At 46.3% G+C, this 144,179-nt stretch overlaps 2 protein-coding genes and 1 long non-coding RNA gene across 8 annotated transcripts; 1 reads left to right on the top strand and 2 right to left on the bottom strand.

The window, feature by feature from the left end:
- Positions 1-59,311: 59,311 nt before the first annotated feature.
- On the bottom strand, positions 59,312-59,799 carry LOC129511880 (40S ribosomal protein S24-like). Its single transcript, XM_055328990.1, has one exon. It carries the CDS (start codon positions 59,797-59,799, stop codon positions 59,410-59,412), a length of 390 nt encoding a protein of 129 aa, XP_055184965.1. The 3' UTR covers positions 59,312-59,409.
- An 8,501-nt stretch (positions 59,800-68,300) lies between these two features.
- NUAK1 (NUAK family kinase 1) lies at positions 68,301-140,711 on the bottom strand. 6 transcript variants are annotated; one of them, XM_055328047.1, is made up of 8 exons: positions 139,988-140,059; positions 138,475-138,590; positions 106,920-107,040; positions 88,982-89,133; positions 86,195-86,260; positions 76,783-76,902; positions 74,626-74,758; positions 68,301-72,920 (listed from the first exon to the last, which is right to left on the bottom strand). In XM_055328047.1, the coding sequence occupies exons 2-8, from the start codon at positions 138,553-138,555 to the stop codon at positions 71,767-71,769; spliced, it is 1,827 nt and encodes a 608-aa protein (XP_055184022.1). In that variant the 5' UTR covers positions 138,556-138,590; positions 139,988-140,059; the 3' UTR covers positions 68,301-71,766. The 6 variants fall into 6 exon arrangements, with proteins under 6 accessions (XP_055184022.1, XP_055184021.1, XP_055184024.1 ...); XM_055328046.1 differs by lacking the exon at positions 138,475-138,590 and having other exon boundaries at positions 139,988-140,711; XM_055328049.1 differs by lacking the exons at positions 138,475-138,590; positions 139,988-140,059 and adding an exon at positions 138,303-138,468.
- Positions 125,575-130,204, top strand: LOC129511418 (uncharacterized). The gene is made up of 4 exons (XR_008664815.1): positions 125,575-125,900; positions 127,420-127,532; positions 128,200-128,311; positions 130,020-130,204. It is a non-coding gene; the product is annotated as an uncharacterized LOC129511418 (long non-coding RNA).
- Positions 140,712-144,179: the final 3,468 nt, after the last annotated feature.

The raw sequence follows: 144,179 nt of genomic DNA, 5'->3' as shown, positions 1-144,179 counted from the left end.
CCAGTGCTCATCACAGCAAGCGCACCCCAGAATCCCCATCACCTGTTTCCCCCATCCCCCCACTTGCCTCCCGTCTGGTAACCAGCCCTTTGTTCTCTATACTTAAGAGTCTATTTCTTGGTTTCTCTTTCTCTCTTTCTTTCTCTTTATTGTTTCTTTTGTTAAATTCTACATACGAGTGAAATCATATGGTATTTGTCTTTCTCTTATTTCACTTAGTATTATACTCTCTAGTTCCATGTGTGTCATTGAAAATGGCAAGATTTCATTCCTTTTTTGGCTGAATGGTATTCAGGTATATATACCACATCTTCTTTATCCATTTGTCTACTGACAGACACTTGGGCTGCTTCCATAATTTGGCTGTGGGAAATAATGCTGCTATAAACATAGGAAAGCATGTATCCCTCTGAATTAGTGTTTTTGTATTTGGGGGTAAATACCTAGTGGCATGGTTATTGGGTCATAGGGTGGTTTTATTCTTGACTTTTTGAGGAATCTCCATACTGTATCCACAGTGGCTGCACCAGCTTGCACTCCCACCTACAGTGCAAAGGGGCTCCTTTTTCTCCACACCATTGTTAATACTTGTCGTTTCTTGTGTTTTTTATTTTAGGCATTTTGACAGGTGTGCCATGATATCTCATTGTAGTTTTCATTTGCAATTCTCTGATGATGACTGATTGGGAGCCTCTTTTCATGTGTCTGTTGGCCATCTGGATGTCTTCTTTGGAGAAATGTCTGTTCATTTCTTCTGCTCATTTTTTATTTGGATTTTTTGGGTTTGAGGTGTTGATGTGTATACGTTCTTTATATATTTTGGATACTAACTCTTTATCAGCTGTATCATTTGCAACTATCACCTCCCATTCAGTAGGTTGCCTTTTAATTTTGTTGATTGTTTCCTTCACTGTACAGAAGATTTTTATTTTAGTGTTGTCTCAATAGTTTATTTTTGGCTTTATTTCCCTTGCCTCTGGAGACATATCTAGAAAAATGTTGCTATGGCCAATGTCAGAGACCATACTACCTATGTTCTCTTCTAGGATTTTTATGGTTTCAAGTTTCATAGTTAGGTGTTTAAATCATTTTAAATTTATTTTTGTGTATGGTTTAAGAAAGTGGTCCATTTTCATTCCTTTTCATGTAGCTGACCAGCTTTCCCAACACCATTTGTTGAAGAGACTTTTTCCCATTGGATATTCTTCCTTTTGGTATTTTAGGTTTTGCTGGCCATGTGGTCTCTATCACAACTACTTGTGTCTGCTGTTATAGCATGAAAGCAGCCAGAGGCAATGTGTAAACAAATGAGTGTGGCTATGTTTCAATAAAACTTTATTTACAAAAACAGGCAGCAGTCCAGATTGGCTCTGGGCCACAGTCTGACAACGTCTAGGCTAGAGAACTATAGAAGTATGTAAGATCCAGCCCTTGTGATGGCATAGATCACTCTGTCCATATTCCATTGGCCAGAGCTCAGTCACGTGGCCCAATTTAACTGCAGAATGCTAGGAAATGGAGTCTTTCTGTGAGTCCCAGAAGAAAAGCAATGGAATTTGTGAGCATCCAGCCAGACTTTGCCACAGTGTGACGCTTATGTTGAAAGCCATTTTTTAAACATGATACAGTCCTGAAATATATTATATAGTTCTACATATCTATTACTAAGTAAAGTAGTATATGCTTAACTTCAAAGGAGACTTGGAAGATTTTCAAGAATATTTTTCACAGTGTGTGAATTTTGTTCCATGCATTGACTTTGGAACCTAATCTCCATGTGAACTATGACTCCACATCAAGTGAAATCATGAAGAGCAAAAGAGAGGAATCAGACCTGGGTTTAGAGCTCAGGGCTGCTGTTAACCAGCCTCATTTCCTTCTTGATCCTCAGTGTCTCCTTTTCTAAAATGAGATGCTAATAGTGCCCACTCCATGTGGTTTTGGGGAGAATGAAAGTGATACAGTATAACTAAAGTACTTGGCACCCAGCACATAATAAGCAGTCAACAAGTAGCAAAGACTGTCAATTCTTTATAGTCTATATACATAGCATAGGTGATCTAAGCCTGCTGGGGTGACCAGATGCCAGTTTCTGCATCTTTCCAAACCTCAATTACAGCCATAAAATAATCAGTTCTCTCAGCATGCAGGTTGGGATTAGAATTTCTGTGACTCTTATAATTAAAAATAAATAGAAAATGGCAGTAATACTTACCTGACAGGGTGGTTGGGAAAATAAAGTTTATGTCAATAAAAATGCATGGAGGGCAGAAATATGCCAGGCAATTAGTAGGTTCTGGGGAAACAAACATGCTTAAGACATTTTGTTGGTTATCTACTGCCCCAGAGCTCAGTGATTTAAAACAACAGTTTCAGTGCCACAATTATGTGGGTTGATACTACTGTATCACTAGTTCTTCGACTAGTTTCACTTGGACTCACTTACACAGCTGCAGTTACCTGGTGGCTTGGCTGTGCATTGTGCTCAGCAGAGACAACTGGAAGACTATGTTCCATGAGCATGATCCTCTGCTGACACCACGATTGTTGACATCCCATTGGCCACATCAAGTCACATGGCATCAGGGTGGAAGGGAAACACACCAAGGCATGGATACAGGAGGAGGAATTCATCTGGGGCCATTATTGTAGCAATTTACCACAAATATTTTATACGCTCTTAAGAAAGCTGCCACGAAGGGCCCCTGAGTGGCTCAGTCAATTAAGCGTCTGCCATCAGTTCAGATTATGATGCCAGGCTCCTAGGACTGAGCCCCACATTGGCCTCCCTGCTTAGCAAGCAGTCTGCTTCTCTCTCTGCCCCTTCCCACTGCTCATGATCTCTCTCTCTCTCTCTCTCTCTCTCTCAAATAAATAAATAAAATCTTTAGAAAAAAAAGAGAGAGCTGCTACAAAGTGTCCATCTTTTTAAAATTATAATTATCTTTATTTTTTTAACATGATATATCCATTTTGCCTCACTAGACTCATTGCTTTCCACCTTCCCTGATAGCCCCCAAGGAAGCACTGATAAAAGAACCATCTGGTGAGCTTGCATAAAATTGCTTAAGTCTGATTTTCCATCCAGAACATCAGGCATTACAACATCCATCTCACCATCAAATCACTCCCATTCAGATCCCACTGGCCAGAACCCAGTCACATGGCCCCACTATAACTGCAAAGGAGGCTGGGTAATATAGTCTTCCTGGACTGAGAAATGGCTCAGCTCTCACAGAGATTCTTGATTGGTGTTATTTATGTCTTCACAGGGTCCCTCACACTCTGGGAAGTTCACAGTGGGGTCTTCCTTTACCTACTGGCATGTCTTGGCTGACAGTGTAGCAACTAGGGGGAGATGGTAGGATCTGTGGAGGTGGGACCATTGTTCAGGCCTAGAGTAAAATGAGTTCAGGAATACTCAGACATTATACCTTGGTTCTGAAGTCCTGGACATGAACCCCTCAAACAGACACCGAGTGGTACAGTCCTGTAGAGTTTGTCTCTACTTATCTTCTGGGAAAACAATGTAGAGAGAAAATTGGCCTTACTGTTTTCCTCAAAGTTAGTATTTCATGGGTGGTTCTGCCTCAACACCAGAAATCAATTAGGACTTATCTCCTCCTACCATACAAAGGACAAGGCCTCTTAGGTTTGGGGAGTGAACCCTAGGTCTCCATCCCACATGGAGTCTCCCCTCCTCCTGCCTTCTACTTCTCTTGTCTCTCCTTGGTTCTACAGTTCTCTCTTTTTTAAGCCATTCCCTGTACAGTATCTCTGCTCTGCTTTCTCCTAGACACGACAACACCCCCCCTTAAAGAATGGGGGGTGAGTGTCTCACATAGTGATAGAATTGAGGGATATGAAGGAAGTCTTATGAATAAGACTCAGGGAACAGATGAAAAGATATTTAATTCAACAGAATTTGATGATGTAGGGCTCTTGATCCTGTTTCCTTGATGCACTACTCAAGGCCAGCTCCATAATTTGCAGGCCCCAGTGTAAAATAAAAATTTAGGATTCTGTTCAAAATGCAGGAAGAAAAGTGCCATCAAAGATACTAATGCGGGATCCCTGGGTGGCGCAGTGGTTTAGCGCCGGTCTTTGGCCCAGGGCGCGATCCTGGAGACCCAGGATCGAATCCCACGTCGGGCTCCCGGTGCATGGAGCCTGCTTCTCCCTCTACCTGTGTCTCTGCCTCTCTCTCGCTCTCTGTGACTGTCATAAATAAATAAATAAAAAATTTCTAAAAAAAAAAAAAAAAAGATACTAATGCATTTTTCTCTTCTTCCACAGAGTGTCTCTTACGACTTTTCATGGTTTTTTTTTAATACATTTATTTATTCATTCATGATAGACACAGAGAGAGAGGCAGGCTCCATGCAGGGAGCCCAATGCGGGACCCAAACCCGGAACTCCAGGATCATGCCCTGGGCCGAAGGCAGACGTTCAACCACTGAGCCACCCAGGTGTCCCCCATGTTACTTTTTATTTGCTGTTTATTGTCATTCTAAGTAAAGAAAAATTAAAAATTTAAATTAGTAGCATGAGTTTTACCATTCACCTTTATACTGAGCAATGTCAGTTTTAAATGCAAATAGAAGAGCATTTAACTCTTATGCAGAATCACCAAAAGTGCACAAGTCTTGTTTCATGGCTCTTACATGCATACATATTTCATTTTTACCAGAGCAGTAGAAATGCTGCACCAAACTAACTCAGGTGTTTTCATTTCTTAATTCACCAACATTCTACCCAAAATAATGAGTAAGGAAGGAACAAAAGGAAAAAGGAACTATGGGTTGTCTGTTTCCCTTTCCTTCTATACCTACATTTTCAGCCTAAGTAAGGATACAGATGGGTTCCTTGTTTCTGCTTATTAGAACACTATTACCTTCTTTCTGTGTTCTAAGAAAATTGTTTTAAATGGAGGTATGGCTTCTTGAGGTTGTCAGTAGCCCCACTTGGCCAATCATAGATGTAATATATCTACATTATACTCACTTTGAGTCTCACTGAACTCCTTCACGTCAATCTACTAAAATCTGTGTCGGGGACATGACAACTACTATATGTGAATGGGCGGCAAGAAATGGCAGACATACATAGTGCGTGTCCTTCTTCTACTTGCACACATGCTCAGTTGTCCAATCCAACTTCACTTTATTATGAAGAATTTCAAGATGGCAATAGGAGAGCATTAAACAAAGCACAGGGCCCATCCTTCTGAGCAAAGGGCCCTGCACCTGCCCACGAAGCTGAAATAGGCAGCATTTGGAATTTTCACCAGCCCCTCCAGCTAAATGCATCCCAAACTGATGTCTTGACCTACACACTACAACTATCATCAAATACTCTCATCTTCTCCTCCCTAACTCAGTAAATGGTTCCACTGTCCACTGTTGTGCTAAAGTCACACACCTGGTAGACACCTCCTTCTCCCTCTTCCCCAACCCCTCCCCTCTACCACATCCAATCCACTGCCAAATCCTGTTGATTTTCACCTCCAAAATACTTGCCCAATCTGTCCATTTGTAGTTATCTCTGCTAGTCCTAGTGTAAGCCACCATAAACCCTTGTCTGAAAAACTGCAGCCCCCTTTAATTGGTCTCCCTCCTTCCATTCCTGCCCCTTATCCACATGGCTCTCAGAGTGATCAACCTAAAATGTGAAAACTCCATTCAACCCTTGCTACTGAAATCCCTTCATTAACTGGCTCCTTCTGACCCTTCAGATCTGAGCTCAAATGTTCCTTCCTCAGAAAGGCCTTCCTATGCCCCCAAAACAAAGTAGTCCAGCCCCACAAACCTCCCCCAATCTTCTCTCTCAGAGAGCCTGTTCTTTCCCTTTGTCACGCTTATTACAATTTGAAACTATTTATTTGTGGCTGTTTCTTGAGCCAGCATATAAACCGAAGGAGGACAAAGACTGTTTCATTCACCACCTATATACCCAGCAACTACCATAGTGCTTGGTCCTTGGTGGGTGCTCAAACTTTTTAAAGAATGAATGAATAGGGATCCCTGGGTGGCGCAGCGGTTTGGCGCCTGCCTTTGGCCCAGGGTGCGATCCTGGAGACCCGGGATCGAATCCCACGTCAGGCTCCCAGTGCATGGAGCCTGCTTCTCCCTCTGCCTGTGTCTCTGCCTCTCTCTCTCTCTCTCTCTCTGTGACTATCATAAATAAATAATAATAATAATAAAAAGAATGAATGAATGGATTCATGAGGTGAAGGAGAAGGAAGAGTCTAGGCTAACTCCCAGGTCTCTGGCTAAAGAGGACAGGGAGCCAGTGGTGGCAGACAGAAGAAGGAGCAGTTCTAAGGGGAAAATAATTAATTTGGAAAGAGAATGATATAGGTGAAATTGCTTTATAAGCTACAGATATTATAAATGTGCAATGATAAGTAATAGAAGCCAACTCTATTTGGTGTAAAGTAAGGTGAGTGCACTTTAAGAGCAAATAGGATACTAGAAATAATTATGCTTGGATAATAGGCATAAAACAAGACTGGCCAACCAATAGGACATATGGTCATTCTAAGAATAGATTATAAAGACATAAAGACATGAGGCTATGTCACGGGGCCCAAGAGCAGGGCCCACCACTGCCCTGCTTTGGCCAAGTGCTAACCCCTTGGTTCTCTCTTCTAGGACCAGGGTGCAGAAGACCACTTCACAGACATGGTTTGCAGGTAGTACATGAAGCTGGGCAGATATTCATCTAAAAGAAATCAATCACAAGGTACTAAGGTATTCTAACTCAGCTGCTGACAAGTCCTGACAACACATCAAATTAAGTGGTGGTCAAATGTTTTCAAGGGAAAGGTAGTCAGGGAAAAATTCCTAGAAGAGGCAATCCTTGATTGTCAGACTTTGCACAGAGGCAGAGGAATGGAAAAGTGTTTCAGGAGAAAGGAACAGCATGAAAAAAGGCCAGGTGGCAGGAAAAATGAAGTTAAATTGGTCATTCTCATTTGTCCTTTGATTTTCCCCCACCACCACAACCATTTAGGTCATAGTTACTTATTGTGAAGTCATTTTTCTGGTAACACTTTGTTTGAGGATATAAAACCTTGCTCCCCATCATCATCCTGCAGCTGACTGTAACTGGCTTTGTCTGTGAGGTCCAGGGTACTGGGCCTGGGATTGATGAATTAATGAAGCCATTTTATGAGAAGCTGATGAGACCATTTACAAAGATGTCTATAACAGAGTTATTCCAATCATGCACTAGTAGATCGACCAGTTCCTTTTTTTTTTTTTTAGTAATATAAAATATAGTAGAGAGAACCTATCAGAATTAATTGCAAAAGTAAGGGTAAATACTGCTTTGTAAAACTCTTGTTTCAGTCACATTTACATGGGTGTGTGGATCATGGTCAAAAATATTTAAGAACATTCCCTAAGTCAGAGTCTTTTTATTAACATCTACTCCCAAGGAAATGGCTTTTGGGAGAAAAGTAAGCTGGAGGTCTATGATGGCAACTGGATGCTTTCCTAAAATTGGAAAAGCAGATAGAAGAGAATCCTCCAGCTTTTGGATGTTGCATTCTAAAAAGGAGCCAGAGATGTATGTCATGCTAAATTATAAAGTGCTTCTCTTACCTTCCTTTCCTTCTCATTCCTACCCTCCTTCTAGCCATTAATAGATCCATCCATATGGAGCAGACACAACAGAGACAGCACGGGCTGCTGGGCGGTACTGACGCATGGAGCAGACAAGAATTTGCTTCTCATCAACCTCAACGTGGATTCCTCCAATGGGCTATTCTTGGAGATGCCTTAACAGTGACTTTAACTGTCTCTCTAAGATACGAAATGACCAAACCTCCCTCCCATCCATAAACAGATTAGCCCTAATCTTCAAACAGCCACGCTAAGCATTCGGGTTCACCAGGTAGCTCAGGGGAAGCCAGCCCCTGATAAGCAAGCTAAGCAGATTCCCAGGGTTTCAGCTCTTCAGTCAAGATCCTAAAAGCCAACGGACTCTGCTATATTCTTCTCCACCCATGGAGCACTGTGGCTCGGGTCACCGCACAGGCCACTGAACCAATGCCCAGTAGGCCCGTGAGCCACGCCTTGATCACTTCACTGTGGGAGGTCAGTTTCCTTTTTCCCTAAGAATCCAACATTGAATTTCCCAGTCCGTCTTTTCTCATTACATGAGCCAGCTGTTTCCTGCAACCGCCTGCTGGGATGAGAGCACTGGGCCGGGAGATCTGGCCCCCGGACTGGTCTCCAGCACTCTCCAGCCACAGAGTGGCCTCTTGGAGATCCACTTCTTCATCTGCAAAATGGGAGTGCCCTCCCTGGCCTTCCTACGGGGCTGCGGAGATGACCCGGTGACATGATTGCCACTCTGCTCCCCTTCCGTAAGCACAGGGTGGTGGTGGTATGTTATAGGGCACAGCTCGTGGCTGCAGCCTGGGGGTGCCCGGGTGGGGGTGAGAGAGGCCGAGCTGGTGCTCACTCCAAGTGCTGACCCAGTGATACGTCCATTGTCCTTGGCCCTTGGCCCACCCACAACTTTCTCAGCAATCTCGCCGCGGCCGCACCTTAAAACCACCCAGCAAGAGAAGGGGAAACTATTTCTCTCCATGAGGCCCTCAGGTCCTCCCTCCGAAACCAGAGCTTTGGGGAGAGCGGCAAGTGAGCGGTGACTCAGTGTTTAGTCTGTGGCATTCCGGGTGCACACGGCCTCCGGCGGCTGTAGCCGAGCCCCCCAGGCGCTCGGAGGAATCTGTGTGGGAACGAAGTACACTCGCAGGGCAGACGAGCCCAGGGCAGCAGAGGCTGAGGTGACACACCGGTCCAGAAAGAGTGAGGACAGAAAGGTTTCAAAGGCAGCCCTAAGGGGGCAAGCTGGGGTCAGGTAGGGGATGGGCTGGGGTCACCCGGGTGGCCATCCAGGCCGAGGCTTCTGGAGCCAATATGAGGCAGTTTGGTGGTCGGAGAGCTGCTTTCCCCCAACGGCTCCCTGGCTGTGAGTGTAAACAGCGAGCAGGCTCCTGCTCGTCAGGGCCTTGTGCGTGACTGAAGCAGAGGAAGCGGGGCTGGCCCACCTCACGCTTCTGGTCAGACCCCCCACCTCGAGCCCTGGGAGCAGCCAGGGATGATGCCCCCACATCTCAGCCGCTCAGACGTGGAAAATATAACATGGGAAACATCTGCTCCTCTTCATGGGAGTAAAGTGGCCTCTGTGTGTGCTGCTGTTTCCTCCTTGGGCCTCCTCTCTCCCTTCTCTCTTTCTTCCTGACTTTTGTAAACATAAAATGCGGTGCCACGGCCTGCAAACCAAATCCCAGAGATATCTGGGTGGGTTGGACCTGAGGGTCATTTGCTACCACAAAGCCCCACCTGCCAGGGGGAGACATGTCTGTGAAGAGGGGGAGGGAAGGCCCAGGAGACAGGGAGCACGTCGGAGGTGTGAAAGGAATCCCTGGAATGGGGGACAAGCTAGACTCACACCTTGGAGATGTCACCACCTTCTCAGCCCATGTGCTTAGTGAGAGCTGAGGAAGCTTTGCTTTGTCCCGTCCTTACACGGAAACCCCCTCGGCCCCAGGCCATGCCTTCCACCTGCACCTTATTTCATCCAAAGCTTACTGCCAGGACTCAGCAAGTCATAAATAACAGTAAAATACAGAATATCCACTGGATGTTAAATAGTTCAATAAATCAGGCTAACTAGACTCCTTCCTGCTCTCACTGAAGGGACCAGTCACAGCAAAAGCAGCTGTTCCCTGCTGGCCACTAGCCACTCACGCCATGCATCTGGACCAATAATCAGATCAAATGTGAGCGCCCATAATTATTTCCTTCTAATGTGATTGCAAAAAGTCCAGCTACTCTCTCGGGCTCGGCCTTTTATCACCCAGCCTCCCATTTCCGAGTCATGGGAGACCAGACATGCTCCTACTGATGACAGGAGTGTCTTCTGAGGAGTGTCCTGCTGACTCAGGGGCTGAAATGTGAAAAGAGAGTGGTGACCTGAACAAAGAGGTCACTCGCTTACTCGTCTAGATGTGGAGAGCTATGACCAGGGATAAAGTAGTCTTTGTGTCATAGCAAGACAGAAGATGCTCTGTCCCCTTCCTTCATTTTATCACAGCCTGTAGTTTACGTTTTATCTGTATTTTATATGTATCACCATAAGATAAGCTCCCTGAGGGCAGAGACCTTGACTTCTAGGGTTGATTGCTCACTGCTGTGTTCCAGTATCCAGGACATGCCTGACACATAGTAGGTGTTCAGTGACTATTCATTCAATGGAAGAATGGTTGAATGAATCTCTCTGATCAGATTGGATCATGAATGCCAGTGAAATGTCTAACTGTACCCACACAATGGGCATAGACACGCATGCACACCCACACTAGAGGTAGTGAGGTTTTCTGAGTATGATAATAATACTATTAATTCAGATAATAATGGCTAAAAGTCAAGCTTTTCTGTGCCAGGGATTGTGCTAAGCATTTACGGGCATTGACTCAACCAATAATGTCTTGTCCTAACTGTAAAGCTGATAGAACTTTCAAAGAGCTTAAGTGACTTGGCAAAGTCAAGACTTAGTTAAGAGCAGAGCCAGGCCTTAAAGTCAGGTCCAGATGCCTATAAAGTCCCTGCTTCTTAACCATGATACTTGCTCAAAGTCATCATTTCAGAAAAACATAATTAGGTAATTATTATTTGACTTCTCATGGGTATCTTATCTCCATCATTAAATTAGAACTTCCTCAAGTTAGGGACTAAATCATATGTCTTTATTATGTTCCAAGCAAAACCTACTATGACCTGGACATAGTAGATGCACAATGTATGTCTATTCAATTAATTAATTATTATAACCATTGAGTATATAACAAAAGAGAAATAAACCACAGAAGATATTCAAAGAAAGAAAGAAATGATAAGACAGTAATGTCAAAATGGCCTTACCTGGCTGGAAATCTCTTCTGGGTAGGGCGGAGTTTTATTCCTCTTTATATTTTCAGTTGTTTCACAAAATTCTTGGTATCATGTTTGATGCATGAATTAAGAAAAACTGGTTCACAACCTGGAGCCTCACAGAGTAATAGAATTGAATAGCCTTGAGGGGTGTTTTATCTAGACTTCTGAAGGCTTTGATGGATAAGTACCTAGGATAATGTCTAGCATACAAAAAAATACTAAAAAACTCATTGAATAAATCAGAAATGGTCTCATAGTACTTGGCATGGTATCTGACATTCAGTAACCAGTTACCAAAATGTATGATTAAATGATTTTTGCTGGTCTAATAAAAATAGTTTCCATTTACCTCGCCAGGCACATTTTTGCAGTTATTATCTCATTTAATCCTCATATCAACTCTATGGAGCAATAATAATTTAGGAAATTAAGGGAATGGCCTGGGAAAACAGGCCTTCCCAATCCTTGTCTGGCCTTGCCAGATATCTTATCTGTATTTCATAGGTAAGGAAGCTGAGGCTCAGAAAGATTAAGTAATTGCCTAAGGTCCCACAGATATAAGGGGTAAATATAGGAATTGAATTGTTTGACTCCTAAAGTTTAGCCATGATGCTTGTCAGCTCCTTCTGGCAGAGGCACGGTGTCCTGATATCATGATGGTCCCAGGAAACCCCTAATCTCTTTATCCTAGAAAGAACTTCAGGTACATGGCAGTGGGGTACGTGGCACCCGGTCTTCTGATGTCCCCAGTGTCCCACAGCCAGAATCCTCCATGCTCTCCTAACCTGGCAGTGACAACTTCAAAGCATGGTAAAGAACACAAAATGATTGAGGACTCTTGGTCTAATGAGGTGTCCAGTATCCAAGTTCTTTACTTTCATTATGCAATTCAGGTCTCTTGAAAGCATATGAAGTAGATACTGATTCTATTCCCATTTTATGGAGGAAAATACTGAGGCTTGAGGAGGTTGAGATACATGTCCAAGTTCACACAGCTGGTAAGGGGCAGAGCTGGGTTTGAACTCAGGTCAACTGGCTTCCCAAGCTCTTGACCACCATGACTGCTTTATTTACATTTACAGTATTAATAAACTACCAGTTAAGATATTACTATTGATATAATAATTACAATCGTGGCAACCATGTAGTTATTATTTTCAAGGCATTGTTCTGAAAGTGCATTCTTTATTTGATCCCTCTGCTAGTTCCAAGGAATGAGGACAGTAGCCATATTTTACTGACAAGAAATTGAGGCTAATGTAGGGAAGTAGCTGGTAGAACCAGGAACTGAACCCAGGCCTGGATAATTCTAACAGTTGAATAACTCCAGCCCCCTCCTGGTATCCACATCCTTACCCCTTAAACTTTCTGGTGTTCCTATTTTGACTTTGCTCTTGCCCTTGAGGTTGTACTACACACCTCATCAGCTCTATATGTACTATATTATGTTTTACTTGGGAACTACAGTCAGGATGATCATAGGGAAATACAAAGCCTTGATGTTGACCCCTCTACTCTCTACCCTCTACTGCACCTATTAGCCCTGGTTTTCTGCCTTTTTCCACACAATTATCAGGGCTACACTCTCACAAGGGCTTGAAAGTAGATGGTTGTTGGAAGGATGCTCCCACTCCATGAGAGTATATCTGGTTAGAAAAAGTGTGATGTGGGGCATAGTTTCATTAACGAGCAGAATGGCTTCATCAAGGAGAATCTCTCTGAACATTCCTGTAACCAAACACTTAGCAACAGAAAGAGAAGTAAATATATGTGCAGATGCTAAGTGGAATCCCCTTTAATATGTAGGTTTAGGCCCTTTCAAATTATGTTACAAAACCTATAAAAACCTGTTGGAAAATGAATAATTCAAAGAGATGCCTCTGGGTGTTTTCCAGAAATCAGCATGCTGTGTTGTTATCATTAGAATCAACATTGTCAGAATGAGTCTTACACAGTAATTGAACTACCAAATGCTTCTGAGTATAACTTAAGCAATCAAGGAATGATGGTAACACCCCTTAACATCTGTATAAATTTATGGCGTGCAATATTTTTCCACATATATTGCATTGTTTTGTCCTTATCACAACCCATTGAGATCTATAGGATCTCCATTTATTTTTTAAAAATTTTTAAAGATTTTACTTATGTATTTGAGAGAAAGAGCATGCACAAGCTGCAGGGAGGGGCAGAGGGAGAAGGAGAAGCAGGCTTCCCACTGAGCAGGGAGCCTGATGTGGGGCTGGATCCCAGGACACTGGGTTCATTACCTGAACCAAAGGCAGATGGCTAACTGTCTGAACCACCCAGGTGCCCCAGGATTTTCATTTAGATAAAAGAAAACTAAAGTTCAGATTTTAGGTCTCCTGAATTCAAATCCATTGTTTTTTCTATTACTCTTAAATGTAGTAATAATAATAATAATAATAATAGCAATAATGAAGGAAATTAAGGGAATGGTCTGAGAAAGGTGATATAACCCCCTCCCTGCCCCACAGACAGACAGACACACACACACAATTCTGCCTGGGTCTTGCCTGATATGTTGGCTTCTTGTATTTTACTAGGGATGGTGAAAAATAAGTTAAATAGATGTGATCCCTCCCTTCTGGATGATTATGTTTCAGTAAGGCGAAAGTGCTGCCCATCTAAAGAGTATGCATTTATTCATTCATCAAATACAAGGACATATGGCTTTGCTGGAACACAAGAAGGTTTTGTGCAAATTATAGAAAGGTGCACCTCACCTTCTGAGGTGATGTGACCTCAGATAAAGGCACAACCACCAACCAGCACAGCCCTAGCCAGAATTTTAACCCCCTATTTGTCCCTCCAGCCAGACTCCTTTGTCCAGTGCACATATTTCACAACCAGAGGCAGAGACTCACACTCTAGAGGAGAAGACACCTATAATTGGATCATTACAGTGATATAACCAATATCATAAAAGAGATTTGAAAAAGACACTACAGGAGTTAATTCTGCTCAGAATTTTACTCTAAACTATTGCTAAGGTTTGAGAGAGCCTGACTAGTGGCATCCTTTCCCTGCCTCTGAGCCAATTGAGAGATAAATTTTAGAAATAAGCTACTATCAGAGGATATGACTTTAGGTCTATGGATAAGTAGACTTCTTCATACTAAGCCCTAGAATGAGACCAGTTTACCCACCTGGTCAGTTGCAGGCAGTATTGGATTTTCACTGCATACAACCCCCTAGACCCACACTGGGGCCTGGCCATGCCAAACTCAATTTTTGGAGAAGTCAAACAGAATGTGTGTTTCCTGAAAAGTGGATTATGTACCAGAGAAAGAGGGAAGTAAAGGTTGAGACTCTCATTCCCAGTTACCAATCCAAAATACGCAATTTCAAAACTTTGAAAGGCTGGAGCCACCATGGAAAGAACAACCAGAAGTGGGGAAGAATTCCCCTCTACCCCATTCCCCATGTAACAAATATGATGACGTATTCATTCCTATTCCCAACACCACACCACGAGCAGGGACCATATCTGTTCCACTTTCCACTTTATCTCCATGGTACCTAGTAGGCACTCAATAAATATTTGTTGAAAAAATAATGATTTAAATGTTGACTGAAATGATCAGAAAAGGCTTCCAGAAAGGAAATAATCTTTAAGCTAAGCCTTAAAGAATCAGTAGCCAAGAAAAAGCAGAAATTAAGGGCAATTGCAAGCAGTTCAACGGGACAGTAGATTTTGTGAAAAGCGCAAGGTTGGAGGTGGCATGGGAGAAAGCACATCATAAAATGTCTTGTGTGCCAATTAAACAAATATTGGAATACAGAGAAAATTAAACAAGGATGAGCTGTGGATTCGTGGAGTAACGTCTGGGTTCACACGACAGCAAGTTGTGACCTTACAGGTATGCCTCCTCCACACCTCCTATTCAAATGCCCAAAGAGATGCTCCAAAAGGTAAAAACATCTTTAACAGGGTGAGCAAAAGATAAGGGAAAATTGTAAATCACATATCTTCTGGAAGTGATACATGCAGTGGGAAAATTGAGAAAAAGTAGAGCAAGGTAATCAGAAGTGCTGAGTTGTGGGACGGTAGGGGTGGGGCAGGCTACAGCTTTTGCCAGAGTGCTTAAGGCAGGCCTGCCTGTGGAGGCAGCATTTGAGGAAAGATTCGAAGGAACCGTGGAAATGAGGGGAAGTGTGCCAGGCAGAGGAACAGCCAGTGCAAAAGGTCTCCACTGGGGGTGTACCTGGCCATTTCGGAACCACATGAATTCCAGGGTGGTTTAGGTGGAATGGGCAAGAGGATGGTGGGAGGAGATGAGGACAGGGGGTGAAAAAGGACCTCACCAAAAAGACACTTTGAAAAGCCTTTGACTTTCTCTGTAGGACTTTGGAATTTTAGGAGGTAAGGGGGTACATAACTGAGTCTATATAAAAGAGTCACTTGGGGTGCTGTATTGAGGCTAGACCATGGGGGTCCAGGATGGGAGCAGGGAAACAGCATAGGGGGCTATCACAGTAATCCAGCTCAGGGAAGGCAGTGGTTTAGACCACAGTGAAAGATGGGAGATGAACTTATTCTGGGCTTATTTTGAAGGGAAAGTCAGTAGGATTTCCTGAGGGATTGCTTTAGGATGTGACAGAGGATCAACGATGATAACACCATTTGTGGCCTGAGCAACCAGAAGGATGGAATTGCTATCAACTGCCTAAGTTTGGGAAGGCTTTGAGGAAGCAAGTTTAGGAGTCAAAAATGTTGAGTTTGAGAAATCCATCAAACATACAAGGGGAGATGTTGGGTATACAGTTGGATGTGTGAGTGCAGAGTTTGGGTGAGATGTCTCAGATGGAAATTTCAATCAGAGTCTTCAGCATATGTGTGGCATTTAAAACCATGAAGCTGGATGGAAGTATCAGGGGAATGAGTGTAAGTGAGAAGAAGACCAAGTCCGATTCTTAGGGCTCTCCGGTAGCAGAGGAGGGAACACAGAGGTAACAGAGAAGGAGCAGCCAGAGAGACAGTGGTACTCTAGAAGTCAAGGGTGGAAGCAAATTAAGGAGGAGAAAGTGATCAGCTGTGTAACATGCAGTTGATAGGACAAGTAAGACAAAGGCTAAGAAGTGAGCCTTGGATACAGTCTCAGGTTAGGCATCGTGGACCCTGCCCACAGTACTTTCAGTGGAACACTAAGGCAGATCAGAGTGGGTTTAAGAGAAAGTGGGAGAAGAGGAGACAAAGACAAGGTATAGACAACTCTTTTGAAAGAATTTTCCTGCAAAGGGAAACACAGAATAGAAAGGCTTTGGGAAAGTAGAGTCATCAGTAGTTCATTTGTTTTTAAGATGGAAGAAAGAACACACATGCATGTTTGTGGGTTTGATCTAGCAAAAGAGCAAGATTGATAATGGAGGGGAGGGAGGGGAGAATCACTAGAGATATCATCAAGTGATTGGTTTTAGATTGCGTAGCGCATTTAGTGTAAGGACAGGGCAGGCAAAGAGGGTGGGGGTGGACCTGGGAACAGCATGGACAGCAGGGCAAGGAGGGCATAGAATAAAGGGTTGGGTGTGAATATAGTATGGTATTTATGAATAATCAGTGTATATATTTAAATTGAAAGCCCAAAACTATAATAAAAATAAGAATTATATGGCTTCACAAAAATATATGATAAAATATTAGTAGTGATGACAAGAAGCTGGCTCTCTAACTCCAATTTAAAGTCGAAAAAAACCCTAGGATATAAGCGGTGAAGGGAGGCAGAAGATGAAAAGATAAAAAAAGAATCCTCATGGGGGCACCTGGGTGGCTCAGTTGGTTAAGCATCTGCCTTCAGCTCAAGTCCTGATCTCAGGGTCATGGGATTGCGCTCTGCATCGGGCTCCCTGCCCAGTGGGGAGTCTGCTTCTCCCACTCCCTCCCCTACTCCTGCTCTCTCTCTCTCTCTCTCTCTCTCTATTTCTCTCAAATAAATAAATAAATATTTTTTTAAAAGTCCCTGTGGATTCAGGGATTAAAAGTAACAGCTCTGATAGAGATTTCAAGCATATTATTATTTCAGAGGTAACAAAAATCTGTAGAATATAAAACAAATATTTCAAATCTGGATGCCCTAAAAATCTGAGAGGTCTAATCACTCGTCCCTATAAGCCACATGGGAGAGGCCACAGCCACACCCAGAATGAGGCCCCAGAGGTTAGAAGAGCTCCATGGGAGAAACAGAGGCTAGGTAGGAGAGTGGCCTACTTCACTTTTGTTTTTCCTTTCGGGGATATGAATCATTTGTGAGATTTGCAAATTTGAAGGCAAGCAGAAACTCCCACACATCCATTGGGTACAAAAGGACAGGTCTGTCACCTATAGCCATCATCATTGTCAGCAAGGATCATTCTCTTGGGGCACCCACTGAAGGCTGGCTGCAGGACGGTCTCTGCTCCTTCTTAGAAGGAAGATGGGAAAAAGCCCGCATTCCTATTCTCTGCATTCTCAGAGAGCCCCACTCCACCCATCCTCCCTCCCCTTCTCCGTCAGTCCTACCGCTCCCTACACACACACAAACACACACACACACACAACAGCCCCACTCCTTCCCAACACACAAGCAGCTGTGTTCTCATGATTGAAATGATATGAGATCTATTTATTTTGGTTAAGAAGAAAATGTTTATAATCCACAAAGTCAGTGAATGGTTTCCTAGCAACTTCTTGTATAACTATTGTGAAATAATATTCTCTTTCTCTCTCTCTCTCCTTCTCTCCCCCTTTCTCTTTCATATCCTCTTTCTGGCCACCAAGGATTTTTTTTTTTTCTGTTTTAAATAACAAAACACATTGAAAATTTGCTTAAAAAATTGGGACTCTCTCTCTAGGAAATACGCGTGAACACATACGTGTTCACTCACAATTCAACTGCAATATAGTCAATTCTATACATAACTCAAGAAGTTCCTAGAATTCCTGAAATGTACCCATGGAGCCCAGTTAATTACCCTGTCCTACACACAGATAATAAAAAATTCATTTCCTACCCCTCTCATCCATGCAAGAAAAAAGATGACATGTGGTCATCCCTTCAAAAATTTGATGGATTCAGATCACTTCAAAACATCTCTTCCAAGCAGCCCGGGTGGCTCAGCAGTTTAGCACTGCCTTCAGCCCAGGGCGTGATCCTGGAGTCCCCGGATCAAGTCCCACATCAGGCTCCCTGCATGGAGCCTGCTTCTACCCTCTGCCTCTCTCTCTGCCTCTTTCTCTTTCTCTTTTTGTGTCTCTCATGAATAAATAAATTTAAAAATCTAAAAAAAAAAAAGATTTTATAAAAAAACAAAACAAAACATCTCTTCCACCCTTCTCTGACATTACACATTTGAATCCCAAAGCATCAGTGGTCCTGCCGGGAAGGATCTGATCTGCCTGCTTTTCCCTACATTCTCCCAGCCAGCCAGCACTTGGGAAATGTGAACACACTTTATGATGGCCTGAGGAATATGCCATTGAGATAAGGCAACTTGAAAGCCTTCCAAAACCCAACAGAAATGGCATCGGTGATTTCCTCAAAAGGCTTCGTTCCACAGGCTCAGCCTCCACTAAGCATCAACCATCTGTGAGTGTCCAAGAGCCAAAGCCAAAGCCAAGTGCTGAGTTGCCCTTCTCTCCCTCATCCCTTAACACAGCCCAAGGGCCCAAGGTTGATTTCATTGCTTCATGAGGCCCAGGAGCCTCGTAAACATCAGCTGGACTGGGGTTAGTCTTAGATCCTTGATCACATCAGTGTCACCAAGTTGGAACATCTTGACCCAAGTCCTTTATAAAATGAAAAACACATTGAATAAAGGAAGATATGAACGATGATCTTGCCCTACATGTGTTTCTTTAGTCTCATAAGCAATCTTCTGAAGTATCACTTCAAGGAATCCATATGGCAATGGGAATTAAACAGGTAGCCTCTAGAGACAGAGGAACCTGGTTGGAAACCCATCACCACCACATACCAGCTGTGTGACTGTGGACAAGTTTTTTTACCTCTCTGTGCTTCATTTTTATCTGTAAAAGGAGAATAAAAATAAAAATATCTCTGGTATAGGGTTGTCCTGAGAATTAAATGAGTATAAGACATTTGGAACAACCTCTAGCCATCATAAGTTCTCAGTAAATGTAAGTTGCTACCACTCTTCCCATTTCACAGGTCAGAGACTAAGGCTCAGAGGGCAAAATGCCTCTCTCAAGATCACACCATCTCTAGCAAGTGATTCTAAGGACTGGGATGCTGTTGATCTTTCTCAAACACCAAACTCTTTGAAACCAATCACCTTTTTCAAATTAGTCTTTATGATACTGCATTGTACCTGGGATATTCCTGCCCAAAATGCAAACCTATATCTTACTATAAGGAAACATCACACAACCCAAATTGAGGGTCATTCCAAAAATAAATAAATAAATAACTGGCCCATACTCTTGAAAAATGTCAAGGTCATGAAAGACAAAGCCTGAAGTTTACTCCATATTGAATGAAATTATAGAGACATAATTATTAAGTTTAACACACAATCCTGGATTGGACCCAGAACCAGAAAAATGTGAGGGGGTTCTGCTACTGGGACATTATTAAGTCAATTGGCAAAATCTGAATAAGGTCTGCAGGTTAGTTATAGTATTATATTAGTAGAAATCACCTGATTTTGATTATTGTAAGAGAATGTCCTTGTTACTTGAGAAAATACACATTAAGTTATTTTGAGATAAAAGGACATCATACCCACAACTTCCTCTCAAGCAGTTCAGAAAGAAAAAAAAAAGATATATATATATATATATATCTTAGAGAGAAAATAAATGTAGCAAAATGGCAACATTTAGAGAATCTAGGGAAAGAATATTAGGGAATCTGTGCTATTCTTGCAACTTTTCTCTAGATCTGGAATTACTTCAAAATAAAAATGTTTTGGGAGGGGCATCTGGGTGGCTCAGTCAGTTAAGCAACCAACTCCTGTTTTCAGCTCAGGTTATGATCTCAGGGTCATGAGACAGAGGCCAGCATAGGGCCCCAGGCTTAGAGTCTGCCCTCCCCCGCATGCTCTCTAAATAAGTAAATAATAGTCTTTAAAAATAAACCGTTTTGAGAAAAGAAACACGAGGAATCAATCTTCTCACTGCCAGTGATTGCCCCGAGCTATAAAGTCTAGAGCAGAATTTCTCTGCAGTGTCACCTACAGATACAGCTTCATTCCAGAGAAGCCTTCCTTGTTGATGTTAACATAGTGTATTTGTTTTTCCAAGAGAAAAAAATACTCTGAAGCCACTGGACCCTTAAAAAGAGAGACATTTTTAAATTAGAAGACATCATTCTCTGTTGTCCAAGAGGACAGAGTGATTTTTCACCGCTTCCCCCACTCCTAAAAAAATGTCCATGGTTACACTCATCATTTGACACCCACTCACAAAACCCTTTTTTGTCTGCCAGATTTTCACAGGCTTCTAAAGAATGTGGTGAATTTGCTGTTCCTGAATGTGGTTCATTTGCACAAAATTCCTCAACCCCTTTTTCTATCCCCGCTTTCATCATCCATGCCCTTTTGTCCTATAGGCCACTTAAAAACAGCACCACAGAGTGAGCTGATAACCAGGACTGGAGAGGAGGCCGCAGGTTGCTCAGTGGGCAAGCATTCATTCAGGGAGCACCTACTATGCACTGCCCACAGACCAGGCACCCAGCGGGCAGGGGGCAAGCCTGCCCCCCTCACAGAGCTTCACTGGGGAAAAGTGGCCACTGCTAACCAGAGCTTGGAGGCTGTTGCAGAAGGAGAGGTACAGGGTGGCCAGGTACAAGGGGGGGCCAACGTATCCTGCCCAGGACTGGAGAAATCCCACACCACATATTAGTTAGATCAGAGGGAGTTGGGTGGAGAGTGGGGAGGAAAAATAATGCTTTTCACTCATAAAAATGGACACCCATACTTTCTCGAAGCAAAACAAAACAGCACTAGAGGTAGAAAAGGGACTGCTTCTTCCCACCCACTGGCATGGATACTTGCAGACTCCCTGTCCGCTTCCCCTCCTGCCGCCCTGCCAGCATCAGGTCACCTGGCCAGAGCCAAAACCGGGTGGCCAGTGGAAGGAGGGCCCCTTAGTTGTCGCTCACTGATCACAACTCATCCCAGGGCTGGGTAAGGGCTCAGCCTCTCAGAAATAGCACAGCCACCAACATGCAAAACCAAATTGTTGTCCTGGCAATGAGTAAGGAAGAATGGGGCTGCTGGGTGGGAAGCCAAAGGTGTTTGCCAAATCCGTGTCTCTAGCATTCCCGATTTCACATGGAGCCTTGGGACAGTGATTCTTCAACCTAAACGCATATCATTGTCACCTGGAGACAGAAACTTCCACGCTTGGAACCCTTGCAGTTTTTGCCCTATGTACGACTTTACCAGCTGTTCATTTGTATCTTTTATAATGAAATGGTAATCATAAATATAGCCCCTTCCTGAGTTCTGTAGGTCCTTCCAGTGAATTATCAACCGGGGAAGGGGCAGGTCATGGGAATCCCCAAGTTCATAACCAAGTCAGACAGAAGTGTAAGTAGCCTGGGGACCCACCCCACTTGCAGCTGGCATCTGAGTAAGGGCAACTTTGGGAACCTTGCCCTTCAAGTAACGGATCTGATGCTAACTCCAGGCAGTTAGTGTCAGAATTAAACTGAACACCCATGTGTCAGAGATCGGTATGGGAATGCACACGTGTAATCATTATACATATATAATATACACATATATAATATACATATATAATCATTATCCCCAGTTTAGACATGAGACATGGACTCTGAGAGGCTTTCCCATTCCCATGATCACACAGGAGACAGTGGAGCCCAAACCAACACTCAGATGTTGGTCTCCAGAACCTGAGCTCTAAATCCAGGTGACAGTTCGACACAGTGCAAAGGCTACCATTTACCTGTTGTGTTTGTGAACGATGCTCCAGTTTTACATGACAGAGAGCCCTGTCATCACCTCCTCAGTGCGGGTCAAACTCGTCTCATCATGAATCATCTAGGGCATTTGTTAAAAATAGGGGTTCCCAGGCCCTTCCCAGGACGATTCTGATTCACTAAGTTTGGGATGCGGCCTGGGAACTTTCATTTTTAACAGGCTCCCTGGGTATTTCTGACAGTCAGGCAAGTTTGGCCAACACTGGGCTGTGCTGCACTCCACAGCCTCCTTCCCCAGCTGCACGGATTGGCCGAATAATCACGCCCTCCTGCCACCCAGTCTTTGTCTGGGTACCTGACACATCCCAATGCAGAGATTCTAAGACCTGGGATATGGTCTCCTCCAATCTCCACACTGTTGTTCAGTCTTCCACTTGGAAGAATTTGAATCAACTAGTCAGTATGAAACCAACGTGGCCTGGCCAAAGCCAAGCTCATTAACAGCCCCATTCCTTCCTGCTTCCTGCTCTTCCTCCCATGTTTTCCAGGTCAACAAATGCCCCACTATCTGCCCAAACACCAGAGCCTGAAATCTTTGGCACATCCTTGCTGCACTCTTTCCTTCATTCCTCGTCTCCTGGTCACCATGTCCTAGCAATCTCTTCCTTCTACATGACATAAATCAGCTCCCCCTCTTCTCTCTCCCTGCCTAGATGATACCCCACTACATTTGTCACCCATACCAACTTACTAACAAGACTTTCTGCTGTCCTCCTTCATCCTTACCCCATATATGCCACCCTAGGGAGGTAAATTGCACATTCCAAAGATAATTGCAACACCATCTCCCATGTCACATGTTCTTTTAGAATCTTGCCACTATTCCATAAGAGGTAGGGTCTTATTCCCTTTTACTTGAATATAGGTGCATTTTTGTGACTGTTTCAATTAAGAGAGTATGCAGAAGTCACACTACATGACTTCCGAGGCTAGTTCCTAAAGGTGACTCAAATACCCCTTTACCCACCATGACACTCACTCTTGAGGCCTTCTGTCTCCATCTGTGTCTCCATGTCAGCAGCCAGCCACCCTGAAACTGCTGTGCTGGGGAGAAGTCCAAATCAGTCCACACAGAGAGGCTATAGGGGATGGTTCTGGGGCTACACAAAGGAAGAGAGACACCTGATAGGCCCTCAGTGGCCTCAGCCACTCCACTCTTCAATGCCAGCCACCACTTGGCTACAACCACATGAGAAACCTCAAACAAGAATTGATAGCTACATCTTCCCAAATTTCTGACCCAAAGAAATGATGAGAGATGATAAAATAATCATGGCGGGATTTTTTTTTTAATATTGTATGTGTGAATGTATTTATTTGAGAGAGAGAGAGCACAAGCAGGGGGAGTGGCAGAAGGAGAGGGAGAAGCAGGCTCCCAGCTGAGCAGGGAGCCAGACACAGGACTCAATCCCAGGACCCTGAGATCTTGATCTCAGCCAAAGTCAGATGTTTAGCTGACTGGGCTACTCAGGCACCCTAAAATAATTGTGATTTAAAACCAATAAGTGGGACATCTGGGTGGCTCACTGGTTGAGGATCTGCCTTTGGCTCAGGGCGTGGTCCTGGAGTCCCAGGATTGAGTCCCGCATCAGGCTCCCTGCATGGAGGCTGCTTTTCCCTCTGCCTGTGTCTCTGCCTCTCTCTTTATTTATTTATTCATGAATAAATAAATAAAACCTTTTTTAAAAAATTTAAAAAGTAAAAATTAATTTTTTTAAAAAGTCAAGAGTTTCTGGAGTGGCGTTTGTTATGTGGCAACTGCTAACTGGAGTACCCTTCAATGGGCACACAGTGGCCGGAACTGTATGAAGTGGTGCTACTCAGAGTGTGGTCCCTGGCCCAGGGCTAGAGAGCAAACTGTTAGTTATCACTCAGTATGGATATTGAGAATAAGTGCCTTTGACAGGGTGATTTCCTCCTTGTTGGGTCTTGTTATAAAAAAAGAAAAAAAAATCTTGGTCTTGAGCTTTGTCTGGTTTTGGGCAGACCTGGGTTCAAAGAAATCACTTTTGGTGGGTTGGTCATATGCTGCCCCTCTTGGAAACTGCACTGCATTGAAAGGATGAAGAGAGGCCATGAGGGAGGAGAGAGGAAAAAGCACACGGGCAGAGGCAGTAGTATAGGGGGCAGGGAGTCCCTATCTAAGGCAAGAAAAACAGTGACGTGTTCATGGGACTGCAAGAAAGCCAGATGCCCTTATACAAGGGCTCATCTTGGGAATCTCTTCAGGTGCAAATAGCAGAAGACCCTGCTCCAGTGGCTTAAACAAATCAAGGTTTATTTTTCTCCCTGTATCAGAATATCCTCTTGGCACTGGACAACGTACACCAGCCAGTCTTCCTACTGCCCAAACTTGCAACTCTTTAGGTGCTTTTCCCAAGTCACAGAAGCTCACTCTGCCTTTGGGTGGGATAACTGAAATGTGTGTTCCACTCTGGCTCTGGCCATTCCCTTGCAGGATGAAGCTTCAGGTGCCCACAAAGGATTGTACATAATGATCACCCTATTGCCTTTCTCCCCATCTTGGTCTCCTGTTGCGTCTCCCTTCTCAGCATTTCCTGGGATCATTTACCAAATAAGCTACTTGCATTCCGTGAAGCTGAAGCAGCCAAAGCAAGACGGAGAACGGTGGGTGCTAATGCTGGAAAAGTAAGCAGGGATCAGAGAGGTGGAGAGACAGGGACTTGCCTAAGGACACACAGAAGTTAGAGGCACTGCTGGAATGGGCCCCTGCCCCTGGAGTAGCACACCTGTCCATCTCAGGTCGCACTATGCTCACAAAGACATAAAGAAACAAAATGGCAACTTAAAGTTGCCTCCAAAACAATCTTCGTGGTTCTTCCTACAGATCACCTCATCTGAATTCTTCTAGTGGCTTCCACACCAAGCAGCATCCACCAGAGAGCCTTTCTCTAATACTGAGACTATCGATAGACTAAAACCAAACAAAAACAAAGACTCAGAAGGAGCTAGGAGTGTCTTACAAGTGTATCCACATCAGTCAGCTTAAAGTTAAAGCATAGCCCTTGAAGTCAGACTGCTCTGTGTGTATCTCCTGCACTTGTTAGCTGTGTGGCTAAGCACAGTTTTCAAAACTTCTTTGCGCTTCCTCTGGAAATACAGGTACATTCATAATGCTACATTATTGGATCATTTCAAAATAAAATGTATATCATGGACAGGTGCCTAGATCATGCCTGACCACAGTATATGTTTGGTAATAGCCAGGCCCCTCTCTTCTTTTCCTACACAACAAAATGAAAGACCAAGTAGAGATGGATTGCCCAAATAATCGACTCCATTTGTCTAGTGTTTCTCAGCCACTTGCTTCACCTGATTATTTCTATGAGGCTACTACCTCATTACAATAACACTGCACTCTAATACCAGTGGGCCCATAAACAGAGGCCCCACTAAAATAAAACCATTATAATCAAGGCTCAGATTTAATCACTGGCTAGTGGGCTCCCTGGTGGTTTGACCAAGAGCCAGGCAATAGTCAAATAATCAAACTGCAGATGCTGGGATAGCAAATCAGCTTAAATTTAAACAGTGGCAGGGACCCAAACTACAGTGGGGAGAGGGGAGATGAGGAGGGGGAGATGCAGGCTTGCACAGGGTTGGAATTTCCCTTCTGCGGCCTCCCAAGCTAATTGGCCCATAAAATAACCAGGCTTGTTAATGAATAATAGGCTGGTTCCTGAGAGGCTCCTAGGTCAGGCTATTACTCTGGGCCTGCTGGCTGTTGACTCTGTACTTAGAGCTGAAAGGGATCCTGGGGTGACATGAAGACAGAGGCATTATGATCTCCATCCTACTGGTTGCCCATGGGTGCTTGGCTACATGGGAAGAGGAGCCTGAGTCATGGAGCCAATAATGACAGGGAAGGAGCCAGATCAGTTATGGTGGGCTGAGGCTTAGACAATTTGGGAGCCCTTTTCAAGAAAAATAAGACAAAACTGTGCATATAGAATACCTTGGACCATCCACTACCATCTTACGTGAAACAGTGGTAACCCCAACACCAACCACCCCAAAGAGAAGGTTGGTGGGGGCAAAATGGAGTGGGGAAGAGTTAGCAGTCTTAGCCTGTTACAGCTTGAATATGTAAAAACATAAGGCCACGTAAATGTGACTCTGGACCCACTCCTAGGCAAGTGGGGGGCTCCAAAACTTCATTAGCTTCACGGTAAGCCCATCGTAAGAGGGATCTAAGACCATGAGCTCTTTAGTTTTTCATGTTTTGCTTCCTGATGTCATTCCATCAAACCATGAACACTGGTGCTATCTAACTTCAGAGACGGGCTGTCAGTAAGAGCATGATGAGCCGACTATATTCCAGGTGAGTGTCTCAGGGCACATCAGACTCTTTCCAAAACCAACACACCATGGACTTTTGATTCCCCAGTTTGTAGTTCTCTCTGTGATCCGTAGGAACTGTGTATTTAAAAACTAGGTGCTTTGTGAAATAGGCAGACATCAAAGCCCATCGAAGAATGTCCAGCGAACCTGGACATTCAGGAGAACTGCAGTTCAGACCCTCACCAGGCAGGTGGTCAGTGTCTGGAAGCATCATGGCTAAGATTAAATTCAACAGATTTGGGTTCTGGTTCTGGCTCTGCCTCTTGGAGCTCTGTGACCTTACATACCTTACTTAACTGCCTTTGACATTGAGTGCCTTACAGAAAATTGAGGTAAGGAAAATATCTGTTTCGGGGCACCTCGGGGGTGCAGTGGGTTAAGTGTCTGCCTTCAGCTCAGGTCATGATCCCAAAGTTCAGAGATTGAGCCCCAAGTCAGGATCCCTGCTCAGCGGGGAATCTGCTTCTCCCTCTCCCTCTGCTCCTCCCCCTGCTTGTGCGCTCTCTCTTTCCCGCTCTCAAATAAATAAAGTCTTTTAAAAAAGGAAAATATCTGTTTCATAGGAGTGGAAAAAGCCAATTAAGATAATTCATATAAGTCACTTAGCCTCATTTCCGACACTTAATCATAGGAGACTGAGATTCTCTGGGATTAAGAATGAATCTACTGTCCCTCCCTGTTACAGAAGGAATGTTATTCCCCGGCCCCGGCCCCCGCCAAAATTCATACATTGAAGCTCTGGCCACCAATGTGACTATATCTTTGGAGTAGGACTTTTATGAAGGTAATTAAGGTTCAATGAGGTCATAAGGGTGGGTCTCCTGATCCAATGTGATTAGTGCCCTTATGAGAAGAGACACCAGAGGGTTCTCTACCTGTGAGGAAGAAGGAGCCGGTCATCTGAAAGCCAGGAAGAGGGCCCTCATCAGAAGCAGCTCCTGCCAGACTTTGATCTAAGACTTCAGTCTTCAGAACTGTAAGAAAATAAATGTCTGTTGTTAAGCCACTCAGTCTGTGGTATTTTGTCCCGACGGCCTGACCAAACTAATACACTTCCACATCAGTCCTCTCCATAGATACAATTACTGGCCGGGAGACCCTGTATGTCCTCTCAAACATTTGCAGCCAACACGGTACTTTCTCTGTGCATATGTGATCAGACCAGAAGGAAAGTACCATGCAAGGACACTTTAGGCAGGTCCTCCCAGATTTCATTCTCAGAGTCGCAAGAAGGAAATAGACAAGCATATATAACTATATATAAGAAGTGATGGCCTTCTTGCAAGGATCCTTGGAAATGTGAGGTGGAGGGAGAAATCAGCACACTGAACATCAGCAGTACGATAATCTCATCTCTCTCTTCTAATCTGAGGTGGCTGCAGAGTAAAGGCAAATGTCACCCACCAAGGCTCAGAAAGCAACTTAAGTGAAGGCACCTGTCTTCCCTAAACTGGGCCACCATTTGTTCTAATTTCAAGATTTGAACACAAATCTTGATTGTTGAGGATCTCTTCCAGTTGTGGATACACTCCTCCCCGGTCCAGGTGCTCTCCGGGGACTGCCAATCCCCCACTCCAGCTCCGGGATTACCAATCAAAACACTTTACCTCTCCAGTCACAGTGACTGTGTGAGAGGTGGGCACATGACCCGAGCCATGTGGGCTAGTCTTCACTGAGACTTTTCAGCTAAAACAATCTAGGAAGATCGCTTCCTGTTACAGGAGTTCTTGAGGGGATGTGAAGTCATGGTTTCTAGTGGTCACCTTTGTCCATCATACGGAGTTAACCTATCTTAGGGGGAGAAAATAAAAACAATACAGAGAGGGAGGGAAAAGAGGAAAGAGATGAAAAAATAGAGTTATCTCTGAAGATGTTGAGGCCTGGATCCAGCTATGCCTAAAACCTACATGGACTTCCCAATCATAAGCCAACAAGTTTTGTGTTCCTTTTGAGGTAATTTGACTTGGTTGGTTTGGTTTGTGGTGTTTGTTGTTGTTTCTGTCACTTCTATCAAAAAGAGTCTTAACACATTTCCCATGATACCCAACCTGACTGGAAAGTTTTGGCACGATTTGGTCAGGGGATCACTATGGGGTGCCAAATTTCTCTCCTTACTGCATAGTCAACAGTGGTGAGACTCCCTTGCAGCCTCATCTTCCAGCTTCCCAGTCCTCAGCTGACAAGTGGTGCGGGTGGCATCACACCCACAGACCTATGCAAGGCCTGCTGCCCACACCACAGCAGCTAAAGTGGGGAAGCAGAGTGGAGGCCCCTCTGCTGAAGCCTGATCCAGGCAACTGTAAACCTGCAAATCCAGTTGTTGAAGGGAAAGTTTGTGGAGTCTGCCAGCCAAGCAGGGTCAGCAAGAGGGAGCAGCTGAAGTTCTCCTGTCACCCACAGATGGCTTCCAAAGCAGGCACCACATGTCCAGTGTTTGCTCTAGAGAGAGATGCAGTTTGTCTGCCTTGGCTTGTCTGTGTGCCATGGGGAGTGGAGGAGAGGAGGATCCAGCATCTCCAGCCACAGGACACAGAGAAGTGAAGTCAGCTTGCATCTAAAGATCATCCAAGCCCTGTGACATGTGACCAGGCCACCAGCTTCTGGGGGAAAGCACATTCCCACGTGTTTATTTGACAGCCCAGTACATACAAAACAGACCTGCTCCTGGGCTACCACGTCACCGTCCAGCCTTGCTGGGGATAGACAGCACATCTGGGAAACAAGAATCCAGAGCTTGATGGCATTTCCTTCCCTTGTGACCTCTGAGGGGCTTTCACAGATGTCAGCTCCCACCAAGTTTGAGGACAGGAGCAGGAAACAGGGCAGGTTAAGTGAGATCACATCGCTTTCTCAAAGCCATGCTGTCAGTCCCATGCCTCACTTTCCCTTCCTCAGCTTCTCCCAGCTGAACCTCATCTTGGCCTACTGGTCCATCTACCCACAAAACCCATAAAGAAAGACTTAAGCAATCCTGTGGCATCCTGCCTAACCAGCCTGGATAGAGGCAAAAATTTTCTTCAACACACACACATTCTTACACATATGCATCTACATGTGGGCATAGCCTCGCTCATGTGTTGGCACACATATACATATGCTCATGCATAGACGCTCATCACAAGCACACATGCAAACATCCATGAGAACATGTAACAGAAAGACACCTCTGCTAGAGTTTAGAACCCTGGCATATTTTTTAGTCAAGTTCATAAAACCAATGCCAGTGTTCTTCCATTGAGCAGAGTCACTGAGCCTATAAATGCCTTTCTGACCCCGCCCCCCCCCCCCCAAGGTTCCAGTGATTTCATCCAGGATGAAGACCTGAGTTTTTCTTACTTACAACCTCTCACTGATGCTGCAAAGATGCAGATCTGTCATGACAGCCAGAATAAAATCTGTCACTAACATATGTGGAAATGCAACCGAGAGGAGGTAGGAAAGACTATGGATTCACTTGTGCCAAAAGCTAAACAAGGAGAGCACACAAATAAAAAAACGTAGTCCATATTCACCAAAATAGATCATAAATTCCTAATGAATATTAATGGATCAGACTCAGCATTCTAACCTCAGAAATACAAGAATCATGAAGACATCTATTATTGTAATTCACTCTATTAACATTCAAAAATATTTATTGTATTATTTGAATATGCATTCTTTGCCAATGTAGTATTGGCTCAACTACAGAGAAAGAGAGCAAAATAGATGGATGAATATGATCGAGCCTATAAATATATTAATGGAACAGGAGATTCCAGAGACAGACTCACATAGAGGGACAAATTGTAATGATAAAGGTGACAGTTTAAATCAGAAAGACGAAAGGAAAAACCATCCAATATGTGGCACTGACACAACCCTTCAGTTCACAAGGGGAAAAATAAAATTAGATCCTGCTCAACATCATTCAAAACAATAGATCCCAGATGTATGAAGCTTCAACATAAAAACCCAAACCAAGAAACCTTCTCTTAACTGTAGAGAATGAACTGATGTTCCCCAGAGAGGAGGTGGCTGGGGGGGGGATGGGTGATACAGGTGATGGGATTCAGGAAGGCACTTGTGATGAGCACCGCGTGACATATAGAGGTGTTGAATCACTATTTTGTACACCTGAAACTGTATGTTCACTAACTGGAATTTAAAATAAAACTTAAAAAAAAATTTAAAAACCCCAAACTGCAGAGTATGTCCTATAGCAAATGAATTCAGATAACGTTTCCAATAAGTTCTCCCCTTCAGCGCAATAACACTGAGCCCACATTTTGAATGATAATACTTCGGGCCCCACTTCTAGCACGATGATGAGGTTTTAGTAGAGTAGGAGAGAACCTGCGAGAATGGTCTTACAAGCTTGAGACGAGGAGGTCTTCCTAAGCAAGATGCAAAATTCAGAGCTGCAGAACACTGACAGATGTTCAATGCTCAATCAGCATTGAAAGTTTTATCAAATGGACCCCAAGTGAAAGTTCAAATGTGAAATGCTACCAACAATCCAAAGTGCTTTCAACAGAAAAATCATTAATAAAGGTGATTACACCATTTACTATACAGCCATTCTATGGAATCTTAAATAGTGGTTACCAAAAAAGATGCAAAGCTGGACATGGAGCTTTGGTAAAAATTTCCAAGACACAGAGCTAAGGGTCCAGAACTGGCCACATAGACAGATGGATCCCATTCGTGTTGAAAAAATGCACATGCAACTTATTATAAGACTTCATGGGAAACGAACTAAACCCATCTGTAATGAACTGCTTGTGGTGTTATCTCTGAGGAGGACGATGGGGTCAGTGGGTGAGGAATGAACTTCACTTTCTAGCCTATAAGCTTCTGAATTGTTCAGTTTTTACAAAGAGAAGGGATTCATGAGTTTCCTTCGTGTCATAGGTAAGAGACAAAGAAAATCCTAACATTTGGAATCAGGCAGGCTGTAGCTGAGGTTTGTCACCTGTGGCAATTGGCTCAGTCAAAATCAGGCAACAGCATCACCTCATAATAATGTTATGAGCACTGAATAAGAGAAATTATAACCACTGTTTATTGAGCACCTACTGTATACCAGGCTTTTTAAATGCACTGTTGCCTTTTAAATACACCAGCAAGAGGATCCACAGCAGCAGCCTCATAATGTAACTATTGTTACTGATTTGCATGTAAGGAAACAGAGGCCCAGAGAGGTGAACTAACTTACTCAAGGTCACCGAGCTGGGGGGGGGGGGGGGAGAGGGTCCAGGGGAGGACCTGGATCTTTTTGACTCGGAGTTCCCCCATGTTCCGCACTCAAGGCCCTTTTGTTTTCTCTCTCAGAATGATGCTGGCACTGGGCTTAGACAACACCCCGGAATCAACCTTAAGCCAGCTCAGCACAGCCCCCAGGCTAGACCCTGCAGAAAGGGCACCAGGAATTCCTGACTCACAGCCGCAGCCGATTGCTCACAGACTGTGTCTGGAAGCACCCATCTCCCACTTCCTCTGAAATAGATAACAGTGATTTTAGCCTCAAACGCTCCTGGCATAAAACATGAACTGTAATAAATTTGGACTGAAAAAAAAAACCCTCCTTGTAAAATAGCAGAGACTTGTATTATAAAACTCTCTACCCTGCTACATCCTGTCAGAACCCCCACTTCAGCCAAAGAAAAGGAAGAAAAGAAGAGGCAAAGACCAGGAGACAGGTACTACGGTCAGTGAGGGCTAATCAGAACCAGCAGCGGCAGCAGCTAAGCAGGTGCTAAAGACGAGGAATGGACAATTGCGTGTTTGAATTATTTACAGCAGGGCATACAATCTCCTTTCTCTCTGTGAACCTGATATTGTCAGTAAAGCCCAAAATACCTATGAATATTAGCTACGCCCTTTTATGGGCTTACTAGGTGCCAGCAACTCTTAAAAATTTCCACAAATTAACCCATTCAGCCCCGCACAATGACTCATAATCCCAATTTTCCGGATGAGGAAGCTATGGCGCAGAGAAGTCAGGTAAGTTCCCAAAGTCTGGCCAGTCTGACATCAGCGTCTGCTCCCTTAACCACTGCTTTAGACTGCCTCTCAAACACCTGGCGTGGGGAGATTGTTTGCACTGAAATCAAGGAAGGAGCTGGACGTTGGGTCTGGATTTACGTGGTGCAGAGAGGTTAGCCTCAACACAAAACTGACCTTGAGGCTATCAAGATACTTAGAAGTCTAGAGGAGAGAATTGGGCCGCCTGGGGAAGGGAATGAGGGGTCAGGCTTCATTCTACTACACCGCTGTCCTTGCTGGTTGCTGTGGGACTTAACAGGATCAATCTCACCTGGGCCCCGCTGCCCCAGGGGCTAAATACACCTAGAGATACAGATGCAGGAGTCCAGTGGGAGGTAGACCAGCAGCTCTATTAGTGGGTTGCCTGAATGGACAATACGGCTGATACCCCCAGCTAACTGGTTTCCATCACCTTTCCCAAAGCTCATGCCAGTGCCATCCAGTAGAACTTTTGGTGATGAAGAGAATATCTGCTGTGCCCATGAGGAAACTACAAGCCACCTGTGGCTATTGAGCAGTTGAAGGGTAGCTAGCACAACTGAGGAAGTAAATTTTAAATTTGTGCCTGATTTCAATTCTCAGTGCCACATATGGCTATTGGTTACTGTTTGGGACAACAGAGCTCTAGAGCTTGGAGCACACCTGCCGGGGAAGAGCCAGGGACCCTGGCAGCAAGAAGGGAATCACAGCCTAATACCAACTGAGTTTATATTTGTTTCCTGTCACTGCTGTCATACAGTACCAAACTGTAGTGGCTTAAAGCAACACATCTGTATTACCTTATAGTCCTGGTTGTTGGAAACTCAACACATATTTATTTCACTAGGCTAAAAGCAGGGTGCCACAGGGCTGCATCCCTTCTGGAAGCTCCAGGGGAGAGTCCTCATTCCTTGGCCCCTGGACCCTTCCACCGTCTCACAGCTAGCAGCATCATGCGTTCTTGTCTCTGTCTTTCCTTATCACATCACTTTCCCTCTTATATGGATGCCACAATTCCACTGGGCCTGCCCAGAGAATCCACGGTGAGCTTCTTGTCTCAAAATCCTTAGCTTAATCATATCTGCAAAGTTCCGTTTACCATGTAAGGTAATATATTCAGAGCTTCTGGAATTGGGATGTGTGTATCTCTGGGAGTGTGAAGTCAGTATCCTGCCTACCACAGAGCCCTATACTGGGACAGCGAAAAATGGACTTCCAGATCTGCCTCTGGGACCTGACCATTGAGGACTGGAATTGGAAGAGAATGCAGGGTACCCTGCTCAACTAGGGGGTGCCATTTGCTCCTTTTATACAAATGATACCCCATGGAGTTTTGCAGTGCACAACCGGAGCAGCTGTACAAGGGGCTCTGGGAGATAGCTTCTATCCTACAGACAGGCCATCATAAAATGAGAAAGGAAAAGTGAGCATACATACTCAATTCCTTCTCCTGGTTCAGCTAATCAGATTATGCCTTCTTCCTCCCTTGGGGGAAGATTCAGTGAACAAAAGGGAGGAAATGCATTATTTCCTAGTACTTTTCACCACCTAGAAAGTGGGGTAAAATTTCCTCATAGAAACACGAGGATAGGAGAAGTAGTTTCTCCTAAAAGGCTGTCTAGCTCAAAGCATCCAGCTCCTACTTGGCTGGAATAGATTCCTCCCCACAGCACAGCACATACCCAACACCTTCCCACCCCAAATGTTCCTGGACTGACGCAGCCAGAAGACCGATAAGACCAAAAGTACCTCACTGGCAAGGATGACCCTTTATAACAGGCCCACAGGAATGTCCTGTGAGGTCGGCCTTTCCCCACCGTGGAGAACTGAGTGCAATCAGCATTCTCTACAGCTCTTGCTGCCTTAGTCCAGTTAACCAGATCCAGCTCCCTTAAACAAGAAGGGATGTAATTTCAGCCACAATTTTCTCCCCTTCCTAGTACCAAGAACAGAGTTTCTCTGGCTCTACCCCCACACAGTTGGGGAAGCTCCAACTACCATCAAAAGCCCCTCTAAGGGAGTTATGAAAGTCCTCATGGGGGGGTAGGGGCAGCTCATGTGTGCTCACCGATATCCCCTCCTAGCCACCAGGTAGCATGGGACATTTTTTTTCTGCTGCTCCAGCAATGACATCCCGCAGTCCCTCGGACAGTCTGGGTGCATCTCAGCCTCCCCCACTCCCTGGACAGTGTGGAAGCTGGGACAGCTTACAGCCTGACTCTGTTCTGGCCCCTCCCACACAGGCTCCCCACCCCAACCTGCCTTAGGCACCAGGGTGTGACGAGAGCTCCCACCACAGTTCCCTAAACGCTGCCTTCTATTCAGTCACCAGTTACCATGGCTTCTTTCCAGGGCTCTGCCTTAGACACCAATAAGTGTCAAGAAGGTGGTGAAATGTGAAGATAAGAGTGTGACTTGAGGGCCATGAGAGGGCAACCTTACTGGGGCAGGCATGACATCTTCTCTGAGGAATGATATTTGGAGTGATCCCTTAACCTGAAGGAGGAGGAGAGGTAGCTGTGCAAAGGGTTTGGAGCAAGAGTACCCCGGGCAGAAGGAAAGGTTGTGCCAAGACCCCAAAGCCATGGCAGGCTGGCTTTTGGTCTGAGGAACAGAAAGAAGACCAGTGTGACTGGCACTGGGTGACTGAGGACAGAGGGCCCTGAGACAAAGTGGGAAAGGGCAAGAGTAGAAAGTGGTCCAGGGGCGCCTGAGTGGCTCAGCTGGTTAAGTAAGAAAAACCTTCAACAACAACAACAACAAAGTGGTCACATCATCGGGGCATTGTGAGCCATCAAGACATTTGAGCGACTCCTAAGTTTGGGGGTCTCAGAAACTGGGGAGACAAGACACTGTTCATTGAGGTGGAGAAGTGGGAGAAGAGAGAAATGGGCTGCAAAGCCTGTGAGGTGGAGCTACGCTTTCTGTCTGAAGGAGCCAGTAGGACTGACCACCAGGAAGCTGGGTGCTTGGGACCAACCATTTGCCCAGTAAGATAGATGGTTTGCACAGTGTTGCCCACTGTCTGCCCAGTGATGTCTCTGGAAGTGGCCAAATAGCCTCCTGGTTACAAAAATAGAATGAGATTCACACATGCACTGACAAAGGACATTCTCACTCCTTTAATTAACCTCACCCTCAAGGAGTCAGCTAACAGACTACTCTGTCCGAAACAGTAAATCAGCCACAATCTAAATCAAGTGATCTTGTGCTCCTGCTAAAAATCTTCTCCTGGGATCCCATGCATTCAAAGGGGGAAAAAATGATCTCTACCCGGGTGTGTGGCTAGTGACATGACCCATCTCCAAATCTCAGTAGCCAAACCCAATAGAAGTTTACTTCTTGCATATATGCTTTGGACTGAATGTTTGTGTGCCCCCCAAAGTCATACATTGAAGCTATAATCACCAGTGCAATGTTGGAAGGTAATTAGGATGAGGTCATGAGGATGGAACCCTCATTATGGGATAGGTTACTTCTAAGAAAAAGAGACTAGAGCTCTCTCTCTGCCACAAGAGGATCCAGCAAGAGGGCGGCTGTCTGCAAGACAGCTAGCACTTGACCTTGGACTTCCCAGCCTCCAGGACACTGAGAAATAAAAGTCTTTGTTACAAAGCCACGCAGTAAGGTCTTCATCGTAGCATCCCAGGCACCCTAAGGTAACACCTGAAGTCCTAACGAGGATCCTGAGAAATTGGCAGCTGACATCCAAATAGTGATTCAAAGGTTCAAGCTCCTGCCAACTATGGCTCCACCGTCTCTAACTTCTAAGGTCACCATGCTGGAGAGCAGCAAGCACTGGGCCACTGGAGGTGCCATTGGCTAGAACTCAGTCACATGACCACATCTGACTGCAAGGAAGGCTGGGAAATGTAGTCTAGCTGTGTGGCCAGGAAGGTGAGGAGGACCATGCTCCATGCTTACAGAGTCCCTCACAGTCTGGACCTGCCTACATCTCCAACCTCATCTCCCACAGTTTTTCCCTCATCTGCCATGCCCCAGCCTCTTTCTGTTTTATGAACACCAAAACCCACACCTTCCAAGCTTTTTCCGGCCTCAGAACCTTTGCACTGCTGTTTGTCTAGCCTTTCACTGGCTGATTCTTCCCATCATGCTCACCTCCTCCACGGAGGGGGACACTTGACGGGATGAGCACTGGGTGTTATTCTGTATGTTGGTAAATTGAACACCAATAAAAATTAATTTATAAAAAAAAAAAAAAAAAAGAGATCCCCTCCTCTGCCCCACAGGAGCCCAGCCTCCCCCTATAGTTCTTTGACTTTGATTTTCTTTATTTCATTTTGCAATATTCAAAACTATGTAATGTATTGTATTTATTATCTCTTTCTGATTAAAATGGAAACATCAAAGGTACAGGAATTTTGCTTTGTTCTCTATTGTATTCTCTGCCAGAACACAGAGTAGCAGCTCAGTAAATATGTGTTGAACAAAAGGGTGACTACCACCAGGATTGCACCTGCCTCTGGTCCCCTCGGCAGTTTCAAGGCAGCCTGGAGCAGAGCTTAGCAACCACGCAGCCTGGATTCAACTCACATTGCCACATGATCTGGGATGATAAATTCACAAGCCTCTAAAGTCTTAGTTGCCTTAGCTCTAAATCATAATGATACTGACCTTGGTTGTGAAGATTAGAAGTAATGTGTATAAGATGCCCAAGACTTTGTAGGTGCTCAAATAAGTGATGACTGCCTGCAATGACAAGTGTTGAAAGATCTAAATTGCTATTTCAGTTAACTTTTATAGAGGTCCCACTCCACACCAGCCACTGGGCTGGTGACTACCATGAGTAATCATGGTGATCATATCACAATTATGAGAAAGGGATTGCTGCTATTTCCTCTGTACAAATGAATAGGCTTGCCAAATTTAACACATAAAAACACAGGATACTTGGTTAAACTTGGATTTCAGACAAATGAACGATTGTTCAGCATGAGTGTCCCGTGCAATATATACCTATTTATACACCTAATGAAACACAATAGTATAACTGTGTTTTACCCTGAAATATGTATCACATATCTAATAGGTGCCAGGCATGGCCTAGGAAACAATGATAATAAAACAGAATCCTGGTCCTAGAAGAATACTGTTGCCTCAGCTAAGACCATATGGGTCAGTCTTTTGTGGGGAAATTTTGCAACGAATATCAAAGGTCTTAAAAATATTCTTATTCCTTGACCTAGAAATCCCACTGTATATGAATTTATGAAGTATCAACTGATTTTCTATGTCCTTAGTATATTTCATAATTTTTTGGCACAGCAGGTTATAATTGTAACACATCACTAGTTTCATCAAGAAAAATAAAAAATAAATGATTTGAAAACAAACAGGATTGCTGGAGGGGAGGTGGGGGCAAGGGATAGCTGGGTGATGGGCGTTAGGGAGGGCAGGAGATGGAATGAGCACCAGGTGTTATATGCAACTGATGAATCACTAAATTCTGCCTCTGAAACCAGCAAACAGACAAGTAAATAAACTTTTAAAAAAATTATCTGGACTAATGTCCTTATGGTGGTGATCGGGAACTGTTATGGATTGAAATAGTCTTTACAGAGGCAATCAAGGTAAAATGAGATCATCAGGGTGGACTCCATATAACTGAAGTCCTTATAAAAAGGGAGGTCCAGAGATGGACACAGGAGAGGGATGATGATGGGAAGAGACACAGGGAGAAGGTGGCCATCCACAAGCCAAGGAGAGTCTGGGGCTGGTCCTTCCCTCATGGCCCTCTGAAGGGCCAGCCCTGCTGACACCTTGATTTTGGATGTATGGCCTCTAGGACAGGGAGACAGCCATGTCATTGTCTAAGCCATTCTCTGGGTGTTATCTTGTTAAGGCAGCCCTGGCAATCTAACACCAGGACATCTGAGCTCATTTTCAAATTTTGCGATGAAACAGATTGTGAGCTTCTTTTCCCTCCATTTTGTTTAATTTGGCACAAGTTGAAACCCATCTACCCCTTGGGTTAAATGAACTGCAGCACAGTAGAAAACTTTGTAGCCATAGCTATGAGCAAAATATGAATATGGCAAGATATTCCCATCTCTTGTTAAATGAAAATACTCTGGGGTCTGGCTGGCAAGATTCAAATACTGGCTCCATCCCTTATGGGCCACCTTATTAACTTCTCTGTGACTCAGTCTCCCCATCCCTAAATTGGGGATGATCATATTCATACCTCCCACATAGATTTATTTCGAGGATTGAGCAAGATCGAACATACAAAGACATTAGAATAATGCCTGCATGTGGAAGGTCCTCTGTAAATATTAGCGATTATAATTAGTAGTACAGCTTGATTCCATATTTGGAATCAAAGATTACTTGTATAAATTATATATAGGATGTCAGGGAGAATATATATATATATTCTAGTATGTATATATATATATATACACACACTAGATAACAGCTACTCATTCGGGATGGTGGGCTTACAGGTGCTTTCTATTTTCTTCTTTTGCTTTATATTTATTGACTGTTCTACAAGAAGCACATATTACTTGTATAATTCATTTGGGAGAATATTTTTATTATTTTAGAAATATCGTGTCTTTCGACATTCCTAAAATTATATTGCAACACAGTGATATACAAGGAGTTGATCAACAGCCAGTTAACAAAAGAACATTTCCAACCCAGTGACCTGAGCTTGGGGTTTGGTGCAGGGAGAGAGACCTGCAAGTTTGCCATCAGCAGAGCTTAGCTCTTCTTCCCATTCTCGGGCTGGAGGGAGGCCACAGAGGGAGGCTGCAAGTTCAAAGCAGAAGGGCTCCTGGACCACAGCCCACAAACAGAAGGACACGCTAACTATCCTCTGCCAGTAGGTGACCTGACTGTTGCTGATTGCTTCCCTTGTGTGTGGTGTGTGTGTCTACACTAGCAAGGCTTCAAGTGTTAACTCACTTATGTTCATTCTACATATGCATTCAAGAAATATTTATGAAATAGTTATGAAGGACCTACACACCAGGTCCTGTGTTAAAGAGACCCAAGATGATTCAGATGTAGCCCCTGCCCTCAAAAAGCTCACAGCAAAGCCAGGTGACCGAGGCTACACCACAGGTGGTGACAATATGTGCCTAGAGCATAAGCGATGACCCCGTGGGGATGCCAATGAGGCCAGGGAAGCTGGGACCCTGCAGAGCGCATTTGGTTGATTCTGAATGGTTATGCCCTGTATCAGATGCTCTGTACCCCTAACCCGGGGGAAAGGTCCAACATTGCCCTTGACATTCTGTTTGTTGATGTTTCTACAACCAGTGGAAGAGATGAACCCAAACCTCTGAGAATGAAAAGCACTCCAGTCCCACAGAAAGCAAATGTTCCATCTCCTGATGCAGGTAAACCCCTGCCAGGTTAGTAACAGCCAATAAAAAACATTTGTAAGGCTCTTTGCAAATTTGATAAAAGGCATTGTCAATGACCCTGGCCAATGTGGAAAGATACATAAATGTTCAATAACAAGTAGTAATAACTGGAGAGCATTCTACAAACTCACTCTGGAGTCTCAGGCCTCAGGCCAAGCAAATGCCACTGCTTCACGTCATCATCTCCCAGGCCCTGCCTTCCTTCCAAGAGCTGAGCAGAAGGAGGCACCCTATGGGCCGGCACTCCCGGTTATCCGCAAGATGCCTGCAAGATCCAGGGAGAGGTTCTGAAGCTGAGATGGGTCAGAAAGGAAAAAAAACCTCCGAGCCTGGGAAGGAAGGTGGAGGTTAATGAGCCCTCTTCACCACCACCAATGTCACTGCCATTTTCAGCAGCATCATCCTCTTCTGTAGATTTGATTGAGCATCAATGCTGTGCTCAGCACCACAAGAGCTGCAGCTTGAGTGGCACAGAGGAGCATTCTGCCCTAGTGGAACTCCCATGCTCATGGAAGAGGCCATAATGAGCTTTTAGAAAATTCCAGATGATGATAAACCCTAGAGAAGAGATAAAACAAGGTGATGTGCTAGAGAGGAGCTTGGTTGAGCTTGGTTACCTATTGTAGGGCTGGTGTCAGGACACCTATGAGTCCACCTCAATGAGGAGAAGAGAGGATGTACCCTTGGAGGTAAGAAGGGGCCATGGGGCCAAAACTCCATGAGGAGAGTTCCCAATGCAGAGGGAACAGCACATGCAAAGGCCCTGAGGTAGGAAGGGGCTTGGCATGTTCGAGGAGCCAAAAGAAGATTGGTGTGCTTGCAGAATGTGCAATAAACTGTTAGGAAAGGGAAAAGATGGGATGATGGACATACTAAGGGCCAGATTGTGTAGGAACACAATTTAATTGTGTAGGAACACAATTAAATCATTAAATTTAATAATGGATTCTAACGGATTCTCTTTGACAAAGACCTGAACAGTCTGAGCATGGCTTGTAGACCATGACTGGATATTGGATTTTGCTCATAGCTTCATTGACCACCTGTTGTGTTCCAGGCCTTTTACAGACAGCATCTCTTTAAATCCTCATGCTAACCACCCAAAGTTGATGCACTGACTGCCACCACACTCGAGAGGACAACAATATGACCTAAGACATCACAGGGTGTGTTTTCTCTCCCATAGTAAATGGTAGAGCTAAAATTTAAATGCACGTGTTGGACTCCAAAGCCCGTGCAGCTCACCACAACATCGTGCTTGGTCCAAGGACAGGATCTTAGCAGTGCCAGTGACCTGTGGGTTCCCCCTTGTCCCCTCTCCTCACCTCCCCAAGGGTCTGTCTCTCCTCATTTCCCTGTTCTTCCCTCACACATCCATGGTACATGAACAATCAGAGGGCCAGAGCAAGGCAGCCTCCCTAGAGCCCACTGACTCCCAGAACCCAGGACCCTGCGCCAACAAGCAGCCCCAATGTGTCCTTCCATTTCTGCAGGATTCCCCTAGGAACACTCTCAGTCTCCCTGGACCCCTGTCACTCCTCCCTTCAGGGCAGAAGGGGTGACAACATGCTTGGAGAGGTTGAAAGGCAGCCCCTTTCCCTTGCCTTCCCTCCTACCTCTTAGGGTCACATTGCTCAGATGCAACCTCTGTTCCATTCTCCTACCTCATGGCAGGCTCTGACCTCACAGTGTGCGTGACCCTGAGCTACCTAGGGCTAGTGGGTAAATTACCTATTGCAGGGCTGGTGTCAGGACACCTATGAGTCCACCATCTGACCCACAGCTAGCTCACCTCGTGCTGCTTTCTGAGGAACAAATAGCAAAGGGGCACAATTAATCTTGCAGAGTGTGATGCCATCACGAGGCAGCCACTGTTGCCGCCGTCATCCGTGGGCCTCTACTCAGGTCCCCAGTGCAGTGGCTGCCACGACAGTAACAGTCAGTAATCTTAGCTCTGCTTCCCTCCCTAAGCTACTGTGAGAACTGGGGGAAACATGGTAGTAAAGGGTAAGGTGGTCCATAGGCCAAGAAGCCCTATTAATAAGGGTAGGGGGAGAAGAATATGATTTGTACAAAGATACAGACATCCTAGAAATAAAAGGACCTCTAAGTCAGGAGTAGTCAAAGAGTGTGATGAGCAGAGAACACAAGGTGGCATGCCTCAGTTACACGTAGCAGAGGGGTAGGCGCTTTGGGGTTCAAGATCTGGGTCAGAGGCTGGTGGCATTGCTTACCAGCTGTGACTTAAGCAAGTGATTTAACCTGTTGGTCTAAGCCTCAGTTTCCTTCTCTGTGAAATGAGTGAGGCATCTGTTCTGCCTCCCAGCATTTGTGCCCCTTTTCTAGAAAGAAGCTCCTGATTTTCCTTGCAAAACCACTCGCCCCCACTCTCAGGCTGTGTGCTAGAGCTGATCTCACCCTCAGGCCCAAGGTGGGCCTTTGACAGAGACCTGAACAGTCTGAGCATAAAATGGTGCTCATAGCCAAGGTGGGTTGCTCAGAAGCGGACACATGAATGTATTCTCATTCTGAGACATTCATTAAAACTCTTAAGAAGTGGGAACATCTTCTGATTTTGAAGTGGGTGGATTATAAAACCAGAGCTGCTGGAAGACAGTTTGTCACAACAGGCAGCCTGATTGAGAAGCAGATCCAAGAGATGGAGAAAATAAGACCAGGACTTCATATAACATTTTCTGAACTCCTGGATCTAGCCATAATTGAAGCACAAGATTTTCCAATGCAAATAAATAAGTTATCTTATTTATGATGATGCCAGTTTAAGATGTCACCTCTTACTGAAGGTTTCAATTAATAAATCATTTAATTTAATAATGGATTCTAAGTGCTTGAAACCATGTCTGGCACACAGTAGCTACTCAGTATCTGAAAGCTCACAGGAATCCCACCTTGGTGACAAGGCCTAAACTGAAGGTCCTAAGGAGGCTTAAGTTAAGTCTGTGTCATAGAAAGCAAAGGGAGCACAGGTCCCTCTCTACAGCTCCTTGCCGCATGCATAGAGCCTGTGAAGTATCTCTGATCCTGGAGCCTCTGGCTGCCGATCAAACACTATCTGCCACACTAAGGTCTGCCATCCTTGGGGCATTGAAGGAAAGGTCTCACCCCTTCCCAGGCCCCAGAGTAGATCCAATGACTTCTTTCCTTAGTCACATCTAAGTCAGGATTTCTTAACTTTGGCACAATTAACATTTGGGGCCAGATAATTCTTTATTATAGAGGCTTCCTGTGCATTGGATGTTTAGCATATCCCTGGCCTCCACCTCCTGGATATCAGAAGCTCCCCTAGAACGGTGACAACCAAAATGTCTCCAGACCTTGAAAAATGTCCCCTGGGGCAGAAACCATCCCTGTTGAAAATCACTGATCTAGACCAAAGCCATGAATGTTCATTCCACTTAGAGTAACCTTGGCAGTGAAATGTGTAATCCAAACACCCCCCAATTTTCAAAGACACAAACGGTGTGAGGTTTGGAAAGTTTAATGGACAGCTTAGAAATGCAAATTACATGATAGTGATGAGAACAGCAACACGGGTAAAAAAATACAACAAAGCTTCTAAAGCATCGTCATTGTCCAACTAAGTAGGAACCAACCAAACACATAGCGAGAAATGACTATCAAGGGAAAGAAGACACATCTTAAGTATCAGCACAGAGATGTGGAAGCAAATAATAGGAATACTTGACACAGGGCCCCTGGGGGCTCAGTCAGTTAAGCATCTGCCTTCTGCTCAGGTCATGATCTCAAGTCCTGGGATGGAGGCCTGCATTGGGCCCCCTGCTCAGTGGAGAGTCTGCTTCTTCTTCTGTCCCCCAGCCATTGCTCTCTCTCTCAAAGAAATTAATAAAATCTTTTCAAAAATTAATTAGTGAGTTAATCTTTATTGAAAAAACGGAATGCTTGATGCAATGTGTTAGATTGAACACTAAATAAGACTAAAAATGTCAATTGGGAATGTGCTCAGGGGCCTGACTTTATCCAGAGAGCCAGTGGTTCCCAAACTATTTTGCCTGCACACACCATCAGTAACAAACTTTTATGCATGCCTCCACCCCATACATATACATATATATAGACACACACATTTGCATATAAATTAAATTATGCTAACAGCTACTCTTCTAATATGCTATACTCTATAGGAAACAAACACAGAAAGAACTGTGTGGAAGATAAAAATGAAATAAGTGATATTTTCTCCCAATGGAATTATCTTTCATTAATATCTATTAAATTAATGAGTATTGTGGGCCAATGTTACTGATCAATAACTTATGTAACTTCCACAATCAATGAATGAGTATACTATGCTTCTATTGACAAAAACACGAAAAAAATTTTTAAAAAACGGATTGTCATTGTCACCATCACTATCATCATCATCACAAACCAGTGTGTATTGGATGTTCCCAGGCACTTTTCACTTATTATCTTTTATAATCCTCACAACAGCCTTGTAAGAGGGAAAAAATATTAGACACAAATCACAGATGGTTAAACAGAGGTATAGAGAAGTCATGTAACCTGGCAGAGGTCACACAGCCAGCGAGGGGCAAAGGATATGTCTGGGATTCAAACATAGGTAGTCTGACCTAACAGTCCAAACTTTTAACCATGATGCCATGCTTAGATTTTGTTTGAGATTTCATCAACTAAGTGCTGAATTTATTTGATAATAGCCATAGGTGACATCTAAGGAATTCCTGAGACATAAGGATAGATAGATGATAGATAGATAGATAGATAGATAGATAGATAATAGATAGAATGAGAAATATGGAGCCAGAAAAGTGTTAGATGTCATTAAGGTCTGGGTGCCCCATCCTGGAGTCCTGGTATGCCAATAGCTTACCAGATGCTGAATAGAAGCCCTGTTTGGCTATCAGGGTCATCACAAGAATTTCTAAAAATGTGATTTAATTATATAATATTTATATAAATATAAGTATTTCTAAATCTGAATCATAGATAGCTGGAAAGAAAATTGATAACTACTTAACAAAGAGCCCAGAAGACAGTATCTTTCAAAACATGAGAGGGAAAGGAATCAGGAAAAAAAGAGCTCAGGCCCTAAAAAGTGTGAGACCCTGCCTGCTCCAGTCTGATCTTGTTGCTTCTCATGAAGGTGGGGAATTATGTGAGTCAACTTGGACAAAACCATAAAATGAAAAATTCAATTGTCCTAAATGCATAGTCCTAAGAACACAGTCAGAGGAAGATGTGCGCATACGAATGTACTTCTTTTTCTTCTTTCTTTCTTTCTTTCTTTCTTTCTTTCTTTCTTTCTTTCTTTCTTTCTTTCTTTCTTTCTTTATGATAGTCAGAGAGAGAGAGAGAGAGAGAGAGAGAGGGGCAGAGGGAGAAGCAGGCTCCATGCACCGGGAGCCCGATGTGGGATTCGATCCCGGGTCTCCAGAATCGCGCCCTGGGCCAAAGGCAGGCGCCAAACCGCTGCACCACCCAGGGATCCCATGTACTTCTTTTTTCTAATCACATGCGGATTGAACTTTCCAATGAACTTCTTACTATGGCCAACCAGTTGGCCAACCTCTCTAGCAATGGAAACGTTCCCGTAGAGCCTCATTAGATGATCACGTGACCAGCAGGTGGCTCTGGAAAAGGCAAAAGAGCAGAAACACAGCCTCCTACATCCTGACCAGACTCCGGCAAGGGTAGGAAGAAAGGCTGGATGTCCATTTCACCCAGACCATCCACAGGACATGATGTGCAGATCTGTAGACAGGATCTATAAATCCTGACTGTTGGGGATCCCTGGGTGACTCAGTGGTTTAGTGCCTGCCTTTGGCCCAGGGTGTGATCCTGGAGTCCTGGGATCGAGTCCCATGTCAGGCTCCCTGATTGGAGCCTGCTTCTCCCTCTGTCTCTGCCTCTCTCTCTCTCGAATAAATAAATAAAATATATTTTTTTAAAAAATCCTGACTGTTTTGCCTATTTACTGATCTCCCCTCTATGGGAAGACTGTAGCCTCCTTTTTATCTCCAGTGCCCAGCACATTTCTTGCCATGCAGTAAGCATTCCATAAACATTGGCTGAATCAATTCATTTGCATAGAAAAGTATATCACATTAGTCAACAATGATTAACATGGACGAAAGGCCCAGGGTTCAAATCCTGACTCTTACTGGAAAACTTTGTGACCCTATCTAGGACTTGTTGCCTTATCTGTAAAATGAGTAAATCTGTAAAGGAAAACTCTATGGCGTGTTGGTGAAAAGGTAAAGGATTACGAACACTTCAGAGAGCAACCCACCAGTCCTCAGTGAAATGGAATGTGTGCAAGTCCCGCTGCAAACATATATCCCAGAGAAATTCTGGTTTATGGTAATGGGTGACACCAGGGGAAAAAAGCAAAATTAAATGTAATGAATACAATCTGTGGGAAGCAATGGTGCAAAAAGAAGCAAGAGACTAGACATCCCCAGAGCAATGTGAAGAGATTTCACCACAGTATTAACATGCAAAACAGGCAAGCAGCCAGAAATGCATGGGAAGACCCTATACAAATAAATAGAACGGAAGCAAATTAATTTTCCAACAACAGGAAACCAGTGGAAGAAACTTTCATGCTTTGTCCCAGTGGAGCACCAGGCAACTGCAAAAAGAATGAAGAAGATCTCTATATACCAATTTGAAGTAACTCCAGGATATATCATTAAGTGAAAGAAAAACAAGCCTAGAATGCTGTTTACACATGCACTACATTTCATATAATAAATGAAATAAGAATATGCATACATATATATGTAGGTGAGTTGCTTTTTGCCAAAAATGGTCACCACAAAGAAAAACCAGAAATCAGTATGAATAACAGTTACTCTTAATGGCTATGGGAGCCAGAAAATAGGATTGAGGGGGAGGGATGGAAGGAAGATATCTCCGGGTGGACTTTGTAATTTACTTTTGTCTTTTCAATGATGTGTTTTACATAGTCAAGGAATGAACCAAAAAGGTGGAGGACACATACCTCGAAATTGAAAGCCAGTTTCTAAACACAATGTCCTAACTGTTTATCCTGAGTGGGCTTTATTCTAAGAACCACAACAATCCAAAACAATTTTGCAAAGAAATCTTCAACTTCACTCAGCAGCTTTATTATTAGTAATAACATTTGTGTTTTTAAAAGCCATAGCATTGGGTGAGAAAATAAGGAAAGAATAAGATTTGTAGCATAATGCCATTTGTGAAAATTAGAAACACATACGCCGGTACTATTGTACAAGGACACACCCCTATTTGAGGATGGGGTTAGAGGGAGTACAGTGGTAGGAAGAGAGGAGGTCGTGGGTGTTAGGAAAAGCAGGGGAAACAAAGCAAGACAGTCTTTGCAGGCACTACCTGGGACAATATGTTGTGAGCCTAGAGGAATGACTTACAAGAGTCTCTGAGCTTGAATGGAAGGTAGGATGGACATGAAATCAAGTGAAATGAAGGCTGACTTGAGTAACTGGGTAGGGTAATTTTTCCTCACTCTTATCTAAATTTTAAATAAAGAAAAACTGAGAAGTCGTGAGCTTCATGATGTCATTCTTGTGCTTCCAGAACCCAGCACAATGTCTGGCTTATAGGACAGAGCAGATGCACACCAGCAATGAAGTACAGGGACTGGCACACAGAAGATGTCTGGAGGTAGACAGTCCAGGACAAGTATGGTGGATCCCTGGTCATGTGGAACACAGACATTTGTCTTTCTGCTCCACTGACCCCATCCTATGGCTTTTGTCCTCAAGGTTACTTCATGGTCTAATACGAATGTCAGACTGCCAGTCATTTCATCGACCTTACGGACGAGATGAAGGAGGAAATGTGAAAGACCAGAAAGAAAGAGGTTTGTCCCCTCTGTTTTAAGGAAGCTGTGCAGAAGCAGTAAACAACATTTGCCATTACATTTCATCTGCTATAACTTAATCACTTGGCCATCCCTAAGATATACAGGCCCAGTAAGGGAAGTTGTTCTGGATGATGTGCCCCACTGGAGATTAGAGTTTGTTACTGAGGAAGGACAGTGATAGTAACAGAAGCTGGGTAGGCAGCCAATAGTCTCTGCCTCTGGAGAAGGAACCAAGACCTTTTGGGCGCTATGGGCTAGGTGTTTAATAGAATTCGTACACCTATCACATGGCCATATAGCAGGAACACTTATAATAAAAAATTGTTGTTTATCTAAAATTCAGATTGAAATGGACATGCTATATTTGATTAACAAAATCTGGCAATCCTATATCCTTAGGATGCAGTAAAGGTTAGCAGTCGATTGGGAGGCATATGACTTAGCCATTAAAGCAAGCAAACCCCAGAGTCTGACTGCCGGGGTTCAAGTCTGCATTAATAATATGAACTTGAGTAATTTCTTAGCCTCTTCCTATGCTTCGGCTTCTTTCAATGTAAAACGAAGATAATGATAGTCTCTAACTCTTAGGATGTGGTTGTTAGGATTGGATGAGCAACGTGAGCAAAAGACCCAAGAGAGATGGATAGGAAGTAGGTCAACAGACCCCACTGGGACCACAGGTCCCATCCACCATCTTGTAGTCCCACTGCTCAGACACCCTACAGGCTGTGGTCTGGGTAACACCTTTTATCATTGACCCTCTACATTTCACAGTCATTTCTCTTGTAAAATCAGGGTAATAATAGTCTCTATCTCTTAGGGTGTGGTTGTTAGGTTTTTGGTTCTTTCTGATGTTGGCATGCTCAGAGCTACAGGGATATAGGGCAGAAGGAGAGAACTGTACTAAGGTTGCTAGATGGTGCCCAGAGCTCGGGACACACCAAGGGGAATCCCACACCCCTCAAACGCTGGGATATTGTGCTGTCAGGCCAGGCACAATCCTGGCTGAGTGGGATTCTCAGGACTCCATCTCACTTCCCTTGCAAGGCCAGGTGGAGGATAGCGAGCAGGGGTGGAGGGCTGATATCCTGTGGGGTGGGCAGGACAGAGGAGGGTGAGCTCTCCCCATGGTGGTCTCACCAGGAGAGCCTCAGACATCCCTTGTAGGCATGTGAGGTTGACAGAGGGCAGGCCGCACCACAGGAAATAGCAACCTAAGGGCAGCGACCCAGAGCAGACATTAGAAAGCATACCTCACCAAATCAAGTTCTGTCATGCCCAGGACCCCATTCCCTCCATCTCCCCACAGTCCCCTGAGCCGAGGACTAAACGGTGTCCACCTGATCTGTCTTTCCTCAGAAGGGATGTGAACCTTGATGCTCACCCAGCTGAAGTCACAGCAGGGACATCCCGGGTGATGTGCTCAAGGCTCAGGTGGGCTGGGTTCGAGTAGCTTTACCTCTCTGGGGGGACTCAGTTTCCTCACCTGTTAAATGAAGAAAAGAAAAGGCCCCTGCTAGGTCATTAGGTGGATCTAACAAGATGACACGGGATGATTTATCACTCGTTGTGGGTCATCTTTTGGCTTCCCAGCATCTGAACCTTCGAAGCCTATGACCCGAGCCAGAGCAAGCAGCCACATCTGCCCAGGATTTCAGGTCCCAGAGTAAAGGGCCACAGAAGCAGGGAAGAGGAAGAGGTCGCTCTGGCACCTCTGACCCAACCGACTCCTGTCCCGGGGCGGCAGCACTGCGTGGCCGAGGTCAGCCCCGGCTGCGGGAGCAGAGCAGCCCTGAACGTGGCAGTGCTGTCTCCCCAGCAAGCTGGCTCCAGGGTCCGATTTGGGCTGAGGGCTGGCCACTTGCTTCCTTCATATTCCCAAGCCTTCAGCTTGCCAAGCCTTGCTTCTCAGGCTTTCTGGACGTTCTGGGGGGTTGTCTCATATGCCTTCCTAAATTCCTTACCACCTGAGATCAGCCGGAGCTCCTTTCCTTTGCTTTCGGGATCCAGCCTGGCCGAACAGTGGGAAGGACTGGCCACAGCGCCCCAGAGGCAGCAGGTGCGCCGGGTGTGCTCGGAGCCGGTGTCCGGTCTGTATGCTTTGCTAGGGCTGCCAAAGCACAGGGCCGTGAGGTTCGGGGCTTAACACAACACCCATCCGCTCTCTCCCAGCTCTGCAGGTCGGAGGTCTGGCTTGACGGGCTGACCTCTGTGCTCAGGGGCTCATATGGCAATAAGCAAGGTGCTGACAGAGCTACATTCATTTCTGGAAGCTCTAGGGAAAACCCCACTTCTGAGCTCATTCGCAGTGTTGACAGAATGCAGTTCCTTGTAGCCATAGGATTGGGATTCCCATGTCCTTGACCTGTGACTCCCTTCCTCCTCAAGCCAGCCATGGGGACCGCTGGATCCAGCTCAAACTTCCCATGTCTGAGGCTCGCCCTTCACCTTCCTCGGCTGCTATGAAGGGTTCATGTGACTGCACTGGACCCACCTGGGTGGTCCGGGATCATCTGCGTATCCTAGGGTCAACTGATTCTCATCTAAAGTACGTGTGCCAGGTGCTTTCTGCCATCAGAGCTGGAATCTCATGGGGGCCCCTAGTGTGCCCACCATACCCTCTTCCCCAAAGCCACTCTGCAGGTGTCAAATTTCTCTCCCTGCTAAGACTGTTGATGTCACCTAGAAAATGTTTTATTTATTTTTTAATGATAAATTTATTTTTTTATTGGTGTTCAATTTGCCAACATACAGAATAACACCCAGTGCTCATGTTTTAAAGTGAGATCTGATCTGTGTTTTTGAAAGACAGCTCCTGAGGCAGCGTGCAGGAGAGAGTGGAGAAGGGGCACAGCCGCTGGGGAAATCAGCTCCCTTGGAAGAAGATGAGGGTGAAAATGAAGGTGGGGTGGGGCAGGGGGAAGCAGAGGCAGCTAGAGACAGAGAGGGGAGGGGAGGGGACGAGAGGGGTGGCAGGAGCAAGGCTGGCTTCCCAGGTTTCTTTCCTGCACATCTGGTGCCATTTAAGCAACGAGGACGAGGAGCAGGTTTCCTGAGTGGGAAGAAGTGATTTTGATTTGAATGCCCAGAATTGGAGAGGCCTGAAGTATATCAACGTGAACACGCCTCCCCTCACCCTGGGATGCTGCAGGTGAAACTTGCCAACACCAAAGTGAATGCAAAAGAAAAAACAGAGTGGAAGCAAAGGAGGGACTGGGGAGGAAGCAAGAGAAACCGCAGTTGAGGCAAGAAGGAAGACAAGCGTCTTAAACATATGATGGGGCAGCTGGGGAGGCAGATGCTGCTCCATCTGCTGCCTATGGGTGCATGCAGGCCTCTTCCCCAGCACTGGAGCATTGGGCTCACGTGCTCCCCTGGAAGCTGCCCCTGCCTCAGCCTGCTCTCCGGATTCTACAGGAATAACTGCTGCTCCAGGACTTGGTGGAACTCCAGGTGGCGCTCCGGGACTCCCACCCACCTGCCTGTTGCTTCCCGGGCCCAGGAGGGTCATCACTGCCAGGATTCCTATGACTCCTGTCCCTTCCTGACTACCTTCTCCAAACATCCTGCATCACAGCCACTTCGCCTTGCTCCCCTTCCCCCTTCCTCTCCCTCTTCACACCCCTGCCCTGGAGGAAAGGTCCTGGGCCTATCTTGATTAAGTCCCAATAGTTCATTTTTACTTTTATAGATGTATCTTGCAAGAAGTTGCCATGGCCAAGTTCAAAAAGGGTGTTGCCTGTGTTCTTCTCCAGGATTTTGATGGAATCTTGTCTCACATTTAGATCTTTCATCCATTTTGAGTTTATCTTTGTGTCTGGTGTAAGAGAGTGGTCTAGTTTCATTCTTCTGCACGTGGATGTCCAATTTTCCCAGCACCATTTATTGAAGAGACTGTCCTTTTTCCAGGGGATATTCTTTCCTGCTTTGTCGAATATTAGTTGACCACAGCAAAAGAAACAGTCAACAAAACTAAAAGACAACTGACAGAATGGGAGAAGATATTTGCAAATGACCTATCAGATAAAGGGCTAGTTTCCAAGATCTATAAAGCACATGAGAAAATGCTCCGCATCACTGGCCATCAGGGAAATACAAATCAAAACCACAATGAAAAAAAAACACAATGAGATACTACCTCACACCAGTGAGAATGGTGAAAATAACAAAACAGGAAACAACAAATGCTGGAGAGGATGTGGAGAAAGGGGAACCCTCTGCACTGTTGGTGAGAATGTGAACTAGTGCAGCCACTCTGGAAAACTGTGTGGAGGATCCTCAAAGAGTTAAAAATTGAGCTACCTTACGACCCAGCAATTGCACTGCTGGGGATTTAACCCAAAGATACAGATGCAGTGAAAGACTAAGACACCTGCACCCCAATGTTTATAGCAGCAATGTCCACAATAGCCAAACTGTGGAAGGAGCTTCGATGTCCATTGAAGGATGAATGGATAAAGAAGATGTGGTTTATGTATACAATGGGATATTACTCAGCCATTAGAAACAGCAAATACCCACCATTTGCTTCAATGTGGATAGAACTGGAGGGTATTATGCTGAGTGAAGTAAGTCAACTGGAGAAGGAAAATGATTATATGGTTTCACTCATATGGGGAATATAAAAAATAGCAAGGGATTATAGGGGAAAGGAGAGAAAATGAGTGGGAAAAATAAGAGAGGGTGACAAAACATGAGAGACTCCTAACTCTGGGAAACAAACAAGGGGTGGTGGAAAAGGAGGTGGGTGCGGGGATGAGGTGACTGGGTGAAGGGCACTGAGGGGGGAACTTGACTGGATGAGCACTGGGTGTTATACTATATGTTGGCAAATTGAGCTCCAATAAAAAAATATACATTAAAAAAAAAGGAAAGGTCTTGGGCTGTGAGATCCCATGGACCAAGGTTAGTACCTGACTTAACTGCTGTGTAGCTTTGAGCAAGTGACTTCACCTCTCTGAGGCTGAGATTCCTCAAACATAGAATGGAATCAGTAATACCTGCCTCAACAGGTCTGTTGCAATGCCAGTAATTGCCTAGGACTCTGGACACAGAGCAGAAACACATCGATGTTAGGCTCTATCCTCCAGCCCGGCACACAGGCCTGCAGGTCTCGTGGCAGAGACAAGAAGGTGCAGCCAGAAGTCCCAGGGCCAGAATGACTGCTGAGTGCAAGCTTTATAGCAAGGGGATGCCATCTGTCTTTGCCACTTCTTACGGATGTAATCTTGGGCTTGTCATCTATCCAAACTCCATGAATCTTGGTTTCCTGGCCTAGAAAACAGAAGCAATAATAGCATGTGCCTCTGCTGGGTTATCTCCCCTTTACACCCCACCCCCACCCCCGCCAAGATATACTCTCCACCTTGCTCCACCTGCACTGGGCTCACCTGTTCTAAGGTGACCCACGGCCATGACGCCAACAGATATACCTGCCTTCTGGCTCCAGCTGAAGTTGAAGTGAGAGGCACACTGGCTGATCAGAGGAAGGGAGACAAATGGACCAAGGTGGTCATTTTCAAGTATCCTCCCTGCAGGGTCGCTGTGGAGCAGGAGTCTGTGCACCAGCTCCAATCCCAGCAGGGACTTGAAACATTCCTACCCTCTGCATCTTGGTATGGAAGTTACAAGAACACAACCGGCCAAGTGTCGGATGGAACAAGGCTATAAGTTTACAGAGAAGAGCCAGAACAAGGTCAGCTTCAATGGTGTGTGTGGATCCCTCAAGGCTAGTAGGTCTCTCCCAGTGACTGATAGAGGGAAACTGGCCTCCATGTACCCCTCTGTGCCACAGCAGAAAATTGTCCCCTTCCTGTGAAGGACAGATAATAATGGTGGGGTTGACCAAGTGCCACAGGATACACATGCCTTGGACAAAAGAGTACATCCATCGTGCCTGAAACGGGAAGATATTCCCACACAAGGTGATAATCTGGCACAGGCTACAGAGGCTCCTTATCTCTCAGGAAGGAAGCATTACAGGCCCAAGAAGTCCCGTTTATACATGGCATAGCAGGACTTGAAAACTACATAGGACACCCTGCCTTTTCCCACAGTCACCTCTGGCCAGCCACTTTGCCTGATGACAGGTCCTGTCAAGGAGGCCTTCCTGACACAGCTACGTCTCCTTCTGGAGCCCAAGACCTGCCCCATCCTCACACCTTCTTCACTATCCCTGCAGCTCCCCAGCATCTGCCCTACTCCTGCCCATAATTTGGAAACTGTCCTTTTATTAAAATCTCCCCAAGTTATCCCATTTCATGCCATAACCCTGCCAGTGAGGAATGAATGAATAGATGCCAAGGGCTTAGAACATTTGCTGGCACAAATACTAAATAACAGTTAGCTCTTATTATGTTATTTCATCAGGTTTTCATGAACATTCAATGAGATCACTTTTATAAAGTGCTTAGTAGCGTGTCTTACACAGAGGAAGACCCCAATTAATGATGGTACCAGGAGAGCACTTACTGCTCCTGTTTTGACAAAGGGGAGAGAATGCCCTTCCTACTCAACAGAAGACAATATTGGCAAGAGGGGCACATCTTGTCCTTCTCTTTTCTCCTCTCTCTGGTACACAGTGATTATCTGGCTGGTAAGACCAGAAAAGGGGTGTAGGGCAAGCTTGCCTGGAGCCATTTGGGGTGACTCTGGCTCATCATCTACCCACAGGAATTCCAGTTTCTTCCCTTGGTCCCAAATGAGACACCCTGCATGATGGAGGCTGTGTTTATCCAGATTTTCTGCCTCTCACTGCTTCACTTAAAGAGAAAAAGAGCAACAAGCCCTATATGGCCTGGGGTCCAAGCCAGGGTCTAAGTTTGCTTTCTCAGGAATAAAGCTAATAATAAAGCCAAAACATGGGTTGGTTTCTCAACAGACTCAGAGCCTCAAGTGGAAAAACTGAGATTATTCACTACTTTATCAGTCTTAAATGGAAGTTGATTTTTGCCTCGTGTTTATTATTATGATCCTACTAAAAGGTAATTTGCAAGCAAGAAAGAATGGGCATTGGTCATGTGGCTTCATGGGGAAATTGGCCACATGGTCCTACTTTGCAAAGTTTGTCCAGCCTGAGTCTTCCATGGAGCATACTTTGCAGTTTTTGTAGTTGGGGCCAAAGATGGTGTGTGCTCAAACTTAACCTTCCCTAATATGGCCAATACTGTGGGTATTTGTCATCCTAGCTGGCTACCTAACATTTTTAAGGCATGTCCTATGTCCAAAGAAGTCCCCATCCTATGAAGTGTAATGTAAGGTAGAGGTTACTATAGAAACCAGATGGTCACCTCTCTTGCCACCAGAGCAAGGCATGCAACCCAGACCCCACCAATCAGACAAATCCATGCTTACCTTTGACCCAGAGGCCAACCCTGCAGGGGTTCTATTCTAGGAAGGGTGGTGGTGGCTCCCTCTAATTTTCAGAGGCAGCCAACGTGATAAATATTCTTATTAGTGACCTCTCCCCATCTTCACCCTATAAGATGTTGGCAGTGCAGGGAGCCATGTCTGTGACCCTTGGGACTGGCTGGGGATGGGCAGGGGAGGGTCTCCACCTGACAAGTTCTACAGCAGAGTTTTGTTGCTGCACCTGTAGTCTCAAAGTCTGGCCCTCCTAAAATGTCTTTGCTTACTGGATCACCATCAATAATTTCCATTTCTGCAAAAGAGAACCAGAACTTGCACCTGAAGTGTCTGAAGCTGAAAACTCTGACTGATAAAGCCACTGCAATGACAACCCCTTGGACTGTGAACAACCAGGGCAAAGGGCAACTTATCTTCATCACCGCCATACTACTACAAGTTCCTTATGGCTTTTTATTTCATGTTATGCTCAGAAACTGTATCAGTCAAGAATCCTTTGGTTTCAAGTGACAGAAACCCAAATCAAACTAATTAATCCAAAAAAACAATAACAAAAACCAAGGACTAAGTCTCAAAGTTGTAAAGTCTTGGGTTAGTGTTTGCTTTAGGGACAGTTGGACCCAGAAGTTCAAATGAAGCTGTAACACACATTTAATTTACTTTCTTATAATTCTGTTTTGTTCTCTCTTGGGCTTCAGTCTCAGGCCTGCTGATAAAACTGCCCACCATTAGTATCTCTGGGTTTACTTCATTCTCATGGCAGTTCCAGAAAGAAAAGACAGAAGGAAAAAAACCTAATCCCCTCTTCCCCAACATCCACACCTAATCACCCAAATGACACCAATTGGCCATGTTCAGGTTTTGGAGTGAGCCAAGGACCAGTTGTTGAGGCCAGGAGAAAAAGAAATCCAACTAGTTAGGGTGGGTGAAGAGCTCATTCCTACAGGGTAAAAGGTTGTTACAGCAGGTGATGGCCTGCTAGAGCCACCCTGCATGGGGAGGTATAGGCCCCCAAAAGAGGTGTAGAACCAACAAAGCAGATTTCTACTACCAAACTCAAAGTGCCAGCGTGATTCTAGAAAAGTTGCTAGAATGGAAACTGTAAGGGTTCTCCTTCTAAGATTAATACCTTTCTCTTTCTCCTCTCTCTCTGTTTCTCTCTGTCTCTCCCTCTCTCTGTCTCTGTCTCATTTGCCCCATCTTACACATGCAGACAAGGAAGAGGTTTCTTTCTTTTTCTTTTCTAAAGAAATTTAAGCATTTTTTAAAAAAAGATTTATTTATTTATTCATGAGAGACAGAGAGAGAGGCAGAGACATAGGCAGAGAGAGAAGCAAGCTCCTCGCAGGGACCCTGATGTGGGACTCGATCCCCAGACCCGGGATCATGCCCTGAGCCAAAGGCAGACGCTCAACCACTGAGCCACCCAGGGGTCCCAAGAAAGAGGTTTCAAGCAGTCCCTGTGGCACCCACAGGGAAATGCCATGAGGAGCAGTCCCAGTGTTACTCAGGGAATACAGCTGAAGTCTCTGGTTACATCAAGAGGAAAAGAAAAATACTGAAGTAAAGTATTAGAAGGACCAAATTAGAAGGACCATGATCAGAGGGCAGAGAAAACCTCCTCATTCTCCAATAGGCAATCATCTTCAGGAAGCCTTCAGTAAAAAAAAAAAAAAAAAAAAAAAAAAAACGCCACTTTGACATGAACAAAGCAAGAAGAGGTGGGCTGTCCTGCCCCAGGAAAGGCTGACAGAGAGAAAAACAAAGCTCGTTTCTGGGGTCCCTTCATATCCTCCTCTGATCCAGACACTGAACTCGAGGCCCCACAATGAGCCAAGTATCAGATTCTTGAAAAATCTGCCAGACATTCCTGCCATTGCAGCTTTATTGAATTACTATGGAGTGCAGGCTTAGAAATATAAATCACAGGGAAGCAGGAAGCGCATTTATTTCATTAGCCCATGTAGCCTCCATCTGAGGCCTGCCCGTGCCTCTTCTAGAAACAGCCTTGCAACCTCTCCCTGCACATACTTCATGTCTTGTTCTCCAGCAGCAGCAAGTCTGGGGCTAGGCTATCACTTTGTTCCTGCCTCTCCTCTAAAGTGCTTTCTGACCAATTGAGTTGCTCAGATGGAGTACAGAGCCTCAAGATGAGAATATCTTTGTGTCCTTTTGTTTGTCATCTCTTGGTCTCCCAGGCAGTCATTGGCCAGACCTGCTTTTCACTTCTATTCCAATAGACCAGCCACAAAGGGGAAGAACTCGTTCCCAAGATGAGCCACCAACATCTGGAGGACATACAAGAACCCAGACAACCTTTGGCACAAAACGTTGACCTTTGGCACAAAACGTTGTGCTCTGTAGAGGGGCTGCACAAGCAAAATGCTTCATGGATGGCAGGGGTAAGAAAGGCAGAGACAGGTCTGGTCAAAGGGAGCAACTGTGCATGCTGGGATGACAGCGCAACATTCGGATGGGAAGCCCCGGAGTCAGATGGATTGAGTTCAGATTCGGGCCACGCACTTAGCAGCTGCATGACTTGAGCTCATGATTCCCTCCTCCAAGCTCCCATTTCCTCAGTGGTATTAAGGTTTACTTCCAGGGACTATTGAGAGGTAACCGCAAGAACACAGAGAGTGTGGGGGACCTGTAACCTACAAAAGATCTCTCTCCTTTGTCGCTATTATGACATCCAGACAGAAAAGGATGAGAGTCAGATACCGAAGCGACTCAGCTTGAGGCAAAATTTTCATCTAGCCTTGCCACCTTTCTTGTGAGAATGCCGGTGCCTTCACATCCTGTCCTGTTTCCTGAAGGGCCTGTGTTGTTCTCCATTCCTGCTCCCAGTGAGCACTTAATAAATAAATCTCTCCTGAAACGTTAATGGCTGCCTAAGGTTTAGCTGACAATGACTTCATGTGTGATTCCTCCCAGGTTTTCTGGCATTTATTCTGATAGGACAAAAGGCCTAACTTCTCTCTTAACCACTCAGAAGCTCCCCCGGAGTCCAGGGAGACATCCCAAAAATGTCACCATCTGGGCCCTTCTCACATGATCATCACATTGACGGTTTGGGAGAGCGAGCAAGGAGAGGGAAAGGATAGCAAAAGAAAGTCGTCAGGAGTTCCTTCTGTCCTTCCAATGCGAACAGATGCCTAATGCCTGGAACACATTAGGTGTTCCATAAATAAGTTTGAATGGATGGATAAATGACAGAATTACTGAATGAGTCAGCAAATAAATGAAGATCTGTCCAATACTTTCTCCACTCACTCACAAGGAAAAAAATAAATGAAAGTTCACTTTGGCAGAGCACCTCTGCGAAGTAGCCCAACTATCACAGTGAACTCCTTTCAGCTAATCCTTTTTACTGAAATTGCCAGCAAGCAGAATAGCAATTTGGCTTTTCACTGATAGGATTTTTACCTGACATCTTTCTGGAATGTGAGATTTAAAGGAAGCTGGGGAGTGGGGTGGGGAGAAAACAGGCTCTTAAGAATGAAAAGCATAGGCTTTGATACCCATCTCTGTGATTGGACAAAAATGGCTTAATTCCAACTTTTACTTCTAACCATGAAGGAGAGACTCCCATGAAATACTCCTTGCCCCATTGTTAGAACAAAATACAAGACATAGCAGATTATATTCAACAATTGCTGTTTCAGGTGAAAAGCAATATAGAACTATGATCCTTAGTAGAAAGGAAAAATAAGGTAAACCCTCCAATTGCATCAGCTTAACCTGGGGGGAGTTTCTGGTGAAAATCTTTTCACCAGAAGGAGAAACCCAAACAGAGACCAACGGCAGCTAGATTTGGGGGCATAGAACACTGGAAAGGAAGGTACTACATAATCAAAGAGCTCCAGAAATCTGCATAGGGTCACTCTGAGCCTCTAGCTAAATACTAATCTGCTCATGTATAGGGAGAAAGCCCATGAAGTTGGGCAAAGAAAAAGAACAGGAAAAAACAAAGACAATGACTGGGGAGCTGCAAGCTGAACAATTCTCAGAGTTCACCTATTGCTGGAAATATTCAAGTTCCCACTAGCCAAAGTACAGAAACATTGCTGAATGCATATGTATACCAAATGGAATTTTTAGGGGCAAAAAACACAAAATCTGAATACAATTTTACTGGACGGAATTAAGAGCATATTAAACACTACCAAAGAAAAGATTAATGAATTTGAAGACATACCAAAGAAAAAATCCAAAACAAAGCACAAAGAGAAAAAAAGATTGAAAAGTGTCAACAGTCTTATTGTCAAAAATGTCCACAATCTCAAGGGGCATAACACATTTGTAACTGGAGTTCCAGAAGGAAAAGGAGAGAAAATATTAAAATACACAATGGCAATTTTAAAAAACCAAGTTTTTCTTTGTTTGTTTTAACGTTCTTAGTTTATTAATCCTCTCATGAAAAATCTGCACAATCACCACAGATAAAGCCACTGCAGAATCTTTACTCCTTCTGTTGTCCAATCTCCAGCTCACTCTTTGCCAGCACCAACGTTGGCTTTTGCAGTCCCCCTGACTTTCTTCATTCTGTTTTTGTGTTCTTTGTGCTGTTTTCTTGAAGTCTTTTTCTTCTCATATAGGCCATGTCTTGCAAGTCTATGTTTGGGTTCATTTTTCTTTGCATAATCCAAGGAATCATGAATCATGCCAAAGCCAGTTGTCTTGCCACCACCAAAATGGGTTCTGAATCCAAATACAAATATGACATCTGGTGTGGTCTTGTACATTTTGGCTAGTTTTTCCCGAATTTCTGTCTTAGGTACTGTTGCCTTCCCGGGGTGAAGAACATCAATGACCATCTGTTTCCACTGAAGCAGTCGGTTGGTCATGAACTTCCTGGTCCAGATAGTTACTGTGTACATGATGGTGGCCCAGTTTCAAGCAGCTGGGGAGGAAAAGACTAAAAATCCAAATTTTGATGGAATCTATAAAATCATAGGTGTAAGAAGACCAATGAACCCAAAAAGGATAAACACATAAAAAAAGTATCAAGAGAAATCATAATCAGATTGCCAAAGGGTAAAATGATAAGCAGAAAATATTAGATGTTGCACAGAGAAAAAGAATGAGAACAAAGAGAAAAATTATCATGGACTTCTAATCAGAAATTATGCAAACCAGAAGATAGTAGAGTGGTAACTTCAAGGAATAAGAGATAAAAGCTATCACCTAAAATGTTACAACCAGAGAAAATATCTTTCAGAAATAAAGTTGAAACAAAGCTTTTTATTTCAAACAAACAAAAGCTGAAAAGAAGTTGTCGCCAGCTGACCTTTACTACAAGAAATGTCAATGAAAGTTCTCCATGAAGTAGAAGATTGATACCAAAAGGCAGCTTGGAACATTTCTCTGTAAATGAAAGATATTGACTGGTTTTTAATTTTTAAGATAATTCTATTTATTTACTTATTTATTTAAAAGATCATCTTAAGGTCATTTAAAACAAAAACAGTAATAATGTATAGTCTTCTCAACATATTGCACTCCAACAACTGAAGATCTGTATGCAAAAAAAAAAAAAGAAAAAGAAAAAGAAACTCAATACTTTTTCCACATGATAAAAAAATTACCTCAAAATGCATCATACACCTAAGTGTAAAACATTAAATGTAAATCTACTAAAAGAAAACAGAGAAAATCAGTACAACATTGGCATAAGCAATAGTTTCTTAGGACATGAAAAGCACAAACTATTAATATTTTATGAAATGGATTTTGTCAGGGTTCAAAACATCTGCTTTTCAACCCACTCTGTTAAGAAATAAAAAAGGCAAACCCACAGAATGAGAAACAATATTTGCAAATATATATCTCACAAAAACTTGTGTCTAGTATATATAAAGAACTCTCACAACTCAATATGAAGATGATCAGCCCAATTTCTAAAATGGGCAAAATAGGGGTGGCTGGGTAGCTCAGTTAGCTTAAACAACTGCCTTTTCCTTTTGCTCATTTCTTATATCATGTTAATTTTAACTATCTCTTTCCATCTTTAAACAAATACTATTCTCCATAATATAACATAACTCAAAAACCAACAACAATAAAAAAAACCAACGCAATCATCTTTATTTCCACACAATTTTTTCCAAAATCCCCATCTCACAACCTCACTCCTCCCCTACTATCACTCTCATAACCAGAACCACTCCACTTTAGCAAAACCAAGCCCACACCAATGCCAACATCCACCCGCACACACCTCATTGAGCTTCCACCACAAAACCCTATCCCCCCATTACACTAATAGACTTCTCATTACATTTCCTCAATTCTAACAAACCCCCCCTCCCCACCCACAAATACCCTTTCCCCTTCTCTTTTTCCTTCTATTTCCTCCTCTCACATTTTTCTCTCAATCTTTCCATCATCTAACTTCAAATATATCCTGAGCCCCCCATACAAAATAACCACCACCAACATCTTCATCTATTACATCCTCTCTCTACCACAAATTTCACTTCAATATCAAAACCAGCCACCCCTAACCCACACCTACCTTAATTTCCCCCGAATCACATCAACCAAACCACACACCTCATACTACCACCACACACTCAAAAACACCCCAAATAAGATATATTAAACTCCCAACACCCCTCCCACTCTCCCCCCCCCTCCCTCACACCACTCTTCAGAGATAGAAATACCCATGATACACTGAATCCGTGTGTATAATCAGTGTTTCATACAACTTAATTTCTGCCTCCCTATTACCAACCACATATACTCGTCATACTCCCCACCCCCTTCTATTATTAATGTTAAACTCTCTCCTGAGACGGAAAATTCGCACCGTTTACTCTTCTGAATTATCACACTCTCTCATCCTCGCATAATGATGACTGCTCTCTATAGAGAGAGATATAGATATAGAAAGGAAATCGTGCCGCTTGCCTCTACATTTACATGAAAATTTTGTCGCCCCCCCCCCAGGCCAGGTGGTAGTTTAGTGGTATACTACACGTTATGGAGGGAGCATAGACTGCCCCCCCCCCCTCCGACCTCGAAACAAGCACCTCGAAACTATAGAGAGAGAGTTGTGTGTGTGTGAATGTGTGTGAATTATATGTTCACTGTGGTGGTGGTCACAGGTACATGTGTATTTTTCAAAACTCCTCAAAACTAAACTCATGTATGTTTTATTGTATGTAAATTATATCTCAATAAAGTTTATTTTTAAAAAGACACCTTTTTCATACTTATATGGATAATGGGATAATAATAGCCTCTAGCCCTCTAGGTTGTGGTGATGAAGAGAGAGGGAAAAGCATGCAAAATACAGTAAATGCCAGGATAAAAAGTGAGTTTTTTTCCCTACAAAAGTTTGCTCAGAAAAGAGATGATTGCCTATCGTGCTGTTCACCTGGCATTTCCACTTTCCCAGAATAGGATTGCATTTGTCTGTCCCCTCTTCAAAGATAGGATACATCTACGTGACGTGAGCTATCCACTGATGGGTGAATCCCACACCACGTATCACTTCCAGTGGAAACGTGAAGAGCCAGGATGCATTTCCCCACACTCCCTTTCCACTGGCGCACTAGACATAGAAGCACATGTCCAGATGCGCTCTCATTAGCTCCAACTCAGCCTCAGGGGCAGCATCATCCCACAATTCGAGATCCCAAAAGGATCTGAGCATGTGATTATGAGTTGTTTTCTCTGAAAAGGGGAGTCGATGTTTCCCAAGCATCCATGACTCTTTACTTTGTCACCATGGTGCTCAGCTTTACATGTTTATGAGAAGCCAGTTGAAGCCGCTTCCACTGCCAGGAACCATCTGTACTTCATAGGGACTGAACCCACAAGCATGGCCTCTTAGGAGCTGACCAGCAGGCCTGGTTCAGAGGTCTACATCTGCCTTTCTGCTCTCTACACATATCCTTCTGTCTGGGTTCCAAAGCCTCATGGCTGAAGCTTCTGGAATGCCCCAGGCACTGCCACATCAGATGTTTCTCAGCTTCGGTGATTCACAAATTCCTATTTGAAGGACCTTCCCAGGACAGCTATATTTTTGGAGCCCCTTTTCTCCAGCTGCCTCCAAAATAAGCTCTTCTCCACCCTCAGTTTCAGCTGATGGTGAGATGTCTGATTTGAGGCCATGCCTGTATCATCACCCTGCTCTGGGCTTTGAAGATGTGGTGATGCTCTATTTTATGTGATGGAAGTTGTTGCAATGCCAGATGCCAGACAGGTCTGTGCCACTAGCCTGGCATCCTGTTTTTCCATATGGCTCCAAAGCAGTTGCTTTGAGCTCTCAGTCCCCAGAAGTGGGGCTCCCCTGAAGTATATCAGCACAAGAAAGAGCATGTAGAGCACAGTTGGGTGTGTATGAGTACACAGCTTTGGACAGAAGAAACCCAGCCACTGAAGGCCTACTGCACCCTCTACTGAGTTCGGAGCCACATCATGTGCTCAGGATGGAGAAAGGCTACTCCTCCATCTCATTTCACTCTAAGGGAGTTAAGAAACCCAAACCAATTCTATTAATTTTATCTTCTGAGACTGAATCTCCTAGAACCTGACACCATATTTCTTGGACAGTGCACTGACTGGGGCCAATGTCATCATTCCTGAGGGTGTCCATTTAGCTTCTGCAGGAAAATGCCATTTACATGGACAAGGATGGTGACAAGATGGGGCTTATGATCAAGATGTCTAACTTGAGGAAGGATCATCCTGGGGGTACAATGGAACAGATAAGAGCTTGGGCTCAGAAGCTGGTCAGCCAGGCTTGTATTTGAATCCAGCTCCACATTTAATAGTTGGGTGACTTCGGCAAGATACTGCACATTTCCAACATTGTTTCCTCACCTGTACAAATGGAGATCAGGGTATATCAAAACATTAAAGGAGCATTAACAGAGATGATGCAGGGTCACCCAGATGGCTCGGTCAGTTAAGTGTCTGCCTTGAGCTCAGGTCATGATCCTGGAGTCCCAGAATTGAGACCGAAGTCAGGCTCCCTGCTCAGCGGGGAGCAGGCTTCTCCCTCTTCCACTACCCCTCTCCCTGATCCTGCTCTCTCTCTCTCTCTCTCTCTCTCTCTCGTTCTCTCTCTCTCTCAAGTAAAGAAAAAATCTTTAAAAAGAGAGAGATGATGCCTACAAAGGGTAAGCACACTGTCTGCATGCAGCTCAGTAAATACTCAGTTAATATTTATTGATATTATGCTGGTCTTCCCTGTGGGAAGCAGACACAGGCTGACAGAGCCATCGTTATGTGTCCATCTGACTCCATTATATTTTCCACTTTTTAAATACTTCACACTTGAAAACTACCCAGGAAGTTAGGTTGGGGTCAGGTGACTGAGTAATGGCCATGGAAGGAGGGTACACATGATGTACCCACGTTTGGGCTTGACCCTTAAATGGTCTTCACCTGTACTCTTTCTGTCCCTCATTTGCACAGCAAGAAAGGAGGACCCCAAAGATGGCAGCTCCACAGGATGGAGAAACTCAGAGCTCTGTGTGCCTGTGCAAACACATGACAGAGAGTTGCCCAACACATACTGGACTTGGTAATAGTAAGAAATAATCATTTATCATTTGAGTCACTGACATTCCATGGCTTGTTACTTTAGCATAATATAGCCTCTCCAGATTAATTCACAAATTAAAACTGGCATAGGGAGTGGATGGGGAAACTAGTAAGTCAAGACACAACACATAGTCCCCAGTCAGGTAGAGATGAGCACCATTAATTTTTGATCACTAGGACAATAATTGGCGCAATGTTTAAAAATTGATTGCTAATTTCTCCCACAATTCCCGACTGGAACTAGACAGTTGTGATAGCATGGGGCAGGTTTTATGACACGAAAACCTTAGTCTGCACTATCTGGTATCCATAGAGCACCACTGCTGCTCCACTTCCATGCCCCAAGCTTTGCATGATTCTGTGGATTAAAAACATCTTCTCCATAAATTTCAATAAATTGGCAGTGAATTTTTGCTGTGGAAACATATTCTTATTTAAAATTGCATGCCATGGCATGTATCTCATCTGGGGACCACCTGTCAAAGGAAGCAGCTATATGTAATTAAGGGGACACAAAGTCATAAATGATCATAGCCAGTCCACATTAGAACTCAGCCACATATGTTTAGCAAAACACCACACTCTCTGGACCATGATTGCCCTATGCCAATGGACCAGAAATTAACCCTATAAAGCTCTGTTTTGAAGACCCTAGGGCCTTTGCATGTACTGTTCCCTTTGCCCGGAATGCTCGCTCTTCCAATAGCTAGTTCTTCAAATCTCTGTTCAAATAGCATCTCTTCAGAGATGGTTTCCCTGACTACTCTTTCTATAAGGGGTACCTGCTCCCTTAATTTTCTATGTCTGAACCCATTTCCTTCATAGCTCTTATTATAATCTGTGATTTTGAGTGGTTTTATTTATTATCCATTTTTCCACTAGATCTAAGTAACCATGAAATCCATCTTATTTCTAAAATTCAAGGTATATGAGTTAATTAAAACTTTTTCAGTGTTTAAACCAGTTTCTGCTGGATTTTCTCATAACTGATTTGACAGCAAATATCTTCCTAACAAATATATCACCTCTCTGTGGTGTTATATTGTTGTCTTTCCTGACACTATCTGTATAAATTAGAAATTTTCTGATGTCAGGGTACCTGAGTGGCTCAGTAAGTTAAGCATCTGACTCTTGATCTCGGCTCAGGTCTTGATCTCAGGGTCATGAATCCAAGTCCTGTTTTGGGTTCTATGCTGGGCATGGAGCCTATCTTAAAAAAAAAATCTATCATCTATCTACCTATCTATCATCTATCTATCTATCTATTATCTATCTATCTATCTATTATCTATCTATCTATCTATCTATCTATCTATCTATCTATCTATCTTCTATGTGTCAAGCCCTGTAGTAGGTATCTTATTTTATTTAATTTTCACAATAACTCTGAAAGTGATGGATTATCTAATGCCATTTTATAGATGAGATATTGAGACCCAAAGGTGTAATTTTGTTTCATTAACTCTGTGTCCCTTCTTTTGGGGGAGCTGCCCTCCCCTGACCTCATGTGGTTCTGAAGGAGCTGTCATTCAAAGATACCACAAGGGTGGGCACATGATCCAGGCAGGCCAATCAGAGCATCTCTCCATCTAGACCCTAGAAGGGGGCAAGAGGGAGACACCTGACCCCAGCAAAGACAATCACACTCCTTCCTTGGCTCATAAATGCTAGGATAGTAAGCATCTCTCCTGACTCTGGGATCACACACTAAGAGTACCTCATAACACTGCCACTACCAGGAGGTAATTTGCTGCCATGTGGAGAGAGCCTGCCCAGGAATGAAACCCACATCCAGGGAGAGTGAGTGAAAAAGAGGCCGATGGCATCTCTTGAACCCCTGGATCTAGCTGTTCCTGAGACATACTCCTTAGACTTCTCAGCTACACAAAGCAATAAATTTGTCCTATTCCTTAGCATGGTCTGAGCTGAGTTTCTGCCACTCTCTATGATAAGAATGAAGTGAGCACCCTATAGAAGCTCCATAAACGTTAGCTTTCTCAATGTTCCTCCTTAAAGTGACCACTTCGCATTAACCTCACCAACCTATCAGTTGCCATGTAAGCCATGCCACTCCAGCCACTCCTGCTTCCTCCCTTACCCTATAGGTCACATTTAGTGCAGTCTCTAGGCCATGCAAATGCTATTCCCTCTATGTGGCCACTGAATCCTGTCTTATTTTCCCCTTTGTTCCTTTAATAGAATTAACAACCAGGATGATTGCCTTGAAACGTCCTATTTTAAGAAGCATTGAATGGGGATCCCGGAGTGGCGCAGCGGTTTGGCGCCTGCCTTTGGCCCAGGGCGCGATCCTGGAGATCCGGGATCGAATCCCATATCGGGCTCCCGGTGCATGGAGCCTGCTTCTCCCTCTGCCTGTGTCTCTGCCCTCTCTCTCTCTCTCTCTCTCTCTCTCTCTCTCTGTGACTATCATAAATAAATAAATAAATAAATAAATATCTACATTCCTTAAAAAAAAAAAAAAAAAAGAAGCAGTGAATGTTGCCCTGTGATGAAAGGACTATGGCTTCCTGTGCATAGTGAGTTTTACACTCAAGGCAACTTCACAGAAATTTTCATTCCTTCTTCGCGGACCCATTAAAGTTGGGTAAATTCATATACCCACCAGATAAAGGAGAAAACAGAGGCACAGAGACTCGAAGCAGTTTGTTTCATAGCAATCAGCAAGTCCAAATCAGAATGGGGATTCTATCCACTGCAGCTCAGCTGGAGACCAGCACAGACGTCCTAATTTGGCAGCCTGCGTCACAAACATCCATTCCCCAAACTTCTACCATACCAGATACCTGGTCATTTCAATCAATTAAGCTCCCTCAAATTGGCTTGCCAGATAAAATACAGGAGGCCCAGTTATATTTAAATTTCAGATAAAAATTTTTTTTAGTATAAGCATAACCCCAAAATTGCATGGGACATACTTATACTAAAAAATTATCCACTGCTTAACTGGAGGTCCTGTGGCCTTATTTCCTAAATGTGACAAGCTCTATCAGATGATCTCCCAGTAGACCAGATAAGAGATTCAAATTACAATTTCTTTGGAAAGTCAGACTTTTCTTGCATGGATCCTGAAACACAGCTATTCAGCAGAAGCATGACTCTAATTTTTGATACTTAGGGTACGATTTGATGTCATTTGCTATTGAGACGGGGATCCAGTCTTACACTATTATTCATCCCTCTTTCTAAGAGTTTCCTGGAGGGTCTGAGATAGGAATAATGCTAAAATGGGACTCAGGATGCCATTTTATCAGAGGCAGAGCAGTGGCCTTCCCCACGGAGAAATACAGCCCGTTGATCTTGAACTCTGAGCCATCAGACTAGCAGTCTGGCTGCCCTGGGAACAGAGGGGGCTGCCCAAGAAGGGAAAGGTAGAGAAAGCTGAACCGTGAAGGGAGAGCATGACTGGTGTTAACCTCCGAAGCTGTCTCTAGTCCAGATTGAAGGAACCCAGTCAATAGTGTCTTCTGAAACCCAGAACTAAGAACATGTCAATCTGGGAGCTATGAGGTAAACCAAGGTGGGTCATAAAATCAGGGATAAAGTGAGGCTGCCAAAGGAGGAGAAGGATAAAGCTGCTGTGCAAAGAGGAGCAGAAAAAAAGGGTCTATAGTTCTGTTGGCTCCTCCTCCAGTTCGGGTTCCAGCTGCATGGCCAGCTACATTTCCCTTTTCAAAAACTTCAAATAAATTCCCATTTTGTGCTGAAGCTAGCTTGGGTGGGTTTCTGTTACTTATGGCCATTCTGTCACTTACTTAATTAACGAAGAGGAAAACAACCAAATAAAGACACAAGGTCCCACTTCAGTTCATTGCAATTTATTTAATTTAAAAATAAAAATGGAAACAAAACAACAACAAAAAAAAAGAAAAACAAAACAAAAATCAGTTTCCAATGAAAATACAAACACTTTGGGTGGTTATCCAGCTTCCCCCCCCCCCATCAGCTGTACTAGGCTCAAACCAATCAAATGACCGAAAACCAATTTTGACCAGAGCCATAAAGCATGTTGCACCAATTAAATTACACCAATATATTATTATAATACCTTTGAAATGCCTTTCAGACCAATAAATAAAAAAAGACAAATTCAAATAAAAAAGTCAACTTTTTATTACCAAAAAAAAATAGAAATTAAATAAAAGTCACAACACGGATTTAAAAAAAAAATGTGCAGTCAAGTTTTTCTCTCTCTCTCTCTCTCTCTTTTTTTTTTTTTTTCTCTTCTAGGAATGATACCATGCCAGTAAATCCCTACAGAACATTTCCAGTTTGGCAATAAGCAGTCGATCATTCACATTTGTACTCAAGACCAGGCCATGGCAACATTCCCCTGAATTTCCCCCTGAAAAGCGCTCCCCATCATCTGAAGAAGCAGCACCTTTTAACAGGGATGGAAAGTCAGGGAGCGCTTAGATTTTTCATTTCACCCAGGGTCTTGAAGCACGTCCTGAAAACTGATCATGCCTTAAAATTTACCAGTACAAAAGAAGTATAGTTCTACTCCTTTGGCAGATCTGTAAACTAAGACACAGAGAGGCCCATGGAGGCCAGGAAAGGACCAGGAGAGCTAATGTGGAATCTCCTGCTTGGTCCACCGGGTCATAAGAGTGTCTCTCACTTGTAATTCCATGGAAATGAATTAAGCATGACTTTCTTGGTTGGGGATTGGCTGGTAGGGATGATAGGACTTAATCACGAAGCAGGGAAGCTGCATGTTAGGGCTTTTCTCTCTATTCCAGGTTTCTCCTTAAAAGGACAGAGTCAACATGGCATCTAGAATCAGAGGATGTTAGCAGAATGTCAGAACCAGGCAGGGCCTGAGAGACGAGCTAGTCCACCCCTCCAGCCCTCAATAAAGGGAAACCTAAAGCTCCAAGACACTGCAGGTGCCTCAGACCAGCAGCTGGTTAGCAGCGCACCAGGATTCAACTCAGTTCACTTCTGCCTCGAAGTGGAAGACTGTCTTTGCCACAGTCCACTGTCTGGGTTTATTGACAAAAGAGAACATGCATGTGTGGGGTTTTCTGTGGAGGGGAAGATGAGAAGTAGAGTGATTTTCCTTAATAGTGTCATTTTAGAAGGATGGCAAGTATTAAACAGATAGGATCACTTGGCAAAAGGAAAAAAAAAACACATCAACCAGTAGGTTGGTGTTATACCTTAGGCATACGCACAGCTACCAACTAGGCCAGCTACCACGCATGAGGGACCAGCAGTGTGGCAGAACAAATTACATAAAAATGAGACAAGGCATGGGGAGCCCAGAGGTTGTGAGATGCCCCCCCATGCACCCACATATTCCCCACACATAATTTGCTATCTAGATATTTTTTTCCCTTTGAACCTATATTGGAGCTCAGGAAGAAGGTGGAATTGAAAGAAAACAGAGAAGCTTCCCATAACACACCGCACAGCTCAACCTGAAAAAATGCACAAGCCACATCCCCAGAGCTGGTGGCAAGGGGGAGAAATGGAGCCACCTCCTTAAGGAAAGGGCAGTTTCACTCCGACAATTGCCTTCAGGTGAATTCTTTCGCATCTCCCTATAAGCTACAGTCTGTTGGTTTACCCCAAAATACCCCCCAAAACTAGTCTTCCTTATCTATCTTTGTGGCTACCAGAGGTTGACCATCTTGAAACAAGGCTTTCAATTTGCCCAGGCCAGTAGGCTCTGAAGTCATCCCAAATTCCCCAATGAGATCATGAATTCTAAACCCAGTATCTGAAGATGTCCCATTGTGGGACTGACATCTTATCACCTATAATCTGGGTGTCTAGAAGTTAAATCCCTAGTTATGTTACTTTTTATGATAAGAAGTCCTGCTATACCTCTTTCCTGCCTACCTCCAGAACCATCTGGATAGCTTCTGAGGAAATGTTCCCTTTTCTGTACATTTCCTCCCAACCCACTCTCCTCTTTCAACACCTTATTCATTTAAATGGGTGGAACTTTCTTTTCCCCCAAAGCCTAGGACTTCAAACCCATGACAGAAAACCTAGATACAGGGGGAGCACCTTCTGCCTACCTTTCTTTTCCTCATCCAAATATCCCAGCTACCCACTAACTCCCTAGAAGCAAACTCGCCTGCTCCTGCAGATTCTACAGTTGGTGGATGGGAAACCGTCTGCTGTTAGTAAACAGGGTAAATGGTTGAGCCAGTTGCTCTTTTGGAGACTGTGGACAGCATCACATCTGAATCATGCAGGTAAGAACCCAAGAGGCAGCATTCCAGTTAATGATGAGATGTTAAAGAAATCAACAAGTTGCCCCTTTGCTGGTGTGGATCGATTTCCGTTCATCTATGCAGAGACCACAGAGGGTCCCTAGCTCTGTTACACACCAGAGTTTTGACCTCTGATACCACCAGGTTTTTCCCTGTCCATCCTCGGAAGGTTGTGCTGAGGAGCAAGGCAGACATCAGGAAAGAAGAGGCAGACAGCAAGAAGCCCAAAAATGACCATGGGCCAACTCTTAAGTCCTTAGTGGTGTTCAGAGCACTCTCTCTCTGACCCGAGGCCTTGTCTTCCATTCAAGGTAGAGTGGAAAATTAACAAAGGCTGCACTAGGGGCATGAAAGACAAGCATAGATCCCACAGGATGCCTCAACCCAACACTTCCAAGGGCTTGGCCCTATCAAGGATGGCAACCGCATAGCATGAGTGCTACTGCACCCTTCCTGTGCCCAAGGCAGCCACTGCTATTCAGTCACAGCACTCCTTCCCCCAGTGCTCAGGCCTCTCCCCCAGCACACCCAGCAGCCACTATCAGTCAATCACCCATTCAAGTTCACGTGGCTGAACTCTACTTGCCAACCCCATGCAGTCAGACCAAGCCTGCTAGTGCAAGGAGGGAAGCAGTGAAGTCTGAGCTCACCCAAGGCAGATGGCCCCAGCCTCTCTGCCCCTCCTCCAGAAGCGTTTGGACGACTTTTAGGGATCCGTTCCCTTTCCCATATGCTTCCTCCCCATCCTCTTCGTGCTGGCCAACACCACCTCCCCTGGACAGCTGGTCCTCTCGGAGGTGCCACAAAGTAAATGCCAATTAGGACCCCAATTCAGAATGGCAGTTGGCAGGGCTGGCGGAGTGCCCACTTCTCCCTTTTAGGTGCCGGCTCAAGCAGGCAAACTTGGCCGAGCATGACGGCACCCAGCCGTTTCTTCAGTCCATGGTCGCTGCCAGCAAAGAGGTACCCAGCCCGCTCGCACAGGGTCATGGGTCCCGCTCCTCCCCGAGCCCACCCACAACCCAGCCCCGCCCCGGGCAGCTAGTTAAGCTTGTTGCAGATCTCCAGCGCTTTCTTGTAGACCTGAGTCACATCGTCCATGTCCATGAGGAGGGAGAAGCTGCTGTCTCCCAGCCGGTTCCGGTACCGCTTTAGGTACTGGGGTCGCGGCCGGTTCTGGAGCCCCTCGAAGTCCTGGATCTGCAGGAAGTTCTCCGCGGAGACGCAGCTGCGCAGGCGCTGGCGGGCCGGCCGGTTCTCCTGCAAATCCAGCAAGTCGAAGGAGTCGCTGGACAGGACGCTGTCATCGCTGATGACGCTGGAGGGCCGGCTGTAGCTCCGGGAGAGGCCCTCGGGGGGCGCGCCGGGCTCCAGCAAGGATTCCAGTGTGGGCACATCGGGGCTGCCCAGGGCCGGGTCCGTGCTCCCTGCCGAGTACTTGCTGCTGTGTTTCAAGATGCCCTTCCTGCGGCAGGAGAGGCCGAGGACGGGCCCCCGGGCGGGGTCTGGGGGGCTGGGGGAAGGGAGGCCGCTGCCCGGCCCGTCGTGACTGTCCAGCAGCTCCGAGGACTCGCTGCGCTCCGGCGACGAGTAGTAACCCGACTCTCGCTGCTGCGTCTTCTTGAGGATGCCCTTCTTGGGCATGGTGGCCGACTGCTTGGGGCTGAGCTTGCCGGGCACGTCGGCCTCGGGGGAGCTGGGGACGGCCACCCCGGTCCGGCACACGTCGGGCTCTATCTTGAAAGCAGACGGTAAGGCGGGGCTCACCACACCTTCGATGAAGCCCGTGCTGTGGGAGCGATGCTCGCTGTTGCTTCGCTTCTTCAGGATCCCTTTGGGCCTCTTGGAAGTCAGCTTATTCGGGCTCTCCGGCACCGGGTCCTGGCCAGACTGCGCGAAATCATTCTCTTTCTTGGACTTCTTCAGTGACCGCTGGCGCTCCAGCATGACCTCAGAGGCACCGGGTTTGGCCAGGCCCTTGATTTTGGCATCGGCCTCAGCCTGCAGCCCCGTGGACCGGTGGTGCCAGTCAATGATGCGAGCCAAGAGCGGGGACTCAGAGTTGTGGAGGGCGTCGCAGTCACAGACGCTGCTCTTATAACCCCAGTTCACCCACCAGTGGTTGGCAATGTCCTCGATGGTGGCCCGGCGGTCGGGGTTCACCATCAGCATCCACCGAATGAGTCCTCGAGCGTCTGTGGCACGAGAGAAAAAGAATGATGCATCACATGGAAGCCTTTGGCCTTGATGGGGGCTGACACTGCAGGAGTGATATGATATTTCATATGCATATGAAAAAATATATATGCATATACATATGTATTCTTATGCACAGAATCTGTGTTATAAATTCTCCTGCTCACTAAAATGTATTTGTAGCCCCAAAACCAATACCCGGCCACTCTCCCTATCATTTGCTTACATTCACAAAGCGGCAAATAATTGGAGTTACCCGCAGCATGTATGCATGTTCCCAGCTGAGGTGGAAGGAGGTGATAGGGCCCTGTCTTCTTGGTTCCACTCTCCTACTGTAAACAAATGTACTTTTCACAGCCTGTCTGGTCCATGTTTTTCACATTTCTGTCCTTTCTGTTGGTGATTTTGCTGTGTAAAATGGCCCCCCAGCATAGTGCTAAAGTGCTATCTCTGGTTCCTGAGTTAAGGCTGTGATGTGCCTTTCAGAGAAAATGCCTGTGTTAGATAGGCTTCGTTCAGGTAGGAGTCATAGCGCTGTGGGCTGTGAGTTTGATGTGAATGAGTCAACAAGACATTTTAAATGAGGTGTCATTCAACAGAAATATACATGAAATGAGGTCATATATTGATCAGCTGACACAAATATTGTGACCAGAGACAGAGCCCTGTATTTGCCCTGGGAGCAGTGCTGCTTTGTATTCACTAACTCAGTGTGCATAGCAACTTTGCAGGACATAACCGCCACAAAGGATGAGAATCAACTGTGTGTGCATTCGCATGCGTAGCGTGTCTATATACAAACATCTGTGTTAACTATTTTCCAAAGAGGGCCACCTGGACATACATGCTCTCCATCCAGTTTCCTATCAAGAGATGGAGCTTATGATCTCGGTTGCTTTGACCCATAGAACATGGCAGGAATGGCATTATCTGGCTGCCCAGCACATACATTAAGAAAGCCTGGAAGCCTCTTCCTCCTCCACCGTAGAGCCCCGAGCTGCCATAGAAGATGTCCGGGACTCCTCCTGGAGAGAGAGGCCTAGAGAGGCACCTCATGGAGAAGGAGCCCACAAGGAGGAGCACGGAGCAGCTGTCCCACAGCCAGACCCAGCCCAGATGCCATCTGAATGCAACAGTAGGAGAAACACAAGTAAGGCCAGAGGAGCTCTAGCCAACCCAGGGAATGGAGAAATGTGGTACCTAGCTGTTTAAACCACATGATTTATTCAGGGCGGTGGGCGATAGAGTTGTTATAGCAATAAATAATGCAACAAGTGCCCATGTGCCATGCCCCTGGCTGGGAGCTTAGTAGTGAAAAAGAGCAATTGCCACTCTCATGGCACTCAGTCTAGTGAAGGTGGTTTATATGACCACATGGACTAGGAAGGATTTCATGTGATATCTCTTCCAGTGGAGAAACTGAATCCAAATGGTAAGGAACTTGCCCGGGTTCACATAGCAAGCAAACAGGACTCCTAGCCTGCCTGTTGTAGAGAACATTTGTCCTTGAAATTCTATTCGGGAAGGTTTTGGCAAAGCATCCTAGCAAGCTGGCTTTGCCGGTAGGCAAAAATCTGGAGAGAAAAAGAAGAGGAAAAGCAGGAGACTCCTTACAGAACTTAAAAGGAAGCAGAACGAACCTGTGAGCTTCAGCAGGTAAACCAACCACTCCCACTCAACCTCTGACCCTCTAAGGGCACGCACCTGACGGCTGCGTGGGCTCCCGGTACTCTCCACTGCTGATCTGCCGAATGAGGTTTTTGTGATCAAAACCATCGAAGGGCATTGTTCCATAAACGAGAGTGTAAAGCAACACACCCAGGGCCCAGCTGTCCACCTGGAGCAGAGACAGGACACACAGGAGCTCAGAAGCAGGTTCCGGGAGGCCTTCCGGTCCATTAGCATCACAGCCTGTGGGCAGCCACCCCCGACGACACCAGGAACTGAATTTAGCACCTGGTAGACAGGATCCCAGCACAGCCTGACAACTAATATGTGGTGCAGCTGTGCGCTGCTTCTTCAGTGCCTGACCTTCCCATTTCAGAAACCAAGAGTCTCAATCTATAGAAGAACTTTCTTAAAAAGATTATCTTCTTGGATCCTCAGTATGATGTTGTGAAACAGGTAGGGCCTGAATTATTTTCAACCCCATTTGACAGATGGGAATACTGAGGCATAAAAAAGCTAAATGATTTCTCCAGACCCCCTCCTTGCCTCCATGATGGGTGCAAGACTGGGACACGGGGCTCTTCACTCTGCGATTCCAGGCATCGGTTCCTTCTTGCACCTTATTCAAATAGATCCGGGGCTGCAAACCCAAATGCTAACAAGAGCCAGCCGTGCAACAGCCATGAACAAAGCAGGAGAGAATGTGGGATACACCCAGGAGTGCTGGGGACAGAGACAAACTGTAGGATGCGTGGACCCACCTCAAACAGGCAGCCTCGCCTTGGCTAACTGCTGCCACACAGCAACGCAGGCCAGGCCCAGCACTGCCAGATCCTTTTGAGAAGTCAGAAACCAGACTGTTATGTGGTATCTCCTAATTATTAAACGTTTAGTTCATTTGCCTTTAGAAAGACTAATGCGGCCAGATAACGCAGGCCTGCTGGCCAGATCACAAGCCACCAGCTTAGAACCTCAGGGAGATCATCTAAGATCAAAGAAACATTCATTACCTACGATAAATGTACAATGTCAAGTTTCTAGAGTCTTGTAAATTGAATCCAATGCTCCTCCCTTACATTCTTATTTTAGAAAGACTTTCTCTTCACTGCAATTGGTAGAGGCACTTGGCACCCTTCTCTTCACCCTCCAGCCCTGCCTTCAAACACTCTTAGACAGATAAATATTTGGAGGGAAACATTTCAACTCACTGAGCGGCTGCTATTTAAAGGATAAGGAATGGATGAATTTCTCTGTAAAGAGAACTATCCTTTTAAAGAGAATAATCACTCACAACTCACCCATTTTCAAAATAACATTTTCACATACACATCTCTTACAGTGGCCCTGAGAGATTTAGGCATATAAAGAAATGTATTTCTTGTGCACTAGAAGGTGTAATGAAAACTGTATTTCCTTAGAAGAGCCTGGTTTGAGTGTCTGCCTCTTGGTTTCTGTTCAGTCGTGATGTCATGGGGTCATGACAAGCCCGTGTTGGGCTCTGCATTCGGCTTGAAGTCTGCTTGGGATTCTCTCTCTCCCTCTCCCTATGCCCCTCCTGCTCATGCTTGCTCTCTCTCTCAAATAGATGTATAAGTCTTAAAAAAAAAACCACTCTGTATTCCTTTAATCAAAGGTATATACTATCAAAAATGTATGCAAAAAATATTTATTGCATAGTTAGGGGTTTTGGGTTTGGTTTTTGGTTTGTTCCAACAGAGAAAAACTGAAAACAATCTGTCTAATTCTAGGGACATAATTAAATTATGGTATTCATACAATAAAATATTATGTCATCATCAGAAACCATGTTTTAGGTAATCACAAACTCCAAAAATGTCACAATATAATTTTAAGCCAATAAAAGGCCACGTACACATAGGTATACACGTATGTATAATGATTGCAATTTTTTTTTAAATGCAGAGATCAACACTGGAAAAAGGTCTAAAAGAAAAGTCACAAAAATATTACATGGTTATCTCTTGAGGGGAGATTACAGGCTACTTTATTTTCTGGGTTTTTCAAATTTTCTTCCAGGTGTCTATATTGTGGCTTTTATAATCATATAGTGAAAAGCTTTCTTTGCTTGCTTGCTTTTTTGTTTGTTTGAAGTATTTCTTAGATCCACTTCTTGCCCTCCTTCCTTCCTTTCCTCCTGCACCCCACCCCCATACATAACAGCAACATGCTCACCTCTGGCCCCCGGTAAGGTCTCCCATTGACAATCTCAGGAGAAGCGTAGAGTGGGCTCCCACAAAATGTTTGCAAGAACTTGTCCTTCTGGTACAGGTTGGAAAGCCCAAAGTCAGCAATCTACAAAAGAGAAGCAAGACTCAGAGAGGCCCATTAGCGTTCTAGAGTGTGCCCACGGTAGATCATGTGAGCACCCGGGCACCGGGGTGTATGTGCTGCCTGGGTCACCATTTTTTCCTCCAGTCTTCAGTCTTTATAAAAGAACCAGTCCACAGGACAGGGCCAGTGACTCCCATCTGCAGTCCTGGGCATGTACAAGATCAGCCATATCTGTGCAGTACATTCTCTTGCTTACTCAAAACTGCTCCTTGCATGGACTTGACTTTCACTTCAGTTTGGACCTGCCCTGAGAAATATCCACACAATCACAGGCTTGGCATTCCTGACGCATACAACAGTGCACAAGTAGTACCATCTGTAGCCTACCTAAAACCACACGGCACCCACAGGGACTTTGGAAAACCCTGAGCAGTGCCAATGATACCACCTACCTTTTCATCCACCTCCACTCTAACCAGAACTCTAGTTTGCCAATGCATGACCCTAGAGGAAGTGGACCCAGAGTCCTGGATTCTGAGTCACCATATACCAGCCCAAACTCTGTTACTAGCCATCTATGTGACAGGGAGCAGGCCCCTTAGCTACTCTGAGCCTCAGCATAGCCACCAGAAAATGGAAACCCAGGATCTTTTCCTGTTCTGGATCGCAGGATTATTGTGAGGGAGGATGGGAGAATCAATCAATCAATCAATCAATCAAGATGAGACCATGAATGTAAACCTTTAAGTCTTTAAATTCCACACAAATGTTCTACCTAACTCTGCTTCTCTTATGTTGCATATCCCTTGGAATCACTCCTCTGTCTCCTGGTTTCTTGAAGCATTTTACTCCTTGTCCTTCATGCCAGCACTCTTCCCTGTGTATGCGTGTGCATAAATATATATAATCACATATATATACACATCACATATATACGTTATATATGTCCATATACACATATATAGAATATATAAACATATGTACACATGTATACACATACATGTATACATAAATAATAAATTCTCCTTGCCCATTAGACTCTGAGTCCCGTGAGGCAAGTGGCATGTGTCACATTTTCCCTCATCTTTGTGTCATCCACTGCTTAGCACCTGCCCCCCCCAATACTTTTCACGTAAATAGGCAAATACTTTGAAAAGCACAAGATGGTTAATAGAAAATGCAGAAGAAGGGCAGCCCTGGTGGCTCAGCAGTTTAGTGCCGCCTTCGGCCCAGGGTGTGATCCTAGAGACCTGGGACCGAGTCCCACGTTGGGCTCCCTGCATGGAGCCTGATTCTCCCTCTGCCTGTGTCTCTGCCTCTCTCTCTCTGTGTCTCTCAGGAAGAAAAAAAGGAAAGAGAAGAAAAGAAAGAAAGAAAGGAAGAAAGAAAGAAAGAAAGAAAGAAAGAAAGAAAGAAAGAAAGAAAGAAAGAAAGAAAGGAAAGAAAGAAAGAAAAGAAAGAAAGAAAGAAAAGAAGAAGAAGAAACTTAGTCACCACGTCTTTACTGAACCACCTCCAAGTACTAGGCACTGTTCTGAGCACTTCACCCTCTCTAATCTAACCCCACCTAAAGCCCATTTACACAACAAAGCGAGTGTACTTCAAGCCACTGAACTGTACAGCTAAAAATGGTTAGGATGGCAGATTTCATGTTACGGCTATTTTGCCACAATGTTTTAAGCCGATCAGGAAAGTGAGGTTTAGGGAGATGTGGTGACGCATCTCAGGAGAGCTGACTAGGAGGCGGCCTTGTAAGGCCGGGCCTGCAAAGCTCCCGTGCACCGGGCACACAGCACTGCCCCGGGTGACCTGCAAGCTTCCCTCCAGCCTTCCGATGAGACACCAGGCTTCTGCCATTCCCAAGCTGATTTCCATTTGCGGCTGAGCGATTCACATGCCCAGAGTGCAGCCCAGCCCCAGTGGCGCTGAGGCTCTGTTTTGAATGCAGCCCCAGAATAAGCCTATTTTCTAAAAAGTCGCCCCTGAATGAATGAATGGAATGCCATTGAAAGCAGCTGGTGTATAACCGCCCTCAGAAAATGCATTCTCTGGGCTCAGATTGCATTTAATTGCCCTGAATTCCACTTTCTTATCAAGGCCTCTCATTCGCTTGCAGGAAGTTGGTTGGAAGCTTATGAAGTGTGCCCTGTCCATCAGAAAAGGAAGGGAACGGCCACAGCCCCAGAGCATGTCCCGAAGTCCCAGGGCTTCATCCTTGGCAACCGCAGCCAAGGCGATGCCCAGACACTGCACAGTGTGCGTCCCGAGGAAAATAATCCCCTTCCCACCCCTCTATGTCTGTGGCTTCCAAATACACACACACACACACACACACACACACACACACACTCACGGGCGCATGCGGATCTACCACCACAGCGTGCAGATCCCTGCATGCACACACGCACACACAGCGGAGTGCTCCCCGTCTGGGCGCCCTCGCTCTCCGTGCAGCCGGCCTGAGAAGTGTGTTTATGTTAAGGCCCACTCCCATCCCCACAGACTGATGTTTATCAGCCTCTCCCAGTAAAACTGTCATTGCAGCTGACAGAAGATTAATAGAAATGTAGATTAGTCCGTGTTCTTGGCACTTCAACGGAAAAGAAGTATTAATCAAAACACACACACTCTCGCACACATGCACACACGCATCACCGTTCTCAAACCTTGAACCACCTACACTGGAGCTGCAGCTCTTAGATTTCACGCCCTATGGAAATTCTATCGACTATAAGAGCGGAAATGGCCACTGGTTATAAAACTTCTCAAAACCTCAGTTTCTTATCTGTAAAGTGGAAGTAAGAACAGCAGTGACCTCCAGAGTGTTGTTGCAAAAATTAAATGAGAAGTATGTCAAATGCTTACAACCGTCATTGGCACAGAGTTGGGCCTCAAGATATATTTGCTTCCCACCCTTAAATCCGTATAGTAGCTTTATCAACTTTCACGATACTTAAAGCAACACTGATTTTCCATTTCAGGTAATTACTTCAGGCTTCTTTCTCAAATAAATAGACTTTACAGAAGGAAACTGAACTACATAAAAATATTAAGTAAAAGATATGAGGCCAAAGGCAAAAGCCAAGAAAACAATGAAAGAAAAAAATTTGAAAAAGCTGAAATTTTGAGAAACAGTGATAACAAAACAAAAATAACAATTAAAATTGTACTTTGCTGACACATGGGTAACCTCTTCAGAAAGACAACTACTCTGCATTTTTGCTGGTGATGGGGTTGTCTACCTGCCCCATACAGGCTCAAAATCATGTCCCCATGCTGGGCTGGTGTCCCACATAGCTTGGGCTCTGGAAAGGAATGGGAGAAGCCAACATTCAGGTCCTTAATTTGGGGGAGTTTTTTGTCATCACCAAGCTGTTCTAGAGGTGTGCCCCGCTGGATAAAATTCAGAGTTAGAAAGATGAGGTAGGAAGTGATTATCTACATTTATAAACAGCCTCACTGCAACCTCCATGCACCATGAAGACACTGAGCTGAGTGGAGCCAGGCAGGTAAGAGAGGGTAAATACTCCACAGGTGCACTTACACGAGGTACCTGCAAGGGGAGGGGAGGGAGTGGGTGGGGGGGTTAACCTCAGATCTCTGTGGATAATCACTGTGAGCTTGCCGATGAAAAAGGAAGTAAGTACCTGCTTACTGGTGGGTAAACGCTGAAAATACTGATGAGGTCGATAATATAAGCGACGGGCTGACGGTCATTTGCAGTGTCTAAGAGGAAGTGCCATGGACTGAACAGATTGGAAGACCGGGGGCTAGCCTTGGACCCGGCCCTCCTGGGTGATGGGCAGGCTCTGTAAGTGACTCAGTCTCCCCATCTGCCAAGTGGGAATAATAATAGAACCCACCTCAGGAAGCTGTGTGGGGACCAAAGAACAGGCACGAAAAGCCCTTGGAACAGTCCTAGTCCTGGCAACTCTAGAGTACAGCAGTCATGGCACAGCTGGCGATTGGTCTGCTGAACAATTGTCTGCTAAGAGCCAATGCCCACTAAAGCCCAGGGAAATTATCATCTCCCACTTCTGGAAGAGGCATGCCCAGAGTGAGAGGCTGCCCCGCACAACGGGACAAGTAAAGGATGCTGGTTTGAGGGCTTGGGTTCAAATCCCAGCCCTATCTCTTACCAGCACTGAACTTAGGTGGTGACAGACCAGCAGCTTTAGCACCAGCTGGGAAATGACCGCCCCGAGCAATCTGGGGAAGCTCTTTACTGAGGGCACCTCCAAGAAGCAGCCTCTCAGGGGACGTTAACGAGCAACCCGTCATGACTCACCACACATTCGACACAGGCATCCCTATGTGGGTGCTCTGGCCACTGCGGCCCAATCTGCCTGGCCATCAGCCACCATCAGCACTTGGAGAGTCCCTTCCAGGAACAGCTGTCTACAAGCTGCCTACAGCTTAGACTGAAGCAAGAACCAAAAAAGTGTCCTCGTGTGATGTTCTCTTAGGTTTGGGGCAAATGTGGATGGTAGGCGTAGAGGGTAGAATTGATAAGACACCTGGCCTTCTTAGTCGAATGGCCTTAGGTTTGCAGCCAGGCCTGTTGCTAATATTAGCTGCGGGAACCTCCCCATCCATAAAATGGGGATAATCAGACCCACCGCAGTGGGGACATTCTGAGAGCCAAATGGTAGAAGGCATGGAGAAGGTCCGCATGGGGCTCAGGCTGTCTGCAGAGGCTCAGTGAGGGTTACTTCCTTTTTGCCTCCGTGTCCTATTCCCATGCTTGCTGCTCCTTCCCTGTAGAAGGCTGTCAGCACATTTCTTTCTATCAAACTCCCACCCATCCTTCAAAACCTAGTTCAATCACCACTGCCTCAGCGAAGGCATTGTTGGTCCATTTGTAGCTAACAGACCCACCGCTTCCAGAACACATGACACAGGGCACCATGAGGCACATAGCAGGGCCACTGGCCCTGCCAAGAAAGGAGGATCAGTGAAGGTTTCCTGGAAGAAGAAGCAGTCAAGCTGAGACTGAAAGGAGGGCCAGGCGAAGAGCAGTGGGAACAGTGCACCAAGCACAGGGAACCATGTGTGCAAAAGCCACAAAGCCAGAGAGAGCTCCATGGGTTTGAGGACTGAGTCCTACACAAGTTGTCTTTCTCTGACCACCCTGGCTAAAACGGCACCTGCAGCCTCCCTCCATCCTCACTCTGCATGGATTGTCTTCACCACCAGACAATTATGTTCTGTATTTATTTGTTTGCTGCTTGTGTCCCCAACTGGAATTCAAAGTCCACCAGGGCAGGCACCTCGTCTTCTGCATTCACCTCTGTATCCCTCTCCTGGTTCCTTGTTACTGCCAGTACCACAACCGTAAGATTCCGAGTTCCAGAGGACAAGCACCTGGCTGGCTGGTTCACTGTTAAGTCCCAGCATCCAGCACAGGGCCAGATGCACAGTGGGAACTTAGTCAACGCCGTAGCCCAGTAGGTACTGCCCTCAGAAGACCGGGCTGCATAGGTGCAGAAATAGACGAGTGAGTGCAGGCGTGCAGAGGATACTCACGTATACACACACACAACCATAAATGGATGAACAAACAAACCAATGGATTAACTAATGCACGAATGCAGAGTTCTCACATGCATATAATCAAAGCCCAGAGGCCATATCCCCAAGCCGCCCCATTTGGCCTTGTTAAGCCTCAGAGATTTCCAGCTCATCTTAGCCCTGGGCATTCAAAGCTTCTTTTCTTGTCCGCAGCAGCAGCATTTCCATTGTCATCAGGGGCGACAGGCCATTTCCCCTATGCCCCTCTACTCTGAGTCCTGGGAGCTCACCAAATTCCCAGCCCTCTTTGAGGAGGCAAGCTGACCCTAGTGTTTGGACCTCTTCTTATTGTTAGACATTTTTACAGGACCCTTCTATGGGAATTGCCGGCATTCCATTCTCCCAGAGAGTGGGATGTGAATCTGGCCCATTTTTATTAATTGCAAATTAATGCTATGCTGGGTGTCTATTTTAGTAGACATAGGCTTACTCCACAGAGGCTTTAGCAGGCTTCTCCGAAGTACGGAATGCAACCCAAAGAAGCACATTGCTCTCATTTTTTCTGCCAGCAGACTATGTGAATATTTTTAGAAGCCACGCCCTCTCGCGCTGCCCAGATAAATAATTTCCAATGCCAGATGTGCTCTTTGCAAATCAACATCAGGCAGAGAAGAGGGGAGGAACGAGTTCCATGGCTCACACAGTGACATGTGACAAGTTTAAACCAGTAGCATTTTTATAGCCTTCCTGGGCAAAAGGCCCCCACCCTTGGGATACGGAAGATGGAATCACACGTACCTAGAGAGGCACCAGAGGGGGCTCCAAGAGGGACCTGGCTGCTCATAATCCCTCGGCTTTCTCTCCCAGGGTCAGATGCTAATGCCATGCGCTTTTCTGAATATGGAGCCCAGCATGTGGCCATGTGTCTGCTGCCTTTGCCACCAGTGTCCTTTCTAAATATGTTTCCAGCAAAATGCTGAGTCAGGAAGAGCGCGGCAGATACAGTCGGAAGATAAATCAACATCAGCTGAAATTTTTAAAAACTGTTGGAAGTGCGTGTGAGATGATGAAAGAGAATTTGTCCAGAAGTCAGTCATGGGAGTTCTCATCCTGGCTGTCATCCCTTCACCCCAAACCCAAACAATTTAAGGGTACCTACTGTGTGGTGAGGGCTGGGCCACACTCCAAGGAAACGGAGACATAGGAAGCCCACACTGATTTACCGCGTGTGATCTTGGGTATGTCACCTAGACCTATTGGGCCTTCATCATTCAAACAAGGGCGTTCAAAGATGACCCTCAATGTTTTTCACGCTCTAGGATTCTTAGATCCTAGCAGCATCCCCTGAACAAGCAGAAGGAAGAATGTGTCAGGGAAGGGAAAGGTTTGGTTTCTGTTCGGGTGTGTGTGGGCTTGTGCGCCTGCTTTTCACCCCAGGAAATGCCAAGAGGAAAGATTCTTAAGGAGAAGACAAGGAGAGAAAAAAGTGTGATGGAAAGTTCAATCTTTATAATGTTCTGCGTGTCTGCTATTTACCTATACAGTGGGTGGGAGTGCAGATCAAAGTGTGAGTCCTGGGAGCTACAAGCCCAACACCACTGTTCCATTGCTCATGCAAATGAGCCATTCCCCCAGGCTCCTGCCCCATTGTTCCCCAGCACAATTGCTTTCAGAATTCTAACTATTCTTCTCCTCCATTGGGAAATTCTATGACTCCATAGGAAGCTATGTGCCTTATCACTTCTGGGACTACATCAGGGGACCAAGAGGTCACACTGTCCCACAGAACCCAATCCCCAGGCCAGAGGCTCACATTCCAGGCCTTGTAAAGACTACATTTCATTCTGAGAGCTCCGGGGGCAGGTGGCAGGAAGAATCTGCAGAGAAAGTTACCAGGGTGGATGACACAAACCCTTAGAAATGTGCCCCTCACACCAGAACCCAGTTCTCTAGCCAGGGCCTGGCCAGCCACCACTCTCTAGGGCCCAGGCACCTGCACAGCAGCTGACTCCCTAATTCAGTGTCCTCTCCGATGACCAACTATGTGCGCAGGCGCCTTGGATGCTAAGAACTGAGTGCTAAGTGCTCCTGGTATTGTCTAAAATCCTCATGTTTGCCTTGACTCCCCAGGCACGGGGCACGGCACACAGTAACTGCTCAGGAAATGCTCGCTGAAAAGAATGAACAAAGAGACAACAACCCCCAGAGGCAGAACCAGCATCTCTACTGGACAGGCAGGAAAACTGAAGGTCAGGGGAGTAATTTTTCCAAAATGCTGCCATTAATCAGGGACAGGGTCGTCATTCAAATTCAAACTGCAGGCTACCCAGCTCCAAAGCCACCACTCTTGACTCACTGCACAGTGCTCAGCAGTGTATGAAGCTAAACACGAGGTATCTTAGTCCCGAAAACAAGCCTGTGAGCATCACTGTTACCCCTGATTTATAGTGACAGAAACAAGATGAAGATGTTTTCCCAAAGGCAAGCAGCTGGAAAGCCACACAGGAGGGGATTTTCTGACTGCACAGCCAGTGCTTCCGCTAGAATAATCCAGAAAAGGAGAAACTTTGAGATCCTCCTTCCTGATTCTGGAAAGAACCACTTTGACCAATTGTTTCCTCCTCACTCTACGGCCTAACACAGAAATAAACTGCCACGGTCAACTACTGGCAAAAACGTGAGGTCATCCTGACATGACTTCAAGGGTCCTCTCAAAGGACACTAGTAATTCACAGTTGTGCCATGATCTGCAAACAGAATAGGAACGCCAAGCAAGGAGGTAGTCCCTATGCTGCACCCCCACCACCGAGGACCACAGCAACCAGAAAAGGGGACAGTGAGAGGTCATTCCCATGCTTTGTCTGGGGACCAAGGATGAAGTGCTCACGTCACCAGCGGCCAATTAGAGGGATCCCCCGGTGTCGGGAGGACTGAGGCCATTTCATAATGAAACCCATGCAGCGAGCTCCGTTTATTTTGAAACCGTATTTGCTTATTTTGCAGACGTGATCAAAAGGACATTCAGAGCACTCCGCAGGAGGCACTTGAACCCTGAGGGTCAGGAGAGCTTGCTTCAACTCCAGCGGCAGCCAGCAAAAACACTGTATGGAAGTAAAGCCCGTCACTGGATGGCATGCTCCTTCCCAGCAGCTCAGGCCACCAGAGTCAACCTCCCAGTTCCACGGCTGGTTTGGGGGACAGGAGGGCTGGGAGGGAGAAGTACGAGGCATGGCATTGCAGTGACAGAAGAGTGGCAGGGAGAAGGCTCCAACTCTTACCCAACCTGGGGCCCTGCTGGCAACTCAGACACACAGGGGCTCAAACCCCAAGTCCACTAGTTACCGTTGTGTTACCTCGGGTTGGTTACTTAACTTCTCTGTGCCTGGCTTTCCCTATCTGCAGAATGATGCAAATAACAGTGCCCACCTCAGAGGGTAGTGAGGATTCAATGTAAGTGATACCAGGCAGACGTGACATGAACTATATAGGCCGTATGTCATTGTTGTTAAGTATTTTTCTGGTGATGATTGTAGATTCCAGGCTTCCTGAGGACAGTATTTTAATCACCTTTTTATGCCAGCGTGAAGATCAATGTCCAGCACGTAACTGGAGGTCGATCAACACTGGTAAAACTTATGCGTTGGACCTAAACTGGGGTGACTCCCTGCACTGCCTGCCAGGGCAGGACGTGGCCACCTGACTGGCAGCCCGAGGCTCCTGCAGCACACTCCTCCCTCCCCCCCCGCCCCCCAGCTGCGGTCCCCCAGGCCCTGAGCATCCATCAACCAGGCCAGAGCTTTACCTTAATATTGCAGTTGTCATCCAGCAGGATGTTTTCCAGCTTCAGATCCCGGTGGACCACACCATTCTGAAATGAGAAGACAGAAGGAGCGGGAGGGTGAGCAAAGGGAAGTATCTGACAGATTAAAGAAATGTGCCAGCCCGGTGGTCTCTGCCTCCATCCTTCAGGGCTTCTGTCACTGTCATGAAGCTCCCTGCCAGCCAGCGACCAGCGACAGGGGAGCATTAGTCACTTGCTGTGTGGTTAAGGGAAAAATGACTGGAATCCATTCTCCCCCAGAGCCTGTAAAACAGCAGGGGGATTCTTTGTCGGAATGTAATTCCACTGTGTGAACGCACTAGAGTCGCAGGCAGCGGCAAACAATGTCTGTCTGTGAGCTGTGCTTCCCAGGGAAGAAGCAGATTTCTCTGCTGGAGATTCAGAATGTGGGGCTCATAGGCCTCGCTTGTCTGTCTGCCTGACTGTCCCCTGCAAGGCTCACTCAATCTATTATTCAGACCCATGAAGTTAATCCAGATCTGTCCAGAAGGTAACAAGAAGCCCCATGGGCATTTCCTGAGCAGCTGGCTGGAAGGGAAGGTTCTGCAAGTCCTTCTCTGCTCAGCTGGACTCCCGGGGGGGGGGGGGGGGGTTGAAGGAGGAAGGTGGAAGGGGCCAATGAGACCTAGCCACTGGGCTGACCCCAGCCGGTGGCTGCCGACCCCTGTGACCTGTCCATTCAAGCAAACTCCAGCAAATCTGGGAGCTGACCTGCACTGACAGGCCAGCAGCCTGCTGCTGAGGCTGAAAAGGAGTCATGAACCAACAGGCTATGGGGTCTATACCACAGGAACAACTGGTGTGCACCATTCTTTATATAACCCAGTGATCTTTGCAGCGGGGGAGGTGGGGGTTGGACATGGACAGGGGTAGAACCCAAAGAACCAGCCACATTGAGCTGCGCAAACAGCAAGGAGTAAGTTTTCTTATCTTTCCACATAAAGAACATCTGCAACAGAAGCTGCTCTTTTAAGCAAACCAACTGGTTAGAACATCCCTGTCTTTCAATCAAGATTTTTAGTTCAGAATCTGCATGTTTATAGTTGGTGCTTTATTGTTTGTTTTCCTTTCCATGCGACAATTCCTACTATCTCCAAAAGCACCGGCTGAAGAAATGAAAGCTCTATTTCTGCTACTCTTTTTCTAACGCAAACCTTCAAGGATGTGTTTTGAATTCAGAAAGACACAAACCAAGGCTCCCAGAAGAAAGATATAGAATATAAGATCCCCAATTCCTTCTAGTTTTAAATATTGGGGGCAGTTTTTGGTTTATGTTATTACATTCCTAGTTTTCAGAGTAAGATGGAATGGATCTGCTAAAGCCTCATTCATACAAAATCCCAAGTATTCACACACCTCAAATAATGAAAATATGATCTGTAGTATTTTATGCTGATGCCTGATGATAAGGTACAAAATACTGCATTGACCTAAGTCATCAGTGCCTTTTGAGCCCGCAAAGGTAAGTCCAATAGTGTTCTCATGGATTAAGGATTTTACATTTGAATATCTTATAGTAACTTACGGAGCCACTCTCAATTAACCAGAATATTTAGCAAACCAGGAGACTCCAGGCTGCAACCACTGAATGAAGAAGCTGACTCTATTTTGGATGCTATGTGGGATTCAAGTCACTCAAAGTGAAAGACACTTCCAGGTGTGACCATTCTGAGGGAAAGTACGAGTACAATGGGAATCATGACTAACATGATTAATGACAATGATGGCTGAAATATGTCTTGGGATTACCAGTGTACTTCATTTCCTTTTCCAGAGACAAAGGGCAGCCTATTAGGCTCTATTATGAGCACATCGTATTAGGTGTGTTGCAATAAAATGTATGTGTAGGTATGTAACCTATGTGGATATAACCTATGCAAGGAAAGATACCAAGAGCATAGGAAAGTTCACAACCAGTAACTCCACTTCTGGAATTTCCCTCAGTCAATCATTCAAATGTAACCTATGTGGATATAACCTATGCAAGGAAAGATACCAAGAGCATAGGAAAGTTCACAACCAGTAACTCCACTTCTGGAATTTCCCTCAGTCAATCATTCAAATGAGAGGAAAAGGTTAATATATAAAGATGTGGATCACCATATATATTAAACAGAAATGGGAACCAGCCTTAGTGTCCAACAATCACAATAATTACAGAGAATTTTTAGTACAGAGAATTTTATGGAGAAATTTTAGAATTTTTAGTAACACAGGAGCATGTTCTGATTAAAATACTAAGTGAAAAGGCAAGGTACAAATGTAAAAATACATGCACTGAGGTACTGTGGATCCTGAAATAGAGAAGGGTCATTGGTGGAGAAAACAGGGGAAATCTAAATAAAATCTGGAGTTTTGTTAATAACAGTGCCCAAATGTTGGTGTCTCAGTTTCGAAAAACATACTAAAGCAATGTAAGCTGTTCCTGTTAGGATACAGTGAGTGAGGGGCATATGGGAACTCTGTACTATCTTAGAAACTTTGCTGTACATCTAAAATTATTCAAAATAAGAAATCCAAATTTAAAAAAATAAATTAGGAGTGGGATTTAGAAGATGGGAAAGAAACGAACAAAAATGTCCATCACAGGTTATGCCTGGATTCTGGAATTATAAGTGATGGTGATTTTCTAGTTCATAAATTCTCCATGCACACGACATGAATGGACAGCACCTGTACACTATGAAAAGAATCACGTGGCACCATCAAAACCGTTAGTGACCAAAGCTCTGGCAGGGCTCGCCGTACCTTGTGACAATAGTGCACAGCGGAGACAATCTGCCGGAAGAAGTGTCTGGTCTCCCTCTCGCTGAGGCGTCTCCGCTCGCTGATGTAATCGTACAGCTCCCCCTTGCTTGCGTACTCCATGATGATCACAATCTTATCTTTGTTCTCGAACACTGTGGGGGGAACAGCAACACACAAACACCCTGTTTATCCAGAGCTCACTTATGACTACAGAGGGTGCGAGAGAGGACAGCGGAGATGTCACTGAGCAGGGGCCAAGAGCTGCGGGTCAGGACACAAGTTAGGCCATCCCACGTCACGAGGAGCGGGGCGAGTATCCCAGCCAGGTGGATGATGACATCACCGCTATTGTCACTGGACACACCTCTGCACCCTGAGGGGAAAAGTGCCTTTCTTTTCTGAGGGCCCCACACATCACCAGGATCATTCTGCTAGGCCCTGCCCACCTGAGCAGCCCCGCCCACCAGAACAGCCCGGCCCCGCCCACCGGGGCAGCCCCCTATAGACAGGACCATGGGTGAGAACACCTGCCTTCTTTTTTTTTTTTTAAGATTTTATTTATTTATTCATGAGACACACACACACACACACAGAGAGAGAGGCAGAGACAGAGACAGAGGGAGAAGCAGGCTCCATGCAGGGAGCCCGACATGGGACTAGATCCTGGGTCTCTAAACCGCTGAGCCACCCGGGCTGCCCAACCTGCCTTCTATTAACCTCTCCATACAGACTACCTACCCAGACCTCGGACCTCATAAGCTACTCTGAACCCAAAGTGGGCGGCTGAACTTGTATTTGGTCAAAACCTTCTAGACTTTCCATCTCACCCGAAATAAAACCCAACGTTCCAAATGTGGTCCAGCAGGTCCCATGTGATCCTGTGCCCTTCCTAGCCCTGTGTATTCTGTGTATTTAGTTAGTCAGTCTCCCCGACTAGAATGTAAGTGAGGGCTCAGCACTCAGACCACTGACAGAGGGGCTGGATGCACAATTATCAAATGAGTGAACCCAGAACTTCCTAAGTGCATTGTGGGCAATTGCAGTGAATGATTTACATTAACCCTTACTATGCGCCAGGGTCCTGTAAGGTTTTGAGTACCTGACATGTACTGACTCATTTAAATCTTACAACAAACGTTCGGGGAGATATGGGTAATTTTACTGCTTGAAAATTCGGACACAGAGGCCTGGAGAAGTTAAGAGACTTGCACAGTTTGGCTGAGCTGCCAGACGGAATGGACGGAGCTCACCTCTGGCTTCCGGTGAGGATGGGGACCCATGATGCCACAGCCTGGTCTTGCCAGGACCACTGCAAACACCCCAAGCTGGGTCCCCAGTCTCAGCCCCTTCCCACTCAACCCCCACACCTCCATGGAAATTGTTTTCCAAATGCTTATAAATGCGTCTCTCTCCCCAACTCTGATATTCCAGCGGTGATATTCACACTCTGCTCGACTGTGTCCTTGGGAGGAAGCACTGGGCACACGCCCATAGGGGCAGGTTAGGGGAGGCCACAGAGCACAGGTCCTCAGCACCACCTCCATCAAAGCCACTACACTGCTATCTGATTCCTACTTTGGGCTTTCACATAGATGTCCTTTGAGCAAAAACAGCATAAATAATAATTGTCTTGAAATCCATCACTCCCAAGGGACATGGTATAAAAACCTATGTAGGGTACCCAAGACCCTTCCTGAAGTACTCCTGCCTACGTCCCTCCATCTCATCCGCTTCTACCATTCCCCATCAGGCCTCTGATGTCCACCAATGCTGGACCATATAGTGTCTGTCTCTCTCTCTCTCTCTCTCTCTCTCTCTCTCTCTCACACACACACACACACACACACACACACACACACACACACACACAGCTGTTTCCCACCTTTCCTCTGTCTTTATTTCTTCTTGCCTTACCTGCCCAGGAAACTCCAACCCATCCATCAAGATGGAACTCAAATATGGTTTCTGTTTTGCCTCCCTCTGCCCCTCACTGTGCTCTTCGATACTTTTATCACAGTATTTTCCAACTGCATGGATTTATTTGTTGGTTTACATACCCATTTCCTCTGCCTGGACTTTTAGATATAAAAAGTTTGGTTTTAGAATCAGACACTCCTAAGTAGGATTCCTGGATCAGCGCAGCAGCCTCTTACTTGCTGTGTGACTCTGGGGGAGTTGCTTGCCCTTTCTGTGCCTCAGTTTAGTCAACTGTAAAATGTAAATAATACTAGCAAGTACTTCTTAGAACTGTTGGGAGTGTTTATTGATATTGGGTATGTTAAATGCTTAGAACAAGGCCTACACTAACAGCATGTACTCAGTGATATTAGCTATTATTGTCACCATTGATATTATTGGACCCCATGGCATTAGCACTGAGCCAGACTCCTAGACACACTCAATGAGAACGGAATTGAACTGGAACATGCCCCAGGCCTGGGTCCTCTGCCCTCCCACACCTTGTCACTGGCTGTTAGAAGCTCAAACCCCTCCAATTCCTTCTTGGCTCCTTCAAGTCCAGCCAAACCTCTCTGATAAAATGAAGGGGGAAGGAGGAGGGCAGGGTGGAGGAGGAAGGAGAACAGCCAGATAAAATTGGCTGCTCCCGTGTCTGCTGGCCTCGGTGTACCCTGCAGCGTTGGCTCCTGCCGGATTTCAGCCTGTTGTGCCCTTTTCATTAACAATCAACTCTGGAAACTGGAAAAGCTGCCTCGGAATGTGTGGCCTGTGCTCCAGAAATGATGGAGCAACGGCCCTGGAGAGGGCAGTGGGCCTTCTAATTTTAAAAAGTGGGGAAGGAAGAAAGAGGAAAAGTACTCTGACAGGGAAATAAACAAGGAGCCTAACATCCCCTGAGAGTCTGCTGTGTCCCCAAAGGAGGCCAAAGTCACTGGTCCCATCAGTGACTATCAGAAAGTATAGCCCACTTTCTGCAGAGAAAAGGATTTGTTTCAATGACAGGATTCCACCCTTTCCAGCTGGCCCACCTGATATCAAGCAGGGATAAGATGATTCATTTCAACACTGCTCACTGCACCAAATATTTCACTCCACAGCGAGGCCTACCTCGGTCCTCCTGTCTGACATCCCTGCGCACCCCTTGCTCTGCGCACATCCTCGCTGCTTTCCTGCCTTTCTCTCTCACTCCTCAGCTGACTTTCTGTATTTAGAGGGGGCTGGGGAACAGTTCTAAATGCATGTGCCATGGAGCACTAGTCTTGAAAGATATTCTGGAGGAAAAAAGCACTCTGTGATTGAGTGTAGGCAACATATTTTGGAAAATACTAATACCTGATTGCCCTTGGGCGGGGAGGGGGGGGTCTGGCTTCTTTGACTCTGAGCTTGGTAGATTGATTTGGCCATAGCAACATCTCTACTGACATCCAGAGGAACTAAGCGGGAGCCAGTGTGGTAAACAACGGGTGAATGAGATGGTATCCAAGTTATAAAATCGGCCCGTTACTGTTACAGGTGGGAATTGTGTGTAGCCAGGTGAGAGAACTGTCCAAGTGGCCAGGCAGGGCTCCGGGACACCACGCTTACCCCTCTCACAGGCCCCGATTGTAACCCTAGATTAACTAAATGCAAATAGCTGTTCTACACTTGGTACATCAGTAATTCATCAAGGAGGCCCCATGGTGTTACATATGAAGCTTCTAGTCCTTTCTGATAACAGCGGCATTTACCAAAGGTCTACTAGGTGCAGGCAAAGCACTGAGCTAATAAGTATTTTGCATGAATTATGTCATAGGGCTTTGGTCCTATGAGAATCCTCATCGTACACATGAGAAAATCAGAGTACAGCCAGGTTAGTAACTGCCATAGCCACAGAGTGAGTCTGAGGCAGAGCCAGGCCTAGGCCTGAAGTCTGAGTGCACACGCCACACTCCTAGCCACAACCCCATTTTACATATACATGAACTCCCTGAACCTAGGTCTCCTCATCAGTCAAATGCAGGGCACTCAGTAAGCTCATGGGTCTTGCTCCTTTGGGGTGGCACCTGCCTCTTAGGTAGCTCCTGCAAAACAGAACCCTAAGCCTTTTCTCTCCCTGCTGCCATCACTAAAACATGTTGTGGCTGGCGCGCCTGGGTAGCTCAATCAATTAAGTGTCTGACTCTTGGTTTCAGCTTGGGTGGTGATCTCAGGGTCGTGGGATCAAGCCAGGCTCTGTGCTCAGCACAGAGTCTGCTTGGGTTTCTCGCTCTCTCCCTCTCCCTCTAACCCCTCCCCACCTGCCTCACATGTATACTCTCTCTCACAAACACATAAATAAATCTTAAAAAAAAAAAAGAATGCCTACTTTTGAGAAACACTAGTACATCTGAAAAACACATATAAATAAAAAAAATAAAACATGTAGTAGCTGCCACAGAATCATAAAATTTTCAAGCAGAAAGGGCCCTAGGGATCAACCATTCTTTTTCCAGGATAGCCCAGGATTTCTAATGTATAAGAGCAAGGCCTTGGGAATTTGTCCTAAAGAATGACCATCTTCTGCACTCTTGGCCCAAGACTCCTTGCCCATGTTAAGGTCACTATCAGCGAGGTGATAGGAACACTCTTGGCCATTCTTCTGGCAAAAAGGGCCACTTCCCTTGGGCATTTTTACAACTGGTTATTTATAAGCCCAGAAATCTTGTCTGTGTTTATGTTATTAGTCACTAAGCAAAAGCTTATTTTCCACCAGTTGGGAAGGGTTTCCTTTCTGAAAAATGAAAGCCTGTGTCTCTTGGCCAGACAGTTTTACCCAGAAGCCCGGTGGCTCCAGAATGGTAAGGAAAACTATGGCCCTTGACATGCCAGGCCTACCAGGAAAATCAGAACCCTGAATAGAAACTTAGCTCAGCCGGAGTCAGCCCACAGCACTAGGGCCATGTCCATTTGCTGCAGATCCAGGCTTGAAGTACAACAATACACTTTTTATAAAGTACTTGCTCTGGGACTGGCACTGGGGATACTGAGAGAAGATGTTACTGGGTTAAGAATGGGGAAGGCAGGCCAGGCAGAGGGAGCAGCATGAGCAAGGGCAGAAACAAGAGTAGAACCACCAGCAGCTGGCAGGTATTAGGGATTAAGAGACAAGAAAGGAGAGGCAGCCTAGGAACAAGCCACCGAGGCCTTGTGGACCATAGCTGCCCACAAGGAGCTCTGCAGGGAGGGAGTCAGATGTTCCCGAACATGCCAAGAACAATAAGTAGATGGGACAAAGGCTAAGGCAGCACCCAGGATCCTGGCCTGTGAAATAGCAGAGCCCCCTTCTTCCCAAGAGCCTTCTGCCAGCTCTCCTTCTTCAGAAAGCTCTTTGTGGTAATAATAGATAATATTTATTGAACAATTACTGCATGCCATGGATTGTCACACTTAATCCTAACAATCCTGTGAGATAGGTATTAGCAGTACCCCCTCCTTCATAAATAGGGAACCAACACTCCAACAGAGAAACAACATGGACAGCACCCAGCAAGGCCTATCTCCCCTGGGTCCCCTTTCTGTCACTAACCATCTCCCTGAGGATATATGCCAATACCACGAACATGGTGACTATAAGTCAATACCATGACTATGACGACTATGAGCCAATACCACGAACACGACAACTGTAAGCCAATAGCAATGAACATGGTGACTGTAAGTCAATACCATGAATATGATGAATACGAGCCAATACCATGAGCATGATGCCTGTATGCCAATACCATGAACATGGTGACTATAAGTCAATACCATGAATATGATAACTATAAAATCAATATCATAGTCAATATATAAAGTCAATACCAAAAAATCTGCCCATTTTTTAAAAATGGAATTTTGCAGTATGTATTCCTTTGTGTTTGGCTTCATTAGCTCAACACTGTAAGAATAATCCATGTCTGTTCCATGTAATGGAAGACTGTTCACTTCCATTGCTGTAGAGTACTCCATTGAATGAAGGTATCAAGGCTGTATCCATTCTACTGTTGATGGATATTTGGGTTGTTTCCAGGTGATGGTCATTATGAATAATGCAGCTGTAAATATTCTTGCACATGTCTTTCAATGCTCATCAGTAGGCATTTCTGTTGGGCAGTTAACTAATAAGGATTTGATCCCAAATGTATGTGGCTCAAAAGCTTCTGTTCTTCCCACCACCTTCCTCCATCATCCAGTTACTTTCCTCAGGTAATACTCAAGTCTCTTCAGTGACCACCATCACTGCTTTTTCTGAAAGTGCTTTTCTATCAATCTGGAGCATGCTCTGCTTTGTGTTAAAGGGGATACAAATGCAACCTAAGGCACAGTCTTTGTCCTGGAGGCATTGCAACATAGCTGGATACAACTAGTAGTGCTTACAAAATAAATCCGTACTAACCTGTATGATACAGACTTTAAGTACCTAGATGATCAGAGAGAAAAATCGGTGAGATAATCACATGCCTGAGAAAGTTCCTAGAAAAACAAGCATGGAACTGAACCACCTAAAATACCTTGGTTTTTGCTCTCATGAGATGGTTTTACCATTGCTTCTGCATCGACTGATATCCAAACTCTGTCCATTTTCTTCTACTGTCCCACAGAGACACCTTCTTCCCAGACATCAACTTGAATGATTTCTCTCCTTTTCTGTTTATTTTCCATTTCAAGGGAGAGTGGGGATTGGTTACCATAGCAACGGCTACTTCTCCAAATTAATTCTGAATTTCATCAGATGTTCAGTTTGACAGTCCAGCTCTGCATTCTGATTGTCTGGCTTTCACAACCGTGCTAATTACCCAACTCCTAAAGACTCCCTCCTGCTGCCCCCAAGGTGAATAACACAACTTGCATAACTTGAGCAAATGGCTATTACAAAACAACACCCTGTCCTGGGAGAAACACTGATGAGTAAGGAGATCTTGGGATTTTAACCATCCTCCAGCCATTCTAGAACCAAATACAAGAGACCATTTGGAAGAAAATGGGCTTGGGAAGGAAGGGGATGGGAATCCCTTTACAGGATGCTCCATGGAGAACAGGTTACCAAAAAAGGAAGACGTCTGTCTGGTTTACATGTAACCTCAGAAGAGGAAGATAAGTTTGTTGGTTTCAAGCAAAAAGGCCAAGGGCCTAAAGTGGACCAATCAGTATTGTCCTCATGCCTTTGCCTTCAATCAACTCTATTATCTTAAATTAGTTCATTCTTTCCATGAGGTTGTCTCCCCACGTGACAGCATTTTTGCTGCTTTTCTGAAACCTCTGACAGGTGTACCATTCTATTCCTCAAAGTCAGGGGTGCACTTTTGTCAAAAATTTAGGATCCTCATGAAAAGTAGCTTATTTTTCATTTTGGAAATGAGTGATCTTTTCTTTTGCAAGAACTGTCTGCAACCTCATTAGGTCCTTTAGTCAATACAAGATCCATTCTTCAAGAGTTTCCTCCCCAGAACTAAATTTCAAGCACTTCATGGGCTCATGGCTTCACAAATGGTCTTCTGATCCCTTAAGTCCGAAAGCTCATGGCAGTGAGAGTGAGAAAATTAGAGCGGGCTGGCAGCTCTCCCGCTGTCAATGAGTCGGTCAAAGTTGAATCAATGTGTTTCTTGGTTTGGACAGTGAAAGGCTCTTTTGTTCACTAGTTGTCTTTTCTTAAACCAAAACTCTCTCTAGATGTTGGCTGGCATGTGCCAGGAGAACCATAGCCAACCAGTCCAGCAGTGGACTCCACAGAAGGCAGAAGAAATGATAAGAAAGTATACAAGCTACCTATGGAAGAGGGGATGCAGAAGGCTTGCCAAGGACCATTCATTCCTGCTAAGACCATCTGTGCTATTTGGAGGCCTAATAAATCCTGGGAGGGCAGGGGATGTGGCCAGGATAAAGGAAGGAGCTCCATGGGAGACAGAATCAATGGCACCATGTTGGAGCAGCCACTGGATTCCATCCTCCTTCCACAACCATTCCTGAGGTATTTCCATGGATACAAGCGGGGCTATGAGGCAATGTGCTCCATCAACCATCACCACATACTCATCAGTCACACCTCACAGTCTCCCTGAGCATTTTCTTTATTGGTCCATCTGGGCCTTTTTGTCTCACACACACAGTCACGTAATTCTGAGTCTGAGAGCACTGACAATTGGTCAGAACACCTCAGAACTACCAGAGGCTAATGCTAAAGCTCTTAAACTTGATACAGTGAACTCCCAAGAAAAAAGCATGCTCCTCCAACTCAAGCAATGAATGTGGTAGAAATTCACCCCCTGTGAAGATAGCCTGGCTCTTCCTGGCTTTGCCACCAGGGCTCATCCCACCCTTACCAGCAGCTAGGGTGGAGAAGTCAGCCCTGTGGTTATCACACCTCCGCTTCTAGCCATTGTGCAACCCACCATGTACAGCTCAGGACTATCCTGTCCACTCTAAATTCTGGTCCACCTCATTATGCAACATAGTGTCATTGTTAAGGGACTGACTCCCAGAGCCAGACTATCTGGGTCCAAATCCAGGCTCTGCCACTTCCCAGCTGAGTGACCTTGGCAAGTTACCTAAACAATCTGAGCCTCAGTTTCTTCATGTATTAAGGTGAAGACCACCTGCCCTCACCGTGAAGATTGGCACAGCATACATATATGTGTTAGGCTGTTGTTAGTAGGCAGAAGTCAAGCCTGAATCAAATCCAGGATTCTTAAGGATCTACATTAGCAAAATCTGTGCCTGAGATCACATGTGTGCCCTCGAGGGATGAGAGGAAGGGGCGAGATCAGAGAAATAGTAAACTAAAACTCAGGGACGTCAAAGGACTTGCAGCCAAGCCTAAGGTAAAGGCAAGATTCGCTCTCATAATTAGGGCCTGTTCCTCAGACCGCAGTGGTTTTCCAAAGTATGGATCCCAACCTCAGAGCCACCCCTGACAGATGAACCCACTGTCACAAATCATCTGGGGAGTGGGCCTCCTCCATGCCCCATGAGTCTTCCCCAATGCACGCTGTTGATCACCGAGGCAAATTAACAGAGCCATCACACTTCAGTTCAAAAGATCCTACATCATACGACAACATGGTTCCATTTTTCTTCTTTAAAAATTAACTTCAAGTACAAGTATTATTTGAGGCACCAGACAATATTGAATTCCAGGAAATCTGAGAGGGCGAGGCAGGACAGCCAGGGAGTAGCACTGGTTTTTAGTTGTTTTATTTCTAATCTCCAGCCTCTAGAAAAACGACTTGGGTGTAATCAAATGAAAACAATGAAAATAATACACTTGAAGGTCAAACAGCTAACTTAATAGGAAACTCATTAGAAACGTGGCTGGACAGATTCACAGCTGAAGAGCCCATTCGTGTGATGAAACATGAAGGGAGAGCTGGTGCCGAGTTACAAACCAGGGCGAGTCCTTACCCTGGGCCCAGCCTGCAGAGCCTTCATGTGGAACTTGCGGATTTGGCCGCACAGGGAGTGTGTTAAAATACTCAGCGATTCGCCATGGGTCCAAAAGAGTAAACACAAGCATAACACACCACTTCGCCAAGTTCAACAAACTGTTTCATGGGGTTCTGAGTCCCTGATGAGGGCAGCAACCGAATGGCACAGTAAGTAAACCCAAGCCTGAAGGTATCACTCACTGCTCATGGGTGATCACAGCCAGACACACATTCTTCTCTGGAATTCACTGATGACAAATGATCGGACCAAGACAAGTTTTGAGAGTGGGGCTCATTTCCTCTTGGTTGCAGGATTAAGTCTGTATTTCTCAGTCCGGCCAATTAAATCTGAGTCTCTAGGGGTGAAGCTCGGCATCAGCATTTTCTACCTATGTCCCACGAGATGTTAATGTGTGTCCAGCCCTGAGGCTCACTGATGTAGGCAATCTGGCCTCAACCTTCTCTTTTAACACCTCCCAAAAGAAGGTGATAATCCAGCCATTAAGGACCTCTCAGGGCCCTAAAGGAATAATCCCATCAGGAATAATCAATACTATTTATTGATACTGTGCTTAACAATTTTATTCATTATCTGATTTAATCCTCACAACCTTATCTAGCAAGTAGTGAGCTGGTGGTCTCACTTTCTGGGTAAGAGAACTGAGCCTCAGACAGGTTAAGTCACTTAGCCCAAGGTCATATAATAGCAACTGGAAGAGCAACTGGCTCATTCAAACCGAAGCCTACTTGGGACAATAAAACACCTACTCACCCTACTAGAACAGTACCAGGGATCTAAGTACTTGCTACATTTTTATAAAAGCAATGAGTGATCAAATGAATCAGTGGGACCACTGGGTAGAATTAAGGACCATCAGCCTTATCAATCAGATCAGTTCAGCCATTCCCTGCCTTCAAAAAGCCTTCCTCGGGGAGGAGGGCGGGGGGTGGGGGTGAATGGGTGACAGGCACTGAGGGGGGCACTTGACGGGATGAGCACTGGGTGTTATTTTGTTTGTTGGCAAATTAAACACCAATAAAAAATAAATTTATTATTTAAAAAGACAATTGCTTAGTTATGGTATATCCGTTCAATGGAATATCATAAGGTAATTAAAATTATATTTAACAACAACAACAAAAAAAAGAAGCCTTCCTCAATCAGGATCTGCTTGCGGGATAGAAGGCTGGGGTAGGGCACTGGAATCTGAGAAGAAAAATGTGAACTGCTTCAACTGTAGGTATCTCCAAATAACTGATGCTAGACATGAGCCCTGCCTTAGTTTCTGACCCAGTGAGCAGCTGTTTCTCTAACATGACGGTTCTCAAACTTGAGAGTGCATCAGAGTCACCCAGAGGGCTGGGTATTACACACACTTGGATCTAGGGTGGCCCCAAGCAACACGGATGCTGCAGGTTGAGGGTCCTTCTGAGAAGCATGGCTCCCATGCATTGTTGGGCAGTTAATCAGGGTCCTGCCATTCTCAAGGGGTCACTTTGCAGGGGCAGCCAGACTTTGGGACTCTGGAACCTCTGCTCTATCCTGTGGACATGTCTTGCACCAGCCCCACTGCCCCTGACCAGGGAGAGGAGAAGGCAGGAGGAAGAATGACCAGTCATCCAAGCCTGCAGCTCACAATACAGCCTACAGGCTCTCCCACAGACCCTGTCTCTTGGTTTCTCCTCTTCATCTCTGGGTGGATTTTTAGAGCAGTGATTTTCGCCACCAGGAAAGAACCATATGCCCTTCCAGAAAAACCTAACAAATTCTCAGGGGGCTTAGGTAGCTTTAAAAAGCACAATGTAACATATACTTCTAGGAAGATGGAAGACCTTTTAATTAAAAAAAAAAAAAAAAAAAACAAAAAAAAAACACCTCATCCAAAGTGCCTTTATAGTAGGAATTCAGATAATTTTTTAGAATATAGACTCTTTTACGTCTTCTCTTAGGCAGCAGGTTTAAAGCTCACAAGATATACATGCTTATCAAGGGAGGCATATTTGCTTGTTCTATTTGGCTTTTTTAAGTTTCAGACACTCTTCCAAAGGTGAGAGATCCCAGCTGACCAAGGTCCAGTAGGCTTCCCACTTTGTTCCTGAAAGCCAAGACCATCCTTCCCTAGCACAGGGAACATGATGAAAGGGTTGGCCCGTTCTAGCATATTGCAATGTAAAGGCTGATGAAACAATGTCATCTTGCAGGGCCAGGAAGAGAATCTCCCTCACTCACTACCCCCCCCCGCCCTCCCCTTTCATTCCTGGCCTGGCCTAGTGGGACTGTTACCAGATGGGGTGCTAAGTTTCCCTAAAGTGTTGTGTGGCAAGATGTACATTCTCGTGGTTTTACAGATTGGGTCTCCTAGGCTTTCAAGGGGAAGCAAAGGCAAGACAACATGCCTTTGATGTTTGCACTTGGGTCCTGAAATCAGAACCTCAGGCAAAAACTGTTTTTATCTCTTCCATCCCAGCAGCCAAGTTGAAAGCTCTGGCGGGCACTTCCTTTTCAGCTGTTCTTTCCATATTGTCAATTCCCACCCTACTGAGAGAATGGAATTCCTTTGACTGGAAACAGGGGTCCATCTCAGAGATGGAGTCAGAGATTTCTTTCTTCCTTTTCTCTCTCCAGTTACATTATTACCCTTAGTATCATACACTGGAAGGTACATGTCTATCCTCTTTTATTTACTTAGCATTAGAAACCAGTTATGGTTTGTGTTTACACAGAGTTGACAAATTTGAGGGTTAATCACCTTCACCCTTAGGTCAACAGGAGAGTAACCCCAGGGTCTGGTCCGAGGAAGAAACATTTGAAAGGAATTATTTTTGAGATTTGGTGAACAGCAGCATTAATTCAGCAAAGCCGCAGATTTTGTGAGCCTGTGGGTATTGTGAATAATGTACAGAAAACTTACATTTCCATGGACTGCAGTTTAGAAAACACTTGATCTCTGAGTTGACTAGATTTGGGCTCCAAGCTTCTTCCTGAGATGGATGCAGAAATATTTTCTAAAATACCCATGAAGCTGGCCTTTAATGCTCTCACGTAGTTCAGACAACAACCCCTGGGAACACCAAGAATTGTCTGTATCTCAGGGTCCCGAATAATGCTCACCCCCAATTAGGGATCGCTGCACCACCAAACTGACCTGGCTTATATTAGGGGCACCAGCTTCAGAGTGACAAGGTTCAGTTCTCAGACCCACCACTTATTAGCTGGTGTAACCCTGGAAGATGTACTTATTAGCCTCTCAGACAAAATCACTTGGCCATAAATGAGGGATATTAGCAGTCTGCATTTCAAGAACATAAGAATTAACTGAGATAATACAAGCACACAACCTAAAACAGGGTAAAACTCAGTAACTTCTAGCTAAATAAAAGCTACTTTATTCCTCAAAATCAGTGGCTTTGCCCTATTCCTGGTACAAAATCCACAGCCCTGCTGTGGTCAAAACCTGGCCTTCCCTGACCTCCTCTCTCCACCACTCACTCGCTCCCTCAGCCTCACAGACCCTCTGTCACATCTGCCAGCAGGAGCTCCTTCTCTCCTCTGAGCATCTTTTGTTCACACATTCTGTTCCCTTTGCCTGGAATGCCCAGGTCTCCGTGGGGCTCCCTCCCCGCTTCACTCAGGTACCAGCTCAATACCTAGGTTACCAGACTACTCATGGAATGTCAGCCCCATGAGACCAGGGCTTGTTCTGCTTGCTCTGTACCCCTGGTGCCTAGAATAGGCATGTAATACACACTCAGTATTTGTACTTTTTTTTTTTTAATGAATGGATTGCTTTTCCTCTGGAACTTGTATTTCAGCATCACTGGATAGTATAGTCCACGATCATGTGTTCCCTTCAGGAAGGCCCAAAGTTCCTAAACACAGGGGGTCAGATACATTGCTTTGCCATGTTGCTGCTTTTGCTGCTGCTGCTATGTGTGCATGTGTGTATTTTAAACCACCAAAGTCCTGGCTGAAGAAATGCTCAGAAGGTTCTTCCACAGTTCCATTCATTTGGCTGATGTCCACACAGCCCGATCAATGCCTAGGCACTGATTTTTCATTCAGCAGAATCTGTGCATTGCTCCACCGGCCACGGCTCCTGATTGGCCAGTCACACAACCAATCAGCTGCCAGGAAGAAGGTTCCTTTTCACACTGGGGTTGGCAGAGAGACCACAGACTGCATCCCCCACCCCTGCTGCCACCACCCTGCCCCTACCACAGCTCAGGGCCAAGGAGAGAAAAGGCCAGCCTGAGGAAGATGCTGGGAGCACCCAGGTGGGCTGCAGAACATTACACAAGGTCGGAAATGCAGGGCGGAGGGAAAACTAATGAGGTCATGAGGCCTGTGGGCCAGGGCCACGAGCTAGCCACAGTACCCAGTTTTGTGAACTGCATTGGGTCTCCCAAATTCATATGTTGAAGTCCCAATGCCCAGAACCTCAGAATGTGACCTTACTCAGAGGCAGGGCCTTTAAAAAAATAATTAAGGTTAACTGAGGACATTAGGGTGGGCCCTAATCCAGTGTTATTGGTATCCTCATTGAAAAGGGGAAATTTGGACACAGACATGGAGGGGACAGCATATGACGATGTGGGGAGAAGATGGCCATCTATAAGCCAAGGAGAGAGGCTTGGAAGAGAGCTACCCTGGATCTTGAACTTCTGGTCTCCAGAACTGAGAAATAGCACACTTGTGTTGTGCAAGCCACCCGGTCCATGGTGTTCTGTCGTGGCAGCCGTGGCAAATAACACACCGGGTGAGTCAATCTTCCAGGGCCTCAATCTCCACCACTGCAAAACCTGGCCTGCCCCTTGCACAGGTTTGCTGTAGGGATCAAATGAGGCTCGATGTCAGGGAGCCTGTAAACTGTACAGGATTCCATGGATGACATCCAGAGGTCTAATTTCACTCAGGGCTGGGTCCTGGGCTCCTGGACAGCAAAGCAGATAAAGTCAGAAGGCCCTGGAGACTGTGGGGTCCCAGTTTGAGGTGAAGGAGCTGGAAGGTTGCCTTGGCGATTCCCTACTCCAAACCTCGGGGGAAGGGAGGGGAGCTGCCCTCCTCCACAGTTATTCAGTGGACGTGGGAGAAACAGAACTTGCGTGGGAGAAGGGAAAGAGAACAGAACAGAAACCAGAGATTTCTAAGAAATTAAAAAGGAAAAAAGAGCTACATTTAAGTCTCTGGGCGTTTTCTGGATAAAAACAATATGTTTTATTTGTATGATCCTCTGCAGGTCACAGAATAACTTGATAGCAGTAGAGGTATTTTTTAACCTATTTGAGGTCAGGAATCCCTTGGACAGTCTCATGAAAGTTGTGCACCCTCTCTCTCTCCTCAGAAAAAATTAACCCATGCACTCAACATCTAAAGCATTAAATACCAGCCTGGTCCTATCCTGCAATGATGAAAAAGTTCTGTATCTACACTGTCCAATATGGCAGCCACTAGCTGCATGAGCCCTTGAAATGTGGCCAGTGGTACTAAAGAACTGATAATTTTTTAACTATTTTGTTTTATTAATTTGGATTTAAATATCCATCTATGGTTGTGGCTTCTATACTGGCACAGTATACAACTATATAGTTGTATATAGGCAACTATACAATATTCTAAAGGACTTACAAACACCCTGCAGTTTACCCATTGACCCATGCCAATGGACCAAGTTAGGTACCATTTGTAATGATTATACTATCTTCACAATGATTCCCTTTTTTGAGCTTACCAGAACATGTATCATATAATTGAATCCTATCAACAACACTAAGAAAAAGATAGAATTGTTATCCTCATCTTATATGTGTAGCTATTGAGGCCTGGGAGTCCCCCAACTCACCCAAAGTCTCATGTCAAGGCCACAGTCAAGGATTTGGGACCAAAACCCAAGAGCCTGATGTCTTACCTGATTCCCCAAAACCTGTTGATAGGGTTTTATGAATGGAGGCCCAAGCTCCCACCTGAGGCCTCGATGGAAATTATTTCTAGTCACTCAAAGAACTTTAAGTTTTGTGGTACCTATCTTTAAAATTACGAGCAAGGGCTTCTCTTCTTCTTGAAGCCTCCAATGGGGGCTAAGCTGAGGCCAACTTGACCTTAATAATAGAGTGCTCTTCCATTCAAGTTCATCTCTGTCCTTTTCTTGGTATGAGTACAGATTCCTGTTCCCCATAAAACCTGCAGGATTCCCAAGGCCAAAGCGAGCATGATGCTAGTCAAGGAGTCAGGCCTCTCTGTGCCAGACTTCAGTTACCACAGACCGTCTCCCAATTAAGGAGCCTGAAAACTCTGTCCCGCATTCCCAATAAAGAAGGCTCCTTCTCCACGCCAAGCAATCCCAAACACAGTGCTGCTCCACAGAACATGTGACCCACACTGGTTCACACTGGAGAGGACATCCTTCACTAGTGCCTTTGGATTTCCATGGTAACCATGGAAGCCACAAGGAGCAAAAACACTCCAAATTTTATAAAACTCACTCTCATCCTGCATTTTGCATCTCCACTCACTTGAACCTTTAGCTGTTCCTCTCGTTTACAGGCATATTCAGATTTGTTTTATCAACCTAGAATTCTACTTTCCCCAATTCTTCCTCAAAATAACTCTTTCAAAGCCCAGCTTGACAGCCACAAAAACCTCTAATCTCCAGGACTCCATTGTCCCAGAATATGTTGCTTTGCATATCTACATAATATTTTTCTTTTCTTTTTTTCTTTTTTAAAGATTTTATTTATTTATTCATGAGAGACACACAGAGACACAGAGACACAGGCAGAGGGAGAAGCAGGCTCCCTGCAGGGAGCCCGATGTGGGACTCGATCCCAGGACCCCGGGATCACGCCCTGAGCTAAAGGCAGATCCAACTGCTGAGCCACCCAGGTGCCCCTACGTAATATTTTTCTGTCATGCCTGTATGATGCCTTGAATATAAGGTCCATAGCCTATTGTGTCTTTCAGTGTCTAACCACATATAATCCAGTGCTTAACCAGACTCGGTCACTCAGTAGACCAGTGGTTCCCACACTTGTGAAAACACAGACAGCCGAGCCTCACCCCCAGAGTTGCTGATTCAGCACATCCTTGTGAGGCCTTAGAATCTGCATTTCTAACAATCCCAATTCATATGACGTTACGGGTTCAGAGAGTGCACTTTGAGACTCACTGCAAAAGATGTTTGCGAAATTCTGCAAATGAACAAATGATTGAATGAATTAAAATGTCCCTCAAGCACCCTCTCACCACAGGCTCCAAAATTGAGTTTTAGGAAAAATCAAGATAAAAACTGTTACCAACATTTACTTCTAGATGAGGAGCAAAAATAGAAGGCACAATGGAAAAAATGGCCAGAAACAGCAGGGAATCAGAGGGAAAACTTGAGATAGATAACAGAAAAACTTTCAGGCTACTGTCTGGTTTCCTCTTAGCCATTACTGTGCAACGTATTATGATCAGACCACAATTAAAAATACTATGATGAGACCAAATTAGAAACAGGTTCATTTTTCCGACTCAACTGTGTATATTAAAAAATATTCTGGGGAAACACTTTGACTCAGTAAACCCAAGCCTAGAAAATTTTTCATAAGAAAAAAAATAATCGTCAGAAATGAATATATAAATGATTATAAGGAAGGTCCCTAAGGCCCCGCTGATAACAAAAGGAATTAGATCCAATAAATTATGGTACATCCATAAATGGAATACTCTAAAGCCTTTTAAAATGTCCCCTTACAGGGGATACTTACTAGCATAGGAAGAGATATATGATATAATACGTGAAAAAAAAATTAAGTCAAAAAAACATTATCAGTAGTATGATCTAACTTTGAATAAAAGTCAGGTACAGATATAGAGAGGTAGATAAAAATATAAATATAGCTAGAGTGCTAATTTATCAAACTGAGGGTGAGAAATGAAATTATTTTGAAACTTTAATTTGTGCATTTCAGTCACTTCTGCAACAAATACATATTGCTTGAGTAGTACTTTTTACAGATTTAAAAGAAAAAAAATAGGCTATAGGAAGTTCATACTTTCCATTTCTTCCCAGGAAGGAGCAACCAGTTGAAGCATGAGCATTTTTCTTTTTACTGACACAGCTCTTGAATTCCATTCGTGAAGCATCTGCCCCACCAAGATATCCCTATTCTTTCTCGGACCCACTCAAAGATACTCCCAACTCAAACAGCCTCCACTTGGAATAACACGTGACTCCACCATGACCCTGGTCACCCAGCAAACTGCCATTTTTCAGAAACCATGGCTGTCTCGCATGCTGGCTTTTAATAAGGCCAGTTGCTTAGCAACCACCAAAGACCTGGCAAGGATCTAGAAGAAGGCACTACCCCGAGCTATTTTATGACCAAAGTGAGTTGTGCTTCGTGTGTCTGGTTGCATTCAAAGTAACCAAATAAGAGATAACACCCAGCTATTTTTGCATCATGAGGAAAAATACTTGGCTCCTGCCCAGAAGGACAATTACCTAAAAATCTTGGCAGGCCCCATGGTATGAGAAATGGTAACTGATACGCGAGTAAAAAAAAAAAAAATCACTGACCTTCATAAATACTGATGATATGAGGATGGTTGAGGGATGACATGATCTCAATCTCTCGTCTGATGTGAACCATGTCTTGTTCATCCTTAATTTTGTCCTTACGAATGGATTTTATAGCAACCTATAAAGTCAGGAAATGAAATGTTACCCAGAGAACTAAACAGATGCAAATCAGCCATTGGGGGAACTTGGGAAATAAATACAGATGTTACTTGTTGGCAGAACCGACAATAACCAAAATAAAGCTTCAAAATACCCCCTGTCACATCTTTCGTTTATAGCAAAAACACCCTTCTCCCAACAACAGAAAACATCAGGTTCCAACAGCCTGGGGTTTGGGATGCAGGGTTGGTTTTTTTTATTTTGGGCTTTTCTTTTTTCTATAAAGTGGAGGCTGCTTCACGTGGCCAGATTCCTTTACTCCAGGAATCCTGATCCTTTTGAAAAAAGGCAAGCTCGGTTTACAGGGTATCAATGATTAAACATGGATGGCTGAAATCAGTATCACTCAGCTCCACCGGGCAGCTGCCGAAGGCTAGCGAAAGTTCTGCTGCATGGGGCTTCTTGAGGCCAGTTCTGCCCCTACATGGGGTCTTAGCACTGCAGCCTACACTGTTTGTACAACTGCTCAGTGGCCAAATCCTTCATTCATCCTTCCTCTTGCCCAAAGCACCTTCGTTTGGTAAATGAGATAAAAAAGGCTCTGCTATAGAAAAGTCAGGATAAGACCATAAAGCAATGACAGCCAGACTCCCTGCCCAGCCCCAGTTGATCCCCATGCCAACGTCTGCAAATGCAAACTGTAGAGCGCTGCCAGGGCCAGCGCACAGAGCAGTTACTCAAAAGAAACGCATAAATAAAAAAGCATTAAATGACAATGGGAATCTAATAAGGAAAATCAGATTTGCCAAAGGATTCATCTTTGCTCATGAACAAGTTGCTTCGTCATTTAATCCTTGGCCCTGGCTCCAAGGGAGGCAAAAAGTACTTTGGATGGGGACGGCCAAAAGGAAGCCTGCCAACCAATGTGTGGCCAGTTCCCAAAGCCGGCTTCGTCCCCTCCGAAGTGGTCCTTCTGTGATGTCAGCTCCCACCTGGACCACTCTCTCTTAGATGAAAGGCACTTAACCCTGGGACCACAAAGGCACGAAGTGCTCCAGAGACAGCATCCTGGTTACCAGCAGGACACCACTACAACTAAATTGAGATGGGGTGAAGCCCTGCCAGCCTCAGCAGGAACGTCCTCACACCTACGAACCATTGCTTCTTCTGGCTTCCACCAGGTCCCCACCAACCACGATACATGGAAACATTTCTAAAATGCAATCAGTCCATCTATAACTCAGTAAGAATCGGGCAGCTATTATTGTTGTTGCTCTTGTTGTTGTTGCTGCTTACTGACCTCCCCACAAGTGAGGTAAATGGACAGGCAGGTCCCCATATTTCTGCTCTGCAGACTCCCCCCCACCCAAGCTGTAATGAAATCAGTATTTGTGTCGTTACTTGCCTCTGTACTAATGGGAATCTAACTGCTTTATCTGCAGTGCTTAACTCCGGGTTGGCACGTGGCAGGCCTGAGAAAAACCTTAGTGTGGGAAGGCTGGCAGGTGCTAGGTGAACAGAAAGGAAAAGAGGAGGGAGGAGGCAAAGGAGGGGGGAGGCGAGGGTGATGAGAGCGTTAGGTTATGAGAACATCGATGGGAGAAGTGCTAATGAAACTAGAGCAAAAAAGGAAGGACCACCCCAGTCAGACATCACCACCAAGACAGGCACCCTGGGAAGATGCTTAGTTTTTCTTTGGCATCCTACCCATGAGAGCAATTGAGGAATGGACAAAACAGACCGGAAACACGGGTGCCTGCTGTAAACCCAGGGACAGGCACCGCCCTCCCTGAGACTGGGGGCAGACCCCAGGCCGGATCAAAGGAAGCTGCCCAGAGATGAATGAGCTTCCAACCTCAAAGCCCCTTTTCACCAGGGTGCTGGGCTCAAAGCCACCCCAGGCCCTCCGACAGCCCTATTCAGTATGCAGCAAGAAAAGCCTCCCCATGCTGACGTCAAATGTAAAGATATGACTGGAAGGCTTTATTTTGTCTGAGCGGGGCCTGGCACCCGGGGAGCTGGTTCTTGGGGGAAGCAGTGAACACACACAGGCCGTGGAGGATGTGGGTGGCTGTTGGACCATCTCCTGCATTCCTCCATGAATTAGATGGGCCAGGGGGAGAAACCACCCCCCCCTTTGATGATGCAGCAGGCTGAACTTGGCCTCCAGGAGGCTCTATTGTCAAATGACAATAGGCACAAATTCTTTCCCCGTCCAGGGTTGGGGGAGGGTAGTGACATTGTTGGGGGTAGAGTGGGCGGTAAGAAAATAAGGCCACTTGTCGGTTCTTCCCAACAGTGGAGCAGGAGGCTGATGGTCTCAGGGCATGTTTGGCAGGGGGAGGCTTCCAGCCCAATATGAAAAGGAAAATGCTCCCATTCTAATAAAGCCCCACTCTGCATTAAGGAAACTAAAAGGGCTCCATACTGTTAATAACCATGGTGGCTGTCCCTCCACAAAAGTTCCCCTCTTCCTGCAGTTAATCTTCTCTCGAAAATGCAAAAGGGGGCTCCATCCTGCCCCATCTTCCAAAGGGCTGGAGGGAAGTCAGTTTGAGACAAAGGCTACAAATCACTTAGAACCATGCAACTGTCAAGGCCAGGAGGAGACATCTCAGTTCAACTCCCAAGAGCCAAGAGCTGACTCACCCAAGGCTGCAGAGACAGTACATGGCAAATCGCGGACGCAGAAGAACCACAGTAATAAGAGCAGTCGGTGGGGAACACCTAACTGGGGGCAGACCTGATGCAGACCTGGGCCGAAGTGCTCTTCAGGCCGCGGATCTTTATATTCTTATTCAGGTGTCAGCTCCAGGATCTTCTGGGGCAGCCCTCCCCAACCCCTGGAGCCCACAAGGCCGCTCCAGCCATGACCACCTCCCTCTTTCCACACCTTCCCCCACCTTATCTTCTTTGGGACAAGTGGCACCTTCTGAAATTATCTTGTGCTTCTTTGTTTGCTGCATATTCAGCCTGTGACCAAATCCAGCTTGTGGCCTGTTTCTGTAGGCCTAGAAAGCTGAAAATGGTTGTCATATTTTTAAAGAGCTGTTTTATAAAAGGAGATCTGGAAATGCAACTCCTGTAACATAAGGTAGTGCCTGCTTCAGGAAGTCGGGGGATAAGCTAAGCCAGCACACGGGGAAGCACTGTTGCATAACAGTGAGGGACAGGGCTTTGAGGCCTGCCTGAAACCATTCACTAGCTGTGTGACCTCAGGCAGGTTGCATAACCCCTCTGTGCTCATCCATCAGGTAGGGATCCTGTGAGGATTAATGTCAGGAGGTTAAAACATGCCTGGACCATGATAAGTGCTCAAAAACTGTCAGCATGTTTAACCTGAAGGGAGGCCCTTCCTGCCTTCCTGCCTTTCACTCTTGGAGCACACTAGGATTCCTCCTGGCTCCTCATGGGCCAGCAAGCCAAGGCCTAGGGAATGGAGACCACGTTTGTTCCCCAAAGTACATAAAGGCCAACGGAATCTGTCTCCTGGGGCTTTGCACTGTAGCTTCATCTGAAATGTCAGGAAGCTCCGAGCGGTTGAGGCTCACCCACCATGACCATTCATGGTATCTGAGCCCAAGACCAGATGAAAGGATGAACAACCTGAAACCCCAAAAGCAATCTCAGGACTATATTCCTCCATCTTCTCCTCATGGTCACCTGTGCAGGTGAACAGGGGAAAAAATATTCTCACTCGAATCAAAAGCCTGCCTCAAGATCTCCACTGCAGCTTCTTTGAATCTGGACTGTTGGTTCACTTATTTTTTTGGAGCACCTAGCAGGTACCAGGCACAGTGCTGCCATGACAGAGAAGGGACCCAAGATTCTGTCCCAGCCCTCAAGGTTGGGGGGAGGATAGGGAATGGACAAAGCCAATTAGCACAATGACACAAATAATTACATACTTGTCCTAACAGGGTGGGGGCATTCTGGAGAAAATCTCCTCTCTGGCTTGCCTTAGTCCTCAGCCACATTGACAAAGAAAGAGAGAGGTAAGGAGAGGTCCCAGCAGGAAGAGATTACCAAATGTCTGAAATCATACACCCTCCAAAAAAAAAAAAAAAAAAAGGCAATTTGTTGCTGCACAAGCCAGAGAGATGTCACTCCACCTTCAAAGTGACGGGAATTCCTGTGCAGTACAGCCACTTTCATAAACGTTCCCAAGTCTAGACAGCACTGTGTGCCTTATAAAATGGTCTGCCTTTAAATAAGGCCACCCTATAGTTTAATGTCTAAACCGTATGCAGCGGCACATCTGGCCGTGGACCTGGGATTCCGCCCCACGGTGCCGGCCTGTGTAAGAGGCATCAGCCCAGCCAGTCCCCATTCCTTGTTAACCATAACAGGGCCAGCCTCCTCTTGCATTCACGCAGTTTCTCCTTTTTGGGGTAATCATCACAAACCACCTATTCTGCAGCCTGCTGGGCAGGACTTGCTGCTGTGAATGTTAAGAGCTTGGTGGCTGCGCAGGGCTCTAGAAGGCCGCGGGATAAAGCTCAGGCTACTGCCAGCAGGCCAACCTCAGATGAGCCCCAGCATTGCAAGTCTGTTTCCTCGTCTGTAAAATGGGCCTAGGATAGCCCCCCTCTTGGGGCAGTTGTAGGGTGTGGGAATAATGTGAGTAAAGTAACCAGCACACAGTAGGTGTCCACTGAATGGTGGTGACTATACATGAGGCCTGGCAGATACGGGGCCATGTTTCTGGGGGACAAACCCCCAGCAAATCCTCTTATAGGTCTCTCCCCACCCCATCACCCACACACATCCTCCCCTTCCCCACATTTGTGCTGAGGCAAGAGCAGGTTAAAATTCATACCCAGTCTGCCTGCAGAGTGGGGCAGCCAGCTGTCTTCCCGGCCTGCTCTGGGGAGTGGGGAAGGTTCTGGGCAGGTTGTGTGTCTGCCAGATTCAGACTGAGAGCGTCACTGCCCTCATCCCTCCAGAGCACCTCCCATGGATGTTCATTCACTGCCATATGTCAGCCTGCAGGGAGATCTTAGTGCTGTCTTTGGCTCTGACATAACAGCATTTTAAAATCAGTGACAATATTCTTCAAGATGGCCATAACCAGCATTTCTAAAGTGTTAACCATGTGCCAGTGAGCCTTATCTCCTTTATTTTTTTTTTATTAATTTTTATTTATTTATGATAGTCACAGAGAGAGAGAGAGAGAGGCAGAGACACAGGCAGAGGGAGAAGCAGGCTCCATGCACCGGGAGCCCGACGTGGGATTCGATCCCGGGTCTCCAGGATCACGCCCTGGGCCAAAGGCAGGCGCTAAACCGCTGCGCCACCCAGGGATCCCCGCCTTATCTCCTTTAATCCTAACTAAGGCCATTTTACAGGGGAGGACACTGAGGTGCAGAAAAGACAAATACTTCCCAAACTTGCCCAGTCTGTAAAAGATAGAGAGCTAAGGCTATAACTGAGACAGCCTGAGCCCCAGGATTCTAGCTCTAGAGGTTACAGGTAATGCTGGGGTGGACAGCAAACATGGCAGGTGACAGGATCCCTCCAAGGGTCTCAAACAGTCTCCACAACCTAGTGTGATGGGCCCCTCCAAGTGGATAAAGTTTTATAGGGTCCTAGGAGAGGTGCCAGGGGGCAGCATTTGGGGTCTGAGTAGCAGGGAAGAAATAGGGCCTGCCCATCTGTAAACACGGCATTAGCATCACTTAGTAGGAGTAAGTTTGCATCCTAAGCCAAAGAGCCCCTTGGGTCACTTGATGGCTTCTTTTCGGACAGGCAGTGCATTGCCATCACCATGGGGATGCCACCCAAGAGGCCACCCTGCAGCCAAAGCCCCTCATTAATTAAATGACCCCCAGCTCTTGGTGAGGAGCATGGCCAACTCAGGACAACACTTGAGCAAGTTGCATGATGCAACCGCCCCACAGGGACCTAAGCCAACTCCTCCATGGGGCCCAAGGGCCTCTTCCTCTCCGGCCTGTTGATTCATGTCACTACATGGATGTTTCTTCAGGCAGAAGCAGATTAGAAGCCAAGAACTGTATCAACAGGCACTGAGGAGATGCACCCCCCAACACCAAGAAGCACGGCATGGGTAAGAAAGAGCTTTTTCTTCAAAGAACAGCATCCACCATGCACCACCAGCAACCTTTTAGTCTTGTGAAAGGTCCTGAAAATAAACTCCTCTGTAAGTTGGTTCTCCAGCCTCAATTTACCAAAACTCTCCATCAGAGATGACATGGCCTCAGGTGATGCTGACCCTTCTCCCACCGTGAAAATGTGTTCTATTTCCAGGAAAGCCTGGGTGGCTCTATCAATTCGGTGTCCTACTCTTGGTTCCAGCTCAGGCCATGATCTCAGGGTCATGATATCCAGCCCCACATCAGGCTCCGCGCTCAGTGGGCAGTCTGCTTGAGGTTCTATCTCTCCCTCTCCCACCCCCTCTAGCCTTCTGTACACTGTGCGAGTACCAGTCCACACTCTTTCTCTCTCTCTCTAAAATAAATAAAATCTTTTTACAAAAATGTGTTCCATTTCCAGAATCTGAATAGCATATCAGATTCTTATCTGACAGGGCCAGGGCCTGCTCAGAAGGACCTCAGAGAGGCGGGGAGGTCTTTATCTACACGTGTGGGCTTCCCTGGCTCTCCACACCCCCTTTTCAAGGACTGGCCTAAGCATGTCATTATCGCACGGGGTAATGCCACAAGGGAGGTGGAATTCATGGCTTAGAAACTGTGGGCACATTCACACTCCCTGCACTGTGCCTGGGTTTGTAAACACCAGATAGTGGCCATGGCTGACCAGGCAGGAATCAAAGGAGCGGAAAAAAAATAAAAATAAAAAAAAAGGCCCATGGAAAGTTAACAACAGTGACAATGCCAAAGCAAGCAATGAGCCAGCTCAGAGCACACAATCTGATTCTCTGGGTGAGCAGTTCCCCTCAGAGTGCTGAGCACACCACCTGCACCAGAGCCAGGGGCGGGGGCCTAACTGTAAAATGCAGCTTCCAGGCCCCACTCCAAATCTACTGAATTCCAGCATCAGCATTTTTTACAAGCTCCCCAGGTGATTCTGCAGCACTTTGACATTTGAGAACTGTCGGAGTAGATGTGGCCACCATGGCACTTCCTACTCCGAAACTTAGACACTATGCAGCCATGTTAAACATTAGGTGATGAATGAGAATTAATGAACTGCCCACCCATATAGAGGGGAATTAAACACAAGCTTCTTCCCTAAGGGGACTCTGTGACCCGAATTAATGTGCCCCTGGCAAATGGGAGGCTTGCTCCCAGCGGGGGGGGGGGGGGGGGGGGCAGTTTCTGTCTGCAGACCTGCGGATGCTGGTCTAGAGGCCAGCTGGTAATGGGCTCCTTCACGCTCTGCACACAACCTGGGGCTCCCACACCTGGAACCATAAATGTCTCCAAAGGAAGAGACAAGAAGTGAGCCCTGGAGCCTCACGTTCATTCGGCCCACTCGGTGACATAGGGTCTGGCTGGGACTGTGAGGAGCTTTCTCCCACCAGGATCCTCCAGAAGTCTCTCCAGGCTCTCTGCCCCAGTGAGTGACCCCAAGACCCGCCACATGCAAAGGCCTCTGGTAGCACAAGACATGTGACACAGGCAACAGCAGAGCCACACAGGGAGACTAAATTCGCAAGGCTGTTTAGCTGGAACTCTAGTGGCCAGGCAGCTGTTTATTTTTGGACTTTCACGTTTCCGAAAACCAAGTGCAGCACCAACTCAGAACTCTAAAGTACAGCTGCTTTCTTCCAGGCTCCAACTGTCCTGGGGAGGGAGAGGAAGGGCCAGACCAGAGGGCTGTGGCTGGACAGCCTGGACCAGTAGCATCTGATCACTCTGATGCTCTTCACAACCGGGTTTGGATAAGCTTAGGGTTGTGCAACCTTTATTTATCAACCTCTGAGTGCAGCAGAGCCTCCACCGGAATGGCTGAAAAACCACATCAGCACCTTGGCCTTGTCTTTGGTCACAACAACATGGCCAGGCGCCCCTGCAGAGAAGCATGCACGCCATAGGCTCATTTCCCTCACCCACGAACAAGGACGCCAAGGGTGCCAGCTCCACGAGGTTGATGGAGGCCTGGAGCAGACAGTGTACAGGAAGGAGGACAGAGAAGGAAACCGGCACACGGCACAAGGAGTAGCGATCAGCCGATGGTAGACCTCAGGATGTTCTATGTCAACCCCCTCATTTTACAGGTGAGGAAACTAAGTCCCAGGGAGGTCAAAGCACAGGCCCTGGGTTCACAGAGTTAGTAGCAGCACTGGAGCTGCAGCGAGAGTCCCAGGTCTCCCTCAAGTCCGGGATTAATACTCTGGGCAAGTGCTAACCCACTTCTGAGCCACAGCTAGCAGGGGGACTAAGACTGTCACCCAAAGATCTACAGTGCATACTCGAAGCAGGCCCCAGCAGCCAGGCCCCGGACTAACAAGCTGAGATGGTGAGCAACAGCTACTCCTAAGCGTGCTGGCGAATTGTGACCTGTTCCTCAGCATGACACCTCCCTCTCGTGCCAGGGGGCTGTCCTCCCACAGACAGGCCAGAGATGCAGTCTGCTGTCCGAGTCAGTCCAAATCTCAGTCCAATTTCTGAAGCCTGATTTGGTAGCACACATGAGGGGCATGCGGGGCATGCGGGCATGCGGGGAGGCTTTTATCCCATTATTTCTTAATTCACTGAAAACATTGCTTTTAAATATTAACTTGAGGCCACTACTGAATCGCTGACCTTGGGAACAATGCATAAGGGACACAAAAGACCTAAGAAACAAAATTAGTTTTCCAAAGTGGAGGGAAAAAATTAGTCAATTGAATTTAACTGATCCAGGTGAACAGAACAAAGATAAAAAGTTTTTTAATTTCTTAAGATGGTAAAATATATAGGACAAGCAAAAAAAAAATTATATTGCCTATTTCAAGCTTGAGTGATTCTATAAATAAGTGAAAGGGAAGATTCTTCAGGTGTTATTTTTATACCAACAAAACTCTTCCTGGGAAAGCTGATTCGTGGCAATCAGAGTGTGCAAAGCACTCAGGACAGGTAAGGAAGGACAGCGGGGCTGTAATCTGACTCCTGGAGGCCTCTGTTAGCATCTCCTCACAAACCAGAGTTTCTTGTCCTTCCAAAGGAAGCTCTCATTGTCCGTTACCCAGAGAGAGTCAGCAGGCTGGGCCCTGCTGCAGAGCCCCTGCTGCAAAATCCACCCCCCATGCTTATCAGCCCCCTAATAACTCCCCACAAACCTGCCAGGGAAGCTCATCACGGCAGCGCCTCCGGCTACATGCACACAGCCCCAGGCGATGCCAGCCTGACCCCCCGAGGAGCACGCTCAGTTCCCCTCGGGCATTTCCTGCCACCCGCCAGGCAGGAGAGCTCTGTAAGCTTCACCCAACACCCAACACTCAGTTCCTACCCTCAGGGAGATGGGGTGGAGGTCTGTGGCTCTTACAGGGATCCAAAGAACAGGCTGGACGGAGAATGTGATGCTCCTGGCCATTCGTGCTCCAAGACCCCTCCACACCGATCATCTCAACTACTGTCTTCAGCTGACCAGCTCCTCCCTCCATGCCCTCCCCCAAAGATGAGCCCCCATAATGCACCTCGAGGTCCACTTCCCTAACCTCAGTCCCCATTCACACAGAGACCATCCCTGTGTTATTCACTGTAGCTTCAGTGCCTCCCCGGGGCCTGGCATATAGTATATGCCAAAAAGCTGTGGCTCATATGGTCTCCACGCATTAAAATGGAACCTTAACATTTTGCTAAGTGATAAATCTGACAGGGAGAGGCAAATACTGTGTAATCTCACTTATACATGGAATCTAATAAAGCCAACCTCATAGGAATAGAGAGTACGCTGGTGGGTGCCAGGGCCCAAGGGATAGGAGGGAAATAGAAGATGTTGGTTAAAGGGCACAAACTTTAAAAAAAAAGGGGGGGGGCAAAAACCTCCAGCTATAAGCTGAATAAGTTCTGAGGATCTGATGGGCAGCACAGTGACTATAGTAAACAATACCGTCTTATGTACTTGCAAGTTGTTAAAAGAGTAGATCTGAAATGTTATCACCATGCACACACACACACACACACACACACACACGATGATTATGTGAGAGGACAAGAAGTGTTAATTAACTTCATAGTGGTAATCATTTTGCAACATGTACGTGTATCAAATCATCACACTGTACACCTTAAACTTACATATGTTATATCAATAATATGGCAATAAAGCTAGGGGGAAGGACCCTTAAAAAAACAAAACCAAAGCAAGACATGTTATCATTCTACAGCCACCTGCCATGCAGTCTTCTTTTACTTACTTGTCTCTCAAATGTTGAATCCCTACTTGTTCTGAAACCACTGAGCCTGAACTTGCTCACCCCTAAATTGGAGATAATATGATGGTATTTAGAAACAGGACCTTAAGGGGTTGATTAGGTCCTGAGAATGGAGCCCTCATGAATGGGATCAGTGCCCTTAGTGAAGAGACCCCAGAGAGCTCCCTTGTGCCTTCTGCCAAGTGAGGACATGGTCGTCGATGAACCAGGGAGGGGGCCATAGCCAGACACAGAATCTCCAGGCACCTGATGTTGGACTTCCATGCTTCGAAACTTTAAAAAATAAATTTCCATTATTTATAAGCTAACAAAGAAAGAAAATGGAGATAATTATAGTGCCCACTTCAGAAGGGCTGAGAGATCATTCCCAACAATAGCTAACAGTAAGCCTAATAATTACCAGCTATCAAGCCCTGACAATGAGCCAGGCACTGGGCACCATCCTATTGCTCAACCTTTCACTCATTAAATTCTTGCAGAAACATTATTATTTCTACTTTCTCAGTGAATATAAACTGAGTCTCAGGGAGGTGAAGTAACTTGCCCTAGGGCACACAATTAATAAATAGAACAGATGGGTCTCACAGAACCCAGTATCTGTACTCATAAGCTCTGTACCACACCCACAAGGCAAGTGCCATGGCACCTGGCACATAGCAGGTATCTGATAAATTTGAGCTGAATCAATCTCTGAAGACACTGCCCTGTCCCCACCCTAAGTCTTGTTCTTAGTTAGTATTTAAACGCTTCCATCTTCAAAAGCACATCCATTGGTATTCCTTGCTTTTCTCTGTGAGGCCAGCCAATGCAGTTGGACAAAAGGCAGAATTGGAGGGGGTGGGGAGAATCTGGGAGGTGTGTCCCTAAAAATGATGCAATCATGAGTCAATTCGCCAGCAAGCAATTTTGGCAAATCTGCTCTGGATAAGGCAGAGATCCAGGTCTTGCAGAACATGATCCAGACATTCCCTTTAAGTTGCTTACAATCCTACTGGAAAGGACAGTGGACATAGGGGTTCCTCCCTGCCTGCACCCATTCACCCTTCAACTGATAGAAACACCCTGACTTTGCTCTGGGGATACCATTACATGCAGTTTTAAAGAGACTGTCAGTCAATGGGTAGACCCATTGCCAATGCCAATGGGTGGACCCATGATTCTAGGATTTGGCTAAGAAGATGTTCTTTCCCCAGAATTGAATTTTAAGTGGTCTGAAAATGGCTGGGACATTCATCCCAACAATAATATCCAAGAAGATATAGTTCCTTGGGCTTCCTTGGGTTTTATCTTTTCCCCAGCCTGGTCCTGTGGGATACACCAGGCCTTACAAATTTGTTTTCTCCTCAATGAATCACGGAGTCCATTTCTGTCAGTAGTAACCAAGACCCCCTAACTTCTACCGGGAGATACCAATGAGTCAGGGTAAGAAAGGAGATCAAGGTTACTAAGCAGGCAAGCACCTGCTGTATTTGGGTTTCGAGAAGTCAAGGCGGGCTCCTCAGAGGAGGTGGGATGGGGCACTGGACCAGAAGATACACAGGCTTTGCACAGACAAGGAGAAGTGCAATTGAGATACTTCACCCTCCTCATGACCCTAGAGTCTGGCCAGGATGATGCTTTTTCTAGGACTGTAAGACCCTTCCCAGCAACATGTCTTTTTGTGCGATCACAGGCCAACTGATGTGTATGTGCAGAGGTGGGGCCTCTGAGAAATCCTTCCATGTGTCACCCCCCATATACACCATTTCTACCTCTGTCTCTCCCTCACACTCCTAAATAAGACCAAAACTGAGTCTCATTTTGCTCATTCATTTCCCATCTCTAAAAAGGACACAAAACCACTGTCCCCTTTGCTCACACATACTGCATGCCCACACTCAGTCACATCCTCCACAAAATGGGCCATGTCTTACTTGACTGGTGTGAGTCAAAATGCCAATCTTCAGGAAGCATCCAGATGTAATTTTTACAATAATTTCCCCTCAGACCACAATAAACCTGTACTAAATTGTTTGGAGTTTTGCCCTTTTTCCTGGCTAATTGGGGGTTCAGCAGGATTATTTTGACCTATCTTCAAAAGTGAAGAAAGTCTAGCCATATTTTCTGACAAATAATATTCATAATATTTTATAATAGTTACCAGTTGTTACAGGTGAATTGTATCCCCCTAAATTCATATATTGAGGCCCTAACCGCCAATGTGACTATAATTGAAGGCAGAACCTTTAGGAAGTAATTAAGGGTAAATGAAGGTGGGGCCCTGATCCGAAAGGGCCAGTGTCCTTATAAGAAAGGCAGAGACACCAGGAGCATGCACACACCCATGTAAGAGCATGTGGGAACACAATGAGAAAGAAGGTGGCCATCTGCAGCTAGGAAGAGAGGCCTTCCTACAAATGAACCCTGAGGGCACCCTGACCTTGGACTTCTAGCCTCCAGACCTGTGAGAAAATTAATTTCTGTTATTTATGCCACTCAGTTTGGTGGAATTCTGTTACGGCAGCCTGAGCACACTTATACACTAGTCCTTGACAATGGTACCTAAATCACAGTCAACATAAAACCCAATAAAAGGGAGGGTAGGGTCATTCATGGTCAACACCAAGCACAGCAAGCAGAGCCTACAGGACAGAAACCCTAACTACTTTGTTCATCCCTGTGCCCTCGATATCTGAGAAAAAGCCGGCACCATAGCAGACATTCAACAAACATTTGTTGAGTAGAATTTAATCAGACGTGACAAATATCATCTTAACTTTTATAAGAATGAGAACACCCATCCACTCAGACCCACCAACCTGGCCCAGTAAACTGCAAGTTGCCAAAGCCAGACAACCTACCCAGATAATATCTGATTCCACTCTAGTCCACACCACTTCTATCCTTGTGGGTAAGACCACAAACCCCAGGATGCAAGACCAGGGTGTGTAAATGACCCCCACATACCATGTATACAACACCACCCCACTTTACCATACTCTCCCCTCTGCCCCCTGAGACAGGCTTCTCATTTTGCAAGAGAGGAAATGTGAAACCAAGAAGGGACTCCCCAAGTCACAGGTGATAAGGGCTACACTCAAGTTTCAACCAGGTACCTGGATTTTTCTGGCCAATGTTGCCTCTGCGAGGCCACACCTGTTCCCACAATTTCATCAAATCGACAGAACCACAGGGTAAAAAAGGAGAAACACTCTGAGACCTGGCATCGTGATGCTTCCTTTCTTGGGAGGTTAGGCCTGGGGGGAGACCAGCTCAGATAGCAGACTGTTCAAATTCCGTGGACGATCGGGCTGGGGAGTTAATCAGAACAATTTGACTGTGCAGCTAACCAAAGGCACCCCTTCCTGAATCTAGCCCTGCCTATATGGCAACACTTCATAAGAACCATTCCCTTACAACAAAACTGTCAAATCCAGCAACCACAGGCCAGAAACATCCCAGCTGAGCCCCACCAAGCTGCTTTCTGATGTACTGTACACACAAATACCAATAGTCCCCAGATGTTCTCTATGTAAAACATTTGGTTTGAGACACAGCCCTGCTTTCCCAAAAACCCTTACATTTGTTTAATGGACTCATACAGTTCAGCTAAAATGTCCTGGATCAGACATCTGAAGCCAGCCCGGCTCTGATGCAAGCATCCCATCTGCAGAAAAGACGATCAAGTAAATAAGACAGTCTTCCCCCAAGATTTATGCTCCCTGCATCTTTAAGCAGGTCATAAAATGTAAGCTATGTATGGCTAATAATGCAAGTTCCTTTCAAGTGTGTTTCTCAGTCCATCTCCGTACTAATCTAAGACTGATGTTCAAACACAGAGTGGGCCCGGCATGCGGAACAGGAGACCATGTCCTCCTTCTTACTTCCACCGGAAAGAAGGTTAAAAATCTGTCATTTGAGCAAACTTAAAGGTAGGTTTTTCCTGGTTTTAGTCATTCAAATATAGCAATATCCCCTTTGTCCCAATGCCACTTAGCCCTTATCCCACACTCTAAAACCCAGGTAAGAGACGGTGAAATGGAAAATGTACTGGACCCAGCTGGGCCACCTACTCCCTGGGTGACCCGGCCAGCCCTCCTCCCCTCACATGGCTCATCCTGTCACATGAGAAAACAGAAGTTCACCAGATTCACTGTCAGGGCTCTTTCAGCTGTGAGGATTATGCGAGGATGGGAAATAAACCCTTAGAAAAGCCACCCAAGAAATGTCATTGAATCCATGTGCTGAGCCCCCACAGATGGCAACCTACAATTTTCCTACTAATATTTATAATAAGCTTGGTCACAGCATATCTTTGTGGAAATGGAAAAATGGATGTAGAAAGCCATCAGAAGGATCCTCACTGACAGAACCAGGACTGACACCTACCTCTACCTTTCATCTTGAACTTCTGTGTCTTGTGAGTTTTTAGTATTGGGCAGGCATTATTTTTGCTATAGGGAAAGAAAAATTCTATCATTTGAAAGATCACAGAGAGGAATGAAAGTTGATGAGGGAGAAAACAGACAAACAGCAGACATGAGAACCCCAAAATAAAGTTCTAAGGACCAGTAAGGAGAAGTTCCCCCAAAGGCATCAAGGAAAGGTCTAACGGGCACCTGAGTGGCTCAGTGATTGAGCGTCTACCTTTGGGTCAGGTTGTGATCCTTGGGTCCTGGGATCGAGTCCTGTATCAGGCTCCTCTTGGGAGCCTTCTTCTCCGGCTGCCTGTGTCTCTGCCTCTCTCTGTGTGTCTCTCATGAATAAATAAAATCTTTAAAAAAAAAAAAAAAGGTCTAACTTTCAAGTACTTTGTTATAAGAAAGTATACGTACATTTGGAAAATATTTCCCTAATAAATAACTATCACTTTTTAAAAAAGGTTGGCTCTTAAATGGATAAGCTATAACTACCTGGAAAAACATACTTAGAATTTCTGTTATAACTTAGCAGATCCACTTACCCAGGGCATCACATTAAGCAGTATTCTCCATTTCTCTGACTGAAGCTCGTGGCAGGTTAAACACTCGGGGCTGCATGGCTACTCTCTGCTTTCCCTAGACCCTTCTTGTTCAATCAGCCAACTACCCATCTAGCCATCGTCATCCCAGCCAGTCAACGGCCCCAAAATTGCAGCCTCCACAGTCCCTGGAATCCCTCATCCTCCAACATGGCCAGTGAGTCGTGACAAATCATAGGCCCTTCCGCCCCAAGGATGAAAAGCCCCAGCTTTCAGACTTGTCTTTACTCTCTCACTGCCAAGCAAAGGCAAAATGTAGGAGGATAACATGCAAAGAACACTCCGTAGAAGGCCCGACAATGCTGAATGCTCTGAAATGCTTTTACGATTATACTTAACAAAGTGCCCTTATGCAGGGATACATGTAAGAAAACGACTCCAATGAGACCTTCAAAATCTTGAGAGGTCGAGAGGACAGTGTCAGAGGGCAGAGCAAGAAGGGGTTGGGAGCAGGGGAGCAGCTGTGGCCTCTTCCGAGAGGACATTTCAGGTCACCCGACTAAAAGAAGTCCCTCCAAATGTACTTCTGCAGCCCCCAGGGAATTGATTTTGCAGGATGGAATTATTTCCCTGAAATAAACAGACACACAAAGGTCGCTACAACTGGGGCCTCAAAAAAAAAAAAAAACAAGCCAGCTGCCGATTTACGGGCAGCCTCTGATGCAACAGGAGCAAAAGGTCCCGGCCCAGGTCCAGGGGGATGGCTTTGGACGCACCAGTCTTCCCTGGAGAATGCAAGCATCCCAGGGGCAAGGCAGGGGAGAGGGGGCTGGCCTTCCCGAGGGTAAGGTCCCCACCTGGCCAGGCATCAATGGCATATTCAAGAGGGCAGACTCCACCAGCCAGGGGCTGTCAACTCAGGGTACAAAGGTGACACAGGGGACTGGTTAACAGCACTGCTGCCTGGGGCCCAGCCCCAGAGAGTTTTTAAAAGGTTTTTCTAATGCTCAGCCAGAACCAAGAATCGTAGGAAAGTGCCCTCGGCGGGGTCAGATGGACGGATGGACCAGAGTCAGTGCAAGTGTGACCTTGACCCCGCAGGAAGATCAGCTGCTCTTTCTGAGCACCAACTTCTTTAACTGCAAAGTGGTGGTTAATGGTCACCCCATTACAAAGCTGCTGTGAAATGAGAGGACACAAGTCAGCTGCCTCCTTAAGTGTGTCTTGCAGAAGGCACACTCGGAGTCCCCGGTATAAGTATGCACCTTTCTCCTTCTTTCAAAGCTAGCAAGTGGGTCGGGAATCCCCAGCCACTCCCAACCCTAAGGGGTTTCCTGAATTGCTAAGTGGTTAAAAAAGGTGGGGAGAAAGGCACGTCTTTCCATATGTTGGAGCCCACCAAATTCACATTCACGTATCAAATTCACATTCTCACACACACACCCTCACACACACATGCACACACTCATGCACACAGAACCCCTACTGGGTGAAATGGGCATGTTCTACAGTAAACTGTAAAAAATAGTCACAAGCAGCAAAATGAGGGAATGCCTGGTTTCTAAGATTTGCTTTGCTTTTTCTGTCCAGAAGAAAACCTATCGTGGGTTTGACACTCTCTCAGGAAGCCCCTGCCCATCCCTCATCGCCCCCATTAGGCCAAGTGCAAATCTCTTACACCTGGCGGCCCTGAACAGGACTGGCACAGACAGGGCCCGAGGGTATGTCTGCCAAATGAGTGAGTTAATTATGCTCCCTAAGGCCAGGACTCCTAATGTCCACCCGTGTTGATCCCCTAACCGGGCATTTCATAAACACACCTGAACTTTGATTCCATGCAACTGGCAGAAAAGACATAAAGGTCCATCCAACATTCAAGAGGCAGCAGTGTCACCACATTTCAGGGTTTGAATTCCACCTATGAGTACTGCAGATGCGGGCAAGTGATTTAATCTTCTGTGCTTCAGTCTATCTAAGTTGGGAATAGTTGTGGTGTGTACTTCTTAGGGTTACCACCAGGATCAATTTAGGCCACTGATTTAACATGCTTAGCCTATGACCAGGTATAATCACTGCTATGTAATTGTTTGCAATCATTATTACTCCTTGGGAAGGTATCAGGCAAAGAGACCTCAAGTGTCAGGCCCATTATAAGAACCCCAACATCTGAGGCCCCTCTTGTTATCACATGAGAAAGTGTGGAATGAAGAAAGTAGGGTGTTATATCCCCAGAAGAGTACAGCAACTGGCCTCCCATGGTCCAGAGCTCTGTTTTTCTTTTTTCTTAAGTTTTTTTACTTATTTGAGAAAGAGAGCACACATGGAAGTAGGGGGCAAATGGAGAGGGACAGAGAATCTTAAGCAGACTCCCCACTGAGCACGGAGCCTGACAAAGGTGTCTATCTCATGACGTAAGCATCAGAAGCTTACCTGACTGCCACCCAGACGCCCCAGAGCTGTGTTTTTCAAAGTGCAGACCATGGGCCAACCCCATTACATTTACATGAGTTGCTTGGTTAAAATGCTGCAGATTCCCAAGTCCCCTAAGTCCCACCCCAGCCCTGCTGGATCAGACTCTGGGATATATGCCAAGATGATGCATTTTGACAGGCACACCCAGGAGAGTCACAGGTCCCCACAAATCTAAGAACTGTTGGCTTGGTTAAGCTAGGGGATCCGTGTCTGTATCCTCCAGAGCCTTGCACCATGCCTGACACACAGCAGGTGCTCAATGAACATCAGGTGAATCCATGCAATGGTTATAATTCTCTTAAGTGTTCATTTAATTTGTTGAAGGCCCACTAGAGAGTGCATAAGGCATATGGCAAAGCAATGCTGATCAGACTTCATTCATTCATTCTGAAAACCTTTATTGGGTGCTTACAACATGCCAGGCAGCATTCTAGACACAAGATACAGAAACAATGGTGGATGGTGTTGCTAATTACAGATAGTGACAAGTGCCGAATACGGAGCTAATAAAGCAAAGCAAAGGCACTATTCTTTAGCATGACTATGATGCTGGAAAAGACCTTTCTGGCACTGTCCAATGGTGGCCACCAGCCACAAGGAGTTACCAGGCACTTAAAATGAGGCTAGTGTAACCGAGGAACTGAAGTTTTCATTTTAATTGTAATTAATTTTAATAGCCGCACATGTCCTTATTAGACAGTGCAGGTCTAGAGGCAGAGTTAAGAAATGTAAACGGGAAATGATAACACAGGCAATATGTACTACGGGAGCAGGGGGTAGGGGTGCTTAGAGGACCATGTGTTATCAAATGCCTCTCACCCAATTACCAGATGCCCTGATGTTCTCTGGCTCCAAGAATTGAAAGAACAAGGTCAGGTACAAGCATTGTACTTGGGCTGGAATTTTTATAGCCCATGATCAGTTGGAAGAGGTATGCAGCCCGGCCAAGCCTCAGAGCCTGCAGTTCGGGAACACACTGCTGCTCGCAGAGCCTGCCCACAGCTGCCTGAGGAGATCTCTTTCAGCCCCGCCACTCTGTGGATGGTTGGTCATTCTGTCCTTGGCTAGAATGTCCCCCTGGGCCCAAGACACTGCACGGATTTTATGAGATTTCTCTGCTTCAAGCGTAAGTATGAATACAAGCCTTCTAAATTCCACTGGAAAATTGGTGGCTAATCCAAACATTTCATAAAATTAGAACTCATTGTGGGGCTGAAAGGAATTCAGACTGTGCCGCCACCAGAGAAATGCAAGATATTTGTTATAATTTTTTCCTTCATGAGCTGTTTTAAGAAGCAAGTGCTTTTTCTGCTTGAAATAAAGAAGGAATGAGCAGGGGAGGGGGTGAGGGAGGAGAGGAAGGAGAGAGTTTTTGTTTTTGTTTTGTTTTCTCTGTGGTTTGCAAAAAGCATCACCAGATGACAAATTGGAGGAATCTTGCCTGACTCCCTAATCCCACAGCTAGTGGGGATAACAAACCTTCCTACCCAATCCTGACTGCATCTTGCTTTTGTAAAGTCAGTTTTTTTCCTGGAAATCTGTCCTTTTGCTCCTTCATTTTCTTCTTGGATTTGAGCCCCAGGACTTTCACATCCAGAGACTTCATGAGCAAGAGGGATATCCGAGTCATTTGTCCAGGCATGCGGGCATGCGTGTCGCCAGAGTTTATTCACCAGGCAGTGGGGACTAGGCATTCGGGATGCATCTGTAAGCAGAACTGATGAAAATCCCTGCCCTGGTGGAAGCATACATTCAGGTGAAAGGACACAAACAAGGAAAGATTCAGTGACTGGCACTTCAGAGCAATGTGAGGACAAGACATGAAGACTCGCCCATGCAGGTTCTCGTGAGCCTGGAGTAGGGGCTATGGGAGGGCAGGAAGCCCACCGTCAGACTGTCACTTGCCCCTTTTACCCAGAGCAGAGCAGTTTTTGACACACAGCTGGCCCTCAACAAATATTTGTTGAGTGAATAATGAACCCTGACACAAAAGTCTGTCCCTGGGTTCTCGTTTACAGATGAGTTTGGTGAAGCTCTAGAAGGGATGGATCTTGCCCCAGGTTCATGCAGCTCAAGTTGTGGCAATGATGGGACTGACCTCAAGTTTCCCGACACCATTATGTAACACATAATGCTCCAAGGCCATTCAGCAAGTATTGACTGTATTCTTATTGTGTTCCAGGCCCTGAACTAGGCACTGGAAGGACATATGAGTAAGATGCAGAATAACTGAGATTATGGAGCAAAGTTCTTCCAATTATCATTGTCACAAGCTTGGAGACAACTTCTCTGAGCTTTAAGTCAGGGTTCGGGGCGTATCTACCATCCAGTGTGTAGGTAAAAAACCAAAGCAGGTGGCTGTGGAAGCTTCCAAGGTCCCGGATCCAAGAAAGGCTAGGGAACCCAGTGGTTATGACCGTGACCCTAAAGTCAGACAGCCCGGCCCTAAATTATACAGGAGAGAGGGAGAGAAGGTGTGTGCAGTACTCAGTACAGCACCGGGCATACACTCGTCACTCAATACATGTTTCCTGCCATGAAGACTGTTAGAGAAGGGACCTTTCCTCTGCTCTGGAGCCTCTTACACACGCAAGCAGGTGGACAGGACTCAGGGGAGATTTCCACTTAATTCCTCTGCTCTCCAGGATTTCTGCTATCAGCTGCTCGCACGCCCCTCCACACACCAGTTCCCTCCCTGAACATCCCACCTGATTCTGCCTGGGAAACAGATATCATCTGACCATGAGGAAGACGCAAGGTAAGGTTCTCCCTAGAGTGAGCACATCCCACCTTGCCTTTGTATCTGACACATTCACATGCTGAGCTTGGAGCCCACCGGACCCATGGAGGGCGAGCTTCTTCCCTCCCGCTACTCCTGCTAGTTGAAGGAAAAGTTCACTTTCAAATCTACCAAGAACCATTACAAGGTAATTAAGTGGCATCTGGGACCACTGAGAGTTCCTTAAAGTTTGTCGGCATCTTTGTAAAGTGATGCTGAGAAAGTCAAGGCCGCATGATGGATGTACTGAAGGCCAAGGGATGGAATTCTGAGAGATTAAAGCAACACCTCCCCCCCCACCCCGGCAGGGGACTGGTCTCCCAGCTAAGAAGGGTAAATGTGGACCACAAAAATCAGGATCCGAGGGGCGCCTAGGTGGCTTAGTCACTTAAGCATCTGCCTTCGGCTCGGGTCATGATCCAGGAATCCTGGGATTGAGCCTCGCATCAGACACCCTGCCCAGTGGAGAGCTTGCTTCGCCCTCTGCCCCTCATCCTACTCGTTCTCAGTCTCTCTCTCTCTGAAGTAAATAAATAAAATCTTTTTTAAAAAATCGGGATCTGAAATAACTGTAAGTTCTAGAACCAAGAGGTAGTTGAGCTCTCTCAGGACAGAGGTTGTATCTTTCTCCTTATCTCCTCCCCAGTGTCTAGCATGGTGCCTGGAACACAGGAGGAGCTCATCAACTATCTGAATGGTTTTCAATGTTACCTGGAAGAGGCAGAAGGAACACCTGCCACAAGAAAACAGGACAGCAGGTATTTCTAGTCCTTCTTGGGAAGCTGTCTAGGCTCACAGTGGAGAGCTGGGACAGACACAAGGTTCATTCCTTCCATCTTCCCCAAGTGATAAAGAAGGTGGCCCTGGGCCTCAGTTCCCTCTGTAGTGAAGCAGGAAGAGCTTAGCATCACCTCATAGAATAGGTCTAAGGACCACAAGGACGTCAGTGAGGCGATGCAGGCCCCCAAGGCCTGGCAGATATAAAGTGCTCCATGAAGAGGAGTGTGATTGATCGACTGATCAACTGACTTCATCTTTAAAGATAAAATAGTCATAAACACATGAGTCAAGTCTTCCTTTTAAGTGAAGCTGCCAAAGACCTCTCTTACCCTGGGAAGAAGTAGTCTTCCTTAGTCTTTTCCTCAACTCTTGAGTCCTGCCTCCACCCCACCTGTCCCACCAGGATGAAGCAGCCCTCCCTGGACAATGAATGTTCCCACCACTACCAAAGCCACGGGGAGGAAAAAAAAAAAAAACGTTGTCTCTGGGGAAACCCACAGGCATACATAACCAAGAGCAGAGGCAGCCACGGGCTCCAGCCTCACCAGGACCAACCAAAAGCCCTACTAAACTCTAAATAGGGAGAAGCAATGATTCCTCCAAGCCACCCAACAGTATGAGATCTTGCCCTCCTTCAAACCCCAAATGATAGCAGCTAACATTTATCGAGGGTTGGCTATGCATCAGGAGCTGCTCTCAGCACCATCTCTGAATCCACAGGACCACCCAGGACACACATTCTAGTATCGCCGTCCCATTTTACACATGAGAAAACCAATAGGTTCTTTGAAAGTGAGAATTTTCTATCTCACATAGAATCTAGGGCAGAATCCACCTCACAGACATGCTTAAAGAAAGCCCTGCCCACCCTGCGCTAAAGGAGAGTGGGGACCAGAGGGCACCGGAGAGCCAGGAAGGTAAGGCCTCCCCAGTGCGCGCTGACCCTCCAAACACTGGGAGACTCTCCTTACACTTGTCAAACCTGCACAACACAATCTAAAATGAGTTTGTTTTTTTAATATTTTATTTATTCATGAGAGACGGGGGGGGGGGGGCAGAGACACAGGCAGAGGGAGAAGCAGGCTCCGTGCAGGGAGCCCGACATGGGACTCGATCCTAGGTCTCCAGGATAGCGCCCTGGGCCTAAGGCAGGCACCGAACTGCTGAGCCACCCAGCGGTTTAAATGAGTTTAGAGAAATGAAGATAACTTCCCTTCCCCCACAAGAGCCCTTCTGCCAAAGACCAAGCAGCAGGAAATGAAACCTACATTTCACCAATTTCATTCAGTGAATCCCAGGATTCTCTTCTCAGAGCTTGAGGAACAGTCTGTGTCAGCCCCTAGATTTACAGGTGAAGAGAGGGGGCTTGACACTGGGTTCCCCCGACATATGATGCCCAGCACCCAGGCTGCCTGTGGTATAAGTGTAGCCATGCTGCTGTCCTGCCTTTCCCAGGGGGGCTCCTTCCAACAATAACACTTAAGGAGCATTCGCTGTGGACCACACACTTCTCTAAGACCTTGATACACACCTCATTTATCCTCACAGCCACTTCTATTTCACAGATGAAGAAACTGAGTCAGGCTGGTCATCTCAAGCTTATACAGGAGGTTCGAGGGCATTTTCAAACCCAGGGAGCCTGGCACAGAGGCCAGGCTCAGAACCCACCCTCATGCTCCATTTCAGATCCACAGGTTGGATCATCACTTCCCTTCCACCATCCTGCAAAGACGTGAGAGGATCCCTGTGAATCCTACCTGAGTGGAGCCCAATGCATGATGACATGACAAGAGCCAGCAAAGACACCTAACCTGCAGCCATCAGCTGTCTTTGCAGCTTTGGAGCCACAAGGATAATGAGGAGCTTCACACAAGCAGAGGGAATGGGGAGGAGACGAGGCCCTAGGACATTCTAGGACAAAGAGGCAAGTCCCTCCTCTTCGCTGGGAAATTGCCCTCGGCCCCAAGCCACTTGAACACTGCCGTCCCCCCCCCCCCCCCCAGGGAAGGGGACACCTTCCCCCGAAACCTCTCGCTGTCTCGGTATCTCTAATGAAAGTAAGCGATACGAATTCTTTTCTTGAAGAGGCAGTCATGATGCTGTTTTTTCCAGACATACATTAACTCTGCACTCCAGCCGGTTTACAATTCTTAAAGTACTTGATTTACAACCCAGGGAGAAAATGTTTTGTAAATCTTGCAAACATACTTTGCATCTAAAGCTTGTCTACACTGCAGAGCTGATGGCCAGGGGGCCATCTTCTTCCTGGGGGGCTGGGGTCTCCTAGGGAAGATGTCAAAGTATGGGAACAGCCCACGGAGGCCTCCGGGAGCAGCTGCCCAGGGTGGGAAACCAGTTCCCCCACCCTCTGGCAGCGGTGCAGAGTTGCAGCTAATAGTGGTGGGATGTCGGGGCGCCTGGGCGGCTCAGTTGGTGAAGCGTCCGACTCTTGTCTTGGGTTCAGCTCAGGTATGATCCCGCGATTGTGGAAGCGAGCCCCACATTGGGAGTGCTTGGCACGGACGCGGATCTACTTCGGATTCTCTTTCTCCCTCTCCCTCCTGCTCACTCTCTCTCAAATAAATGAATGAAATCCTTTAAAAATTAAAAAAAAAAAACAAAAAAAAACAATGTTGGGCTCTCCACACCATCTACACAGTGGTGTGAAGTGGGGGGTATTCAGAAAGGGAAGGAGGTGGGGACTCAAGGGGCCTTTCCTGCAGCCTCCCCTAGTCACAGAGCTCCCCCTCTCAGGATTGCTGCTGCACTTCTCTCTCATTCATTCATTCACTCATTCGTTCATACTTACTGAGCACCTACTATAGGCAGGCACCAGGCCACAGGCCAGAGAGCACTGAGGGATAGGACAGCACCCCTGCTTCCCTTCCAACAGGGGAAGAAAGGGGTGGGTATAGAGAGAAACCATCAAAGCTGCACAGTTGACATGTTCTGAAGGAAACGGACAAAGGGCTGAGACAGGGGAATAAGGAAGTGGGAGTTTAGACACTGGTAGAGGCCTTGAAGGACACAGCAAATTCCAAATTTGGTTACCATGCAACCCATGGCAGGGTTTTAAGCAAGGAAAGCCATGATTTGGGAGAAAAAGACCACTAAGTACTCTATGCTGGGGCTTCTCACCAAAATAAATAAGAATACCAGCCCTGGTTTTCTTTTTTTTTTTTTTTTTATTTATGATAGTCACACACACGCACAGAGAGAGAGAGGCAGAGACACAGGCAGAGGGAGAAGCAAGCTCCATGCACCGGGAGCCCGACGTGGGACTCGATCCCGGGTCTCCAGGATCGCGCCCTGGGCCAAAGGCAGGCGCCAAACCGCTGCGCCACCCAGGGATCCCCCAGCCCTGGTTTTCAAGAGCCTGCTAGTCACCAGGCTCTGTGTCAGAAGCTTCCAAATCCTGTTTCTCCTGGCAATCCTACCTGGTAGGAGGCTGGTAGCCACACTTCCTAGATAAGGAAACAGAAGCTCAAAGAAAACATGCGGCTTGCCCAGGATCATCTAGCCGCCGAGTAGCAGGGATGAATGTGAACCCAAGTCCTTCTGATCCTACAGCCATGACTTCTTCCTCTACACCTAGTTTAGGTACTACCTTGCATTGTTCCCAGATTATTCCAGATGTATGACTCACATGTCCCAACTAAACTCTCAGTATCTTGGTGCAGGACTTGTCATATTCTCTGAAATTGCCAAGAGTCCTGAGCACTTAGGAAGCACTCATTCACTACATCTGGTTTACTGCTAGATTAAAAGGAAAAGAAAGTACGCCAACCCTCAACATATGTTGTGTCTTTATCGTGTGTTTTTAGTATGTTGTGTCTGAATATCACTATTCAGCCACAGAGCAGTGATGAGTGCTAGCTGATAAGAATGATGAAGGCCCTGACCAGGGCTGCCAGGTAGGGGCCTGCAGACCATGTACACACAGGCACCCTGTGGAGAGACAAGTGAATGGAGACCAGTTCTCCCAAGGCCACCAGTCTGGGGGCTACTTCCAGCCAGGAGGGGAGCCTTTTCAAATTCATCCACCTAGAGGGAAGCCGTTTACTCATTCAGACAAATGTACCTTTTATACCACAACAGCCCCAGAAGCACTGAATATGCATCTACTGTGTGTCAGGTACAGGGCTAAAGGCTCAGCCAAATCACATCGGCTCATTGAATCTTCTCAACAGTCTAGAAGATAAGAACTATTACAAGCCCCAGGTGAGAAAACAGGTTTAAAGGGGATTAGGAAGCAGCCCAAGGTCCCACGATTGTCAGCAGTGGGATGGAACATGCACTCGGGCCTTGTGGCTCCGGGTGCTTTCCTGACCACAGCACACAGGACACTGCTTTCCACTTCTGACACAAAATGAGTGTGAGAGTTCCCAGACTCACAGACTAGAATCTTCAGGGCCTGACAGATACAGCCTAACACTCCCATCCCCATTCTCCCCACTACCCCGAGCCCCGGCTTGTTTTGTTGGGTTGGTTTGGGCTTGTTTGTTTGTTTTTGTTTTTTTAACTAATAGCTTTATTGAGATACAATTTCTGTATCACAAAATTCACCCATTTAAAAAATGTACAATTCAGGGACTTCCAGTATATTCACAGAGTTGTGCAACCATCACCACAATCAATTTTAGAACATTTTCATCACTCCAAAAAGAAACCCCACACCCATTAGCAGCTACTCCCCATTTACTTCCAACCCACTCGAGCCCTAGGCAACCACTCATCCAGTTTCTGTCTCCACGGCTTTGCCTATTTTGGACATTTCACAGAAATGGGATCATACAATATATGATCTGTTGTGACTGGCTTCATTCACTTAGCATAATGTTTTCAAGACTCATCCATGTCGTAGCACGTGTCTGTTCTGCGTTCCTTTTTACCGCAGAATAATAACCCATAAATATTCCATAAACAAAATATGGGAAGGATCATATGTAATATTCTGTAAATAAAATGAACATACCACATTTTATTTATCCATTCGTCAGTTGACGGACATATGGGTTGCTCTCACTTAGGGGCTCTTAGGAACAATGGCACTAGGAACATCTGTGGGCCCGTTTCTGTGTGGACGTGTGTTTGCCCTGCTCCTGGGCAGGCCTAGGAGTGGGACTGCCCATCCCCATTCTAAAACGCCGGTTAAGAGTTTACCAAGAGCCCCAACCCCACCCCATCCCCCTGCACCGGGAAGTCAACATCTGGCTGCTCCTGGGCCGTTTCCAGAGAATTTTATCAATACAGCCAGACTCTACTCACGGGTGGGTCATCTGGCTGAGCCTCTCCTATGCTGGGGCCTGGGATCCTCTCATTCCTGGGCTGCTTGGTGTCCTCTGGGCCAGCGCGATGATAAATGCATTCTGCTTTAAAACAGATACTTCACAAATCATAACTCACAGATGCTCCGGGACTTTCATGTGGGAAACACAAATGAGACTTAGGCTGTCTGACTCCAGAGCCACTGAGGACAGGAAGCCACGGCCAGGAAGCCGACAGGCCCTGGACAGACAGACGGCTCTGCCCCTCAGGAGAGCGTGAGCGCCGTAACAGGGAACCCGCGCCCGGAACCCTGTGCCTGGCTTTGCCGGCTTCGCCATGTAACCCGCCGTTCATTTCCAGCCATGGCCTTTCAATCCCAAAGGGTCAGAGGGCCCCTGAGGTCGGAGGCCATGCATGACCTACACAGACAGCCTTTCCATCTCCTAAGATATCAACGTTGCAAAAAAAAAAAAAATATATATATATATATATCAACGTCGCTCAGTTTATTCCCATCAGTTCCCGTCCTCGAAGCCTTTGCTGGGGACCTACGACGTGCTTGGCACCATGCTGGGTGCTGATGAGAGGCTGGAAGACCAGACTGATGGACACACAAGACAAGGAAGTGAGATGTCCTGCGTGGCGTGGGTGCGCCAGGGAAGTGAACCCCCGACCTCTCCAGGCCTGCGAGGGATTCCAGAATCTGAGGCTACTCAAGGAACAAAAAAGTCAGTGTGTGTCCAGGCAGAGAGCTCCCTGACTTGCTTCATTAAAACAGACTCATGGCCCAACGAGCAGACAGTTTGCCAGAAGCAGACCTATTAACGCAGTTCCGATCCTTATCTTCTCATACCTCAACTCTTGCGTAAACCCGCAGACTAGCCTCCCTGCTCCCAGCCAGCACCCCAGACTGCTGGGCTCAGAGCCCCACTGTGAGCGGAACCCAGCTCAGGCCACCTAGAGGAAGGTCTCTGTGTTCACGATGCCTGGGGCCGAACCCTGGCTCTGCTGCTGCCTGTGACCTTTTTCATCCGGAAAATGGGATGATAACAGGCTCATGAGGAGGATTAAGTCAGTTAATCCGTACCTAGAGATGCAGCTGGCCTGTGTTGTGTGATAAGCACTCAAAAAGTATTAGCTGCTCTTACTATTATTGAATATTATTAAATATTATTACTACCCCCATTCTATCTCATTAATCTTGCCTCCCACTGCATCCCAGAACAACTCCTGCATTCGAAGTAAAATGGCCTCCTCACCCTAGAATCCCTTTTTGCCTGAAATGCTCCGTATCTCAGTCTCGTGAAACCCAAATCAAGGATCATCTTCAACATCATCTGCCCTCCCTAATCCTCCAGATGCCACCGCCACTTCTCTCGATCCCTTTCCTGAACAGTGCAAAGAAACCACCACCACCTCCCCCCGCCCCCAGGAAAAGAATTACCCCATTGCTAGTCTTCCGGACCCCGTGAGCAAAGTACCCCGCCCAAATCCAGAGTTCACCTGTTGTGCAACATAAGGAAGGTTCTCCACTTCTCCAGCAGCAGTGAGTTTCAAAACAGACCATTTGACACTCTCCAGCTGTATGACCCTGGGCAAGTTACTGGACGTCCCCCATGCATCATTCTGCCCACCTGTTAAATGGGTCTAACTTGAGTACACACCTCTCAGGGTTGTTGAGAGTGGTAAATGAAAGAAAATGTCAGCACAGCTTGACAACACCGCAACCTTTCAAAAATGTCAGCTGGTAGTAATCACGGCAGCAGTGACCGTATGGGGAGGGAGGTATTCTTGTCCAGGATCAAACGCAACTGAAGGAACTCAGCTTCAGTGAGCGACATTCCAACCTGAAAATCACCTGGTACAATCCTGTCCTGTATAGCAGAGGCACTCAGATCAGTAACTGCTTACCGCCTCTTCCACCAGATGGGTCCCTCCATGGGCCTCAGCCACACCTGTGTCCCAGCATGTAAAGTGAAGGGCAGCATACAGGAGATGGTAATAAATCTTGGTGGGACTGCACAGAATGAGTTTGCTCTTTGTAAGTATGTTTTATCTTGACTACGAGACTGTGAGCTCTTTAAGAGTGAGCATCCTATCTTGCTGTAGTCAAGATTTATTAAATGAGTGATGCAAAAATACCAAACCGAGAATCAGGTTGCTTAGACCCAGCTGGGTCACTTACCAGCTGCTGTGCAGCCCCAGAGAGCTCACTTAACACCTCTGTGCTTTATTTTTCCCATCTCCAGGATGAGAAGTTTGGATCACATGTTCACCATCGGGCCTTACTCCCCACAACTGGGTTTGGGCCTTAGCTGCAACATGGCATCTGAGGCACCACAGATGACGGCCCCATGACCCCGGCTCAGTAGGCCAGCTTGCTATGTGATAGCACCCCTCATTTGCAGTTTCCCAGAACCAGGCTGGGAGTAACTTCGGGCCAGTGCTTAAAAGACCCATTTTTGGTCAAATCAATGCCTTTGCTGAGTGAGGATGCCCCATCACCCAGGCTAGAGCTTTGGTCCCCAGGGACACCATGGCAAACTGGGGGTACGCTCTACCCACTGGTCCTGTCACTCCCACGCAGACCCTTCCCAGAGCCCTCGCCTCCTGTTCCTGTCACACAACATACTGCTCACAAGAGATAACCTGGTGCAGAGGGAAAGTTGAACTTGGCCCTTGACAGTGAGGTGATCACATGACCCCTCTCCTCAAAATGTTGTTTGTTTTGGGTTTGGGTTTTTTGACGATAGTTTGTGCAGCCTGAAGGTCCAAGCAGCTTGGCTCGAAGAAAATGCACACCATATTATGCCACAGGGGCTCCACTTAACAGCCCTGCCCAATGCTATATCAAAACAAAAGTTGTGCAAGAAACAAAGCCCAAATTCAAGGCTTTAGAAACACATTCAGATGCTATCAGAATCTGGCTAATGGTCTTGGCTTCTTATGGGCTCACTTTTCTGTTCGCCTCACATTCATTAATTAACCTGAAAAGTTGCTTGTTTCCCTACCACTGTCTGAGAGATATGAGGTTAATTTGTCCGAGGCATCCTGGTCTTAAAACCTAAATGAAAAGTCCACGTGAGATGAGAAAAAAATTCGGTTGAAAGAACAACTAAATTGGCTAATTTCACCTCTGGAGGCTTTCCACCCATTATTTTATTTAATTATTACACAAATGCATGCAACTGGTACTACTGGTAGCCCATTTGACAGATGAGGAAGCTGGGGTTTCAGAAAGTGACATAGCTTGCACAAGCTTGCACAAGCTCACAAAGCCAGTGAAAAGTCAGGATCTGAATGTCAGCCAGGGCTCTGCGCCCTTCTGCAAGAGGGCTTCATTGTTGGGTGTGTGAGGCTCTGGAATAAACCACTTGGAGTCCTTGTGTCATGGACACCCTCAGGCAGTGGCCACAAACCACATCTGGGAATTCAGAGGGGAGTCTGCCTGGATGAGGCCAGGTCGAGGGCCACTCCAAGCTCCTGATCCTGCAACATTCTTCGGAAGTGGCTTTCACAGAACACAGAAGACGATGTTGCGTGGTGCTCTGTTTGATTCAAAGGGCCCTTCCAGATGTGCAATTAAAAGCCACAACGTTTTCATTTTTAAACACTTCGCTGTCTCTGAGCTGCTTTCCACAAGGAGTGCTGATCCCACAGCCTCTCCTACCCGGGACACCACCAGCAGCGCTGGCAAAGTGGCTTAAAGGCCCTGCTCCTCTTGGACGGTGCCATAAAAGACATGGGTACAAGTGAAATCACCACGTCACTTCGGAACTCGACCGGAACACTGAAAAGGCAGACCTGAGGCGGTGCTCTCCCCACTCACCTCTACCACACCCCAGAGTAAGTTGTAGATATTCGGAGAATCCTTAGAACCAGAAGGAAACCCCAAGTTCATACCTCACATAACAATTTCTTGCTGCTCTTGACAGATTCTGAGTCACCAAGTGCTGTGCCGGCAAGGACAATTTGCTGACCAATTTTTTGGCGTGTTTGTTTTATTTTCTGTTCAGCCAGGCACACAGAATTTTCCACCTGACAGTTCCTGTTTCTCACTTAAGTTCTGACACCATCTGTGGGCACTGTGCTCAGCAGGGGGAGGACTCAAGGCCAAGGAGGACGTCCCAGCACCAAACCTCAGTCATCCCATCTGGTTACTGCAAGCTTTTCTCCAGAAGATTCGCCAAAGGTTCTAAGTTTATCTATCAACTAGAAAGTGGTCTGAAGAAAACTAGCGTCTGGGCCTGGATCTACCGGATTCAGAACCTTTACATAATCATTGAGTAAAACAAGAGATTTTGCTGCAATTCATAGCACAATGGGAAACCAAGGAGCAGGGCTGGACAACAACAGAACAGGAACAGGACTGGAGTCTCTGGGCTGAGAAATGAGCCTCTCCCATTCTCAGCGCGCCCCCGAGCGGCCGTTTGACTAAATCCCGACAGAATGTTCAGAGTTTCTGCAAATAAAGGAAAGACACCCACCGAAAGAGAAAGGCAGGCTCCCGTCCACTGATGCAATCCCTTTCACTCGAACCTCGTCTGCAGATCAGACGCGAAACCAACACCGGACAGGAAGCCCCGGTGAAGCTCAGAAAGGGGTCGGCCCTAAGACACGACTTCATTCTCTCCAACAGGGGCGGCAGCGCCCGGGCTTCCAGGCAGCGGTGCCCCCCGCAGATCCCAGACACACCCTTACCACTCAACCCCTCGAAAGCTCACATCCTCAACCTGCAGCTCCAGCCGCGTCTGTTTTTCATTATTCCTCTTTCCAACTTCCCAGCGCGATTCTTCAACAGCTATTAAGACAACACGAGCAAGGAGCTAGGCTTAGTTCTTGCTTATTCAACACCCAGCCTGGGGAATATCACCTCAGAAGAAAAGCATGAATGAAGTGCACGTTTCTCAGCCTCTTCTTCCACAAGCCTGAAAGTGTGTTCCTCAAAGGACATCTGTAATAACCATCTCCTCTTTAAAAACTTTCAACCTACAAAAAAAAAAAAAAAAAAAAATGGCACCTGCCCAGAGTGAATTCTTAACTACTTGCTGCCTATAGGATTTGTTTACTGGAGACAGCTTTAAAAATACAATGTACAATGTTTCAAATTTCCAATTAACCTATAACAGACTTTTTTTTTTTTAAGCTATAGAAGACAGCTGGAGCAACCCAAACAATGAACCTTAGGAGGAGGGAGTTATTCCAGGTATCCAAATATCTGAGAATTTCAGAAGCTAAACCCTCTGATCGGCTCCTCATTTTTTTCCCCACAGAACTGTCCCTGCACAGATTGAAAAGAAAAACACCAATATCAACCAACCACTTCATTCAACAGTTCGTTTTGCTTTCTTTCCCCTCTGGTCATTCGTTAAGTTTATGAGCAACCCCGGGGCCCCAAAACACCCCCAAAAGCGCACACGAGGAGTACCATAATGAGTTCCTGACTTTGGCCCCGAACCGATTAAAATACATCTGATATGCTTCAAATCAAAGAACCATGTTAATTTTCTACCACACACCACACAAAATCTTTGCGAGTCAGTCACTTTGAACCCAACCCTCTGGCCACAAGCAGTGTGGATTTCAAGGGCCTGTTCCCCAAGCCAAGTTGGGAACAACGCAAAGACCCTGCGCTAGGCGCTAGCCACTCCAAATGGGGCCCGGACCCCCGCAGGGCTTCGGCTGTCACAAAGAGCAGGGCGACCCGCCAGTCCCCTGGAGCAATTCAGTAGCCGGGCAACCAGGACCTGAAAAGCAGTGGGGTCTGCGGGGATTCAGCATCTGTGTGGTTACGCCTGCCCTGGGCATTTCAGTCTTCCCAGAAGCGGGAGGCAAACTGTCAGAGCCCTCAGGCAGGCAGCCGCCTTTACTTTTGCTCCCTAAGGGGCAGGAGTCCACCCTCCCTTGCAGCTACAGCAGCACCAGGGTGATGGGGAGTAGGAGTGGGAGGGTGGAGGGTCGCCTCCGCCTAGAGGACACTGCTGGGGGAGCGGGGGGCACCCGCTCTCCGCCCAGGACGTGGGTCTGCTCAGAGTTAGAGCAACAAGGCATTCCAGGGCATTCCAGGGCTCGGTCTGAATGCGTGCCCGCGAGGGGGACCTCCACCGTCCCAACGTTGCAAAGTGTTTGCAAATCATAAACACTACTTTGCTGCTGGGAGAAAAACCCCCAAAATATGCGCAGACAGGATGTAACAAGTGTTTCGAGAGAGACACGCCTGAGTCACGGGGAGCTGGGGAGAGAGTGAGGCGTCTGTCTGGGGGTTCCAGAGAAGCCCCCTCGCGGACCGGCGAGTCTCAGTGCCCCCGCCCCCCGCCCCGCGCCCCGCACCCCCGGTCCGCAGCCGCGGCGGGCCCTCGCCCCGGGGAGGGGGCTCCCCCACTCACCACTCGGCCCGAAAACCTCTCGGTGGCCCTCTTGACTTTGCCGTAGGTGCCTTTGCCCAGGGTCTCCTGCAGCTCGTAGCGGTGCTTCAAGTTGTGCTTGTGGTGATGCCGCTTCACCCCGTGCGGCTTCCTGGGCTCCGGGGCCGCCGCCGCCGCCGCCGCCGGGGCTGCAGTCGCCCCCGCCACCCCCTCCGGGGGAGAGCCCGGAGCCCCCGGCCGCAAGTCGGGGCCGTCCCGGGCCGCGGGAGCAGCGGCCCCCTCCATGTCGGAAGGCAGGGCGAGCCGGGCTGGAGAGGGCAGGACCGGGCACAGCGTTCGCGGGGTCGGGATCCCAGCCGAGGAAGCCGGGCGCGCTCAAGGTCGCCCCCGCGGCATCGGGGAGGCGGCCCGACCCCGCTCGGGCTGCGGCGCGGTCACTGGCGGCAGCGGGGACTGCACATCTGGCGCCCCCGGGCGCGCACGGTCCGCGCACCGCCCCCCGGCCGCGGCGAGCTGCGGCGCGTCGGGCGAGGTGGCGGCGGTGGCAGGGGAGGCGGCGGGGTTTGCAGGAGGGAGGGGAGAGGGGTGGCTCCGAGAGCAGGAGGGGGAGTGTTATGTGGGGCGCCGCACCCCCGACCCCTCCCCGGGAGGACGCGCAGACGGGGCGGGGGCGGGGGCGGCGCGCTCGGCGGGTCCCGAGGGAGGGGAGCGGAGCGGAGGGGAGGGGAGTGGAGCGGAGCGAGGGGCGGTGGAGCCGGGGCTTCCCCACCTCCCCGCCGCCACCCGGGACCCGGGGCCACCCGAGCCGGGGGGTGGGTGGGTGGGTGGCGCGTGGCGACTCGCCCTTTGTGCGGCGCGGCGTAGGCCGCGGCGGCGGCGGGGGCTTTGTCCTCGCTCGGCCGGGACCCGCGCCGGGGCGCTTCCAGGCCCGGGCGCCCCTCCCCGGACTCGCCCGCCGCGGCTACCGCGGGCCCGCCGCCGCCGGCTCCCGCTCCCGCCGCTCGGCCTCCCTGCCTGCTGGCGCCCGGGCGGCGGCGGCTGCTCGCCGAGCCCCGGGGCGGGGGCAGCGGGCGCGCTCCGAGCCAGACGCAGCCGGGGCCTGCTCGTGACCCGGCCGGGGGCGCCACGGGCCCGCGCGCCCCTTCATTTTGTTCCAGGTGTCGCCGCGGCCGCCAGGCCGGAGACGGCGGGGAGCTGGGGGAGGGGAGCGGGCAGGGTGTTGGGTTACAGGCGGTGAGTCACGGCCCCTCCGCCGCAGTGCGCACCCCTCCCGCCCCGCCGGGCTGGCACCCCGCCTCCGAGGCCCCCTCCGCCGGCAGGGGCGGCCGCGCGCCGTGGAGGACCCCGAGAGGGGCGCCGCGCCCTGGCCCTGGCTGCGGAAGGGCGGAGGCGGGAGGGAGGCCGGGAGGCTGAACCCGGGGCCCGCCGCGGGACGCTCAGCGCTGCGACACCAGCCGGGACTCCGGCCGCCTGGGAGGGGAGGTCAGCCGGGGCCGGGCCAGAGGTGGGGCGCGTGGGGTGCTAGGACGGAGCCGGGGCCCCCGGGCCCGCCGCGGCTGCCTTCGGAGGGGGGCGAACCGGGGACCTCAGAGGGAGCAGGGCCGGGAGCCTCCTGAGCAAAAGGAGGCCTCTCGGGCCCCTTGGGCCTTGAGAGTTTTCCTTGAACTGAACGGGCCGGACCCTGGCGATGGTAACAGCGACTGCGCCCCACAAGTAGACGGTCGGTCGGGCAGGAAGGGCGTCCGACAGCGGGGAAGCCGCCCCCCCCCCCCAAGCTGCAAGGCAAGAGAAAAAGAGGCCTTGGGGAATTTTTTTTATAATGGTGCCATACAGCAGACCCGGATAGGAAGAATGAGGTATGAAGAATGTATGGTACGTTGTACACATCGCCTAGTTGTTCTTTACTTTTTCACCAGTGCACCCCTCTCGACCTTCCTCTGCAGCTCTCGGGTCTATGCCTTCTGCATTCCTGCTGTCTTCACTCCCGTCTCCCCTGATCACCTTACCCTGGGCCCCTGCAACAGCCGGTGCTGCCCCGGAGCCCGCTCCCTGCTGCCAGAGAAATGGCCAAACACATCACCATACCCGTGCCCACGCCGTCTGTAGGTGTCCAAACTTATCCTCTACGGATGCTGACGTAAGCCCCCTCTGCCCCTTCCTGCCTTCCCCAAGAGCGCACTGGTTATTGCATAATACCAAGACAAAGGCCCTGTCTCTTTAATTCCTGTGCTGCCCTCCACAATTGCAGGGCCTCCCTGCCCCCATCCTGAAAGTATGTTCTGTTTTATACAAAGTCTGTAGACATTGTACATGTGAATTAAAGAGTCAGAGTGAGCAAAGTGCAGGGTGATCCCCAGTGGATGGCTGTGTGACCCTGGTCAAATGACTTAACCTCTCAGAGCTTCTGTTTCTCCTTCTTAAAATATGGGATCTGTTTTACAGGTAAACAGACTGTGTCTGTAGTGCTAATTGAAACCGTTCACCAAATATTTCCTGGTTCTTAACCTCCTGAGGGATGTGCTAGGCATCCACCACCCTATAGGACTCACTTAGGCCAATGGAATGAGACCAGAAGCGATATGCATTGTTTTCACATAGAAACTTTTAAGGGCCAATGGGCAAATCTGTGTCTTCTCAATCCCAAAAGTTCCATCTTGGCAATCTCATATTGACAACAATGGAAGTGCACTGAGAGAGCCTACCCCAGGCACTGTGGCTCTCTATAGATGGCAGAGCAGGCCCAGCTAGCCTGCTTTAGAAAACTAGTGTGAGCAAATTTTAAATTTGTGTTGTATTAAACCAGTGAGGTTTGGAGGTTGTTTGTTAGAACAGCATAATGTAGTTTATTCTGGCTAACAGTGTTGCTCCCAAATGCCTGGACTTAATTGGTATTTGGTGAATGAATAGCCCTACCATAATCTGATACTATTTTATGATAGTAAACCCTCCTCTGTAGGATGGCTCTTATATTCCTTATTTTTAATTAAGGACACTTTACCCGAAAAAATAAGTAATTTGCCTGAGATTGCACAGGTCATAAATAGCAAGGCCAGGACTTAAACCCTACCTGTGCAGTTCCAAAGCTCTTGCTCTTCCTCTTCTACATATGCCATGCTACCTCTCCTTAAATGGGAAAGATGGAAACACCCAGTACAATGCCTGGCATACAGTCATACCCAAGCACTGGAAGTTCCTCCCCAGACTGAATTCCTATAGCAGTCCTAATTTGAGCCACACTTCAGCACAATGTCATCATGCATTGTGCTCAAGTGTTTTCACATAGATAAAGCATTTCCTCCAACAAGAGCCCAGGCTGCCTGATTAAGAGCTTGAGATCTGGAGTCAAACTGCCTGAGTTCAAACCCCTGTTCTGCCACTAGTAACTGACCATCTGGCCAGCTCTTTTCCCTCTCTATGCCTCCATTCTTTCATCTTCACAATGGTGCTGGCCATCACATAGGTGGTATTGGGGTGCTAGCAATAATATGCATGTGGGCTCATGTGAAGATTAAGGAGTATAATATATGCACTCAATAAATCATGGCTATTAATATCATACTTGTTTTTATTATACTTATTCTTCATCTTGCTTGACTCGTCCTGGCATTGAGGCAATTAGAAGCAGTTTAATCATATTACTTACTTGATTAAACTCTGATTTCTGGCTTCACTCTCATTACATGACAGAGGTAATAACATATGAAGTTGGAAGCATGACTTCCACACTGCCCTACAACTTATATTTACATAAGACTCATTACTTGTTCTTTATTACACTTTCTATTTTCAAAGCAATTTAAAAGAAAGTATGCTTGCTTTCTTGAGAAATATTTGTTCAGAAAACGTAGTAATACCAGTATCATTTATCCACCATCTACTGTCTGCCAGGACCTTTATATGTATTACCTCTAATCATCATAAAACTGTGAGGTGGACGTTATGATCCCCAATTGGCTGTGAAGAACAGGGAGCCTCCAGGAGGTTAAGATGCCTATGACCAGGCAGTACCTGCCCCGGTCAGAATTTGAACCCAGTTCTCCGACTCAGGTTTTGCTCCCACCCCTAATCTAAACTGCCCAACATCCCAGTTCATATCGATGAATGCCTATGCTTTGGTTGGCATTCATCTTCTGTTTTTAGATGAGGTTTTGGAAAGTTACCTAAGAGTGTGACTTTTTATTTTTACTTATTTATTTATTTTTAGCAAGAGAGA

This window comes from Nyctereutes procyonoides, unplaced genomic scaffold, assembly GCF_905146905.1.
Source record: "Nyctereutes procyonoides isolate TBG_1078 unplaced genomic scaffold, NYPRO_anot_genome, whole genome shotgun sequence".
Lineage (NCBI taxonomy): Eukaryota > Metazoa > Chordata > Mammalia > Carnivora > Canidae > Nyctereutes > Nyctereutes procyonoides.
The sequence above is the reverse complement of the archived record's forward strand: the minus strand, read 5'-3'. Positions and strand labels throughout refer to the sequence as shown.

Excerpts from the sequence above, each read along its gene's own strand:
- LOC129511880 (XM_055328990.1), bottom strand. The coding sequence starts at position 59,799 with ATGTACACAGTAACTATCTGGACCAGGAAGTTCATGACCAACCGACTG.
- NUAK1 (XM_055328046.1), bottom strand. The coding sequence starts at position 140,251 with ATGGAGGGGGCCGCTGCTCCCGCGGCCCGGGACGGCCCCGACTTGCGG. Across the intron at positions 76,903-86,194 it reads ATGACAACTGCAATATTAAG|ATTGCTGACTTTGGGCTTTC; the intron begins GTAAAGCTCTGG and ends TCTCTTTTGTAG. Across the intron at positions 74,759-76,782 it reads GACCTTACCGGGGGCCAGAG|GTGGACAGCTGGGCCCTGGG; the intron begins GTGAGCATGTTG and ends TCTCTGCTCCAG.